At 48.8% G+C, this 144,179-nt stretch overlaps 1 long non-coding RNA gene and 1 pseudogene across 1 annotated transcript; both read right to left on the reverse strand.

Moving 5' to 3' along the window:
• Positions 1-43,525: 43,525 nt before the first annotated feature.
• Positions 43,526-109,114, reverse strand: LOC141975311 (uncharacterized; annotated as a pseudogene).
• A 14,865-nt stretch (positions 109,115-123,979) lies between these two features.
• LOC141975153 (uncharacterized) lies at positions 123,980-125,881 on the reverse strand. The gene is made up of 4 exons (XR_012635877.1): positions 125,804-125,881; positions 125,177-125,315; positions 124,894-124,989; positions 123,980-124,010 (listed from the first exon to the last, which is right to left on the reverse strand). It is a non-coding gene; the product is annotated as an uncharacterized LOC141975153 (long non-coding RNA).
• Positions 125,882-144,179: the final 18,298 nt, after the last annotated feature.

The raw sequence follows: 144,179 nt of genomic DNA on the forward strand, positions 1-144,179 counted from the left end.
GCTCATCACTAAAAGCCCTATATGTGCTTCCCCAGTTAAATAGGGTGTCAGTTGAAGGGCCCACATTGTTCTGTCCCGAGGAGGTCTCACTGATCTTCCTTGAAAGGTAACCAAAAACACATCAGGTTGTTCGCAGGTCCCATTTTACAGTCTGATCTCCTGTGCCTGGTTTCCATTTCCTGTCACGGGACTCACCAAACTTTGGAGGAGTTGTTGCCAGACCTGGGCTTGCTCCCGTATAAATTCCTGCCGACTCTTTTGCTGTTAAACCTACCGGGCAAGGAAAAGCTGTTTTTCTGCCTGCTGGGATTGTTGGAAGGTCTGTCGGGTCTTCTACACCAGTGGTCTCCAAACTAGGGTGCGCGGGATGATCCCGGGGGGTGCGTGGCAGCAGTAGCGCCGCCGGACTGCACTCCGCCATTTTTTTCCTTCGGCAGCAGCTCTGCACGTCCACGGCTGGTGCTCCCCTCTGGCGGCCCGCCTGCGGCAGGTCTTCCATCGGTGGCGCGTCTGTGGCAGGTCACCCTGGGGGTGCGTGAGCCAAAACGTTTGGAGACCACTGTTCTACACCAGCAGTTCTCAACCGGGCCGGTTTTAGGGGGTCTGCCAAGCAGGGTTGGCTTTAGACTAGCTGGGGCTCAGGGCAGAAAGCTGAAGCCTTGAGCCCAGCACCTGCACTAAAGCCCCAAGTCCCTGCACCCTGTGGGGTTAAAATCTGGAGCCAGGAGCCCCAAACTCTGATGCCTGGCAGGGCAGAGGCCTGGAACTGGGCCATGGAGTATTTCTAGCATGTTGAGGGTGGGGGGAGGCTCAGAAACGGAAAGGTTGAGAACCCCTGTTCTACACTTCTCTTTGCTGCTTCATCACCCATTTCAGTGTTCCCTCCATCACCTGGACTGCCAAACCTCTACACCGGCTTCTCCAACAGGCTCTCCATTTGCATAGATTACAGGGAAATCCCTGATGATCCCCCAGCTGTGACAGAGAGGGGTGTTGCACCCCCACATCTTCCACAAACACAGATTGTGTTGAGACTTTTTTGCTTGTAAACACTAACGTATAGTCTATTTAATCCCCCTACCAATACATAGCACCTTTATATTGTATCTCAACTTTCTAAACTCTTCTCCAAAAGTCAGGTGGGGGGTAAGGTGTTTCCACTCAGAGACCTCACTTTGTCAGGCTCTCCTAGCTTTTTGTCTTTCTGTTTCTCTTAGGGTGACCAGACAGCAAGTGTGAAAAATCAGGACGGGGGTGGGGCGGCGGGGGGGGGGAGGGAATAGGCACCTGTATAAGATAAAGCCCCAAATATCGGGACATCTGGTCACCCAAGTTTCTTTCTCTGTCTGTTCCCTATACTAGCTACACAACCACAGGTGCTGGCTGAGAGAGATACGGACAGAGTTTGGATGAGTGGACCTCTTCTGCCAAGTCCTAGTGCTGATCCTAACCAACAGCTCCTGATTTTGGTTTAGCTCAGCACATCTTCTGAATGAACCGAGCGTCCTAATACTACCAACCAAGCAACCTACAACTACATTAATGTCTATCTTAGGTTCTCATTACTCTAGTATCTGAGGACCTCCAAACTCTTTAATGTCTGTATCCCCACCACACTCCTGTGAGGTAGGGAAGCACTATGTTTCCTATTTTACAGGCAGGGAACTGATGCACAGAAGGGCTAAGTGACTTGCCCAAGGTCACACAGGAAGTCTTTGAGGGAGCAGGAAATGGAACCTGGGTCTCCTAAGTCCTAGGCTAGTGTGGGGATACCTGCTGGAGCATCCTCCCTTTCCACAGTCTTCCTCCAACATCTGCATCATATTTCCCACTTATGCTAAGCAACTATCTTCGGGGCTTATCTGCTTCTAAGAAAAGCAACCTCTCTGTGCCTGTGATGGGCTGTACCTGGGCTTTAAGGCTCCTTACAAGAGGCCCCGTGGTCCTACTACACCCTGCCCCAGGAAAAGAGCCCCCAATCTGGGTCTGTCTAGAGAGGCCTCATGAAAGCAGCCAATCCGAGCCCATCAGGCTCGGCTAAAAGGAGCTGAAGGGCTTTAGCAGGTCAGTTCCTGGCAGGAACTGGAGGGGCAAGAAAGGGTGCTGCTCTCTGGCCACAGAAATTCAGGGGACAGCCAGAGTTTGATTCTGGCAGCCATTACTTAAGCTGGGTTTTCAGGAAGAGAGTCCCGAAGAACTTTAACCCTGAGGTGAGGGTGAAGCTAAAAGTGGCCGGTAGGAAGAAGCGACAATGAACTGAAATCAAGCAGTGCCTAGCTCCTGTTTATAGGATCCATGGTTTGGAACCCAGAGTTAGGGGCAGGCCCAGGTTCCCCTACCACCAACAGTGACATAAGCACCATGGAGGGGACAATGCTAATGGAGAGCTTGAACAAAGGGCAGAATGTAAAGGACCCAGAGTTGGGGCTGGAGACCCTAGTGAGGGCAATGGGACTGTTCTGGACTACCCCAGAAGGGGTTCATTTGGACTTTGGGACTCAGCCAGAGGCCTGAGCCACAGAAGACTCACTGAGGACGGCTGGCAGGGTGCACGAGGGGTGAGAAAAGAACTGTGATACCATACCCAGCCACTAAGAGGCTCTCAAGAGGTGAGTGGATCCCTATTTTAGTGCCCAAAAGGAAAGCTCCATGTTTTGTAGACCTTTCTCATTTGTGTGGAATACTAAAGTGACAGTGTATTATGTGCCAAGTATCAGAGGGGTAGCCATATTTGTCTGTATCCTCAAGACTGGGGCTGTAGGAGGACTCCTTGTTGTTTTTAGTGTATGACATGTCGGCTCAAATTCTATTCCCAATCTTAACGATCATATTGGGGCTAATGGACAGGTTGATTTTCTTTCAGCTAATGAGTGATCCCATGCTCAGGGAGAAGAAGTTCCTTAAGCCAGTCTTACACATCTTGGAAGAAAAGTCCCATGATAGGAACAGCATTGTCCGGCAGATGGCTGTAAGAGGCCTGGGAAATTTAGTCTATGGGGCGCCTGAGAAGGTAAGAGAGAATACTGACTAGAATGCAGCATAACTAGAGAAACCAAGGGAAATAGTTGTTCGGAGTTTACAGAGGCTGCACACAATGCACGAGGCCAAATTCTGCTCTCTCACATACCTCGGGTATGTGAGAGAGCAGAATTTGGCCTCGTGCATTGTGTGCAGCCTCTGTAAACTCCGAACAACTATTTCCCTTTGCATTTCCCTTTGCAACTATTTCCCTTTGCAACTATTAACCTCTTTGCAGTCAATACAGAGCAAGCTAGATCCTTTGCTAAGCTGGGCATAAGCAAACAATCTGTGCACTTTTATATGACCATGTGTAAATGTCTCCATCTAGGAACAAAAAATGCAGGCCATACTTACAGGATGAGAGACTCTATCCCAAGAAGCAATGATGCTGAAAACCACTTGAGTCATGGCAGAGAATCAGTTGAACATAAGGTGTCCCAATGCGAAGTTGTGGCCAAAAGGGCTGAAATGATCCTTAGAGGCATAAAGAGAGGAATCTTGACTAAGAGTAAAGAAGTTCTTTTCCCTCTGAATATGACACTCATGTGAGCACTGCTGGAATGCTGTGTCCAGATCAGGTGTCCACAATTCAAGAAGGATGCTGATAAATTAGAGAGGATTCAGAGAAGAGTCCCAAGAATTCTCAAAGGATTGGAAAAGATACCTCTAGTGATAGACTCAGGGAGCTCAATCTATTTAGCTTTACAAAGAGAAGGTTAAGGAGTGACTTGAGGACAGTCTAGAACTACTCACATGGGGAGCACATTTTGAGAATGGGTTCTTCCCATTAGCAAACAAAGGGATAAGAAGATTCAATGGGGGAAAATGAAGCTAGACTAATTCAGACTGGTAATAAGGCATTGATTTTTAATGGTAATTTTAATTAACCATTGGAACAATTTACCAAGGGTTGTAGTGGATTCTCTGTCACTAGCAATTTTAAAATCAAGATTGAACGTTTTTCTAAAAGATACATTCTAGTTCCAACAGAGACTATTTCGGGGAAGTTCAATGTTATGCAGGAGGTCAGACCGGATAATCACAAGGGTTCCTTTTGGCCTTGGAATCTAAGTAACTAGGAATCTAATAATAGGATGACACAGGTGTATTATGGCCCCGAGTTTGGCTCATTGTAGCTGGAACCTGGTCTGAAATATAGCTATAGGTCTCCGGGGGGGTGGGAGGGGGAGATGAAATTCCCACAGCTTCATAACTGCTAAAGAAAACGTATTAGAAGTGTGATCAGTGATAAGTGTTCTTTAATGTCGTATGTTTGTCCAGGTGAAAAAGCACAAGAAGTTTCTTATGGTCATACTGATCAGGGCCTTAAGTGACCCTTTCAGTTCTGAAGTCATTGGCGAGAGCATGAAAGCAGTGGCCAAAGTCCTGAAGGAGCTGAAAGAGAAGGACATAGGTTCTTCCTTCAGAGACCTCACCCAACAGATCCGGACCTACTTTGACAACGTATGTGACCAGAACTCTCCAGCCCCAGTTCAACCGATCTTGATTAGACTCCATTTACTCCCTGGGCATTGCTCATGTCAGAGTGAAGAGATGTTTCGGCCCCAGGGAAGACAGGTGTTTTACGGAGGAGGAGAACATTAGGAGGATGGGGATGACACCCCTGCTCCCACAGTCTCCCCCTTTTGTTCTTCTTTCTTGCCACTGAGAACCTCAAAGAAAGTCTGAATACTAGATTAGGTAGCTAGATAACCATGAAAAGGGGGTTCCAAGGTACAATAGAGAGTGTTGGGCCTGCTCTATACCATTTTTACGTGAGAGGGTTGGAATGATTCCGTTTTGCAGAGAATTTTGAGATTTCAAATTTTGATTTTGTTCCTATTTGTGGGAATCCCTCTCCCCAAACTTCAAAACTCTTTGTGAAACAGAATGACTATTCTCAGCCGAGCTCTATTGAAAGCCTTGGGTCCGGGCAGTCTGCTCTCAGACTATCCCGGTGCTGGGAACCCAGGAAACTGTGGGAGCTAGAAGTGCCAGGGAGTTGCCAATTTGAGAGCCGGGGTCCCAGACGCTGGGGGTTTGGAAGCCCACGATCCCAGTCAGCCTGCTAGATGGGCTTCCAAGGAGCTGAATGGGTGCACTGGCTAGACAGCAGGCAGGTTTCGAAGGACCCCTGCCTGGCTTCTGGAGGAATTTCATCCAAATGGAACTGTCGCTAAAATAGTTTGATGAATCAGGAAATTCGAATCAAAAATTAGTTCATGAAAGTGTTTCCGACTAGCTGTAGTTGGAATCCCTCGACTTTAGCATAGAAGAGATGGCTGTGCGAAGTACGTGATGTGATTGTCCCTTAGTTACTAACTTGTGGGGCTTTCTTGGCTGTAGGAGGACGATGCTCTTCGTTTATTGGCCTTTGTCCTGTTTGGCATCCTGGCCCGCCTGACCAAAAGAAAATGGAAGGGCTATTTCGCCGAGCAGGTTAGACAGAGCTGGGTCACACTTCTGCTGCACCTGCAAGACCCGAACCCCAGGGTTTCAGTGGTAAGACCGAGAGTGACTTATTTACTAAGCCAAAGGAATCTTCCTCCCAATGCCAGGGGAGCTCTGCTATTCCTGCCTGCTGTGGAGGCCCAAATTCTCCCCTCAGTTCATTGCCCTCCTGCTGAGTCAGTTCCCACCAGGTTGCTCCATGGCTGCCTCACCAGAATCCAGGATAGGTCATGGGTTTGAGCCCGACAGCTCTCTATTCCTGTCTGTCTCTGCACCCCAGGCCCCTGCTTCTCCAGAACAGAAGAGAGACCTGGTGAAGCAGCTTTCATAGGTAGATCTGTTCCAAAAAGACATTGATGCTACCTCCAGGTTGCAGTGGAAGCTCTCCCCTCTATTAGTCATTCCTGCATGTTTTCTGCCAATTACATCCAGATGAATCCCTTTTTATCCTGGAATAAATGAGCAGTCAAGCAGATGAGTTCCCTTTGAATGACCAAAGCACTCAGTAGGGAACAATTAAATGGTGTGACACGCTTTCTTTTTTTCAGGAATGCAGAGCTACGTTTCACCTCTGTGTCCCGTTTTTGGGACTGAAGAGGTTCCAAACTGCCGTGAATCAATACCTTGATGGCACAGCCAAGCTGAAGCCTGAAGAGCTCCAGATGGACATTTGCAGACACCTTGTGAGTGAGCTGTTGAAGTGTCTGAGATTCTTGACTGGAGTGGCTTGTGGTGGTGTAGAGGTGTGGGGGGGATGTGTGATGGGTAATGGAAATAACGGTCAGAGTGGGATATATGACTGAGGGTGACGGGAAATGTAAATCTGCCACAGATCCCCATTTTTCCCACGTCCACCCAGTCACCTGTTCTTTCTCTGATTTACCTGTGGCTCGTAAAAGCATGTGCTGGCAGTCAAAGGGCACTTCTAGCCAGAGAGATCTCATGTGTCCCTGATTTCCTCTAGGCCAAAGAGAATGCTGAGCTGCTGGAGAACTTGTACAAAAGCACCATCACGTACTTCTTTAGCAGCTGGGAAGAGATCCGGGCAGTTGCAGCCAAGTTAGCTGGTGAGAGATGATGCCCAGTGTCCCTTTTGGTATTCCCATTGAGGGAGAGAGAAAAAAATCCCACTGTGCAGCACTGAGCTGCCATTAATCTCTCTGTGCCTCAGCTTCCCATACATAAATGGGGAGGTTAATATCCCTACCTCTCCAGTGTGGTGGTCGGAGGAAATCATGACTTGCTATAAAGTGCTTTGGGATTGTTGCAGGGAAAGCACGGTGCAGTCATTTAGTAGTAGAGGCTGGGACACTGTCTCATAGGGCATGTTTACACTTGGAGCTGGGGGTCTAATTCCCAGCTTGATGAGACATACCCGCACTAGCCCTGAGTGCTAAAAATAGAGAGTAGCTGCGATGGCAGGAGCAGCAGGAGGTTTAACCACCCCAAGTATGTCCCATCCAAACCCCAAAGTCGATTCTCAAGGTGGCTAGCTCCTCCCACTGCTCGTGCTGCTTTAGCTACATTCTAATTTTAGCATGCGAGCGCTGTGCGAGCTAGTGTGGGCCTGTCCCATTGAACTGGGAGTGATCCCCCTCGCTCAAAGTGCAGACCCACCCACAGTGTTGCTCAGTGCTCTTCACTGCTACTTCATCATTGGGAGGCATGCAGCCCACATGCCCTCAGCGCCTGCTGTTTCAGGTTCCTGGCCACACCACCTTGTCAAGGAGGCAAAAGGTTCCTCTGCTTTGGCCCTGTGCCCTCTTCTCCCAAGCATACCCAGGTGAGACAGGCAGGCATTGTGGCCTAAGTCTCACCTATCAGTCACCTTGTGGGATCCCTGCTTAGAACTCACTTATTCCTGGCCCCAGTCCTTTGCTCAGACCACTAGACCAAGACACTAGCTTAGTATGTCTCCAATAAGTGACAGCAGTGGCAAGAGGAAGCAAATGGGTTTTGTGTAAACATTCTTAAAAAAAAAAAAAAGTCTTTCTCATTCTCTTCAGTGTGGACTCTAAACTGCACTAACATCCTCTTGCCCACAGCTCACCCTTAGGCCCACAGTAGGAGAGGCCAAAGACCTGTCTAGGGCTGCTAATATCACTTTGCACTCAACAAGGGAAGGTTTTATGGTTGTTGTTTGTTTTCCATTGTGTATTTAGGCATCATCCTGGAACACACAGACAGGCAGCATATGAAATGGCTGGACCTGGAACATCTGCTGATGTGTAAGTAATAAATACAGCTGAAGTTCTGCTCATCCGTGAGTTCTAAAGGAATTTAGCTGACAAGCAAAAGTAACTGATACCACTGGTGCAAAGTGCATCAGCCACACATCAAGGGACAAATTCACTCTCGCCCAGTAGAAAGTCAGCTTTAATTTCCCCTGAAGGAGGCAGCTGCAGAGGGTGTGATATGAGTCCGTGCATCTCCTGGTTGTCTCCTGGTTGCCAAGGCCCCCTCCGCAGCCAGTGCTATCCACTCTTTGGGCTTTATTGGCTCTCTGTGGTCTCCCCAGGTGAGGAGAAATTGTAGCCACTTTCTGCTACCCCAAATTTCCCACCAGCAATTTTTCTTCCAGTAGGTGCCCTGCATCCTGCACAAACCAGCTTGGACCTGGCCTCTGTTCAATTCCAGGGTTAGAGATGGAAAATAAACTGAAAAGTGGAAGCTATTGAAAAAATGGACCTTCTTCCATTTACAGCAGAGTGGATGACCTTCTGGTCGAGTCAGGGTCTCCCTGCTTGTTGGGAGCACGGAAGGGAGCCAATGGAGGAACCTAAAGCTTTCTTTGTATTGGAGAGCTTGTGTAGCGTGGTATTCAGAGGTAGTAAGTCTCCAGCTATTTCAGGCACAGGTGACAATATGAAAAGTGAGGCATATTCATCTCTCATGTATTTTCCATCCCAATAGAAGGACTGAGCCCAGTTTCACATTTTACCATGTGATCATTCTGCTCTGGTACTTCAAGATTCTGTGATCACGCTTAGCTGTGATTTGACAGTCTGTTCACTAACATGTTGTCCTCTGTCATTTCAGCTCTCCACGTCCTCAAGAAAGACCCAAGTCCCTCTGTCCAGCTGGTGGCAACTGAGGTCCTAAATGACATCTGTCCTGGCCGAGTGCTTGGGGAATGAAGCGGGAGACAAAGAGAACAAGGCGGTCCAGTAGTATAAGGGCCCTGCCGTCAATCAAACGTTAACCCCACCCTTGGCCCTCGTAAGCCTTGCCCACCGGTCACTGGAAGTCCCAAGCCATGAGGTATTACTTCCAGGGTCAAGGCAGACAAATGACCGGAAGCAACGTGTGTCATGTGACCCCTCTAAGAACTCCTCCCATTGTCCTCTACCAATCGGGATGGGTTTTGCCCTGATAGGAACGCCCCAAGAGAAGATTTGACCAATCAGGGGGAGTTCCAGGGCAGGATGACCTGTCTGGAAGTGGTTCGTGTGACCCCTCTAAGAATACCTCCCACCACCATCTACCAATCAGTAGGGGTTTCAGCCACTGGGGACCCCACCCCGAGAGGAGGTTTGACCAATCATGGGGAGTTCCGGGGTGGGGTGATGTGTCTGGAAGTGGTTTGTGTGACCCCTCTAAGAATTCCTCCCACCACCGTCTACCAATCAGGAGGGGTTTGAGCCACTGGGGACCACCCCGAGAGGAGGTTTGACCAATCATGGGGAGTTGCGGGGTGGGGTGATGTGTCTGGAAGTGGTTTGTGTGACCCCTCTAAGAATTCCTCCCACTGCCCTCTACCAATCAGGAGGGGTTTGAGCCACTGGGGACCACCCCGAGAGGAGATTTGACCAACTGGGGGGAGGTCCGGGGTGGGGTGACCCGTCTGGAAGTGCTTCGTGTGACCCTTCTAAGAACTCCTCCCACCACCTTCTACTAATCGCGATGGGTTTCGGCTGCAGAGGACCGCCCCGAGAAGAGATTTGACCAAAATGGGGCAGGTTCTCGGATTGGGTGAACCGTCCAGAAGAGGGTCATGTGAGCCCTCTAAGAACTCCTCCCAACGCCCTCTGCCAATCAGAGTGCAGCACCATCACCCCATAAGTCCCAGCGCTGGGCAGAGGACGCCATCTCTTACCAAGAAGACATGTTTTAGAAATTGTGGAAAGGCTGAGAGGAAACATGGACTCCTTTACCACCCCCGTGAGACCTTCAGATTTTGTTTTAGCTCCGAGGACCTTTGGAGTTGTGTGGAGAAAGCTCTACGGTAGTGACAGTTCCGAGGAGGGCCCTTTGACTCAACCCTTGATGGATACGTTGGAACCCGACCCCAAAATCCAAACCTTTGTGAGGCACCCCGATGAGTGTGACAGCCTCTCATTGTCCATGCCCTAAAGTTGGAAGGCGATTGTGGCTTGGGGGAGTCACAAGGTGAACGGGAAAGACGGCGCTCAGGTAAATGAATGATTAAGAAGCGACGGTCGATCATGGGGGCGTAATGGGGTTAGGAATCGACCTGGCATTGCATAAATCTAAAAACAGGCAGTGGGGTGCTTACACTGTTTTTTTGTCTGAAAATCTCTCAACAGCTCGACGATGCCTTTCTAGAGGCCTTTGAGAAGTTACACATCGGTAGCCCTGTGGGAGTAAATCCATCGCGCATCAGCTGTTTTTGCTCCTGTCTGAGACCCAGATCTCAAGAGGAAAATCCAGAGAAGGACAAAAATGGAAGAATGAACCAGCTCAGACTCCCTCATGGTAGAGATCATGGCATCCTTTGTTTCAGGCGGCTGTAAAAGATTGTGTTAAACCAGGCGATTAATAAAACTTATTTAAATGTGTCAGAATGAACGTGTCCCCCTCCATACTTGTGTTCGTAAAAGACGGTCCCAGGAACAGTCATGTCTCCACAGACGGCTCTGTTAAAGAAAATCTGTTAAACCCCCAGGAAAGTTGGGGGCTTTGACGGGGTCAGTCTTCTTTTTCAAGTGGCCAAAAAGCATCCTAAAACTTTAAATAGAAGACAGGTAAGAGCTTGGCTTTCACACCAGGATGCTTACACTTTACACAAACCAGCTCAAATACGTTTTAAAAGAACCAGGACCGTTGTTTCAGATGTGGACGCGCAATGGCAGGCAGATTTGGTCCGTATGCACCGCTTCTCCAAACACAACAGCGGTTTTAAGTACATCTTAACAGTGATAGACATTCTATCCAAATATGCCTGGGCCTTAGGCCTAAAAGACAAGATGAGCGGTGAGGAATCCAAGGCCTTTAAAGCTATTTTTAGCCAAGGTCGCGTGCCTCAAAAATGACAAACTAATCGGTGGAAAGAATTTTGAAACAAACCTTTTAGCAGATTGTTGAAACGGCACAGCGATAACGCTTTTTGTTACTGATAATGAAGTCAAAGCAGGGGTTGTGGAGCGATTTTAACACAACTTGAAAAAGATGTGGAGGATGTGGCGATATTTTACAGCCCATAACGCCTTTCGCCACATTGACCTGTTACCTGACTTTATGAAGAGTTACAACCAGAGCTTTTACAGAACTCTACGTACCAGACCCGCTGATGTTAACCCTTCCAATTCTCTGAAGATATGGAAACCGGTCGATAGAGACGGTTTTAAAATAAAACCGGTTGTTGCCCCTTTTAGAAAAGGCGACCACGTGAGACTATCTAAAACCAAAGGAGCTTTTGAAAAAGGTTGTGAACAGACGTTTACCAATGAGATATTTATAGTGGATGAAGCCTTAACCAGGAGCCCGAGACCTGTATACCGATTAAAAGATTACGAGGGTGAGACAGTTACTGGATCTTTTTACCCTGAAGATTTACAAAAAGTAAACCCCAAACAAGACAAGATTTGCAGGATCAAAAAAGTTCTAGCGGAGAAAGGAAAAGGGAGAAAAAAGCAGCTACTGGTGAAATGGTTTGCAGGGGGGCGATAAGTTTACCAGCTGGGTGGAAGCTTCTCAATTCTGACGTTTAGACACAAACAAACAAAAAGATTCCTCCTGCAAAGACTGAGGGAGCGAAAAATGAGCGACAGCGGGTTTTACATGACTTTGCCCAGCAATGCCAGCTCTGCAGTTTTTCCTCAAAACACCAGCTCGAACTTTACAATACAGCTAATTAAGCCCTTGGATCTCCCGGGTGCCTGGGAGGTGGGGTTAGTGGAAATACAACACCCGCACAGCTGGAACGCTATCAACGAGGACACCCCTTTTGAAATCACCTTTGAAGATATGGCATAGAGTTTTATCCTACGACGAGGTTATTACTCGTCCATACCCGAATGATTGGATCATATGAACAGTACCGTGGCTCGTCATCCCCCACCGCCTGAGGTGGTCATGAACGATGACCCTGTGGGTAGAAAAGTTAGCCTTAAATCCGCTGATTTTACTTTTATGTTTTCTACCAGCAGGGAGCTAGCTAACATTCTAGGTTTGGGCCCCAAGCGCAGCGTCCAAAAATTCCCCTTCTGGGCAGACATCACAGGGGGGGTTAATTCCCTGTATCTGCACACAGATATTGTAGAACACCAGTTTGTGAGGGACTTTTCTGTTCCCCTGTTACGCTGTGTCCCTGTCTGAGGAAGGAACAATGAGTTTGTCACCATCACCTACGATAAACCTCATCACGTTCCTGTCAGAAAACACCACATCGATACCATTACCATTGAAATAAAGACAGATCAGAACAGATACGTCTCATTTGTTGAACGGAGTGGATGTGAAAATTTAAACTGACATGCAGATAAGACGCTTTCTGTTTAATGGGCAGTGCAGCCGAAGGCTTTAAATTGCACATTGTATCAGCATCCCTTTTTGTGAAGAAAGTACGGGTGGCCCTGAGTGTTCGTCTGGGGCACGCAGAGTCCCTGCTTACCACAAATGCTAAATATCCCGTGGACCGTGTGGGAATGAAAGTGTTTAGCATCCCCGTGGGCAGCAGGGTCAATAACCAGGAGAACCTGTTTTTTGGGACAGTTACCCAAAATGCTTGTCCTAGGGTTTGTCTTATGCCTTGAGTGGAAGTTACACTAAAAATCTCTTTCATTTTAAACATTATGATATTAATTTAGTGGCCTTGTATGTGGATGGTGAACAGATACCAACCAAGCCTCTGCAACCAGACTTCGAGGCAGGATGCTGCGTGAGAGAATACATGAATCTGGTACAGACGCTGGTAAACACATGACAGATCGTTCTCTGTTAATCGACCGTGAGGAGTTTCCACAGGGTTACACCTTGTTTGCCTTTGACCTGTCTCCCGACCAGGAATGCGCCGATGACTATTCCCTGATTCAAACCGGGAACCTGAGAGCAGAAATACGTTATGGGAAGGCTTTAACCATCACCATCAATCTGATCGTGCATGGGGTTTTTGACAACATCATAGAGAGAAATCAGAGGAGAGACGTTCTGCTTGACCATATGTGAACATGGACACCGTGCAGCTCTCGTGTGTCTTATCAAGGTGCCTTACACAAAAAAGAATTTCTTAGATGTGTTCCCTTGTGATTTGGCTCCCTGGCGACAAGCTGTCTCAGAGACCCCTAGGTTTGTATCGCGCATCCACACAACCAACCTGGTTAACACTGGCTTGCCTTGTGTCTGGCGGAGCATAACTGTGGAGAGTTTTTAGACTCATACGGGCACCCCCCGAAGAGCATGTTGTTTCCTAAAAGCATTCTGAAATTTTTAAACAAAAATGCCACAGGCATTGTGTTTCACAATAGACAATTACAAGACCCCCGCTCTGTCGCCTGCGGCTATCACTGAGTGTTTCTTACATCATCGGAGCAAGGGTTTATCTTGTGACCGGATTTTAAAATTGTATTCTAACGACTTAGTGCAAAACGACCGGATGGTGATGAACTTTGTAAAAAATACATTTAAATTCTTGGGCATGCCTAGCCTTGCTCAAAATGTGTTTCAACAAGCCCAGACATGTGTATCTTGCAATGCTTTTTCTAGCCATGTTATCCAATATTCTCAGGCATAACAGACAATGTTTTGTTTGGCATTATCCAACACATTTTTTACAAAGTAACTTTTCCCAGAGTTGCTAGGCCCCGCGAGAATTGCAGAAAAGGGGTGTTTCCACCTCGTATCCATTTTAAAATCCATAGGGCAGGGTTTTAAACCCTTCTCCTAGGACCCTCTTGTTGTAAATGACTTTCTGTGTTTTCTTAAGGGTTTTGGTCTCTATTTACCACTGATTTTTGTTCCTTACGATAGAGGGCTGCTGCACCTCTCTCTTTTTTGAGGTGTTTTCTCGCAGGCCCGTGCAATAGTCCAGGACTAGATCTTTCAAACTGTCAAAGTTGATCTTTTGACAGTTTGCCAAGTTCAGGGTAATACCTTTGACTTTCATACAGGCCTTTCCTCCCGACAGCTTATACCCGTACGTTTTCGGGCCTGCCGACACAAACTCGGTGATGTGTTGATCTGGCGGGATCTCGCTCGTGAGGGAATTTAGAAAGAGTTTAGCGATTTGGTGTTTAGCGGGGTTAAAAATGATCTCGTGTTGGCACAAACGCACGCCTTCTTTCTGGTAGAAATAGTTCATGTACTTATTTTGTTTTTCTTTGTCTGTGCACCAGCTGGGATACCCTGAAGCCTCTTGTTTCTGGCGGAGGTGTCATTTGATGTACTCTGAAAAGAGTTCATCAGATTTTTCATTAAAAAGCCAGATTTCATATATTTTTGCCACCGCGTACCCCTTCGCTATGGCTGCGTTCAATTCCACCGTGCACCAAGTCCCCAGGATGGCCCTCTCCTCATCAGTATGGATGCACATCTCCCGCTGCTCGGTTTCCGCACAGGTTCGGCATATCGGGAACATAAGTTTGCCACCCACTCTGACAGGTAACAATGGGAAAAAGAAGCCTTGTGTGGGGTACACTTTAACTTTTGAAATTCCGAAATAATTTGCAAGGGGTCCAAATTTGTCATAAACTCTATCGGGGTGTCCGATAGGGTATTCTTTGGTTTTCTTTACAAAAGGGTAGAAGCTGGTAAAATCATAATAGTGGATTTCTTCCCCGGAGTTAAGTTTGTAATATAGGCGGATAGCGTTTGTCCTCCCCCCAAAAAGAGCATCCCTAGGCACGAGAGGCTAGGGCAACTGGGCTCATTTTAAATACCTGCAAGCTCCCTGTCTGTTTCTGTCCTCACTTCCCACTCTTGCTCCCAAAGAGTCCTCACTACAAAACCAAGTGGTTTCAGATAGTCGGTCTTGAGCTGCGTCTTGTAATAAAGAAACCCAAAAGTTGTCCCCGTCATAGGGTTTTGTGCTTTTTCACAATGACAGGTGGCACAAGCGTGGAAAAGAACACCCGTTAAACTCCAAGGCTGTGTGTACCCTGTCAACACTGGCATAACCCTCTAAAGAGTAGGAGCCTACCTCTAGTTCCCCACCCTGTAAAGCATGCCGTATTTGTATAGTTTCTTTGTGAGAGGTATACAACAGCCACTGAACAGATGGGGTCGAATATCTTTTTCTGCCTGTGATCATTGTCTGGAGGGAGAAGAGCTACCGTGTTAGGCTCCAGAAACATAAACCTGTACACAGCCATGCAGACAGATGCCAGTGCTATGTACCAGAATGGATCTATACACAGTTTTATCTCGGTGAATTTACCAGGTTCTCTCTCTACTAGATCTCCCTTCTCCATCATTTTCATAATCTCTTTTCTGTATAGGATACAAAGCTGTCTCAAAATTTTGACATCCTGCTGACAGTAATACACAAGCTCTTTCTGCAAGTCAAATTCTCCTCCCTGTGGGCCTGCTAGCAGTCGAGAAACTCTGCTTTTTCCCTGGGCATCATGCTTTCTACACCATAGTGCTCCACACATAGGGCATAGGCCGCACGTCATTTTGATTTTCGAAAGTGTTCAAAAAATGTGGAAAATACCCTTTGCACCCTTCAAACCCCATCACCTGCGGGAGCTTTCCAAGCTTAATGGGCAAGAAGTTTAAAGAGTCTAGAAAACGAATGCCCAGGGCCTTAACTTCCACACACATTAGTTTACTACCCTGAGTGATCAGTTCTAGGCACATCTTTTCCTTCAGTAACTGTCTAATGATGAAATATGCATCGTAACCTTTGGAATTGTGCGCCTGGAACGTGTAGACCCGGAACTCTTTGCCAATAAAGGTCTGAACAAGCATAGAAAGACACTCATCACCCTTAAATTCCCAGGACTTTTCCGGCTTGAGGGACAAAGCAAAAATGTAATTGGGAGTGTGCAACCCAGTCTCCTGTGTGTATTCGGAATCATAACAAATACACTTTTCTGAGGATTCGGGCTTTCTAAGGCTGTCCATAAAACCGAGGTGACCGTCTACATCACCAGCGATCAAACCCTGACCCTGCTTACAGCGCCTCCCTTTACACCTGTGCCGCTTGTCCACGTAAGACTGACCCTTATCGCACAACGTTTTAGACAGGCATTCAACTTGTTCTGTTGATGCCCAGTCAATGTGTCTGTCTAAACGCTCTCTGGACTGACAATACAGTCTACAGCGAGGACACCTCAGCTGCACGTCCACGCTGTCTGAGCATGTTACGCTCAAGCAGAGGCAGCAGCTGGACCTGCAAGAGTGGCCGGGACTGTGCACCGTGGGGCAAAACTCACCATAATTTTTTGCTCCGAACAACTTTTTCACAACCAGAACCCCATAGTAATGCTCATCGTGCAACAGGATGAAATAAGTCTTGGGGTAAACTGCCCCCCCCATTTAAAAAAAGCCCCTTTCGCCGCATACAGCACCACCTGTATGTTGACTCCTAAATGCTGTTCAGACATTACTACGTCACTGAGCATAATCTTCTTTTGATCTGACCAGCCCAGTTTCTCATGCAACTTTCTCATCCCCCCGCTAACAATTCCGCGTCCGTAGGTTTATGGTCAGACATGACGGCCAAGAGCCCACGCGCAAAACACAGATTGGTAGCCGTGTAAGTCAGGTCTACTAAACATTGTCTCTTTTTTATGGATGATTTGACTACTGAGGATAGAATTTAAAACTCTACGAGCGGCCTCCACCCCTGTTTTTTTACAACTGTCACAACGAGGTGCAATGTCCCATTGACATGCAACTCTATTGCTCTGTGGCAGCTTTGAGGTCTGATTGACGAAATCCTCAGCAGACAGCTCATCCCTAGTTCTTCAGACCGAAAACAACGGGTTAGTTAAATTACGGCTCTCTAAATGTAACTGAACATAATCATCAGGGCCCACCCTACCATTAACGTCATGGAGAACTAACTGTATCCCCCTTTGTATGGCTTCAACAACCTGCTGAGCTGAATTTATTCGCTCAAGCTTGACAAAATGAAATTCCTCACAATACACCGACCCCCCCCCAAATCTAGGTAATTCACGTTGCCAACTTCTCACTCTCTCCATACACACCTCTGCATTTTCAGGGTTACTTGGGGGTGCCTCTACGGGACCATCTACATCAGATGCTATTTGAGAGTCAGACTCTGAGGCGCTTCCGTGAGGGTCATCGGGAGGAGATGGGGACCCATCATTCTACAGAGCCCTCTGGGGAATTTTCTAAACCAGACTGTGTGAGAGTCTGATTCCACCTCCCCATTTTCAGACATGCCAGTTTGAGAGCCTCCAGTCGAGGGCATCTCTTTTAAAATCAACTTTTAAAATCCAGTTTAAAACATATTTTGCACAGTAAAAAAACACCCTGTTAGTTTGAAACACACCATTACCATCAGTTTGCAGCCATATACTTTAAAAAAAACCACCTATTTTTTTACAGAGAGAGAGAGAGAGAGAGAGAGAGAGTTTAAAACACAGTTTGCAACAAAATACTTTTCAATAAAACCACATGCATTTAAAAGCCAATTGCAGAAAGTTACACCCCCCCCCACCCCACCCCCATGTGTGTTTGGGCCTTTGGATTAAAGAACAAGCAAAAATGTTAGTTAGTATTACCCCCAAATCCCTATCCAACCTGTGTAATACCTGAAGTTATTAAGCAAAACTCCAGTTAAAATGGTTTTTATCTTGGCCCGGTGATGAAATGCAGTTTACAGTGACTGGTTCCATGCTAAACAGATCACACTGCAAGAAACATAGGCACCATTATTTACTAAGACAGCATGGCCAACGAGTGATAGAATAGAATATATATTTTCAGAGTTAAAAACAGGGAGCATGGCTCCTTTTGCAGTCCAGCAGCCATTCAAGAGAGTTTCTGTTGAAAGAATCTCCAAAATACCTGAGGTTTTTACACCATCCTAAGCCTTTGTTTCAAACAGACTTCAAAATAGGAGCTAGCAGGTTGATTTGATCGCTACAACTCTCAAATAATAGCTACTTACGGGCGTTAGGCACCCCTCCCTAACATTCCCTTTTGTGATCTGGGGTGGGGGAATTTGTTATACCAATAAAATAAAAGCCAGCAGGATCTTATTAAAAGGGAAAAGGCAAAATGCCACATTTATTGTGAATACAGAAAGAATCATAGTAAGCAGTTAGTTATAGCTATAACATTCCATTCAATTTCATATTTATTCACACATTCATTCATACACACACACACACACACACACAAACAGAGGTTCTGCAAGGTTGTTATCAGAGTTACCAGCCTTAGAGTTGCTCATGCCAAGCCACTGGCCAGGTGGCCTGGAGACGAGGAGGGAGCAGGGCCTTGTCAGATGCACATCTGACACTCCTGGAAGTTGGTTTGCAGAATCAGACCCCAAAGCTTTCCGTTTCTAGAGTCCCTTTTTATAGGAATTTATTCCTATGCCAGTCTATGGGAATTGCTTCATCATGCTGTTGCTGAATCAATCAGCAGATGGCACATTCCTGACGGCTCCGTCTTGTTCTTCGGTTCTCCCATCCTTGAAGCTGTTGGGTGGATTCCAGTCTGCCCTCCGGGGGTCCTCTGGTTGACGCCTGCTTTGGCCGACGGACACTGGATTCTTAGGCTGGCACCTCCCTGATCATTCAGTTATTATCCACACCAAGCATCCATCCACATACATCCTCTATCTCTATTTTAAAGCACAATCATTAACAAAGCCAGATAAATACAACAAAAGGGCGGGGAGTCTCTGTGTGCTGTTTCTGTTGTTACAAAGTATTGCTTTGAGAACAGACTCCGTCTAGGATGTACTAACACAATTAGCAGCTTGCAACTTTCACACGGCGAGGGAGAGAAACAGTACCAAAACCCAAGAGACCTCTTAATTAGTAATACCCTGGAATTTAAACTATGGGGAATCAAACTCATTTGTGATTTTAATACAGAACTTCTTTAGTATGATCCAACAAATTAAGCTGTCTGCACAACCGAGCTGCTTTTGGCCACATTTTTTTCCTTTTAGTTAAAATACATTTTTCTGTAGGGCCTTCTTACAGTATTAAACAGTAAATCACCAATCCGTAATGTAACTGTACCCATTTCCAAGTGGGGACCCTTTGCAGATCTCAGTAAATGTCTTTGGGGCTTGTTTTTTAAACATGTTTCTTTCATGCTTAAAGTTTGGGGTGGGGGGTTGAAATAAAATGGTTGTATCACAACCATAATAAGCACCCACAGCTTTTAAAAATTTCTCTTTCGAGCAAATGATTGTTCTAAAGCATGGTGAAGATTTGTGAACCCTTCAAACATTTCAGTTTTGGGTTAGACCCGTGTGTGTATGTGTGTGTGTGTGTGGTGGGATTTTTTGGTTGGTTGTTTTGGGGATTTTTTTTGGTAAATATAGTATTTTAAACTTTTAATGGCTTTGAATTGCTAGAAAGAGTGACCCATAGCATTCAAACAACTCCTGGGTCATATTTAAACTGTCCAGTAGAGTTCTGCCAGTTCCTGGGTCATTTTCACTGTCCAATAGTGCTCTACCAACTCCAGGGATTATATTTAAACTGCCCAATAGCATCTGCGAATTCCTGAGGTTTTATTTCATTTCATATTAATCCGAACTCACCCACCCACCTCCCTTACTATGGGTGCACACCCATCAAATTTATCCCTATAGCAACAAGGGTTAGGAATCACAGTTACCTTCGCTATTCAGTGGGGGTGTGGTTAAAACCATTCAGTTCAACAGGATGAGTCAACTCTGTTGTACTCAAACACATGTCTGAACCATCCCTGTTTTGTTTTCCTGTTGTAAGCAGAGGCAGGATGAGCTCTACCCTGACATCAGGTGGTGAGTTGTGGAAAAGGACTTCAGAAGCTGATCTCCTTTGCACAGGACACTCACCCCACCTAGCATGAGCCCACAGGAGCCCAAATGGTCACTTTGGCTGCTGTGGGATTCCCAGTTTCTCTGTTCTTGGGGCAGGAAGAATAAAGTGTTGTTATCCTGATGATGTGAATCAAGGACAGTGGAACTGTCCTTGGCCTTTTATGACAGAGGGACTCACCATCAACTAAGTAGCACTCGCTAGGCAAGGGACAAGGATTCCAAAAGCCAGTGAATTGAGAGAGTTTGAAGGTTTGTGCTTAGTGGTGTGAGCTCCCTTCTGAGGGCCCCAAAGACCAATTGCACTTTCTCTCCATTGTGTAATGTCAGAGGTAATTTTGATTCTATTAGGAGTTTGGTTACAAACTGCAGAGCTGAATTCACTTTGGGTTCATGGTGCCCCAGCTGTGAGGCCCCCCTACTGTTTAACACAGTATTCAGTGATTTCAACTTGTTGTAGGGGAGCTTCAGTGCCCCACTGGTGGGGGCTTGACCCGGTTTTGCATCGTGTTACTGGAATGGAACTCCTAGATACTGAACCCAGCCCCTGTTGTGGCCGACTCTGATGGGCAGAAGGGTTACACTGTAAACACATTTTTAGGATTTGTTCCCCTCCCACTTCACAGCTTTTTGCTGTAAATGGGTCTCTTTTACAAAAAGACACAAGACCTAGGTTCTCACAAACCATTTTTTTAAATTTAAAAATCATACAGCTTCTTGAAAACAAACCCAGATGCTCCATTAAAACTTTTAGCTCACTTAAGGGCCAGAGACCTTCTAACAGAAACACAGATAATCAAAAAGCCCTTTTCATTCGATTTTTTAAAATGTACAGCGACCAAGTTTTATATTGCATGTTTGTCCCCTCATCATTCTCTCAATTAATCCTTTTAGATTTCTTACAAATTATCTTTTTCTTAAGCAGGGTTCTGTCCCTTTTTGTGTGGACCAGGCGGTCAATGTAACGCTGGAAGCAGGCATCTTCCGGTTTGGACATTTTCTTTAAAACACGGTCAGGGTCTCCACTGAATTGCACAGCATTTCTCAAGGTCACCCCTTGCGCTAAATGTTCTTGGGTTAGGCACAGACGTTGCATAACATAACCTATGGCAATAATAGTGTTCAATAAGCTTTCCAAACACAGCTCAGCACACAGGCCCCAGAACTTGCAGTTTCTAGCCATTGAAGTCCAAGTCACAGTCATGGTGCCATTGGGCTGGGGCATCTATGACACAGCCCTCACAATTTTCAAAAAGCTTTTCCCTAAGACAGTGATGAAGAACAGCATAAACAGCAATGCGTACAATAGTCCGCATAACATTTTTACGCTCGTGACGTGGCACTGTCTCAGCGAGTTCCATGCCAGGCCTCCTCCTAAACTCCTCCTAGCCGTCCTCCTCGGAGTCATCTTCAACAATTTCTAGCGGTGTTGAGCAAAAAGAAGACGGGCCTGGTTCACCTTCGCTGCTTGATGCAACGCCGTCCAGGGCCTCCGGGTCCTCTAGAAAGGCATCGTCAAACTGTCGAGAGATTTTCAGACAAGAAACAAGCGTAAGTTCCCACTGCTTGTTTTTAGATTTACACAACCCCTGGTTCCTAACCCCATTACACCCAATCATCGACCGTCGCTTCTTAATCATTCATTTACCTGAGCTACGTCTTTTCCATTTACCTTGTCTGCCAGTGCCTCCCCCAAGCCATGATCGCCTTCCTCTTCCAGGGTGGCGGATGACGAGAGGCCACCATGCTCATCGGGGTGTCTCATGAGCGGTTGGGCTTCAGGGTCGGATTCTGGCATATCCATCAATGGCTGGGCCAGAGGAATCCCCTTGGCTTCTCTCTCATCCTCTTCAGAACTGTCGCTGCTGTAGCGCTTTCTCCACACAACTCCAAAGGTCCTCGGGGCTAAAACAAAGTCTGAAGTTCTCACAGGGGTGGTAAAGGAGTCCACGTTTCCTCTCAGCCTTTCCACAATTTCTAAACCACGTCTTCTTGGTAAGAGATGGCCTCCTCTTCCCAGCGCTGGGACTTATGAGGTGATGGTGCTGCACTCTGATTGGCAGAGGGTGTTGGAAGGAGTCCTTAGAGGGGTCACACGACCCTCTTCTGGGCGGTTGACCCCGTCCCAGAACCCACCCTATTTTGGTTGAATCTCCTTTTGGGGCTGTCCAATGTGGCCAAAACCCATCGCGATTGGTAGAGGGTGGTGGGAGGAGTTCTTAGAGGGGTCACACGAGCCACTTCCTGATGGGTCACCCCGCCCCAGAATTCCCCCCAATTGGACAAATCTCCTCTCGGGGTGGTCCCCAGCAGCTGAAAACCCTCCTGATTGGTAGAGGGCAGTGGGAGGAGTTCTTAGAGGGGTCACACAAACCCCGGAACTCCCCCTGATTGGTCAAATCTTCTCTCGAGGCGTTCCTGATCAGCAGAGGACAGTGGGAGGAGTTCTTACAGGGGTCACATGACACACCTTGCTTCCGGACATGTGTCCGTCTTGACCCTGGAAGTAATACTCCCATGAGGTGGGACTTCCAGTGACCCGTGTGCAGGGCTTACGGGGCCAAGGGGTGGGGTTAACGTTCAATTGATGGTAGGGCCCTTATACTACTCGCTCCCGCTACCCAAAATTGGAACAAGAGAGACTATAATACTGGAGAGAAAGAAAGGAATGTTTTAAATGTTTTAAATTCTTGTACTGTGCTGTAAATTCTTTTCCCTAAATTAATTCAAAACATTAATTTGTATTTTCTATTTTTCTATTTTTTTGTTGTTGTTTTATAACACAATACAGCAACTAGAATACTGGCCAGTATTATACTTTTATAAATAGAATACAACAACCATAACACTGGCCCGTATTAGCCATTCTCCTACTGCTCAGATGCTGTAAGGGAGAGAAGGATCAGGCCCTGTAAAGTAGGCTGGGTTGATTTTTTATGACTCCAAGTGTTTTTATTACACATCAGGACATCTAGTCATTCTGATGGACGTGCAGCCTCTGGACACGCTCAGTGATAAGCATGTACATTACACTGCTTGCTCAGGGGTCATTACTATAGAAACAGCCAAGTACTGGCCCAGATCCTCAAATACACCTGAGCTTTTGACTCTGGGTTGTTCTAAATTATGCTGTCTTGTAACAGCCATTACTGTACGGGATATTGCTGTAGCACCGGGGTCGGCAACGTTTGGCATGCAGCCCCCCAGAGTAAGCCCCGTGGCGGGCCGGGCCAGTTTTTTTACCTGCCGCGTCCGCAGGTTTGGCCGATCGCGGATCCCACTGGCCGCGGTTCCCCACTGCAGGCCAACGGGGGCTGCAGGAAGCCGTGGCCAGCACATCCCTCGCCCCGCGCTGCTTCCCGCAGTAAAACAGAAGGTTTATTAGACGACAGGAACATGGTCTAATACAGAGCTTGTAGGTGCAGAGAACCGGACCCTTCAGCTGCGGGGGGTCCATTTTGGGGGGCAGTGAGCCAGACAACCACGTCTGCCCTTCACTCCATGTCCCAGCCAGCCCCAAACTGAAACTCCCTCCAGCCCCTCCTCCTCTGGGCTTTGTCCCTTTCCCCGGCCAGGAGGGCACCTGATTCCTTTGTTCTCCAACCCTTTAGCTCTCACCTTGCAGGGGGGAAGGGCCCAGGCCATCAGTTGCCAGGAAACAGGGGGTCGGTCATTCTCTGTGTCCAGACTCCTGCACACACCTGCCCTCTAGGGATCTGCAATGATCATACACCCTTACCCCACCACCTAGATCCTTAAGAACTGCCTAGGGGAAACCGAGGCACCCCCACACTATTCAGAGGAAACATTAAAAACAGTCCCACTTTGTCACACTGGGTATGAGATTTTGCTGTTTGTGCAGGGAGCTGGGAGCCCCAGGGTGCCCTGTTTAACCCTGGGACTTGGTGCCTCGCCAAGAGGCCCTGCAATGAGTGTTGGGCTGAAACCCAGCCAGCTTGGTTTACATCCGGCCCACAACAGCGTCAGATGGAGCGAACGGGCCAAAGTGAAAGCAGAGCCACTCCCCAAGCCTCTGGGAAAGACTGACCTGCCTTGCGGGGCGGGTGTGCAATTCCTAGCTTCTCCCTCCCTCCCGCCTGCTGTTAACGGGAGGCAAACAGAGACTGCAATAAACCCCTCTGGTAGGAACGAGCCACTGGGGAACGGAGCCACCCGGAGCGGATTAAACGACCTAGTCCCAGAGCCAGGGCAAGCGCTCTCTTCTGGACAGCGGTTGGGGACGTCATACAGGGAGGCTTTAGGGCCCAGGGTTCTCATCCTGGCGCTTCAGCTGCTAGTGACCTAGGGCCTCCTGTTCTGCAGCGCTGAGTCCCACAGCTGCACTGAAGTCACTGGGGCAGATCCACTGCTCGTGTCAGTGACCACGGCTCCAGGAATGGGGCTGGAGAATGTGCTGTGCCCCTGAACAGGGCTGGGACAAACTGCCCCAGCCGAGGTCTGCCCCGATGGGAGCTGTGGGGAGCCCAGTGTACTGGAAGCTGCTGCTGCCCCGGGGTTTGTGATGGAGAATGTGGGGTGACGGGGGGGGAGCAATTCAGCACAAACAGCTCCTTTCGATTTCCTCCCAGCCACCCCAGCATGCCTGGGGACTCCCCTCCCCAATCAATCAAAGCCCAAGACGGGGATCTGAAGCTCGATATGAAGTTACTCCTCCGCCAGCTGATGTAACCCACGCGCCTTCTGGGTGTGGTGTTGTGTCCCATCCAGTGGCACCAAGACCATTCGAGAGAGAGAGAAGATGAGTCTGCTCTGCAGCCGTCGCTACCAGCCAGGGGGCTTTTAGCTCATGCAATGGAGGCTCATTAAGTTCCAGAGGCCCCAGGTTGGATCCCCACCCGCCGACGACCAGGGTCTGTGGGTGTGACGCTGGCGTGGCTGGCAAGGGGCAGCAGGAAGGGTTTCCACTGAGCGTTAAGGGAAAGGAACTTGCTGGCTGTGGCACGGTGCAGCCGTCTGGTTGGCACACCGGGAAAGGAACATGGAGAAGAGCTCCAGCCCTGGCTGAGTCCCCAGCTCTTGTCTTGGCCTTGTAAAAGGCTAACAGATATAGTGCGAGGTTTGAAAGCGAACACACCGTGTTCTGGGCCTGGAGCAGCGGCTGGGAAGCGTTCCCAATCAACAACCGCCCCGGGATCCCTGTAATCCACACCAGAGTGCAGAGGGAGGGGAGGGAGCTGGAGGGCCTTTGAAAACACAGACAGCTTGATGCCAGCCTTCCCTGGCTGCATGGATCTATCCTCCAGAACCATGCCACCAAGGGCCCAGTACTGCAGCGGGACAGCCGGAGGGTTGGTGTCGCTATCCTCCCGTTCTACAGAGGGGGAAACTGAGGCACAGAGCTGGGCCACGTCAGGGCACAGCTGGGGATGGAGCCCATCAGATCCTCACGAGATACTGTGCGTCGCTAACGCTTGTGTCTGCACCAGGTATAGACACAGGCACCCTTGTGCAGGCCCAGCCGTCCGTCCCCTGGCGGGCAGCAGTGCCCATGCGGGAGCACCCACGCAGCCCCCCACCGCCCTCGGCTGCAAAGGAGCCCCAGCCCCACGGCAGGGTTACGTTCTCCTCCCCTGCCCTGTGTTCTGGCTCCTCCAGGACCCTTCACGAGGCTGGCAGGGGAGCGCTGAGCTTGGAGCCTGGCCAGGCTGGAGCTGGCCCAAAGGAAACACCTCCACGGTCTTTCCAGGTGCCACCCAGTCCCCCGGCGCCTGCAGGAAGGTTTGGGGTAATCACACACACGCTGGGTCTCCCAGTCACCAACGCTTTGCCCGGAGCTTGGCTCGGAGGGAAGCGCAGACCCAGTCCAGCCAGCCTTGACGTCCCTCTCCGCGGAGCTGGGAGCGCGCCTGGAGCTGCCAGCCCAGTCCCGTCTACTCAGCGAACGGCTTGCTGCTGCTCTTTCCCGGGTCTCCTCCTCCCTCCCCAGCCCTGGAGCCAGACGAACACCCACACACAGGCCTACTGTGCCCATGGCTGTACAGCGGCTGCAGGGCTGCAGCCATTGCGTCCTGGACATATTCAAGGGGAGCCCGATGGGATTGGCCAGGCAAGGAGGGCATGAGCCCTGCCCAGCTAGGATGGGGCACCGTCCCCAGGCTGCTGCATCAAAGCCAGCCCTGGTGTCATAAAAATAAAGGGAAGGGTAAACCCCTTTGAAATCCCTCCTGGCCAGGGGAAAGCTCCTCTCACCTGTAAAGGGTTAAGAAGCTACAGGTAACCTCGCTGGCACCTGACCAAAATGACCAATGAGGAGACAAGATACTTTCAAAAGCTGGGAGGAGGGAGAGAAACAAAGGGTCTGTGTGTCTGTCTATATTCTGTCTTTGCCGGGGATAGACCAGGAATGGAGTCTTGGAACTTTTAGAAAGTACGTGTTAGATTATGATTTCTTTAAATGGCTGAGAAAAGAATTGTGCTGAATAAAATAACTATTTCTGTCTGTGTATCTTTTTTGTAACTTAAGGTTTTGCCTAGAGGGGTTCTCTATGTTTTGAATCTAATTACCCTGTAAGGTATCTACCATTCTGATTTTACAGGGGGGATTTCTTATTTCTAATTACTTCTATTTTTATTAAAAGTCTTCTTGTAAGAAAACTGAATGCTTTTTCATTGTTCTCAGATCCAAGGGTTTGGGTCTTTGGTCACCTATGCAAATTGGTGAGGCTTTTTATCCAACATTTCCCAGGAAAGGGGGGGTGCAAGTGTTGGGAGGATTGTTCATTGTTCTTAGGATCCAAGGGTCTGGGTCTGTAGTCACCTAGGCAAATTGGTGAGGCTTTTTACCAAACCTTGTCCAGAAAGTGGGGTGCAAGGTTTTGGGAAGTATTTTGGGGGGAAAGACGTGTCCAAACAGCTCTTCCCCAGTAACCAGTATTTCTTTGGTGGTGGTAGCGGCCAATCCAAGGACTAAGGGTGGAATATTTTGTACCTTGGGGAAGTTTTGACCGAAGCTGGTAAAGCTGCTGCATCAAAGCCAGCCCTGGCTAGGAGTGATCAGCGACACTGCACTGGCTGATAGGTGCCATGAGCTGGGTGGGTCTCATCATCCTTCTTCGGGTGCCGCTGCAGAGGCGAGCTCCTAGACCAAGGGGGAGGGAAACAGGCACAGGGAAGGGGAGTGACCGCACCCCCTCCTTCCGCACCCCACCCCCTGCCCCATCCCTGAGCCCAGTCCAGCACTTCAAACGCTTTGGCCCCAGCCCATAGCCCCTGCCTGCACCACAAACCCCTCATCCCCAGCCCCACCCCATAGCCCACACCCCCGCCACAGCCGGAGCCCTCACCCCCTTCCCCAGCCTGGAGACCCCTCCCACACTACAAACCCCTCGGCTCTCTCCCCCAGCAGCAGGTCAGAGCCAGGCATAGAACCCAGGTCTCCTGACTCCCAGGCTTCTGCCCGCTAGGCCGATGTAGCTGGGCCACCCAGATGATGTTTAGCACATGGCTCCCCCATGTGATGGGTGTCATCACCCCCGTTTCACAGAGGGGGAAACTGAGGCACAGAGCAGGTGAGGGGCTGGCCCAGTGGGTGCCTGAGCCAGTGTTCGGTGCTCCTGGCTCCCAGACCTGTGCTGAGACAAACATCCACCCCCTTGGCACTCGCTGGGTGGGCTGGCAAAGGGGATGCAGCAGGACAGCTGCAGCCCCTAGTTTGAACAGGCTGCAACCCCAGCACCTTTCACCAGCCTCAACCCCCAAAACAAAGGCCCCTCCTAGCACCAGCAGCTCCCTCCTGAAGTGTCCAGCCTGGAGCGCCCCCCAGAAGGTCCTGGGAACAGCTCAGTAAAGAGTCCCCTGTTTGCCTTCTCTGTCTGCCCCCTGCATCAGCCCCCTACCCCAGGCCTGTCCCCCCAGCTCCAGGGAGTCACACCCGTCAGCGACCTCCCTTTTTCCACCATGTGCTTTTCATTTTAACCTGACTTGAGAAACTGGAAGAAGTGGGGGGGGGGGCAGGGTGAGGCAGTGCGATGGGGGCAGGGGGTAAGGAGGTTGGGTGGGGGAAATGAGGGGTGAGGAGGGGGTGGAACTGCGGTTGTGGGTGGGGGGCATGAAGAGTAAGGGGGGAGTGGGGCTGTGGTTGGGGCAAGGAGGCGTGTGGGTCAGTAGGGTGGGGCAGGGAGGAGGAGGTGCGTTGGTCAGTGGGATGGGCGCAGGGAGGAAGCATGTGGGTCAAGGAGGAAGAAGCGTGTGGGTCAGTGCAGTGGATCAGTGGGGTGGGTGCAGGGAGGAGGCGTGTGGGTCAGTTGTTCCATGTCAGTCAGTGAATCATTCCCCCCCGCCCCTGTGTACTGCATCCCTATCGAGGACCCCCCACCCGCCAGGTGACCAGGCCATTGAACAAGCTGCAAGAGGAGCCAGTGAGTGCCCCAGCTGGCGCAGGGGTGCCAGGTGCCAGGGCGAGGGAGAAGCTCGGAGCTGTGCTCTGGCTGCATTTCTGTGCCCTCTGGCTCTGCTGGAGGTGGGGGATGTCTGCGCTGTCAGCCCTGTGCTGCGGGGAACTGGGCTGAGACCAGCTCACCTCTGTGTCTTCTGAGCCACACCTCAGAGGCCCTTGCCCCCCGGAAGCTGAGTGAGTCAGCTGGGGGACGGCAGAGCTGGTGAGAGAACCCAGGAGTCCTGATGCCCAGCCCCCGTGCTGTAACCCCCAGACCCTGCTCCCCTCCCAGAGCCGGGACAGAACTAGGGTTGCCAGGTGTCCGGTTTGCAACCTGAACTCCCGGTCGAAAAGGGACCCTGGCGGCACCGGTCAGCACTGCTGACTGGGCCACTAAAAGTCCGGTCAGCAGCACAGCAGGGCTAAGGCAGGCTCCCTACCTGCCCTGGCTCCGCGTGGATCCTGGGAAGCGGCCGGCATGTCCAGCTCCTAGGCACAGGGGCAGCCAAGGGGTCTCTGTGCACTGCCCCCACCCTGAGCATCAGCTCCATAGCTCCCATTGGCCGGGAACGGTGGCCAATGGGAGCGGTGGGGGCAGATCCTGCAGCTGGGGACAGTCTGTAGAGCTGCCTGGCCACACTTCCATCTAGGAGCCGCAGGAACATGCCGGCCACTTCCAGGAGCTGCCTGAGGTAAGCACTGCCCGCGCACACACACCCCGCACCCCAACCCCCTGCCCTAGCTCTGAGCCCCGTCCCGTCCTCCGAACCCCTTGGCCCCAGCCCAGAGCCCCTGAACCCCTCATCCCCAGTCCCACCCCAAAGGCCGCACCCCCAACCGCAGCCCTAACCCCCGCCCCCCAACCCTCTGCCCCAGCCTGGTGAAAGTGAGTAAGAGTGGGGGAGAGCGAGTGATGGTGTCAATCAATTAAGGTGCTGGGGTATGACTGGTTAAAGAATTGTTGTGCTATGTGCTAGGATTAGTTAGAAAATTGTTTTGTAATATTTTAGTAAAATGATGGTTAAGGTCGAGCTAAGCAAGACTCAAGTTTCACTACGTAAAGGTGGGTTCAAAAGGAAGTTCTTTGGAACCAACTCCAGGACACAGCCCCAAGGTCAGAGCTGCCAGACCTCAACACCTGCCAATCATACCGTGCGGAAGCTGGAGTCCCCCAGATGACCTGACCCTGGCTGGCAATCAAGAAAAGGTCAGCTGCCTTATTGGGAGTGGTGAGTGGTGAGCATTGTATGCGGAGCGGGTGCATTCTGTTTTGGTGACTGTCAATAAATAGAGGTTAAGGGTATTCCTGTGTAAGGCTCTTTCACTGGTAAAAGACCCCACAAACCTGCAGAGTGTGAGGTTACGCCCTGAGCCCACGGAAGAGTAATGGTGGATGCCCTAGAGCCTGAGGTTACGCCTGAGCCTTAGGAACTGGGTACGGGTTGGTGCCCCTAGAGTGTGTGAGTAACGAAGTATTGTGTGCGTAACAGTCCTTCTCACACAGGACTGGAGTCAGGATTGTCACCCCCATTTAACAACAGGGGAAACTGAGGCACGGGCTAGTGAACGCGCTTAGAGCCAGCCCAAGCGGCTGAATGGCACCAGGCCTGAGCTCTGGCCCTCCACAGGGTTAGCTCGGGTCTCAGGCCAAAGAGCGCCATGCCCCTGCACCCTGCCTGTCGGGGCTGGCTGGGGCTGGGGGGGACAGAACTGGTGGGGCGGGTTGACCCCTTGGCACCAGCATGGGCAGCATGGCCATGGGGCATGTGGCAGCCTGGACGTGGGGCACGTGGCCTGGGGGAGTGGGGAGCTGATGGGCCGGAAGCTGGAGGCCGCTGTTCTGTTTCCTCAGAGTCACTTCCACTGGCTGCAGGCTCAGGGCGTGATTCACCCTGTGACAGCCGTCAGGAGCTGGCCGGGATGGGAGCAGCAGGCACCGTGCTGGGGCCCTGAGAGGCAGCTGCTAGAGATCACTGATGCTGTGTCACCCTCCAGGAGAGATCAGCCCCTCTGCACCAGCCAGCCCCATCTGCAGGGGGGGTCACAGGGTACAGCTATGGCAGGGCTCGGTTTAGCCTGGGGAACCCTCAAGTTCATCTCCTTACTGAGGCATTGTCTGGGCCAAACATGGCTCCAGAGCCCCCCCCCTTCCCCCGGATTACCCCCCCTCCATGAGCTGCCCCTCCGCCCCCAGGGGTGCAGAATTCCCCCTGCCCAGGCCGCTGGCTGCTCTGGCTGGCTGCAGAGGGGATTGTTCCCCCGTGCAGCGCACAGGCCCTGCCCACAGAGCCACGTGCAGCCCTCGGGTGCTGCACTGCCTCCTGCTGGCTGCACAGGGGTCCTGCCCGATCAGGGAGCCATGGGGCTCACCTGGCCAGTGCAGATACAAGAGCCTGCCCCAAAGCTTTGCTGGTGAGTCCACGGGGCAGGGAGAAACTTGTCCCTGCTGAGCTCTGTGCAGGCCCTGGGGAGCCGTGCCCTGGCACTGCCCTTCAGGCCAGGCTTCCACAGGTATGTAGGTGCCTAACTGCTGGGGTTCAGTGGGACTTTGGTGCCTAAATCCAGCCCTTAGTTTCCCGTGCCCCAGTTTCCCTCACATGATGAGGGTAGTGGCCCTGCAGTTGGGGGAGGGTTGTGAGGATAAAGGCACTGAAGCCCCTGAGGGGCCCAGGCACTGGAGGTATGGGGGCCACCTTACCCAGAGCTGGCAGGATGGGAGTGGTGCTGGGTTTGGGTGCGCCCTACAGCAGGGCTCAAAGAGCCACCTCTGCCTTCCTCCCCAGAGCCCACAAGCTGACTGTTGTCGCTGTGGGTTTTATCCAGTTCAACGCACCGCCCTGGCATCACCGTGCAGGAAAACAACCCGCCCACTCCCTGGTGCACAGCTGAGCTAGCTGTGCCGCGGGGACCTGCCCTTTGCAGCCGGCGGGGCGTGGCCCAGTGCCAGCTGCAACTTGGGGCAGCTCTGCCTGTCTGTGCTGGGGCACCAGCGCCACTGGGCTCTGGGCTACTGAGGCCTGAAACTGCCAGCGCAGAAAGGCCTGTGTGCCCCTTTCCTACGACAGACACCCCAGGACCCTGCGTTAGCAGGGAGCCCCGGGGTCACGGCGAGAAGGGCAGAGCCACAGCCATGGGGAGAAGGAGCCGTGGCCTGTGGCCATGACAGCAGATTGTGGGGAACGGGGTCACTCTCCACTGGGGCAGGGTCGCCCCTCTGCCCTTCCCCCTGGGAAGCTGTTTGGGTCAGGGGAGGCACAATCTTAATCTGGGCCTGGCACTTTGCTCAGCTTTGAGTGACACCTCGGCCCCAGGGGTACTGGGCTGGGGGGGGCAGCCCCTGGGGGGATCAGCGCCTGTGCCAGTGGGGAGGCACCTCTCTGCTCTCAAGCCACCTCCTGCATTCAGATGCCCTGTGAGTGGGGCTTGTAGGCAGGCTGTGGAGGGGTCAGCTTGGGAGGGATGCTGCGGGGTCAGCCTGGGCTGGGCTGGGAGGATGCTGGGGGGTGACAGAGGGTCTGGCTGGGCTGAGCTGGGAGGGATGGTGCGGGGGGGCGACAGAGGGTAGGCTGGGAGGGATGGTGGGGGGGCGACGGAAGGTTGGGCTGGGCTGAGCTGGGAGGATGCTGGGAGGGTGATGGAGGGTCGGGCTGGGCTGAGCTGGGAGGATGCTGGGAGGGTGATGGAGGGTCGGGCTGGGCTGAGCTGGGAGGATGCTGGGAGGGTGATGGAGGGTCGGGCTGGGCTGAGCTGGGAGGGATGGTTGGGGGGTGTTGGAGGGTCGGGCTGGGCTGAGCTGGGAGGATGCTGGGAGGGTGATGGAGGGTCGGGCTGGGCTGAGCTGGGAGGATGCTGGGAGGGTGATGGAGGGTCGGGCTGGGCTGAGCTGGGAGGATGCTGGGAGGGTGATGGAGGGTCGGGCTGGGCTGAGCTGGGAGGATGCTGGGAGGGTGATGGAGGGTCGGGCTGGGCTGAGCTGGGAGGATGCTGGGAGGGTGATGGAGGGTCGGGCTGGGCTGAGCTGGGAGGATGCTGGGAGGGTGATGGAGGGTCGGGCTGGGCTGAGCTGGGAGGGATGGTTGGGGGGTGTTGGAGGGTCGGGCTGGGCTGAGCTGGGAGGATGCTGGGAGGGTGATGGAGGGTCGGGCTGGGCTGAGCTGGGAGGATGCTGGGAGGGTGATGGAGGGTTGGGCTGGGCTGAGCTGGGAGGATGCTGGGAGGGTGATGGAGGGTCGGGCTGGGCTGAGCTGGGAGGATGCTGGGAGGGTGATGGAGGGTCGGGCTGGGCTGAGCTGGGAGGATGCTGGGAGGGTGATGGAGGGTCGGGCTGCGAGGGATGGTGGGGGGCAACAGAGGGTTGGGCTGGGCTGAGCTGGGAGGGATGCTCGGCTGTAGTGGAGCTACAAAGCTGGGGGTTGTAGTCGAGGAGAGAGGTTGTCTTCACGGTGTTGCTCAAGGATTGTCTTGTAGGCAGTTGGTGCTGTGGGCTTGTGTGGAAGAATGAGGTGGGCAGTAGAGGTGACTGGGTTGGCAGTACCAAGCTACCTGCCTCCATGGTGCTGCAACCAGCTTGGCTGGGGAAGCACAGGGCTGAACTTACAGCTGATGTCCCCAGTCCAGGCCAGATAGGTGCATGGTGCAGTGGAACCCAATGGGTGGGAGGAGACTACCTCTCCCCCCATGGCGCCCTCACAGACAGCCAGTGGGCAAGGGGCAGCTGTCTATGCCCGGGGGTCTTAGTGTTTGCAGTGTAGCTGTAGCCAAGTGGGGCCCAGCATACAGAGGGGGGGCAGGGGGGATCTCTTTCATTGGACCAACTTCTGCTGGAGAGAGAAGCTTCAGAGCCACACCAAGCCCTTCTTCGGGTGTGAAGTTCTCCCAGCTCACAGCAAGGGGCAAGTGCACAGATTGCTCAGCGTAAGGAGTCAGCACATGTTGTAAGTGACCATGTGAGGTGTGGTGGTGTGTTAACACCACTGCAGGGGCAGGAGAACAAGGGGGCTGGTGGGTTACAGGTGGTTGTAATAAGTCGGAGAGCCAGTGTCTGTTCAGCCCATGATTTTCAGTGTCTAGCCGTTAGGAATTGAGCCTTAACCACTAGCCCCCCTTTTTGTCCTATGTTAACAGGCCACTCTACCGCACCTGGCCCCTTCCACCATTTGCTAACTGTGACGGTGCACTCATATGATGTTATGAAAATATGCGAATGAGCGTGAATATGATGTAACTGGAATATGCTTCATGCAAAAGGTCTCTTGTAAGGTATCATTACAAAGCTTATAATCTACCGTGTGTGTTCATCCAATGTGTATAAATGTATCATTCTTGTATCTGAAACTAGAAATATGAAATATAACTCTGAGGTCCTATTTGTAATTACGCAAAGTGTGGGCCATTAATGGTGGCTTGGAATCTTGATGGCTCCCATTAACCAGGACAATTGGTTGTAAATGGCTCTGTTTACTTGTAAGTCTTCCTGTATACGTGTGCTAGCAAGTGGGTAATGAAGTCTTACAGTGACATGTGATCATGTCACCTGAACTGGAATCCATCTTTAACCTGGTGCTTTTCCATTTAGGAACCCAGAAAGGGACAGAGGATTCCTGCCTTGTGCCAAAGATGTATAAGGGGGTGGAACAGAACAAAGGGGGCTGCAGTCATGAGAAATCCCCTAGCTACCACCTGAGCTGGAACAAGGGCTGTACCAGGGGAAAGGATTGTGCCCAGACTAGGAAGGCGTGCAGTCTGTGAAAGAAGCTTATTGAAACATCTCTGAGGGTGAGATTTTATCTATATTCAGTTTTCTACTGTATTAGGCTTAGACTTGCGTGTTTCCTTTTTATTTTGCTTGGGAATTTACTTTGTTCTGCCTGTTATTACTTGGAACCACTTAAATCCTACTTTTTTTATTTAATGGAATCACTTTTTACTTATTAACCCAGAGTAAGTATTCATACCTGGGGGGCAAAGAGCTGTGCGTATCTCTCTATCAGTGTTATAGAGGGCGAACAATTTATGAGTTTACCCTGTATAAGCTTTATATAGGGTAAAACAGATTTATTTGGGGTTTGGACCCCATTGGGAGCTGGGTATCTGAGTGCTGGAGACAGGAGCACTTCTTAAGCGGTTTTTAGTTAAGTCTGCAGCTTGTGGGGGATGGGCTCCCACCTCATCTCTAGGGGATCAGTAATAGCTGTAGTGACTAGCAGCTCCAGGGCACTGGGGCAGGGACAGCCCCTTCCCACTCCCCCCAGGAGATAGCAGCCTCCAAGCATCCCCTGGGGCAGGTGTTTATGTGACTGCTCTGCCCCAGAGAAAGCCCCCAGCCCTGCCCTCCCAAATGCTTCACCAAAGCCCAGCCACTGGGAGCGGGTCCCCTGGGCTGCCTGCCTCACAATGGCCCAGACCTGCAGGGCTGGGAGAGACCCTGAGCGATGCCAAGGGAACCCCCCTCTCCCTCTCCAGCAGGATGCCCAGCCCCATGGCCTGCAGCCTGGAGAGAACTCCTTAGAGCCACCCCCATCGGGAGCCAGCCCAGGACGTGGGCTGGTCCCGGAGTCACTGCTGCACTGCAGCCCCTCCTCGCTGCTACTGCTACCCCCAACCCACTGCTGCCCCCTTGCACTGCCAGCCCCATTCCCTGTGCTGCCCTGCCAAAGCAGTATGGCGGTGGGGGCAGAACAAGGTAGGGGCTGGGTCAGTGCAGGTCCCATTTCATCCATCTCCTCTCTGAGTCGGCCAGTTTTTCCAGCCTCTCCCAGCTGGCCTGGGTGCCATCACTTGCTGGCAGTTTCCGAGGCTCCTGGCCCAGGGAGAGTTAGGTTTCCAGGCATGCCTGGCACCTGGAAATGCAGGTTCTGGTGGTGGGGGGGCACTGGGGAATGGAGCCCCCCTGAGCCTGGCAGACAATCCCTCGGGCACCCATCCCAGCGTGGTGCTGGTGGTGGGGTGCTCAGTGCACTCTGTAGAGCCATGTTGTTATTGATGTGGGAAGCCGTGTTCACCTCCCCAGGCAACAGAGCCAGGAAATAGAACCCAGGAGTCCTGGCTCTCAGCCCCTCCCCCTTCCTGCTGTAATCACTAGACCCCACTTCCACCCCAGAGTTGGGAACACAGTCCTGGAGACCTGATTCACTGTCCCTTTGCTCTAACCACTTGACCACCTGCCCTCCCACCCATGAAGAAGGCAAGGGAGACTTGACAAAGGGATTCCCTATACCAGCTCTCCAGCGCCATCTGCTGCCCCAGGAGCCCGGTTTGTTTTACAGAGGCCCTGGCTTAAGCATTTATTTTCAAGATGAAAATTTTTTGATGAAACACAAGAACAAAATCAAAACAAGTGTTTATATTAAAACAGAGTGATTCTGCAAAACAAATGGCATTATAACTTATTGTAGCCTTTTTTGGAGGCAAAATGTTTGAGTCTCTTTTCTTTCTCAAGGCAGAACTAAGTATTATCTAGACCATCCCTGACAGGGGTTTGTCCAACCTGCTCTTAAAAATCCCCAGTGATGGAGATTCCACCACCTCCCTAGGCAATTTATTCCAGTGCTTCACCACCCTGACAGGTAGGAAGTTTTTCCTAACGTCCAACCTACACCTCCCTTGCTGCAATTTAAGCCCATGGCTTCTTGTCCCATCCTCAGAGGTTAAGATGAACTACGCCACCATCCTCCTGGTTTCCAGAAAGGCTCAGCCGGCGCGGGGCCCTGCTGCTCGGCAGAAGAGGGTGAGGGCTGGTCTACACGGGCACTTTACAGCGCGGCAACTTGCTCACTCAGGGGTGTGAAAAAACACCCCCCTGAGCACAGCAAGTTTCAGCGCTGCAAAGTGCCCGTGTAGACAAACCCCAGGCTGGGAGCTATTCCCCTCGTGGAGGTGGGTTTTTTAGAGCGCTGGGAGCCCCAGCGCTGTGCCGTGACCACACAAGCCACGTAAAAGCGCTGCCACAGCAGTGCCAGTGTAGACTAGCCGTGAGACTGGGAGGGGGGAGGAAGAGCAGGGGGCTCTTCCTCTTCTCCCCTCCCCCCTCTCCTGGCCATGCCAGACTGTGCTGTCCTTGGGGCAAGGACCATGGCCAATAGCCAGGGCTGGGGTGGGACAGGCTGCACAGTGCCTGAGGCTGAGGAGCCAGGCCATTTCGTCAGGAGCCAGGGGTGCTTTGCCCTGAGGGAGGCTGCTGCGCAGGGGCACGCAGATCCCAGCTCCCCCTCACGCCCACAGGGTGGGCTGCACTCTGCCGTGGCTGGGGAGGGGTTGCTGGTGTAAGGGGCGGACTCAAACCCTCCCTCCAGAGGTCACTCCTGTCCTGTCTCCCACAATGCCACAGGGCCATGCCTACCAGGACAGCATCTTGAGGGGCAATTGCCACCTCGCCACCCTCCCAAGCCAAAGCGAATGGGGAGTCCCCCAGGGACCCAGAAACAAACCAGGCACTCTAAAACTCATCCTGCCATCCCCAAACCTAGTGACTCCAGCCAGCCACCCCGCCTTGGAATCCGACCTTGGCTCAGCTCACTGGGCAACATCCACCCCAGAGCTTAATCTGTTCCCCCCCGGCTCGTCGTATCCGCAGTAACAGGATAAGGCCTCTAGCTTGCCCTTCCCCCATCAGCTGCAGCTTACCTCAGGAACAGGCCTGCCCCAGCGCTCGCTGGTTACAGATAAAATGCCAAATTAACAGTTGGGTCGATGCTTTATTTTTGCAATTAAGAAGTATACCTGCCACCCTCCCCGCACCTGCAGCCTGCAGGGCTTCGTGGGGATTATTCACTCCACAGTGGAGTGGGTTGTGGCTAAATGCTTTTATCCTCTCAGGCTGAAACACAAACATGAGGCTGAGAAAAGCAGGTCTGCAAAGAACCCGACTTAAACAAGTCTGGAAGCAAAGCCCAGAAGGAGATTGCACAGGCAAAGCCTCAATTGCAGCCTTCCAGCCACACAGCGCCTCGGAAAGCGTGGAAAGAAAGAAAAGCAACTCTCGGCCCCGTGGGGTGCCCGCCGCATGTGAGAGGAGTGAATGCAAGGGCTGCAAGGGCTGCCTGCCCTTCAAAAGTCCCAGCATTGACATTCTGAAATAAGGTTTCCATTAGGCAGTCTGTATTTCACAGACAACATGAAATAGACAATTCGCTGAAGCTATTGACAGAAATATGCTGCTTCTTAAGGTGCCATAAAGGGGTCAACAGTGTTTGAGATGCTTGTCCAGCCTGGTGGGATGGATGCTCAGCTTCCAGGCTGCTCTAAATGCTCCGCACATAAATAAAGGGGATTTCAAACTCCTGTCTGACAAGCACAGCTGCAGGCCTTGGAGCCGTTTGTGCTTGAAAAAATGTAGTCACAGGCAGCAAAGATAAACAAGGAGTCACGCGCGTTATGAGAACCCCAGCTCTGCAGGGACCTGGGAGGGGTTATTTAAAAGTTTATTCCCCCACCTCCCCAAATCAGACATTTTTACCTGGATTAATTCTGGCAGGTGCTTGAAGTGTTTGTTTCCTTTTGCAGTACCCAAAACACAATTTTGAGACTATTTTAAACTGATAGCTAAAAAATGTGATCAAAGCAAAGGTAGCAGAGCTGATGCACCGCAGCACCAGGGAACTTAACACTTTCTTAAAGAACCTTCCCAAAGCGGAATTGTCCTAGGGACTATTCAAACGGTGAGCTCTCGCTTCAGCTCAAGTTCTAAGGGCACAGCACCAAACAGCAACAGAACAAACCTATCCCAACGTAAAAGTTCTCTGCTTCTGAAAGCCAAACTCGTGTGACATGCATGGCTGACTTGTAAGCCTGGGTCCTGCAAACATGTATTTAATGTATTCAATGGGACCACAGGTGACTACAGAGAAGCACATTTAGATAAGCCTTTATACAACCAGGTTTAAGTCACCTTCTTTGTTAGCTCTGGGCCACAGCTGGCTGCTGGCATAGATTGCCATCGCTCCAATGTAGAGTTCTGACAGTTTCCCCTAGCTGATGATGTCCTTCTGTTTTAAATTGTGTGTCACAGGCTTCAAAACTATGGGGATTTTTTCTTTCATTCATGAAAGATTTTAGAAATAGCTTCCAAAAGAAAAGTGTGAAGAATTACAGACAAGTGTTCAAGGAACAATCTCTGTTTACACTAAACTGGTAACAGGTTCATATTTTCAATAACTGACTTAGGATGGTGAACTCCTTTGATTTTCAATGAGCTTAGACTCAAGTTTCTCATTCACTTTTGAAAATGGGATTTAGGTCTTGGCTATCAAGGGAATCCCATGAAACTGACTGATATGTTTTGCAGACTGCCAAGGCTGAAGATTAGGTTAGTCATTGTGATTGGTATTTTGTTGACATGTAAGGTCAGTGTCTATGTTATTACTTTACCACAAGTTATACAAACTGAGGAAGATACTGACAGATGCAGTAGCTAGTGCACTTCAGACTCAACATTACGTTCATTAGAATTGGTAATTTGGTTCAAGCTAAGGCTGGGGGGGTGGGGTTGGTTTTGTGACAGAATAAATTAGGAGTCTTGCTGTTTTACGAGACAATGGAATTTATGTTGAAATCTTAATTTTGTATTTCCTAATATTGTTTGCATTGGAAACTGAGAAATGAGTGATGGGCATGACTGGAACTCAGGTCAATGCAGCTGTTTGGAAATAGTGATGCCAGTGGTGTAACCCGCCTGCAGGGGCACTCTTATTCCAGTAGAAGAGTGGGTTACTGGGGGTGGTTTAGCTTAAACCCCTTCCTCAATTGATATAAACCAAACCAAGGCCCTTTGGATACTGAACTCAGTGTCCACGAGCATCAGACCCATGCAGCTAGAAAGTCTGAATTTTAACCATTCACTTAAACCAAAAAATATTTTCCCACACCAACAAGGCCAAAGGCTCTTAAGTAATTGAAGCACTGGAAATGTTACCTACAGCCTAAACTCTATTTGTGCTGTTCTAGGTTGCCACTAGTGGGGGCTCATTTTCCTCTTGCTAGACTGGATCAATTGCCTCCTTAAAATCAGATTTATTCTTCAATGCACCACCTTGTTAAAGGCATACACAGCTCATTCACACCAATCTCACTACAATCTAGAATTCACCGGTCGGTGCTGGAGGTAATGTAATCTACCATTCTGAGACGATGGAATTCTTGAGAGCAGATAGGGCTGCTTATAGGATTAGAGAGATGCTATAAACAGGCTATTTTTCTCTTCATTTTTGTCAGAAGACAAAGGAAAAGGAAATAAAATGGCCTGCTAAAGTGGTGTAAGATGACAAGGCAGTGTGAGCAATCCAAAAAGCAGGTTTTATTGAAATACAAACAAAATTACAGCCATGGACAGCTTTTAGGAACAGCATTTCCAAAACATGGGGAACAAAACAAAAGCTCAAACTCAGGTTATTTTCACCCCTGAGAAATGAACTAAACTCTTAACAGTGTCTCTTTTCTCTACATGGCTCATTGTTTTAGCTTTATGCAGTGTAACATTACGGCGCTGTGCAACGCGCAAACAAACGCACAGTGATGTCCCCAAAAGCACTTAAGTGCAGCCAAAGCAGCTCCCTCCACAATGCTGATTTGAGCACGTTTGGCCAGGTTTCCCGGTAGCCTCCATTCTTCTTCAGGGGCGCTCCTGGGTAATCTTGAAAATCTGCTACCAAGTTGTGGGACCCCATTTTCACAAGTGCATCTAACCAGCGCAGGAATGGTGGCCCAGCGGCTATTAGCTAGTACCACTGTTGCTAATGGCCCTATGTACCCATAATCAGACTAGCAAGTTGTAGGTTTTCAGCCCATCCTGAACACTTCCACAAATAAAACTTTAGCTCAACGCACCTGTTTTTTTTTTTTTTCCAATAAAGGAAACCAGAGAGTAACTTTTGCCAACGGGCTTCTCAAACTTCCCCTTGTTTCTAACCCTGGAGGAGCATCAAGTTGCTGGGTGGTCAGGTGAAGCTTTTTTGTAAGGAAGACCACCACTGATTTATCCTGCATACAGACATTCTGCCCCAGCTCACTGCTGTCCTGTGCCTTGAGACAGTCACTCCCACCACCGCAAAGCTGCTGCGACATGCTACCACAAGTGCAAGGGCACCAAGGAACTGGGCCCCGTCTCTCTCTGCAGGAGGCACTCTCCAAACACCAGATCTGGCTCCGATTTTGGAAAAGGGCTATATTTCTACACAAGGCAGATGGTGCTGGGCAGTCTCTGACAGCATAGCCCTGGTTTCCAGCTCAGGTACAAGTGCCTTTGGTGGGTCCTAACTAATCCTAACTAACCCAGGATAACTAACATGGAGAGAGGGTTGAAAAGAATCAATAGGATTGATTCCTCACAATCCAAACCCACAAATGAAAAATGTGCGGGTGTTAGAGCAGCAGAGAGCTTGTAACCTCAAGAGACAAGAGCAGCTGAGTGCAGAGTTCAGGAGCGCTTTGCCTAACTCTGCCAGAGCAGAGGGGACATCAGAGTAGGTTTCCTTTTCTCTAAGATGTCCCCTTGCAGTTGCAGTACCTTATCTGCAATCTACTAGATAAAAGGTTATAAACAGCTTGCTTCTATTGCAGTTAGGCTCCCCCAAACTGCCAGACCCCTTTTGGGTATGCTTTGAAAGGGGGAGGGGTGTGTGTGTGTATGTTGGTTATTTATTGCATGGATCTTTTAGATCAAAACTCAACCCAGCTTCTGATAACAAGTTAGCTGTAAGGTCACATGTACATTATGTTAACGCCCTACTAAGGTGGGGCAGGCAGGGTAAGGTCAGAGCTTGTCAGTATGAGTGCTGCAGGTGACAGGCTGGGACAAGACACAGCATTGACTGACAACAGGGGATTATTTCCATGATCACACAGTGGGGGAAGGGGTACTCTGCCCTAAACCCAGCTGAGAATTTTCTTGCCCTTTAATCCTGGAGAGTGGGAGTTTGAGAAACATGCAGCTTTGGCCTAACTGCTCCACTGAAGCCAGCGCCTTCCACTAGCGTCACCAGGAGCAGTCAGGGTCTCTACACACGGAAGTCTCCCAGAATAGCGACATCTGTCTCAGGCCCCGTGCAGACATACTGTTCTAGAATACGAGTGCCTTTTTCTCATTTAGCTTAATCCACTTTGGAGGTGGATTAAGTTTTAAACTAAATTAGAAAACGATACTCTTATTCAGCAGTAAATGTCCACACAGGGAGTTAATCCAGAACAGCTATTTCAATAACTTTCCCACTGTAGACAAGCTTGAAGGCCAACACCAAGCCCTTTGGGAAATCCCAGAGGTAGCTCCACGCAACGCTGTTTCAGTTCCTGCCCTGGTGCTGATGGGCACGCTCAGTGTCTGAGGTCTGTGCACCTTCCTGCCTCCACAAATCTTTGAGGCAATGAATCAGAATAGCTAGCCTAAAAAGTCCCATGACATCTGTCCTCTGGAGGTGAACATGCTGACCTAACAGGACACGCAGAATGTATTCTATGGAGGCGCTACAGACTGCGCCAATCTGGAGTGCGGAGGTTAGTGACATGCTGCCACTATGTACAATTGTTAGGGAGAGTTATTCTGCATACACTGGGATCTCCACAGACTAGTTTTAATGGCCAAACTAAAGATGTATAGTTTGCTTTGCTGCTAAGAAGTTGACTACTTAACTCTGCCCTCAAGAGAAATATGTTCAAGTTGCAAAGACTTAAAAAAAACTACGCAACAAGTTTTATCACAGAGCTGCTGCTAATGGAGGGGAAGGTGCTACTTACCCGTTATCACAACTTTTTAGACATTGCTCTCATCAGGTTTGCAAGTGGGACCTACTAAACCACAATGCCAGGAGTGGAACACTGAAATCCCTCCCAAGAGAGTATCTCGTGGATGCAACAATGGGTGTATGAAGAGCTCACTAACCAGAGCACATATTTATTTCTTGTCAGAATGGCAGGGTGGCAAAAGCGGATTTTGCTACACTTGCCTTCTGACCAAACACACTTCACTCCCTCAAAGGGCCAGCCCTATAGTTGTTTCCACGGTGACAAGCGGATGTCAGGCGCAGGATTATTCTTCCTGTACAGGATCAAGCAGTGATGCTCGGCTAAGAGCAAGGAGGGGCCTTTGCTCTTTACTCAGAATATCAAATCTTCTCTTTTGTGCGGTGGAGGGGAACAGGACAAGACAGGTTTGACGAGAATGTGATGGCCAGATCCTATGTCTGGCTGACATGCAGATGCTGGAGCCAGCTGGGGATAGAAATATCTTCTAGTGTAATTAATGCCGGCTAAGGACTACTTGAAATTATGCTGACTACCACAGTTCTCCCGAGACTGCTCTTTGGGCCAAGAATGGCTGGAGCGTATGTTGCTTTAGGGAGGCCCACTCCAGCACTTCTCTGCCCCAGGAGAAGGGAGCAGGTAGCATGAAACTCGTTATGATGTCAGGGAAATTCCTGGCTGCCCTCTGTTCCCTTTGCTCTGCTGGACAGACACAGATGGGACAGAGCTACAGACCAGGATCTGGCTGGATATTCTCACGCTTTAATGTTGTCCAGATCACGTGACACCAGGTGTTAGACTGGGTGGATGTTCCAGGATGCGTAATGTTCCTGCCACCCCAGCCCTGTTCTTACAACAATTAACATTCCCTCACCTTCTCCATGAAGCACAAGGACACCCACACATGCCCCTGCTCAGAACTAAATGGCGCTCCCTGTGACGGAGTACAAAAATCATTTGCAAGTCCCCACAGCCCAAGAGAGTCTGAGCGAGACTAGAGAGGGGCACCAGGCCAGAGGTGCTCAAGCAGCGGCATGCACTGGGCATCACATATGTGAAGTGTGGTGTTAGGGCTGCCACGGTGGGAGGGCACAGTGCAACTGTTTTATTGATAAGGCAGCCACTTTTCAGCAGAATCCCCCATCCCAGCTCTCTTACAGATGAACTTTTAGGCCTAATCTAAACAGCAATGAGAATATTTTGTTTTAAGACTTTTTGCTTTGACTCCCCCATACACCATCTACAGTCTGAATGGCAGCTCCTTTTTCACATCTAGGTGGGTGCGCATAACAGGCAGGCCTTAGAGCTACAGCTGATCTGATCCTGGGACACACAAACACATTCAAGGTCTCTGGAGGGAAACAGAGGGAACCAAACATTCAGGTGCCTAACTCCCCACCGGGGAGAGATGTACCCCCGAGAGCTTACCCCCAGTGTGGGCTCACATGGACCAATGGTCTGACCTGGCACAGCAATCCCTATGAGAGGGATGTACCATCAGCACCATGCAGTGGTAAACAGCTGCAACGCATTTAAATCCAAAGACATGCAGGGCTTGAGCAATGATTTACACAAACACCCTACAGGAGGTAACTTGTAGAGCATGCTGATCCAGACAGTTTGAACTCTGCTAGCTCCTTGGCATCAGCGTGTGTGGAGTTAGTTTTTGAGGGTTTGATCTCTGATATCAAGGGTTAACAGCATTCTGTCTAATTACCTTGGTCGGGATAATTTCGGGACAGCAGCCGATATGTGAAGGACAGTTCTGCAGGAAGGTTAGGGCTGCGAGTGCTTAGCCAACACAGAAGGAATTTATAAGTCTGAGTCTCCTAACCAGCACCTCACATTTCTAAAGGAAACAGATGATGAGCACTCAATAGCAGCCTCTTCTCTGATCTTCAGTTACCGGCTCCTGCAATTAGATTAAAAAGCAAGACATTTTAGATAGTCAACAATAGCAGCTCTAACATCATCCCCCAGTTGTAAGCAACAGACAAGCTGCTTTGGACTCAGTCTAGGTCCACAAGCTACCCCCTCACCAAAGTCAATCACTGTGTTGAAACTCAGACACTTGGACTGTTCTTGCACACTCGTGCTCACAGCCAGGCAGTTTGTGGTCTCCCCAAAGCAGCGACGCAGCACTCCTCATGCTACCACCACCAGAGCACAAGCAACTCCTGTACTAGCACAGGGAGCTAGCGTTTTGCTCCTTGGTCAGCACACCAGGGAGTAGGGGAATGGGACTGGAGGCCTGGATAAGGGCTTAGGGGCCCTTTCATATACACAGAGAAGGGGGGAGTTTATTAGACAAACTGTTCTCTGTTTACAAGCAACATGCAGGAAAAGCTCCTTAACTGGGAGAAGCAGATGTCTGACTGCTCTATATAGAGTCCCAGTGTATGGTGACGATGCTCTTATTCCTGCCCCTTTGGCTGTGCTCATGCAAGATCAGGACTAGTGCCCAACCTGAGCCCAGAGCTCAGCATTAGTTCCTTCCCAAAAATAGACCCAGCCTGTCTGGCTGGAGCTCCAACACCTTCAGTGGAATGAAAACCAAGCAACCGTCCTTACTGCTGTGTCTTTGGGAGCCGACCCAGCAGAACAAGGCTGATGCCATGCATCAGCCCATAGTGCAATGATTCATTAAGAAAGATCAAATATGAAGCACAGGTACGTTCTGTAGGTCTCCAGGAAGCCCTGCTAGACTGGATCCTCACCACACCTTGGCTAGAAAGCTGACTAAAGCTTTATATGACCAGCTGCTCTATTTGGGCACGTTAAGGGTCGTTACCACAGACTTGGAGTAAGTCCTTCTGCTTTAGCTCACTCTCAACCAATCCAAATGTACACAGACACATCTGAACTCATCTCCAGTGTGTGTTTATCAATGCTGTGACCTTCAGGCACTGAGCTAAGCCATTCCCCCTTTCACCCAAGTATCCTCCTTAGAAAACCTCATCTCGCAAGATTAATATACTAGAAAATCTAATCAGATACAGGTGCACACAATCCCAAGGTGGCCTGCCCATACAGCGACAAGACTGATTGCAGGTTTTGTCTGTGAAATGTTCCAGTACCTGTCCAATGATACCTGTGGACTCTCCACCTGAAATCAGGACACCTACTGTCCAGCATCTGGAAATGGTCGACTATTCCATACCACAGCCAGCCAGCCCATAGTGATGACCGTAGCAAAAGCTGATGAGCAGTCATTTTTCAAGTACCAATTTCCCATCCATGCACCTCAGCATAAAAAAAAAAGCAGAGGGCTGCCAACAATGCACCCTGTACTCCCTAGACACATGCACCCAGCAGATTTTATTGTGAAATTGGTACAATATCCTGGGCTGCCTGGCTTTTTAATCATGGGAGGTGATTAAGCATCTGGTTGTACCTAATCGGTCTGCTTAAAAAGGAGTCCAAAAGAGGTGTTTTCAAGGCAAAATGCAAGCTTCACTGCTGCTCTAAGTACTGGAACATTTTTAAAGTTTAGTTCTGGCTTGAAAAGCGAGGATATTAGACAGTTCCCTTTACTCTGACCTGCCACTTATGTGCATTTGTTTGTTATCTTTCTGCTTACTTTACTGACCAAACTACTTCTGCTAGCACTGCAAAGCCGGCAAAGCTGAGAGGGAGAGCTGGCTTGCGTATAGCCAGATTAGTCAAACTGAGTTCCAGCTGCAGAATCTCTAATTCTTGGCAATGCACAAGCCAGCGTGACTTTCAGATTCTTACTTGGATTCTAAGCTCTTTGGGGAAGGGACTGTCTTTTTGTTCTCTGTTTGTACAGCCCTTAGCACTATGAGATCCTGGTTGTAACAACGATATAAATAATATCATCATGAATTTTCTGGCCTAACACCTGAGGAAAACTTGGGAATTAATCATCTCTCTTGTTGCCCCGCCCATGTGTTTTATGTAAGGCTGCTTTTGACAGGACAACTGCACTTAAAGGGTAAAAAAAAAATACCCTGCTTGGTGCAAAGAAGGAGTCGATTAGCATAATGTATTACAATTTTCAGATTTTTCTTAAATCAGATTGCAACCAGACTATTAGACGTTATGCTTTTGAAACGTATTCATCGCTCAGCACCTCAGAGTTACAGTTACATGAATCCTGACCTACTAGCTCAAAATACAGTGATAAAAATAAACTACGGAAATAAGCTTCACACCAAGCCCCCATTTATGTGGAGTGTGTTTTGCACTGCAAATAACTGTGTCCACGATGCTGCATTCTCAGTTCATTCACGCTTTTGCCTGGCAATTTACAGCAGGCGTCAAGTAACGTGTGTATTTCAATGGGGATCTCCTGCAAAAGTGGAGGCCTTTTTTTTTAAACTGGCAAATTCCTACCCAAAGTGTAAATCGCAAAAATGCTATTTTGTGCTTCTCCATCACCTTTCATCTGAGGATGCGTTATAAGTTGCATGTTTATCTTCTCAGCTAACTAGTAATACTTAACTTGCAGGGTAAGTATTACCATCCCTCCATTCTGTAGATGGGGAAACTGAGGCACGGGGAGCTTAAGTAACTTGCCCAAGATCAAGGAGACAGTCTCTGTAGCAAGTGGGGCTCACACTGGGAACAGATGCTCAGATCACAGAAACTCTGTCATATACTCAGAAGTAAAAGACCATAATCCTCCCTAATGTTTAAACTAATGGCTACTTCAAAGGAATTCTCTTGCAAAATCTTGCTTTCTTTCAAGCCACAGGCATCCCCGGAACAGGACAGCTTTATGGCCAGTCCGTCAAGGCTACAGTTTGACAAGGGGACCAAGAAAAACGCTCAATGGATCACACCTCCTTCCAGTTAATGCTTGTTGCTGTTTAAGGGGTAAAAGATTTTCAATTAAGTATAGCGTAAGTACATGAAACTCCCTCCCTAAGATCCAAATGGCATGGAATACCACCAGGCTGTTTAATAATAGTTACCCTGAACTCAATGCTTTGGGAATCGGGCTCTTGGGACACTGGGCAACTGAATCAGTTTTTAAAGAACAAAACCTTGTGAAGAGTCATATGTGGCAAGAGCTCATAAGAGCTGCAATACTGGGTCAGATCATATTCCATCTTGCTCAGTATCCTGTCTCCAACAGTGGCCCCTACCAGAGCTTCAAGGGGAGTAAACACAACAGAGCAATTATGGAGTGATCCACCCCTCTCTTCCACTCCCAGCTTCTAGCAGTTACAGATTTAGAGTCACCTAAAGCTTGGGGTAACATCCCTTATCATCTTGGCTAATAGCTATTGATGGAGCTATCCTCCATGAACTTATCCAATTCTTGCTTAAGCCCAGTTACACTTTTGGTCACCACAACATCCCATGTCAATGAGTTCCACAGGTTAGTTGTGCACGGTGTGAAAAAGTACTTCCTTTTGTTTGTATTAAACCTACTGCCTATTCATTTGATCAGGTGACCCCTGGTTTTTGTATTGTGTGAAATGGTAAATAATGCTTCTCTATTCACTTTTTCTACAACAATCATGATTTTATAGGCCTCTATCACATCCCGCTTAGTCATCTTTTTAGTCTCTCCTTGTATGGAAGCCATTCCAGACCCGGGGTAATTTTTGCTTCTCTTTTCTGAGCCGTTTCCAGTCCCCACAGCCTGACATCTGCGGATCGGAGATCCACGTCCCCTCCACTAGCAGGACATGTGGTGAACAGGAAAGCACGGCAGCCATGCAGCAAAGGGCTGAGACAGGGCATTCAGAGTAAGGCATGGAGCTGAAGCTCAGGATCTGACTTTGGGAGGGATAACAGCCATTTCAGCTCATCAGGGATGGACTCAGATGACTCAGAAAAATGCCAAGTCTTGAGCCCACACTCCCCAACAACTACAATAGACTCATCCATAGACACCATTGGGAACAGACCCAGGCTTGTATATAGGGGAAATTACCAACATTTACTCCAGGGGGAATTTTGTGCCACAACACAGTGCAGAATTTGCACATAATTTCATTTCCCCCTCTCCCCCGAGAGCAGAATTAGTGCTGCAAAGCTGCTGGCTGTCAGTAGCAGATGCGGGACCCAGCAGAGCCTGGCTCTCCAGCTTGCAAATACATGACACTGCCAGGGGGAGGGGGAGCTGGACTTTTCCATGCAGGTGCAGTTCCCAGCATGTCCTGAAGGAAGAAACTGGCATGCAGGAAACTCTGTACAAGCCTGGGACCCAGCATCAGGCTGTTTCTCCCTCTGGATCCCTGGGTTCTGGGTGGTAGGGGGTGCAGGTGTCTGGGGCACCCCCTTAGTCCCCCAGAGCTGGACTCTGGGAGGGTAGGGGGTGTGGATGCCTAAGACTGGAGGGACAGAGATTTCTCCCAAGATGGGCCCAGCTGATGTGTGTGACACACTCAGACAGGTGCCCAACAAAAGCATAACAGAGAAACAGGAACTGGGTTGCTGTAGGAGTTTCTTTGACTCTCTACTCCTGGGGGAATCTTTTTTGCTGTCTGTATTGTTACAGACATAGTGGCTGACAGGTATTTTGAAATAAGATACCAAAATAATTGAAACTGGTGTGATTATATTATTATTTTGACAAATAAAATATACAGAATTTTAAAAGATTGTGTGCAGAATGTTTAATTTTTTAATGCAGAATTCCCTCAGGAATACACATTACTACACCACTATGTGGGTGACTTCCTACGTGAACACTTATTCCAAACAATGGCCTTTTTCGTTTAGATTACATCCCCTTGGAAGTAACACTGGTAGGTTTTCCTGGATAGACACACCCTAGCTCTGAGATTTCAATCAAGTTTTGCAAAACCAACCAAATGCTACAGCTGCTGCACACGTGTACAGCGTCCACTGACTTCAGTAGCAGCTGAACCCGAAGAGCTACAACTGTGCTGAGCTCCACTGTGCCAAACTCAGCCCTGTTTGTAAGCCTCGACTTTTGTTCAACCAAGAGCGGTGAACAATTTAAATGTCAGATGCTACAGTAATGGGGGCAATACATGGAGCCTGACAACCTTTGACACAATGCCACCTACAGCAAAATAAAACCTGGATACAGAAGACACTCCATCCACTACAGAAATGCAGCTGCTTCTAGGGAGGACTGTGTTACAGAGCTCTCCATCTCCACTTGCTGATGGTGGTAATAAAAGCATTTCAGTTTATGTAGGGGAATGCTGACACACGGAATAAAAATACAGAGAAAAGTTATCCCGTTCCACTTTGAGCTAACATGTAGGTCCCAGCTTACAGCATGAGGAGACCACCAGCCGTTGTACTTACTGCTTTTCCAGGGTAGGCTATATGGTAAGGACTTAGGTGCTCTCATTCCTAACATTAGGTTACTCTTCTGTTCCATTACTACGCTGGACCCAGGGCTGAAAGAGATCAAATACAAATTATCCTACACATGTGTACTTCTTTTAGCCAAGTACGTTTTACTATAAATATTCAAGTATTTTTCTAAAACTGAAGACAACAGAGTATGTTAATTTAAACAAACCTTCATGCAATCAGAACAGTTACTTCTCCTCGCAAAGGCTAGAGAAAAGTGTGCAACATGTTGATGCCATCTACTTTGACTAAAATCCCCAGAATCAGTCATCCAGACAAGAAAGAAATAAGCCAAAGACAGCAAGAAAAACCAGAGTTAAAGCTTGATTATCAGTATTGCACTGCCCTCAACTGTAAATGGCATCTCAGCACACATGCCCTAGTCATCTCTATACATGCAGACTTCATGCAGACGTCTAACAGTGAATGCCAGTGAAAATGAGATAGGATCAGAGGCTAAAATAGGGAAAGAACAAGTTAAAAATTACTTAGACAAGTTAGATGTCTTCAAGTCAGCAGGGCCTGATGAAATACATCCTAAAATATTCAAGGTGCTGTCTGAGGAGATATCTGAGCCATTCGAAGCAATTATCTTTGAAAAGTCATGGAAGACAGGAGATTCCAGAGGATTGGAAAAGGGGCAAATATAGCGCCAAATCTATAAAAAGGGGAATAAGGACAACTTGGGGAATTACAGACCAGTCAGCTTAACATCAGTACCCAAGAAGATAATGGAGCAAATAATTAAGCAATCAAATTGCCGAATCCTAGAAAATAATAAGGCGATAAGGAACAGTCAGCATGGATTTGCCAAGAACAAATCGTGGCAAAACCAACCTAATAGCTTTCTTTGACAGTGTAACAAGCCTTGTGGATGGGGGAGGGTAATGGTAGATGTGGTGTATCTTAAGTTTAATAAGTCTTTTGATATGGTCTCGCATGACCTCCTCATAAACAAACTAGGGAAATACAACCTAGATGGAGCTCCTACAAGGTGGGTGAATAACTGGTTGGAAAATCGTTCCCAGAGAGTAGGTGGCTCACAGTCAAGCTGGAAGGGCATATTGAGTGGGGTCCCACAGGGATCAGTTCTGGGTCCGCTTCTGTTCAGTATCTTCATCAGCAATTTAGATAATGGCATAGAGAGCACATTTATAAAGTTTGCAGACAATACCAAGCTGCAAGGGGTTACAAGTACTTTGGGGGATAGGATTAAAATTCAAAATGATCTGGACAAACTGGAGAAATGGTCTGAAGTAAATAGGATGTGCAACGCTCCATATTCATCATAGTGTTATTATTAGGATCATTGATTATGGCATAATTATGATGTTTTGTACAAGATCGGTCATGTAAGGTGTCATTGGAAAAATTATGATTTGCTGAATATGATTATCCTATTTGTATGCATGTATCATTTTTGTATTTGAAGTTATGAATATTGACTAGGTATCTGTATTTCAAAGGGGCTTACTCTGGAAAACACCCACAGCCAGCCTTTCAGGTACAACAGTGAAGAAGCCAAACAGTGCTAATGGCTCATCAACAAAGACAATGGACTGTGGAATAGCTTAGCCTTCCTGTGGAAGGCCACTCTGTAAGTTATGGCTGCTATGACTCTGCAAGGGCACGTGACCAGACCATGCTTCTGGACTCCATTTGGGGTACCTGAATTTTTCCACAAACTGGTCTGGGAACCAAGTTTGAAACAGAGCTCCTGCCATATGAAAAAGCTATATAAGGCAAGGAGTGACATCGTTGGTTGTTCTTCACTTCCCCACAACTCCACAGAGAGAAGCTCTAAAAGAAAAAGTCTTGGAACAGGGTAGGAGATCCCAAGCTGCAAAACAAATGCAGCTTGTCCCTTAAGAATCTGCAAGCCTGACTATCATCAGCCAGGGTGAGAATTTGTTAATTCATATCCAATCTTTCTAGTATTTTCGGCTTATAGTTTGCAGTTCTGTTTATTTACGAGGTAATCTGCTTTGGTCTGTTTTCTATCATTTATAATCTCTCTTTTGTAGTTAAACTTTTTTGCTTTATCTAAACTGGTATGCCTGTGACCAAAGCGTCTGGGGAAAAATCTCAGCCTGGTTAACACAAGTATGCATTGTCCTCTCCACATTGAAGGAATGGCGAACTGGGTAATAAATTCATACTGATTGGGGTTTTGATCAGGGCGGGATGGTACAGCTCTGGGGTCCCAGACTGGGGGTTATTTTGGCTGTAGCCTCTCTATTGCTGGATCATGCAGTGGCTGTCCAAAGCCTGCATGAAACTGCAGCTGGGTGTGTCCCTGCCTGTGTGAATGCTGCTGGGAGTGTAGGTCCAGGAGCAGTCTATAGCCTGTCACAGCAGCACAGTGCTGAGAGGGAGCCCAGGCTGGTGAGTCAGTGGGCTCAGTGGAACCCCAGTCCCAGGTGGCACCCCTGGGGGAACCCGTCACAGGATGAAATTCAATAAGAACAAATTCAGAGTACTCCACTATCAGTTGCACACATACAAAATGGGAAATGACTGCCTAGGATGGAGTACTGAAGAAAAGGATCTGAGGGTCATACTGGATCACAAGCTAAATAGGAGTCAACATCATTCTGAGATGCATTAGCAGGAGTGTTGTAAGCAAGACGCGAGAAGTAATTCTTCTGCTCTACTCCATGCTGATTAAATGTCATCTGGAGTATTGTGTCCAATGATTGGTGCCACATTTCAGGAAAGATGTGGGCAAATTGAAGGAAGTTCAGAGAAGAGCAACAAAACTGATTAAAGGTCTAGAAAACACGACCTATGGGGGAAGATTGAAAAAAATTGGGTTTGTTTAGCCTGGAGAAGAGAAGACTGAGGAGGGACATAACGGTTTTCAAGTAGATAAAAGGTTGCTACAAGGAAAAGGGAGAAAAACTGTTCTCTTTAACCACTGAGAATAGGACAAGAAACAATGGGCTTAAATTTCAGCAAGGGCGGTTTAGGTTTGACAGGAAGTTTTTCCTTTTGTCCAAGTGGTTGAGCACTGGAATAAATTGCTTAGGGAGGTTGCAGAATCTCCATCACTGGAGATTTTTAAGAGCAAGTTAGACAGACAGCTGTGAGGGATGGTCTAGATCAGTGGTTTTCAAACTTTTTTTCTGGTGACGCAGTTGAAAAAAAATTGTTGATGCCCGCGATCCAAAGGAGCTGGGGATGAGGAGTCTGGGGTGTGGGCTGCGGCCAGGAATGAGGGGCTCAGAGTGTGGGAGGGGGTCAGGGCTCTGGGCTGGGGCTGCAGGAGGGGGCTCTGGGTTTGGGGGGTTCAGAGCTGGGGCAGGGGTGTGGTGTTATCTCGGGAGGCTCCTGGTCAGCGGTGCAGCTGGGGTGCAGAGGCAGGCTTCCTGCCTTTCCTGGCACCGCGGACAACACTGCACCCCGGAAGCAGCCAGCAGCATGTCTGGCTCCTAGGCGCAGGGGTGCAAGTAGCTCTGCATGGCTCTCGCCCACAGGCACTGCCCCACCCAGCTCCCACTGGCCGGGAACTGGCCAATGGGAGTGCAGAGCCGGTGGTCGGGGCGGGGGCAGCGCATGGAGCCCTGGGGCTCACCCCCCACCTAAGAGCTGGACCTGCTGCTGGCCGCTTCCAGGGCGCAGTGCAGTGTCAGAACAGCTAGGGACTAGCCTGCCTTAGCTGGGCAGCACCACCGACGGGACTTTTAACAGTCAGCAGTGCTGACGAGAGCCGCCGCGACCCAGTGCCCTTCATTCCGCAACCCAGTTCTGGGTCACGACCCGCAGTTTGAAAACCACTGGTCTAGATAATACTTAGTCCTGCCATGAGTGCATGGGACTGGACGAGAGAACCTCAAGGTCCCTTCAGCCCTACAATTCTATGTCACTGTTACAGGCTGTAGAAGTTCATATGTTGATGACCTCTGATTAGACAGGTAAGGCGCAGTACAATGATTTGGGTGTTCAGGGGTGAGACAGAGATAATGACCAGACACATTATGCTTCATTTTCCAATCCCGCATTGTGATTACACAAACAACAAAATGATTATTTCTGACTCAGGCCATGAGAGATTAGATTAGCTGTCAGAAGTTTAAGCCTAAATTGCTTAACAGCTGACATCAGTCTGCATTTCTATCAAGCCCAGCGTAACAGTTTAGTGTTTAATAACCCCCCCCCCACAAATACAGAACCAGTGGGGATTGAACCCAGGACCATCAGCACTAAGAGTACTACAGTAGAACTAGAGGAGTAACCATTATCTGGTAGCAACAGTATGTTCGTATACTCTCATATGGATCTGCCACTAAAAGGAGACAGGAAACATTGACCCAGGGGCACAGGACTGTTGAGTCATGCCAGTGGGAACGCCCCCACCATCACCCCAAAAATAGGATTCATAAAGTAAATTGCATCTTCCCAACAACACAGCAGCAAGAGTTCAAAGTAGTCTGAAAGCACATCATTTATGGAAAGCACTGTCACAAGAAATACACCTTTTGCTACCTGTTGTTTACGCCACTACTGAACGTGCCCCAAACGAAAGTAGAATTTGATTGCTCCTGTAGATCTGCCAAAAGGAAACAGACATCACTGTGGCTCAGTACCGAGTAACTTCTGCAAGCGTCATAGCAACATCAAATAAGAAATATGGCAGAGACGCTGCTAGGTTTACAAAACGGAATGAGAATTTTCTAAGGCTTGGCATAAGTGACAGCAGAGCAGACATTTAACTGAGAAATATAAAGTGTAAAGGTTATCATCAATTTCCATTTTCATCAAAGCACAGATGGTGCAACAGACTATATGGAAAACAACAGAAGTTCTGTAAAGAATAGAAGGCATCTGGAAGAGCCTGTGAAGCAGGGGAACTTAATTTGTTCATGGACAGTATAATTGGGTGTCCCAACACATGATCTGTGCAGAAGGATCTATGGGACCTCTCTCTCCTAGTCCATGTGACTTCTTTGGGGACAAGAAGAAGGGAATAGCAGGCGCTGACAGCCCGTGTCCTCAACCTACTTCCTTACCTCTATCCCAATCTTCGTCACATGGGGGCGGCTGCCACATGCTGACAATGTTCATCTTCTCTCCCTGGCAGTTATTTGAGTGACTCACTTAAAGCAAAGAAGAGTCTTAGTGAGAAAATCTTTTTGGATAAAATAAAATCCTATTTTAGGTACATTAATCATTTTTTGACCTAGCTGTAGAATAGCTCTAGGCCTTGGAGAGGAGCAGCATACACTGGAAGCTGATCAGGTACTCCCCTAGTCTTAGGAGCAAAACTCTTGAGGCCAGGGATGGGCATCTTGAAGGTAGCAAAGGGATACAAAATCCATGAGAACCCTTTGGTGGGCCATACCTTAAGAGGCTATATATTGTCTAACTCAGAAAGGTTTGCTACAACACCGAATGTTTGGCAAGCCAAATCAAATGATCTGGCAGGGTGGATGTGGCCCCCATTTGCCAATGCCTGTTTTAGGCCTTTTCTAAAGCTAAACAATTCTGCACACATCTTTCAGCAATGGTGCAGCTGCTCCAACATACGAATTGGGAGAGGGTTCAGGTGTGTTTCTACTGTCATGTCACAAAAATCTTCTCAGGGTTTTTTCACTACTGTCATGCTCTAAGCCCTGTCTACATTAACATGCACATCATTGCTATCTTCAGTACAACTCTACATTTGCCAGAGAATAGGTACGTTTTCCAGTGTAGTGATAGCCATATAGATATCAGTGGGGGGAAGAACTGGAACACGACCCACATAACCAAGTGATTTAGGTGCTGGGCTGACAGACCTGGATAGTGAACTCCTCATCACAGAGCAGACAGCATGGGCAGTGGTAGGGAAGCTTCTCCATAGTCCCCTCCCCAACTTGCCCCACTCTGAACTGGAGGAACCTAACTCCTGTTGGGAAAGTTATTCAGCCTCCCTGGCTCAGTCATGGCTTTTCTGCTAAGATAGTCAAGTAGGATGTAACAGAAGGGAGGATTGTTATGATCTAGACACTTGTCCATTAAGAACTGGACTGAGACCAATTTATTTCACATATGCCACTAGACAGGCTATAAAGATTTTTGGTCACTATCAGGTCAGATCTGCACTGGAGACCCACCTCTCTCATGGCCACTATCTTTCCTCTCTAAGCCATCCAGATTCCCAACTAGATCTCATTCAACACACACAGTTTATGGCATAATGCACAGTTCCCATTTAATGCTAAAATCTCTGGCAGATAACACATGTAATGCAAGCCAGTTGCCTCTCAGATGCTTAGGAGAATTTGCATGGACACAGAATGAATGAAACTCAAGCCTTCAAGGACTCCTGCTGCTTCAGGATCATGAAGCACTACAGGTAAAGGGTTGCTTATGGAATAATAGAGCATTAAAACAATCTAACATTAACAGCAAAAGTTACGTTAGAACTCCGTTAGCCCAAGAGTTCCCAAAGTGAGTTTACAGAGCCAAAGGAGTCTACTATTTTCTCACCAATGTCTTCCTCAATGCAGCTTTTGTCATCACAGCTTGATATATGATGGCTGATCTCAGCTCGGGGAACCTGATGGCGGGCATTAAAGGGGCATGTGGCTAGCTGCTTTGCAATTTCAGGGTGGTTCTAGAGAAACAGAAAAAGCATGTGCTATCTCACTGAATTCACCCAAACCCTTGTGTTTTCTAATCACTAGTGAAGGGTTTGTGCAATCTGCATCCTGAAATAGGTTGAAAAAATTAAAACAAGGAAAGTCAAACTTAGTTCAGGACCTGAGCACAAAAGCAGTGGAAAAACAGCAAAGCATACGCATCCTTTATGCTACAGCCTATGTTTGTTTATTTTTACATTTAAACTACGCCCTGAATTTATCTGACTGAAGATCAGCCCCAGAACAAGCACAGTGAAACTGTTGCAGTGTCAGCACTGGCATGGTTCAATGCACAGATGAAATTGCCCTAAGAAGCCGACCTGGGGAGTAAGTGCTTTGAAACCCTAAATAATTCAGCCACTTTATTTTTAAATTAAGTAAGCGACAAACTAGAGAACAAGAAGAAAGTCAAGGAAAGTGTGAATGATGGAGGCAACCTAGTGACAGAGGATGTGGAAAAAGCTAATGTACTTTTTTTGCCTCTGTCTTCACGAACAAGGTCAGCTCCCAGACTACTGCACTGGGCAGCACAGCATGCGGAGGAGGTGACCAGCCCTCTGTGGAGAAAGAAGTGGTTCGGGACTATTTAGAAAAGCTGGACGAGCACAAGTCCATGGGGCTGGATGTGCTGCATCCGAGAGTCCTAAAGGAGTTGGCGGATACGACTGCAGAGCCACTGGCCATTCTCTTTGAAAACTCATGGTGATCGGGGGAGGTCCCGGATGACTGGAAAAAGGCTAATGTAGTGCCCATCTTTAAAAAAGGAAAGAAGGAGGATCCAGGGAACTACAGGCCAGTCAGCCTCACCTCAGTCCCTGGAAAAATCGTGGAGCAGGTCCTCAAGGAATCAATTCCGAAGCACTTAGAGGAGAGGAAAGTGATCAGGAACAGTCAGCATGGAGTCACCCAGGGCAAGTCATGCCTGACTAATCTAATTGCCTTCTATGACGAGAAAACTGGTTCTGTGGATGAAAGGAAAGCAGTGGACATGTTATTCCTTGACTTTAGCAAAGCTTTTGACATGGTCTCCCACAGTATTCTTGCCAGCAAGTTAAAGAAGTATGGACTGGATGAATGAACTATAAGGTGGATAGAAAGCTGGTTAGATTGTCGGGCTCAACGGGTAGCGATCAATGGCTCCATGTCTAGCTGGCAGCCGGTATCAAGTGGAGTGCCCCAAGGGTCGGTCCTGGGGCCGGTTTTGTTCAATGTCTTCATAAATAATCTGGAGGATGGCGTGGATTGCACCCTCAGCAAGTTTGCAGATGACACTAAACTGGGAGGAGAGGTAGATACACTGGAGGGTAGGGATAGAATACAGAGGGACCTAGACAAGTTGCAGGATTGTGCCAAAAGAAATCTGATGAGGTTCAACAGGGACAAGTGCAGAGTCCTGCACTTCGGAGCGAAGAATCCCATGCACCGCTACAGACTAGGGACCGAATGGCTCGGCAACAGTTCTGTAGAAAAGGACCTAGGGGTGACAGTGGACGAGAAGCTGGATATGAGTCAACAGTGTGCCCTTGTTGCCAAGAAGGCCAATGGCATTTTGGGATGTATAAGTAGGGGCATTGCCAGCAGAGCTAGGGACGTGATCGTTGCCCTCTACTCGACATTGGCGATGCCTCATCTGGAGTACTGTGTCCAGTTTTGGGCCCCACTCTACAAGAAGGATGTGAAAAAATTGGAAAACGTCCAGCGGAGGGCAACAAGAATGATTAGGGGACTGGAACACATGACTTATGAGGAGAAACTGAGGGAACAGGGATCGTTTAGTCTGCAGAAGAGAAGAAGGAGGGGGGGATTTGATAGCTGCTTTCCAATACCTGAAAGGGGGTTCCAAAGAGGATGGATATAGACTGTTCTCAGTGGTACCAGATGACCGAACGAGGAGTAATGGTCTCAAGTCGCAGTGGGGGAGGTTTAGGTTGGATATTAGGAAAAACTTTTTCACTAGGAAGGTGGTGAAGCACTGGAATGGGTTACCTAGGGAGGTGGTGGAATCTCCTTCCTGAGAAGTTTTTAAGATCAGGCTTGACAAAGCCCTGGCTGGGATGATTTAGTTGGGGATTGGTCCTGCTTTGAGCAGGGGGTTGGTCTAAATGACCTCCTGAGGTCCCTTCCAACCCCGATATTCTATGATAAGTCTCTGCCTGCGCTAGAGCTGAAGTCTTTGCAGTTAATTTAACCCTCCTGAAACAGGAGGGAAGTTACTCAATGTTCCAGCTGAGGCCACATCTATATTGGGAGCATTTTGCCAGTATAGGTAAACTAGTGTGGACATAAAAGAGCACTACTGGCCCCCACTGAATGAAGAGCCTTTACCCTTAGAAAAGAGCAAGAATACAAAGAGGAAGAACCCACTGCTCAGGCTTGCTCTGCATGGCTTTTATATTACTAGAGCTATGTTGGCTAGGGGCGTGATTCCTAACCAATACAATCAGACCAGGACATCATCTTTACACGTGGATGCAGTTATACCGGTATAAGTGCGCTTATACCAGTACAACTGATATACACTAGCACTGGAGAGCTTAAAATAAGATACTAGACTGAGAGGACAAAAGAAAGGAGCAGATTCTCCTCTTAAATATACAGCATTCTCGCCCAGGATAGAAGACTGCGAAGAGGGACTTGCAGACAGATGTACACTGAATAGAGTTATTAACAATATAAAAAAAAAAAAAGACAGCTTAGCAGCTCTCCTGCTCTGATTGCAGACTAAAAGAATTAACTGCAACATCAGATCACTTCTGCTTTGGCCAGCCAGAAGGCATCCATATAACACTGGCTGCATTTGCTCCATGGCCTGAGTGGGAAGTAAATAGCCTGGTCCCATGAGTGAACTGTTGGAAGAGAATAGGATCCCATCACTGAGCTAGGTATTCTGAAGAACCTGTTTCGCCTTTCTTCAGGGTAAATGCACTGATCCGAAGGGCATTACTAAATATGAACTGGATGCTTTTACGAAGTGGTAAATGGATGAGCGATATAAATATGAAATAAAGACGGCTTCTTCCAGCCTAATAGCAAGTGAATGCATCCTTCTAGCAAAAGGCAGCACAGCATACTGAGCTCACCATGCATTAGCATTTGCAAAAATATGATTTCCCAAGTGCATTAGAGACCTTAACATCCCATCCTACCTTCCTGCACTTTATAAGATGATAGGGAAACCGACAGGCCCTGATTTGATGATCATTATCGTAGGGACATTGTATTAACCTCTCTGGATCCAAAGCATCAACTGGAAGAGAAGGAATAAAAAGACAAAAGAAAAAACATTCTGTAAAACAAGATTTAAGTTCATCATCAACACAATTAACAAGAGTGGAAGCATACTAGGTACTGGAGCTGCCCTCTAACGGGGTTAAGCCATCAATTTTTAATAGCCGAGACAAAAATGCTAAACTGCTAAGTTGGCACTCGCTGTGTGTACCCAACCAAATTCACTTCGGATTTTGGGTGAGTGGAATATTCAATTAAAAATGAGGAAAGCGCAATCAGTAGTGCAGAGTGGCCAGTACATATTAATGACTATACTTATGCAGAACAGTGAGCTGGAAATAAACATTACTATAAAAACCCTTGAAGCTACCAAATTAGCTAGTTGTACAGTAGTGACATGCTAAGGATTGGCAGAAGCACGGCACTCTGAAGTAAATCCTTTTGCATTTACCTTCAGACTCCAAGGCCATCTCTGCTGGATTAAGAAAAAAATCAAACTGAAACAAACATGTCTGGAGTAAAGGATGCAATTTGCACTACAGTGCACTTGGCCCTGTAAAGTGCAGAGGTTGGCAGGTGCTTAAGAGCCCAACACTCACTGAACATAGTGAGGGCCTAAGTCACAGGCACTTTTTGAAAATGTTCCCTCCTAGTCCATACTATGACCCAGAGACAGGCATGAATCACCTTAATCACTTAACAGTTACACAGAAGGGACAAGGTAGGGGAGGACCAACTTCTGATAGTGAGACACACAAGCTTTCAAGCATACATAGACCTCTTCTTCAGGATTCAGTTTGTGTCCATGCAGCAGCTTTCTTGCCATCACAAATGTGTCTCCCCTCACACCTTCCATGCTATTTATCCACGTTTGTATCAGAGTACAGAGGGCATGCACAGAAAGGAACATGGGCCAATGGACTGTGGGAGGTTTTCTAGATAGCTGGAAGTAAGGGGGACGGGGCAGACTGATTACAAAGATCAGTGTTTTTCAACCTTTTTGATACCAGGGACCAGCTTAGAATCATAGAATATCAGGGTTGGAAGGGACCTCAGGAGGTCATCTAGTCCAACCCCCTGCTCAAAGCAAGACCAACACCAACTAAATCATCCAAGCCAAGGCTTTCTCAAGCTGGGCCTTGAAAACCTCTAAGGATGGAGTTTCCACCATCTCCCTAGGTAACCCATTCCAGTGCTTCACCACCCTCCTAGTGAAATAGTGTTTCCTAATATCCAACCTAGACCTCCCTCACTGCAACTTGAGACCATTGTTTCTTGTTCTGTCATCTGCCACCACTGAAAACAGCTTTGCTCTATCCTCTTTGGAACCCCCCTTCAGGTAGTTAAAGACTGCTATCAAATTCCCCCTCACTCTTCACTTCTGCAGACTAAATAACCCCAGTTCCCTCAGCCTCTCCTTGTAAGTCATGTGCCCCAGCTCCTTAATAATTTTTGTTGCCCTCCGCTGGACTCCCTCCAATTTGTCCACATCCCTTCTGTAGTGGGGGGACCAAAACTGGACGCAACGCTCCAGGTGTGGCCTCACTAGTGCCAAATGGAGGGGAATAACCACTTCCCTCGATCTGCTGGCAATGCTCCTACTAATACAGCCCAATATACCATTGGCCTTCTTGACAACAAGGGCACACTGCTGACTCATATCCAGCTTCTCATCCACTCTAATCCTCAGGTCCTTTTCTACACTGTAGCAGTGCATGGGATTTCCTTCCTTCCTTCCCAAGTGCAGAGTTCTGCACTTGTCCTTGTTGAACCTTATCAGGTTTCTCTTGGCCCAATCCTCCAATTTGTCTAGGTCACTCTGGACCCTTCCCTACCTTCCAGCGTATCTACTTCTCCTCCCAGTTTAGTGTCATCTGCAAACTTGCTGAGGATGCAATTAATCCCATCATCCAGATCATTAATAAAGATGTTGAACAAAACCAGCCCCAGGACTGATCCCTGGGGCACTCCGAATGATACCAACTGCCAACTAGACATGGAGCCATTGATCACTACCCGTTGAGCCCGACAATCTAGCCAGCTTTCTATCCACCTTATAGTCCATTCATCCAATCCACGCTACTTTAACTTGCTGGCAACAATATTGTGGGAGACCGTATCAAAAGTTTTGCTAAAGTCAAGATATATCACATGCACTGCTTTCCCCATATCCACAGAGCCAGTTATCTCATCACGGAAGGCAATCAGGTTGGTCAGGCATCACTTGCCCTTGGTGAATCCAAAGCTTGCAGCCTTTCTAAACAGTGTCAGGGAGATCTGAGGGACAGGCCATTGAGAAAGACTGACACAGGTACTTCGTCACAAGTAGCCATTTGTCCTAAGTGGAAAGTGTCCTAGTGTTTGTATGAATACTGTGCGCGCCTCAGTTTTCCCTATGCGTTGCACAAGTATCTAGGTGGGGGGAGAAGGGTGTGGGACCTTTGCAGATACCCCGAGAGGGAAGGTGCAAGTGCCGTCTAGCTCCCTGGGCCCAGACAATAGTTGTATCCTGGCAACTGATTGCTGGGCCCCATCCTCTGCAGGAGCCAGTTGGAGGAATTGGAGAACAAAGGGAGGTGGAGGCCAGGTGACCGGTTTGCCTGGGGAACAGCATACAAGATGGAGGAGGGGCAACTGGGTGTGACTGTAGGTGGGCTGCTGGAGGCTGGTCAGACTCCTGGTTTGGGACTCAGGAGGAGAGACCCATGGCTCTGGGGCTCCTCAAGTTGAACTTTGCTGTAACTTCCTGCTTTCTGTGCTAAATAGATTCTGCTCTATGCTGTGTTCCAGACGACTAATAAACCCTTCTGTTTTACACCGCTGGCTGAGAGTCACTCCTGACTGCTGAAGTCGGGGGTGCATGGCCCCTTTGGAGGGCGTGTAAGGTTTCCCCAGGTGTCCTATTCAGGTGGCTCACTGCAGGGAGCTTATGGTGTGCGACAGGGATGCTGAATGCTCCGAGGTCAGACCAAGGAGGAGCTGAAGCCCAGGAGGCTTGTCCTAGTGAGAGTGTGCCCCAAGGGGCAGTCACACTGCAAGAGGGTCCTGGTCTGGGGGCTAGTCTTCACCAGACTCACTGCAGCTGCGCTAATGTAGGGCAGTAGTGTAAACGCACTGTGAAGACCAGCGAGCGCTTTCCTGTCAGCATAATTACTCCACCTCAGTGAAAGGTGGAAGCTATGACAGAATGAGAGTGTGTCCCACTGACTTAGTGCCGGTGCGGACAGCTCAGGGGGGTGGCTTTTTCATATCCGTGACTGACACAAGTTACATCAACTTAAGCGGAAGCGTAGACAAGCCCTGAACTTCATTCAATGGTTCCAGAGCACCAAGCCCGTGCATCCATGAACTACTACTATGGGGGGAAAAAAGTCCCCAATGCCTCAAACCAACACCATATACCTGGCTAGGCCTCTGGAGAGGGCAGCACCCTTACCTGACCATGGTACTAATTAGGTCTGTCGATTAATCACAGTTAACTCACGCGATTAACTCAAAAAAAAATTTTTAAAAAAAATGAATCGCACAGTTACATTTCAATTGGTATTCTATTGTGTGTGTGTATTAAACATTTTCGGGTGTATTCCACATTTTCAAATATATTGATTTCAATTACAACACAGAATACAAAATGTACAGTGCTCACTCTATTCTATTTATTACAAATATTTGCACTGTAAAAATGATAAACAAAAGAAATCTCATTTTTCAATTCACCTCATACAAGTACTGACGTGCAATCTCTTTATTGTGAAAGTGCAACTTACAAATATAGATTTTTCTGTTACATAACTGCACCCAAAAACAAACCCAATGTAAAACTTTAGACCTTACAAGTCTCCTCACTCCTACCTCTTGTTCAGTCAGTCACTGAGAGAAACAAGTCTGTTGACATTTATGGGAGATATGCTGCCCACTTCTTATTCACAATGTCACCTGAAAGTGAGAACAGGCGTTTGTATGGCACTTTTGTAGCCGGCATTGCAAGGTGTTTACATGCCAGAGGTGCTGAACATTCGTATGCCCCTTCATGCCTCGGCCACTGTTCCAGAGGACATGCTTCCATGAGGATGACACTTGTTAAAAAAATAATGGGTTAAATAACATGTGACTGAATTCCTTGGGGGAGAGCGGTGCGCCCCCTGCACTGTTTCACCCGCATGCTGCCACAGATTTTCTGTTATAGCAGTCGCAGATGAATACCCAGCAAATGATGTTCATTTTAAGAACACTTTCACTGCAGATATGACCAAACACAAAGAAGGTACCAATCTGAGATTTCTAAAGATAGCTACAATACTCGACCCAAGGTTTAAGAATCTGAAGTGCCTTCCAAAATCTGAGAGGGACGAGGTGTGGAGCATGCTTTCAGAAGTCTTAAAAGAGCAATACTCCAATGTGGAAACTACAGATCTAAACCACCAAAAGAGAAAAATCAGCCTTCTGCTGGTGGCATCTAACTCAGATGATGAAAGTGAACATGTGTGGGCCACACTGCTTTGGATCGTTATTGAGCAGAACTCATCAGCGTGGACACATTTTCTCCTGCAAATGTAAACAAACTTGTTTGTCTTAGCAATTGGCTGAACAAGAAGCAAGACTGAGTGTACTTGTAGGCTCTAAAGTTTTACATTGCATTCTCAAACAAAACAATTTTTTTTGTACATAATTCTACATTTGCGAGTTCAACTTTCATGATAAAGAGATTGCACTATATTACTTGTATTAGGTCAAGTGAAAAACACTATTTCTTTTGTTTTTTTGTACAGTATAAATATTTGTAATGAAAAATAAATATAAGTGAGCACTGTACACTCTGTATTCTGTGTTGTAATTGAAATAAATATATTTGAAAATGTCGAAAACATCCACAAATGTTTAAATGGTATTCTATTATTTTTAAGTGCGCGATTACATTTTTCAATTGCTTGACAGCCCTAGTACTAACAGGATATTAACCATGTTGCGTCTGTAGCAAAACGCATTTTGGAGCCAGCCACTGGGAATAAAGTCTATTATGAATTATGGCAAGGACAGGGCCTTAATAAGAACCGTCACTTCACTGGGATGATCCCCAGGAAATTGATTTAGGCCCTGGCTGCACAAGACATGACTGTAGCTTTATAACCAGTTTGTACCCCACACAGCAAATTTGATCTGCTAGTTGGATCATCCATTTCTCCAGACCACAGACATGCTGCAGCTGGGGGACATAGTCCACTAGGTCAGTGTGGGAACTCACAAACCATGATGCACACTGTGGAGGACTGCAAAACGGCAACTTCCTGGAGCTCTTCATGCCTTGAACATCACTGATAAGAACGCTGTGGCTTGGCCGGATTGCATACACTAAATTAATAAAACGAACCACACACAGCTGAGTTACGCCCCCACTCCAGCCTTCCTGGCTCACAAAGGTTGGGGCATGATGTAGAGTATCTGCACCCAATACACTGCCTAGAAGCATTTGTCTCAGAACATCCAGGCCCCGACCCAACAACTACATATTACCCAGCCGGTCTCACACCCACCTTGAAAAACCTAGGTATTGTTTCTTGCTGTGATATTGACCCACATCATCCTTTATTGCCTCTAAAGTTTGTGTGGTTTTGAATTGCAAGACCACCACTGCACCTCGTTTTGGGTCCCAGAATGAAAGAAGTTGTGAACTGCTGCTCTAATACACAGAAGCATATATTCACCAAACTTAATGCCTATAGCGGAAAGTTACTCCACTCCCTCCTTTAACCAAGTTTAAGATACTTTCAAAGATCGAAGCGATCTCTCACTGTATCTTTGCAGAAACCATGAATAGAAACAGAGAATTGCAGGACTGGAAGGGACCTCGAGAGGTCATCTAGTCCAGTTCCCTGCATGAATATTAGAAGCCAGCAAAGAAACACTTACCATAGTTGCCTTCTAAATCCATTTGACTGATGCTGAAAGAACTGAAGCTTTGTTGGAGGACGCTTTGAGCCAGTCTCTGAGTGTCACTCTCCTCCTAAAAATATCAACCCTACAGATGAAAAATGAGGAGATTCACAGATTTCTAAGGCCAGAAGAGAATTATGATAATCTAGGAGTGGTTTTTAACCTGCCACTGGCAGACCCCTGGGGGTTCACAGATTATGTCTAGGATTTCCAAAGGTGTCCTGCTCCTCCATTCAAAATTTTTTAGGAGTCCTCAAATGAAAAAAAGTTGAAAACTACTGATCTAGGCTGACCTTCTGTAGAACACAAGGCATAGGACTGCCAGGAATTAATTCCCATTTGACCTAGAGCAGATCTTTTTGAAATCAAAATTGGATGTCTTTCGAAAATTTGATGGAGAATCTACAACAGTTGGTAATTTTTCCAATGGTTAATTATCCTCACTGTTAAAAATAAACCTTATTTCCATTCTGCATTTTTCTAGCTTCAACTTCCAGGCACTGGAAATAACTTTAAAGTCATTTCAATTTATCCATCACAGCTATTAAGTGTCAAAGATCAACTGCACTACAGCAAGTGGTAGACTTTACAGCTACGCTGTGCAGGCATAGGATACAAGCTTATTCTTGGGGGCCCACGTATAATGTAGGGTACCGGGAACCATGTATTCTTGTGCTCCACAGAGAAAAGGTTTCCTTCAAGATGCTAAAAACCACAGATCTTTGTCTGAAACATCCTCTTTACCCAATACATTTAAGAGGATTCAAAGAACCAGTTCCCAAGAAAAATTAAGCCATGTATTTGGGGAGCTCAGTTATCTTTTTTCATACAAACAAAGTAAAACACACTTGAGCCCCTCCACCTGCCTGAGATGTCAACACTTTTACACCTACCTTGTGGCTCATGATCTGTATGAAGAACTTGGTTCCTGATGTTTTAGTTAAAACAAACAAACAGACAACACAAAGAGTTAGATTCTCTCCTGTCTTCACTGCAATTCACACAATTTGAATGCATCGGTCCTCTAAAAAAAAAAAATCCTTCCCCCCAAGATTATAAGTCTAAATAAGACAGAATTTAAAGGACTGCACAGTCTAGAGACAACCTGAATCTCAGATTTGGTTGCCCATCAGAAAATATGTTTGCTACCCCGCCGGGGAAAGGGAAAGGGGAAGGGGGAGGGAGGGGGAAGGGCTACCCGGCTGGGGGGAGGGGGAAGGGCTACCCAGCCGGGGGGAGGGAAGAGGGAATAGGTTACCGGCCCGGGGGAGGGGAGGGGAACCCGGCAGGAGGCGTTACCCAGCAGACTTTGCGCCGAACCGGAGGCGCGTGGTCTCAGTGCGAAGGCGGCTCCTGGAGCTCCGGAGCAGGCACGGCGAAGCTCCCTCGTCCTGCACTGTGAGACCACAGCGAGGTGCTCACCCCCCTCCCCTCCCCTCGGGCACCCCAGCGAGGCTCCAACCCCCCCCACCCGCCCCCCTTCAGGCACCCCAGCGAGGCTGCTCAAGTCAGCCCGCCCGCGGAAGGGGCGGGGAGGGAGGGGCCTGGGCACTCGGCGCAGGGGTTAGCTGGCGCCCCCCAGGGTCGGGCTTGGATTGGAGCAGGCCGTGTTGGGAGGGCGGGGCGAACGGGGGAGTGTGGCTAAGGGGCCATGGTGCAGGCTGGGACAGCAGTGGTGGCAGGGGATGGAGCACAGCCTGGATGGTAGAGCAGTGCATGCTGGGAACGTGGGTCAGAGGTGGAGCGGTGCAGGCTGGGACAGCAGGTGAGGGGCAGGAGCAGTGCAACCTGGGAATGTGGGTCAGAGGTGGAGCGGTGCAGGCTGGGGCAGGAGCAGTGCGTGCTGGGAACGTGGGTCCGAGGTGGAGCGGTGCAGGCTGGGGCAGCAGAGGAGGGGCAGGAGCAGTGCATGCTGGGAATGTGGGTCAGGGGTGGAGCAGTGTATGCTGGGACATCAGCTGAGAGGGGAGCAGTGCACTCTGGGAGTGCAGCTTGAGGGTCTGGGAGCTGTTTATGCTTAGGGTTACCAACTTTCTAATTGCACAAAACCAAACACCCTGCCCCTGCGCCTGCCCCTGCCCCCCTCTCGCTACATTCCCCCTCCCTCGGTGGCTCGCTCTCCCCTGCCCTCAATCACTTTCGCTGGGCTGGGGCAGGGGATTGGAGTATGGGAGGGGTGAGGGCTCTAACTGGGGGTGCAGACTCTGGGGTGGGGCCAGAAATGAGGGGTTCAGGCAGGAGGGAGCTCTGGGCTGGGGCAGGGAGCTGGAGTGCGGGAGGAGGTGAGGGTTCCAGCTGGAGTGCGGGCTCTGGGGTGGGGCTAGGGATGAGGGGTTTGGGCTGTAGGAGGGGGCTCCGGGCTGGGGGGTGAGGCCGAGGGATTCAGAGTGTGGGAGGAGGCTGTGGGTTCAGGCAAGGGGTTGGGGTGTGGGAGAGAGTGAGGGCTGGGGCTGAAGTCTCTGGCCGGGGATGAGGGGTTTGTGGTGCAGGAGGGGCTCCAGGCTGGGGCTGAGGAATTCAGAGTACGGGAGGGGGCTGTGGGATGAGGCAGGGGGTTGGGGTGCAGGATTGGGTATGGACTCCAGCTGGCGGTGCAGGCTCTGGGGTGGGGCTGGGGGTGCAGGACGGAGCTCTGGGTTTGGGGGAGTGGCTCAGGGCTGGAGCAGGGGGTTGGGGCACATGCTTACCTCAGTCAGCGGGGCTAAGGCAGGCTCCCTGCCTGTCCTGGCTCTGCGCTTGACTTGGAAGTGGCCAGCAGCAGGTCCAGCTCCTAGGCTGGGGGCCAGGAGGCTCGGTGCGCTGCTCTCACCCACAAGCACTGACACCCCCCCCCGCCGCCCGCTCCCATTGGCTGCAGTTCCCAACCAATGGGAGTGTGGAGCTGGTGCTCAGGGTGGGGGCAGCACACAGAGCCCCATGGCTCCCGCGCCTAGGAGCTGGACCTGCTGGCCGCTTCTGGGGCGCAACGCAGTGCCAGGACAGGTTGGGACCAGCCTGCCTTAGCCCTGCAGCACCGCCGACTGGACTTTTAACGGGACCCTTTTCAGGGTCCCTTTCCAACTGGGCGTTCCAGTCAAAAACCAGACACCTGGCAACCCTATGTATGCTGGGAGTGTGGGCAAGTAGGGAGGGGTGTCTGCTTATGAGTATGGGCTGCCCTGCTTAGACTAAGCTGCCCGGCCCATGCTGGGGCCTCTGGAAGTTGTCACTTCAGTACCATGATGTGCTTTTGCTCTGAAACGTGACTGGCTAAAAATGGCATCTCCTTAGCTGGCGTGTGTGTGTGTGTGTGTGTGTGTGTGTGTGTGTGTGTGTGTGTGTGTGTGTGTGTGTGTGTGTGTGTGTGTGGTGTGAATCAGAGCTGTGATGGTAGTGACAAAAATGAGAAGGGGGAGGATTTGTTGCATTTTGCTCGTTTTAACTCAGCAGAGCCAGCCCAGCTACAGGAGGGAGAGCTCAGGTCTATTCTGCATCATCATTGTTATTATTTATTTGTATTAGCATAGTGCCCAGGAGCCCTAGTCATGGACAAAGATCTGTTGTGCTAGGCACTGTATAGTGATTAAACAAATGCAACATTAACAGAATTAATATCATATTGCCGCTATATAAATCCACACTACATCCATATCTTGAATACTGTGTGCAGATGTGGTGGCCCCATCTCAAAAACATATATTGAAAATGGAAAAGATACAGAAAGGGGCAACAAAAATGATTAGGGGTATGGAACAGCTTCCTTATAAGGAGAGAGAAGACTAGGACTTTTCAGCATGGAAAAGAAACGACTAAGGGGGGGATATGATTGAGGTCTATAAAATCATGACTGGTGTGGAGAAACTAAATAAGGCAGTGCTATTTCTGCTTCTCATAACACAAGAACCAGAGATCACCAAATGAAATTTAAGCCTGTTGCCTATTAAACTAACAAAAGGAAGTATTTCTTCACACAATGCACAGTCAACCTGTGGAACTCCTTGCCAGAGGAAGTTGTGAAGGCCAAGACTATAACAGGGTTTAAAAAAGAACTAGATTAATTCATGAATTAGTCAGGATGAGCAGGGATGCAAACCCAAGCTCTGAAGTGTACCTAGCCTCTGTTTGCCAGAAGCTGGGAATGGGCCAACAATAGGTAAGGAGGAATTCTAGGCTACCCTTAGCTGTATGGTTATGACACTGTCTGACCCCCCTACTGGGTCCCAAGGCCATAGAGCCATTCAGCCAAATGGATGGTATTGAGATGGGGGACTATGACCTGTTCAAAGAGGCTTTGCTGCTGAAGTATGAACTGACCCCCAAGGCGTACAGGAAACGATTCCGGGGTGTACGCAAGACCCCAGGTGTCACTTACAAGGAGGTCGCCAATCTGCTGGGGGAATATCCCTGTAGGTGTGGGAAGGGCACAGGGGCCACTACCACAGAGGAGGGGTGTAACCTGGTGGGGTTGGGGCAGCTGTATGACATCTGCCCTCCAGACCTTAGGATGTGGTTAGTGGACTGGAAGCCTAAAGATCTGGGCAGTGCAGGGGCACTATTGGATGAGTTTGTGAACAGCAGATAGGGGGCAGGAGGGAGTTCCACATCAGGAATTATGATGTGATTGGAATAACAGAGACTTGGTGGGATAACTAACATGACTGGAGTACTGTCATGGATGGATATAAACTGTTCAGGAAGGACAGGCAGGGCAGAAAAGGTGGGAGAGTTGCACTGTATGTAAGGGAGCAGTATGACTGCTCAGAGCTCAAGATTGAAACTGCAGAAAAACCTGAGTGTTTCTGGATTAAGTTTAGAAGCGTGAGCAACAAGGGTGATGTCGTGGTGGGAGTCTGCTATAGACCACCGGACCAGGGGGATGAGGTGGACGAGGCTTTTTTCCAGCAACTCACAGAAGTTACTAGATCGCAGGCCCTGGTTCTCATCAGGGTGACTGAAGTCTCCCATATCTGCTGGGAGAGCAATACAGCGGTGCACAGACAATCCAGGAAGTTTTTGGAAAGTGTAGGGGACAATTTCCTGGTGCAAGTGCTGGAGGAACCAACTAAGGGCAGAGCTCTTTTTGACCTGCTGCTCACAAACCGGGAAGAATTAGTAGGGGAAGGTAAAATGGATGGGAACCTGGGAGGCAGTGATCATGAGATGCTCGAGTTCAGGATCCTGACACAGGGAAGAAAGGAGAGCAGCATAATACGGACCCTGGACTTCAGAAAAGCAGACTTTGACTCCCTCAGGGAACTGATGGGCAGGATCCCCTGGGAGAATAACATGAGGGGGAAAGGAGTCCAGGAGAGCTGGCTGTATTTTAAAGAATCCTTATTGAGGTTACAGGGACAAACCATCCCGATGTGTAGAAAGAATAGTAAATATGGCAGGCGACCAGCTTGGCTTAACAGTGAAATCCTTGCTGATCTTAAAACACAAAAAAGAAGAAGCTTACAAGAAGTGGAAGAGTGGACAAATGACCAGGGAAGAGTATAAAAATATTGCTCGGGCATGCAGGAGTGAAATCAGGAAGGCCAAACCACACCTGGAGTTGCAGCTAGCAAGAGATGTTAAGAGTAACAAGAAGGGTTTCTTCAGGTATGTTAGCAACAAGAAGAAAGTAAAGGAAAGTGTGGGCCCCTTACTGAATGAGGGAGGCAACCTACTGGCAGAGGATGTGGAAAAAGCGAATGTACTCAATGCTTTTTTTGCCTCTGTCTTCACCAACAAGGTCAGCTCCCAGACTACGGCACTGGGCAGCACAGCATGGGGAGGAGGTGACCAGCCCTCTGTGGAGAAAGAAGTGGTTCGGGACTATTTAGAAAAGCTGGGCGAGCACAAGTCCATGGGGCCGGATGCGCTGCATCCGAGAGTGCTAAAGGAGTTGGCGGATGTGATTGCAGAGCCATTGGCCATTCTCTTTGAAAACTCATGGCGATCGGGGGAAGTCCCGGACGACTGGAAAAGGGCACTACATTAGCCTATCTTTAAAAAAGGGAAGAAGGAGGATCCTGGGAACTACAGGCCAGTCAGCCTCACCTCAGTCCCTGGAAAAATCATGGAGCAGGTCCTCAAGGAATCAATTCTGATGCACTTAGAGGAGAGGAAAGTGATCAGGAACAGTCAGCATGGATTCACCAAGGGCAAGTCATGCCTGACTAATCTAATTGCCTTCTATGACGAGATAACTGGCTCTGTGGATGAGGGGAAAGCGGTGGACGTGTTGTTCCTTGACTTTAGCAAAGCTTCTGACACAGTCTCCCACAGTGTTCTTGCCAGCAAGTTAAAGAAGTATGGGCTGGATGAATGGACTATAAGGTGGATAGAAAACTGGCTAGATTGTCGGGCTCAACGGGTAGTGATCAATGGCTCCATGTCTAGGTGGCAGCCGGTATCAAGTGGAGTGTCCCAAGGGTCGGTCCTGGGGCCGGTTTTGTTCAGTGTCTTCATAAATAATCTGGAGGATGGTGTGGATTGCACCCTCAGCAAGTTTGCAGATGACACTAATCTGGGAGGAGAGGTAGATACGCTGGAGGGTAGGGATAGGATACAGAGGGACCTAGACAAGTTGGAGGATTGTGCCAAAAGAAATCTGATGAGGTTCAACAAGGACAAGTGCAGAGTCCTGCACTTCGGAGGGAATAATCCCATGCACCGCTACAGACTAGGGACCGAATGGCTCGGCAACAGTTCTGCAGAAAAGGACCTATGGGTGACAGTGGACGGGAAGCTGGATTTGAGTCAACAGTGTGCCCTTGTTGCCAAGAAGGCCAATGGCATTTTGGGATGTATAAGTAGGGGCATTGCCAGCAGATCGAGGGATGTGGTTGTTCCCCTCTACTCGACATTGGTGAGACCTCATCTGGAGTACTGTGTCCAGTTTTGGGCCCCACACTACAAGAAGGATGTGAAAAAATTGGAAAACGTCCAGCGGAGGGCAACAAGAATGATTAGGGGACTGGAACACGTGACCTATGAGGAGAGGCTGAGGAAACTGGGATTGTTTAGTCTGCGGAAGAGAAGGAGAGGGGGATTTGATAGCTGCTTTCAACGACCTGAAAGGGGGTTCCAAAGAGGATGGATCTAGACTGTTCTCAGTGGTGGTAGATGACAGAACGAGGAGTAATGGTCTCAAGATGCAGTGGGGGAGGTTTAGGTTGGATATTAGGAAAAACTTTTTCACTAGGAGGGTGGTGAAGCACTGGAATGCGTTACCTAGGGAGGTGGTGGACTCTCCTTCCTTAGATATTTTTAAGGTCAGGCTTGACAAAGCCCTGGCTGGGATGATTTAGTTGGGGATTGGTCCTGCTTTGAGCAGGGGGTTGGACTAGATGACCTCCTGAGGTCCCTTCCAACCCTGATATTCTATGATTCTATGACTCAGAAGGGGAGTCACACAGAGACCTCTCCAAGGTGGGACTCCAGGAAGCCCAACTCACAGGTGCCCCTGAAGGTCGGGGTGGGCCAATCCCCCGTGGGACTTGAGGGACCTGAAATGTAATTACTGTGGCCAAAAAGGACACAAGGTGGCTCAATGCCTGAAGATGGAGGAAATGGCAGCTGAGCAGAACCCGGCGGGGGGGTGTCAACCGAAGCCCACCAAGAGGGGGCACCTCAGGTCCAGGGGGCCGCAGTCGATAGGGCTATGCTGGGGGTGGGTGGGGGGGAGATACCGAAGCACCGAGAGTAGGGCTTGACAGTGCTGGGCCAGAGCCTCTGTCCCAAGGTGGGGAAACTGAGGCACTGCGAACCAGGGCTGTACCCTCAAACCCAGCAGCCGAATTCCAGATGGAGCTGCAGGAGGATCCCTCCTTAGAGAAGCTGAGGGCCCTTGCTGGCCACAGTGGTGCAGGATCCCAGGGGGAGGACTGCCGGGAGAGATTTCTGTGGGAGAAAGGATTCCTGTACCGGGAATGGGCTGTGTCAAGGTTCCTTCCCCACTCTGAACTCTAGGGTACAGATGTGGGGACCTGCATGAAAACCTCATAAGCTTACTTTTACCAGCTTAGGTTAAAACTTCCCCAAGGTACAAAATTATTTTACTCTTGGATTTCTACTGCCACCACCAAACTTTAACTGGGTTTACTGGGAAAATGTAGTTTGGACACGTCTTTCCCCCCAAAATCCTCCCAACCCTTGCACCCCACTTCCTGGGGAAGGTTTGGTAAAAATCCTCACCAATTTGCATAGGTGACCACAGACCCAAACCCTTGGATCTTAGAACAATGAAAAAGCATTCAATTTTCTTACAAGAAGACTTTTAATAGAAGTAAAGGAATCACCTCTGTAAAATCAGGATGGTAGATACCTTATAGGGTAATTAGATTCAAAACAAAGAGAATCCCTCTAGGCAAAACCTTAAGTTACAAAAAAGACACACAGACAGGAATAGTCATTCTATTCAGCACAACTCTTCTCAGCCATTTAAAGAAATCATAATCTAACACATACCTAGCTAGATTACTTACTAAAAGTTCTAAGACTCCATTCCTGTTCTATCCCCGGCAAAAGCAGCATACAGACAGACACAGACCCTTTGTTTCTCTCCCTCCTCCCAGCTTTTGAAAGGATCTTGTCTCCTCATTGGTCATTTTGGTCAGGTGCCAGCGAGGTTACCTTTAGCTTCTTAACCCTTTACGGGTGAGAGGATTTTTCCTCTGGCCAGGAGGGATTTTAAAGGGGTTTACCCTTCCCTTTATATTTATGACAGGCTGGTTCAGGGCCAACTGAACCTTGGAAAGCCAGGAGGCAATTGGTGGTCCTCCCCCAGAGGGACCACCACAGACTGTTGTATTTGGCCCACAATATTCCCCTTTCAGGGCATCTGGCGCACCAGGCAGAGGCTGCTGCAGCACTTTTAGTGGCCCGGGGCCTTTGATGCCGTCCAACAGTATTGAGGGCCTGGGACTCCTGCCAGAGTGGGGGGGGAAGGCCCAGGATAAGTGTAAAGCAGCTCTGAGACCTCTGCCCATCATAGAGGAGCCTTTCCAGAGGGTGGCCATGGACATAGTGGGGCCCCTCAGCAGGGCAACCCAGTCGGGGAAGAAATACATTCTGGTGGTGGTAGATTTCGCTATGCGCTACCCCGATGCAGTGGCCATGTCCTCTATGGAGGCAGACACCGTGGCAGACGCGCTGCTCACCATTTTTAGCAGAGTGGGTTCCCCAAGGAGGTCCTTACAGACCAGACGTCCAACTTCATGTCAGCCCTGCTCCAGTGCTTGTGGGAGAAGTGTGGGGTCTGACACACCTGGGCCTCGGCGTGTCACCCTCAGTCCAACAGGCTGGGGGAGAGGTTCAATGGGACCCTAAAGATGATGCTGAAAACCTTTCTGGACCAGCACCCACAGGAGTGGGAGAAGTATTTACCCCACCTGCTGTTCCCATACAGGGAAGTGCCCCAGGAATCCACAGGGTTTTCCCCTTTCAGAAATAGGAGGAGGGTGAGGGGACCCCTCAACTTGATGAGGGACGAGTGCGGGGGGAAGGCCTCCCCCGATGGAGTATGTTCTGACCTTTCTGGAAAAGCTCGTGGAGCTCATGGGCTTGGCCAGGGGAAACCTAGCCAGGGCACAGAGGAAGCAGAAGGTCTGGTACGACCGCTCAGCACGTGCCTGCTTCTAGGCTACCAGGGACCAGGGGATGCTTCTCATCCCCATGAGGAAGCACAAGCTGCAAGCTGCCTGGGACGGCCCCTTCAAGGTCATCAGACAGGTAAATGAAGTGAAATATGTCGTGGAACTATCCATCTGGGCACACCACCACCGGGTGCACCATGTCAACATGATGAAGCCATACTGGGACAGGGAGAAGTTGGGGCTGGCTGGGTGTGGGCAGTGGGAGGAGAAGGGAGAGGATCCCCTGGTGGGACTCCTCCCTGAGGTGGGGGCTGACCCCTCGCTGGAATCAATTCTCCTCTCAGACCAGCTAACCCCTGCCCAGCAGGCAGAGATCAGAGAGGTGCTGCCTTCACACCGGCAGCTGTTCTCCAGCCGGCCTGGGCTCACTAACCTGGCTGTTCACCGGGTGGAAACAGGAGCCAATCTTCCCATCAGGTGTTCCCCATCCAGGGTCACTAGAAAAACAGCCCAGGACCTGGAGAGAGAGGTTGGAGACATGCTGGCTTTAGGGGTGATCCAGCCGTCCTCCAGCCCCTGGGCCTCTCCCATGGTGCTGGTCCCCAAGAAGGATGGGTCAATCCAGTTCTGTGTGGATATCGGAAGTTCAGTGCCATCACCGTGTCCGATGCCTACCACTGATAAAATCCTAGACAAGTTGGGGGGGTGCTGATGTGACGAAGTGGGACTGTTCTTAATGTTTCCTCTGAATAGTGTGGGGGTGCCTCAGTTTCCCCTATGCAGTTCTTAAGTATCTAGGTGGTGGGATAAGGGTGTATGATCACTGCAGAGCCCTAGAGGGCAGGTGTGTGCAGGAGTCTGGACACAGAGAATGGCCGACACCCTGTTTCCTGGCCACTGATGGCCTGGGCCCTTCCCCCTGCAAGGTGAGAGCTAAAGGGTTGGAGAACAAGGGAATCAGGTGACCTCCTGGCCCGGGAAAGAAACAAAGCCCAGAGGAGGAGGGGCTGGAGGGAGTTTCAGTTTGGGATGGCTGGGACATGGAGTGAAGGGCAGACGTGGTTGTCTGGCTCACTGACCCTCAAAATGGACCCAGCTGAGGGGTCCTGTTCTCTGCACCTACAAGCTCTGTTTTAGACCATGTTCCTGTCGTTTAATAAACCTCTGTTTTACTGGCTGGCTGAGAGTCACATCGGACTGTGAAGTTGGGGTGCAGGACCCTCTGGCTTCCCCAGGAGCCCTGCCTGAGCGGACTCGCTGTGGGAAGCGCACGGAGGGGCAGAGGATGCTGAATGCTCCGAGGTCAGACCCAGGAAGCTGTGTGAGCCGTGTGTCCTGCAGACAGTCTGCTCACAGACAGGAGACTTCCCCAGAGTCCTGACTGGCTTCATGGGGAGCAGTTCCAGAGCATCGCCCAGGGACTCCATGACAGCTATCAAATCCCCCCTCACTCTTCTCTTCTGCAGACAAAATAACCACAGTTCCCTCAGCCTCTCCCCATAAGTCACGTGCCCCAGCTCCCTATTCATTTTCATCGCCCTCTGCTGGACTCTCTCCAATTTGTCTGCATCCTTTCTGTAGTGGGGGCCCAAAACTGGACGCAATACTCCAGATGAGGCCCTCACCAGTGCTGAATAGAGGGGAATAATCACTTCCCTCGATCTGTGGGCAATGCTCTTACTAATGCAGCGCAATATGCTGTTAGCCTTTTTGGCAACACGGGCACCCTGCTGACTTATCTCCAGCTTCTCATCTGCTGTAACCCCAGGTCCTTTTCTGCAGGTCCTTTTCACCAGTTCCTTATCCACCTTTCAATTCTCATATTAAACCCCATCTTCTCCAATTGAACTAATAATTTCCCAATTGTATCAAATGCCTCACTGACATCCAGGTGGATTAGATCATTGGTTCTCAAACTGGGGGTCACAACCCGGTTAAGTGGGGGGATCACGAGCCCCAACCCCAGCGCGCGGCTGTAAGTTGCGAGCCCCCACCCTTACGCCAGGCTGTCAGCCCCGACCCCTGTGTGGAGCTGTGGGGCTACGAGCCCCAACCCGGGCACACGTCTGTGGGTCCCGACCCCTGTGCTAGGCTGTGAGCCCTGACCCCGGTGTGCGGCTGTGAGTCCCGACCCCGACCCCTGCGCCGGGCTGTGAGCCACGACCCCGGTGTGCAGCTGTGAGTCCTGACCCCAACCCCTGGGCCGGGCTGTGAGCCCTGACCCCGGTGTGCAGCTGTGAGTCCTGACCCCAACCCCTGGGCCGGGCTGTGAGCCCCGACCCCGACAGGGAATCGTGGTTGCGAGCCCCGACTCCAACCCCCACACAGGGCTGCAAGCCCAGACCCCAACCCTGGCCAGGAGCGGGGCTGTGATCCCTGAGTCCGACTGCCACATGGGGTTGCAAGTCCTGACCCCAACCAGGAGTGGGGCTGTGAGCCCTGAGCTGGGGCCTCCAGGACGCTGGGAGCCCCGACCCCTGTAATGGGGTTTCAGGCGGAGCCCGGCCATGCTGAGGGTTATCAGCCGGGAGCACGCACAGGGTTGTCAGCCCCGAGCCCCGCCACCCGCTGTGTTTTAGTCTTAATTTAAAAGCAGTGAGTAAAGGTCAATTCATTTTAAGCAATAGGGTTTAAATTTAGTATTTAACATGGTGTTAAATATCAAAAATGTGGTTTTAATTTTTAAGGGGGGGTCGCACTCAGAGGCTGGGTGTTCGAAAGGGGTCACCAATACAAAACGTTTGAGAACCACTGGATTAGATCTACTGCGTTTCCTTTGTCTGAAACCTCAGTTATCTTCGCAGAGACACCGCTCAGGTTGGCCTGGCAGGACCTACCGATTGTAAAACCAGGGTGTATTTTATCCCAGTTACCGTTCACCCCTTTGTCCTTCGTTACTTTCTCTCTCAGAATTTGTCCCAAGACCTGGCAGAGAGCTGAGGTCAAATTAAAAGGCCTGTAGATACCTGGACCACGTTTTTTTCCATTTCTTAAAAATAGGAACTATATTAGCAATTCTCCACTCCCCCGCCCCGAGTTTACAGAGTCATCAGAAATCCTTGCTATTGGGCTTGCAATTCCATGTGCCAGTCCCCTTACTATGCATGGATGGAGCTTATGGGGTGCTAGGGGCTGCAGTGAGTGGGGTGGGAGGACCCAGTAGGGGGCACTCGCCCCTTCTAGTCTGTGCCGGCCCCAGCATAGTGCTCAATTTGTGCTATTTTGGGGGTTGTAAATCTAAGCTCCTGAGCGCTTGTCACTAAGGAGCCCATGTGCAGGGCAGCCTGGTCATAGAATCATAGACTATCAGGGTTGGAAGGGACCTCAGGAGGTCATCGAGTCCAACCCCCTGCTCAAAGCAAGGCCAATCCCCAATTTTTCCCCAGATCCCTAAATGGCCCCCTCCAGGATTGAACTCACAACCCTGGGTTTAGCAGGCCAATGCTCAAACCACTGAGCTGTCCCTCCCCCCCGGCTCCCTGGCCCAGCTCCCCACGCTCTGTGCAGCGCAGTGCAACTAGATGTGGGATTCTTCACTTGTCCTAATCTACTGTGCTGTGTGGCTGTTAAACAGCTGCTCCGTCCCACCCCAGAGGTGGCTGCATCTCAGTGCTGGGCAAAGGATCCCTGTGTAAATAGCCCCTGCACCCCACCCCAGAGGTGGCTACTTCTCAACCCCAGGGATGAACTGAGTGACTGGAATACAAGTGACTCTAGTCCTGGGAGTCACCAGGGCTGCTGGGCCTCTTGCCAGGGAGGTGGGCAAGGCCTCAGCAGAGATTGGGGCCCTGGGGTGGTGCAAGGCTGGGGCCGAGATTCTTCTGGCCGTGGGAGCCCAGTGACTCAGTCAGTGCCCCGCTCCCAGCCAGCCCTCCTCATTCACCGAGCCCTTCGTGCCAGCCATGTCGCTCTGAGTCGCACTAGGTGCCACTCGATAGGTCACCTACAATCACACGGTTTCTTTTCGGTGCCTCGACTGGGCAGCGGGTAATGAGAGGTGGATAACGGATTCTCCAGGCCAGGACTACAGACCTGCTCCCCCGCTGTGCCAGCGATGCCCCGCTGGTCCCATCTCTGCCCCAAGAGCCTCCCCCCACAGTCCCTGGCAGGGAAGGGATTGCCCCACTGCCAGCGCACAGCAGGCCTATGTGTGACATGAGTTTGGGGGTCTCAACCCCGTCCCTAGGGGGATGGGTCCATGCTCTGACGGGCATTAGCTGACAGCCAAGGACTGGCCAAGAGTGCCCTCCCCGCCTTCTTGGGCAGGGCAAGGGGTGGAGTACAGAGTGATCTGCTGTGGGGCCCAGGCCCTCAGTCTCTGGGGCTGGCAGCATTGCCCCAGCGGTGAACCTCCCCCAGGGGCAGGGAGCAGCTGCCGGGTCCAAAGCATCCCAGAAAACACTGGCCATTCGGCACCAGCCAGGGGAAGGTCTCGCACCCAGGCCATTCTGGATCAGAAGCGTGTGTGGGGAGATGGGAGCTGAACACGTTCCCCTCTCCAAACTCCCAGCAGCCCCCAGGGCCTCGTCCCTGCGATCCCTCTAACGCCATGGGCACAGGGACCCTCAGCCAGCACCCCCATAGGGCCCAACAGTGGGGAACCCAGCCCCTTACCTGGCTGCTACCTCCCATGGCCTTAACGCTGGCCCCAGTTCAGCCCAGTTCCCCCACTCTGCAGGGCACTGGAGAAGCCTCCACTGGCAGCTTTGCCGCTGGCTCTCTGTGGCAGCTCCTGCCGAGGCCCCAGGGCCCACGCAGGGCAGCGCTGCCCTCCCAGGGGGCTCGTTAGCCAGGGCCATGCAGAAGCCTGGGGCCCAAAAGCCAACCATGGCTCCCCACCGGGGAGCAGGTTTCCTTGACACCTGGGTACCCCAGGGGGCCAGATCCTACAGAGCAGGAGGGGAAGATGCAGAAAGAGGAGAGCTGTTCACGGGGCCATGGAGCGGGGGAAGGGACAGAGAGACGTTTAAATCAGAGGGACGGAGGGCGCGCCCCATCTTCCTCAGAGCCCTGGGCTGGCCTGTGCCCCCTGGCACCAGGGGTGGAGGCTGGAAAGTGACTTGCCTTGCCCCAGAGTGCCAAGGCCACTGGCTGTACCGGAGAGGCAGTGCGGCTGCAGGAAACGCTCCCCCATCCCCTCGAGCCGGGCTCCGTGGGGCCAGGATTCAGGCCTGGGGAGCTTTGGGCCTTGTGGAGGGGAGTCCAGCACTGGGGAAAGGGCCAGCTCGACTGCCCCAGAGCCCACGGCTTGCGTCACACCCCCATCCCCCACGCCAACGGCCCTGCCCTGAAGGGACCCATCTAGGGGCAGAGCGGCGCTCAAGCTCTGTAGCCCCAGCGTGCCAGTCCCACAGCCGGCAGGCAACGCGGGTGCTGTCCCAACAGGAACTGGACTGAGCCCCTCTCCACAGCCACCACCCACTGTCAGACACTGCTTCCCTGGGACAGATTCGAACCCATGTCCCAGAGAGGAGAGACGCCCCCTACCCCCGCCAGCCCAGAATATTATTATTCATCTTACATAGCACTGTCCAGCAAAACACTTCCCAAAGGAGGTCAGTGTCATCATCCCCACTGTACACATGGGGAAACTGAGGCAGAGGGCAGGGTAGGGATTTGCTCAAGGTCACCCAGTGGCAGAGCCAGCCATAGACCTCCAGTCTGCTGCATCCCAGTTCAGTGCTTTACCCACTAGGCCACACTGCCTCTCTTGACTCTGTGGCCATAGCTCGGGAGCGGCTTTCCCTCCATGCACTGCCAGGGGGAGCCATGAGATGTTTAGTATTGTCTGTCCCAAGTGTGGGGAGGCACGAGCTACCCCGGGTCCCACACAGGTGCCTCTGTCCACATGGCACAAAGGTCGAGCGGGCCCATCAGCTTTGGTGCCCCTCTTGCGTCCCAACATTCAGAAGTCACTAGTCAGGCCTCAAAATCATGAGATTTGCTTAAAAAATCACAAGATTTTAATATTTGTTTGCATTCTGGCATGGCTGTGTTTGGGAGGTGCGAGGTCTTGGGCTTCTCCTCCACGCCGAGGGTGGGCACTTTATCTAACGAAAGCGAAGATTCTTCGTGACTGATCCCATTCCAACTCACCCACCCACCCACTGCTGGGCTCACCATGCAATGATGGGCGTTGCCGACGCTGGCCATTTAAGGGTTAAAGTGTGACAGGGTGTTGGTCTACCCTGGCACTAGAAGGGCAGCAGGAAGAGCAGCAGCCCCACAATTGAGCTGCCTTGGAAATTTGGGGGGGTGTGTGGAACCCTTATGTTTTCACCCCTTGCAAAAAATTTTCAAAAGCCAAAAATGTACATGTGTGTGTGTGTGTGTGTGTGTGTGTGGTTTTTTTCATCCCCTCCCATCCACTTTCCAGTGGCAAATGAGAAAGGGACAAAGGGCAGAGAAATGGGGGAGGGAGGGGTAATTTTTCGAAGGCTGTTTTTAAATTGCTCATCAAAAACCTGAAATGTTTAGAAAGAACCAAATTTTTTCTACAACACTGTCAAGAAAAAGGCCAATTTACCAACAAAAAAGCTCAGGCTTTAGTTAAAAGAGGAGCGAAAGAAGCAGGGTTGAAAGAGGTACAGAATATAATGAAAGGAGGGGGGTGCTCCTATTTGCCCCCCCCTTCACCTTCCCCAGTGTTGCAAGAGCAATGGGACGCTCTGTGAAAGCAAATGTCAAGGGAAGTTACATAATTAGCCAGGGGAACTCACTGCCACTAGATGTCACTGACAGTGCGAGCCAGGCAGGATTCAGACAAGGATGGCGGGGGGTGGGGAAGCAAGGGTGTCAGGACAGAATTTAGAAAAGAGGGCACAAAGCCACTGCTGACTGATGTGGATAAATTGGAGAGAGTCCAGCGAAGGGCAACAAAAATGATTAGGGGTCTGGAACACATGACTTATGAGGAGAGGCTGAGGGAGCTGGGATTGTTTAGTCTGCAGAAGAGAAGAATGAGGGGGGATTTGATAGCTGCTTTCAACTACCTGAAAGGGTGTTCCAAAGAGGATGGATCTAGACTGTTCTCAGTGGTGGTAGATGACAGAACGAGGAGTAATGGTCTCAAGATGCAGTGGGGGAGGTTTAGGTTGGATATAAGGAAAAACTTTTTCACTAGGAGGGTGGTGAAACACTGGAATGCGTTACCTAGGGAGGTGGTAGAATCTCCTTCCTTAGAAGTTTTTAAGGTCAGGCTTGACAAAGCCCTGGCTGGGATGATTTAATTGGGGATTGGTCCTGCTTTGAGCAGGGGGTTGGACTAGATGACCTCCTGAGGTCCCTTCCAACCCTGATATTCTATGATATTCTATGATTCTATGACTGTCAGGATGAGGGGGATATGCCCCCCTTCCCCCCCTCCCCTGACTGGTTATGTCATCATTAGCCACTAGGAGGGGGTTCTTGCACCTTCCTCTGAACTAGCTGGTGCTAGGGTGGCTGGCCCCATTGATCTGATTTGGGAAAGGAGGCAGCAGGGAGAGGGCAGGGTACTGGGCTAGATGGGTCCTGTGACGCTAGCAGACCAGGTGCCAGCTCATGCCCAGGCCCTTAGGCATCACTGAACACTGACAAATGCAGAGCTTGACCCAGCCTGTGTGTTAGCCGTGTGAAAACAGCTGCTGATCAGAGTGTGTGGAGTGTTTCGACTTGTGGAATTGCTTGCAGGATTGATCTCTCCCATAACCTCTGTAGCCCGTGGTATAAAGTTAGAATGAATGTTTGCATCGTAAACCTCTGTAACTGCTCTACACCACTGAGTTTGCAAGGCAGCTTACGTCCACCTAACACTGCGTCTACGCTAAAATTTGGCTCCCGCTGATGTAACTCACCTGCTTTGCCGATTTAATCATGCCACTTCCCCCAGTCAGCGTAGTTAGGTCAATGCAGTGTCAGTGTACATACTGCATTGCTTACATCGACTGTCCCGCAATGCCCCACACTGACAGTACAATCGATACCACACACCACAGACACAAGGAGCCAGGTGTACGCACACACAAGCGCTGTAACTACTGTGGCGGCTGCACGCAGGGTGATTTGATTTTGTAGTGTAGCCATGGCCTGTGTAACTCCCCCAACAGGAGAGAAGCATGAATTAGTGTAAAGTGCTGGGCCTGCCCATTGAAACCAAACGAGCCATTGCGAAACATCCTTACTGATTGCCTCTGTTGTTAGATATTTCACTGCGTGTGTGTGTTCTCCCTGTGTGCTGCCCCAGCTCTGCGCAGACAGCCAGCACAGCAGACCTTGAGTGAACCACCCAATGACCACAAGATCCGTTAAGGGACGAAGGCACCCGGCCAGGTTTATTGTTGACAAGGCATGGTAATAGTACCTGGCAGACTCTATGAGGATACTAAGACATGTATGCCTGTGACAATGGACGCAGCTCAGTGAATGGCAGGACTTTCCATTTCCCCTTTGGCTGGACCAACACATTCTCTCAGTGATACCCTGATACAAACAAGCTGCCCCTCTGACTTAGATACTGCCCTCTGACCTGGCTAGTTATTGTCCACTTTTTTGTACATGTTGGTTTGATTAAAACATTTGTATTTATTACGTTGCTATTTGACCTTATCTTTTAGGAGGGCTCAGTGTGTTCCTGTTATCCTTGGAGAATGTTTTTGTGCCATTCTTGATATTGTGGTTTTTTTGTACCACGCTTCTGGAATGTGTTTGTGTGAGTCCTTTGTGCCGAGCACTGTCCACGACTGCGCGTTTCTGCACGATCAGCGCTGGGCTGGCCAGATTCTGGGAACGTGCAAGTGGGCAGGGCCTGACGTTTGCTCACAGCAGGGAGAGGGGATATTGGGCTGGATGGGCCCTGTAGGAACCAGCCAGGCTGAGTTTCCTGCAGGGCAGAGGGAGGTGAGTGGGCCTCGTTAGATGCAGCCTGGGGGGCTGGCTGTGGTGATGGGGTCTCGGGCTTTGGGGGGGTTCTCTCCAACAGGCTGTCTCTGTGACTGATGCTGATCCCACTACGCTGCCCCCTTCTTAAAGCCCAGCCCAGCCCAGCCCAGCCCAGCAGCTGGAGCCCACCTAGTAATTAGGAAATGAGATTTAATTTCAGGCAACGAAATGCCACGAAAGAGGCGGGTGAGCCGGCTTTGGGCTGTGAGGTAAGATGATAAGCAGCATCACACGGGCTGGTTGCATAATTGTGAACTTGGCTCAGGCCGGTCGCCTTCCCCACCCCCCACCCAGCCCTGGAGGTTGGGGGCCGACTCTGGGGAGGGCTGGGGGATGAGATGCTGGGTCCCTGCCCGGGAGAAGGGGTGTGCGCTGGGCATCATTCTGGGATCGCTCAGCCCCCAGCATGGCCAGGCCCAGGGCAGGGGGCACCGGGCTGCAGTCCATACCCACAAGGGATGGGCAGGTTGGGGACAGGGCTAGCTCAGCCTGGGTTTGGTGAACTCCGGTCTTTAGACAATATTTCCTCTAGGGCCATTGGATGCACCCATGCTGCCTACAGGGGGCACTGCCGCTGCATGGGGGTATCACCCACATGCACCTCCTGCCTCCCACTTCCCCACCCCAAATCACCCCCTGGCCCCTCAACCCATGCACTGTATACAGCTTGCAGTTACTGTAAACCTCTCCCCTTCCCTGCTACCCCCATTGCCTCCCCCCAGCCCTGCTGTAAGCCCCCCAAGTCACCCCGCTCTGCCCCAAACAATCTCCCTCCAGCAGGGTCTGCATGCAGGTCTCTGAAGGATGAGCTCTTCTGCAAGCCTGGTGCAGCTTCACCTGTCCCTGGGTCCCAGCTCCGCCCTAGTCATGATCCCCCCAATCCAGGCGCAAAGGTCTTGGGGGCCCTGGCACAGCTGACACTGGGAGCTTATGCTCAAATAAATTGGTTAGTCTCTAAGGTGCCACAAGTACTTCTTTTCTTTTTCCTAACCCAAATGTATCCCATTGGCTACAGGGAGTTCCAAGCTGGGACAAGTTCACCTTCATGTCTTTCTCCAGCAGGCGGATGGTTGCAGAATCTCTCCTGGGTTGCAGAATCGCTCCTAGCCAGGGCTGGCTTTGATGCAGCAGCCTGGGGACGGTGCCCCATCCTAGCTGGGCAGGGCTCATGCCCTCCTTGCCTGGCCAATCCCATCGGGCTCCCCTTGAATATGTCCAGGACGCGATGGCTGCAGCCCTGCAGCCGCTGTACAGCCATGGGCACAGTAGGCCTGTGTGTGGGTGTTCGTCTGGCTCCAGGGCTGGGGAGGGAGGAGGAGACCCGGGAAAGAGCAGCAGCAAGCCGTTCGCTGACTAGACGGGACTGGGCTGGCAGGTCCAGGCGCGTTCCCAGCTCCGCGGAGAGGGACGTCAAGGCTGGCTGGACTGGGTCTGCGCTTCCCTCCGAGCCAGGCTCCTGGCAAAGCGTTGGTGACTGGGAGACCCAGCGTGTGTGTGATTACCCCAAACCTTCCTGCAGGCGCCAGGGGACTGGGTGGCACCTGGAAAGACCGTGGAGGTGTTTCCTTTGGGCGAGCTCCAGCCTGGCCAGGCTCCAAGCTCAGCGCTTCCCTGCCAGCCTCGTGAAGGGTCCTGGAGGAGCCAGAACACAGGGTAGGGGAGGAGAACGTAACCCTGCCGTGGGGCTGGGGCTGCTTTGCAGCCGAGGGCGGTGGGGGGCTGCGTGGGTGCTCCTGCATGGGCACTGCTGCCCGCCAGGGGACGGACGGCTGGGCCTGCACAAGGGGGCCTGTGTTTATAGCTGGTGCAGACACAAGCGCTAGCGCCACACAGCATCTCGTGAGGATCTGACGGGCTCCATCCCCAGCCGCGCCCTGACGTGGCCCAGCTCTGTGCCTCAGTTTCCCCCTCTGTAGAACGGGAGGATAGCGACACCAACCCTCCGGCTGTCCCGCTGCAGGACTGGGCCCTTGGTGGCATGGTTCTGGAGGATAGATCCATGCAGCCAGGGAAGGCTGGCATCAAGCTGTCTGTGTTTTCAAAGGCCCTCCAGCTCCCTCCCCTCCCCCTGCACTCTGGTGTGGATTACAGGGATCCCGGGGCGGTTTTTTATTGGGAACGCTTCCCAGCCGCTGCTCCAGGCCCAGAACACGGTGTGTTCGCTTTCAAACCTCGCACTACTGTTAGCGTTAGCCTTTTACAAGGCCAAGACAAGAGCTGGGGACGCAGCCAGGGCTGGAGCTCTTCTCCATGTTCCTTTCCCGGTGTGCCAACCAGCCGGCTGCACCGTGCCACAGCCAGCAAGTTCCTTTCCCTTAACGCTCAGTGGAAACCCTTCCTGCTGCCTCTTGCCAGCCACGCCAGCGTCACACCCACAGACCCTGGTCGTCAGCGGGTGGGGATCAAACCTGGGGCCTCTGGAGCTTAGTGCATGAGCCTCTATTGCATGAGCTAAAAGCCCCCTGGCTGGTAGCGACGGCTGCAGAGCAGACTCATCTCTCTCTCTCGAATGGTCTTGGTGCCACTCGATGGGACACAACACCACACCCAGAAGGCGCGTGGGTTACATCAGCTGGCAGAGGATTAACTTCATATCGAGCTTCAGATCCCCGTCTTGGGCTTTGATTGATTGGGGAGGGGAGTCCCCAGGCATGCTGGGGTGGCTGAGAGGAAATCGAAAGGAGATGTTTGTGCTGAATTGCTCCCCCCCCCATCACCCCACATTCTCCATCACAAACCCCGGGGCAGCAGCAGCTTCCAGTACACTGGGCTCCCCACAGCTCCCATTGGGGCAGACCTCGGCTGGGGCAGTTTGTCCCAGCCCTGTCCAGGGGCACAGAACATTCTCCAGCCCCGTTCCTGGAGCCGTGGTCACTGACACGAGCAGTGGATCTGCCCCAGTGACTTCAGTGCAGCTGTGGGACTCAGCGCTGCAGAACAGGAGGCTCTAGGTCATTAGCAGCTGAAGCGCCAGGATGAGAACCCTGGGCCCGAAAGCCTCCCTGTATGACGTCCCCATCTGCTGTCCAGAGGAGAGCGCTTGCCCTGGCTCTGGGACTAGGGCTTTTAATCCGCTCTGGGTGGCTCCGTTCCCCAGTGGCGCAGGCTTGTTCCTACCAGAGGGGTTTATTGCAGTCTCTGTTTGCCTCCCGTTAACAGCAGGCGGGAGGGAGGGAGAAGCTAGGAATTGCACACCCGCCCCGCAAGGCAGGTCAGTCTTTCCCAGAGGCTTGGGGAGTGGCTCTGCTTTCACTTTGGCCTGTTCACTCCACCTGACACTGTTGTGGGCCGGATGTAAACCAAGCTGGCTGGGTTTCAGCCCAACACTCATTGCAGGGCCTCTTGGCGAGGCACCAAGTCCCAGGGTTAAACAGGGCGCCCTGGGGCTCCCAGCTCCCTGCACAAACAGCAAAATCTCATACCCAGTGTGACGAAGTGGGACTGTTCTTAATGTTTCCTCTGAATAGTGTGGGGGTGCCTCGGTTTCCCCTAGGCAGTTCTTAAGGATCTAGGTGGTGGGGTAAGGGTGTATGATCATTGCAGATCCCTAGAGGGCAGGTGTGTGCAGGGGTCTGGACACAGAGAATGGCCGACACCCTGTTTCCTGGCAACTGATGGCCTGGGCCCTTCCCCCCTGCAAGGTGAGAGCTAAAGGGTTGGAGAACAAAGGAATCAGGTGCCCTCCTGGCCGGGGAAAGGGACAAAGCCCAGAGGAGGAGGGGCTGGAGGGAGTTTCAGTTTGGGGCTGGCTGGGACATGGAGTGAAGGGCAGACGTGGTTGTCTGGCTCACTGCCCCCCAAAATGGACCCCCCGCAGCTGAATTGTCCGGTTCTCTGCACCTACAAGCTCTGTATTAGACCATGTTCCTGTCGTCTAATAAACCTTCTGTTTTACTGCGGGAAGCAGCGCAGGGCGAGGGATGTGCTGGCCACGGCTTCCTGCAGCCCCCGTTGGCCTGCAGTGGGGAACCGCGGCCAGTGGGATCCGCGATCGGCCAAACCTGCGGATGCGGCAGGTAAAAAAACTGGCCCGGCCCGCCAGGGGGCTAACCCTGGGGGGCTGCGTGCCAAACGTTGCCGACCCCTGTGCTACAGCAATCTCCCGTACAGCAATGGCTGTTACAAGACAGAGTAATTTAGAACAACCCAGAGTCTAAAGCTCAGGTGTATTTGAGGATCTGGGCCAGTACTTGGCTGTTTTTATAGTAATGACCCCTGAGGAAGCAGTGTAATGTACATGCTTATCACTGAGCGTGTCCAGAGGCTGCACGTCCATCAGAATGACTAGATGTCCTGATGTGTAATAAAAACACTTCGAGTCATAAAAAATCAACCCAGCCTACTTTACAGGGCCTGATCCTTCTCTCCCTTACAGCATCTGAGCAGTAGGAGAATGGCTAATACGGGCCAGCGTTATGGTTGTTGTATTCTATTTATAAAAGTATAATACTGGCCAGTATTCTAGTTGCTGTATTGTGTTATAAAACAACAACAAAAAAATAGAAAAATAAAAAATACAAATTAATGTTTTGAATTAATTTAGGGAAAAGAATTTACAGCACAGTACAAGAATTTAAAACATTTAAAACATTCCTTTCTTTCTCTCCAGTATTATAGTCTCTCTTGTTCCAATTTTGGGTAGCGGGAGCGAGTAGTATAAGGGCCCTACCATCAATCAAACGTTAACCCCACCCCTTGGCCCCGTAAGCCCTGCACACGGGTCACTGGAAGTCCCACCTCATGGGAGTATTACTTCCAGGGTCAAGGCGGACACATGTCCGGAAGCAAGGTGTGTCATGTGACCCCTGTAAGAACTCCTCCCACTGTCCTCTGCTGATCAGGAACGCCTCGAGAGAAGATTTGACCAATCAGGGGGAGTTCCGGGGTTTGTGTGACCCCTCTAAGAACTCCTCCCACTGCCCTCTACCAATCAGGAGGGTTTTCAGCCACTGGGAACCACCCCGAGAGGAGATTTGTCCAACTGGGGGGAATTCTGGGGCGGGGTGACCCATCAGGAAGTGGCTCGTGTGACCCCTCTAAGAACTCTTCCCACCACCCTCTACCAATCGCGATGGGTTTTGGCCACAGAGGACAGCCCCAAAAGGAGATTCAACCAAAATAGGGTGGGTTCTGGGACGGGGTCAACCGCCCAGAAGAGGGTCGTGTGACCCCTCTAAGGACTCCTTCCAACACCCTCTGCCAATCAGAGTGCAGCACCATCACCTCATAAGTCCCAGCGCTGGGAAGAGGAGGCCATCTCTTACCAAGAAGACATATTTTAGAAATTGTGGAAAGGCTGAGAGGAAACGTGGACTCCTTTACCACCCCTGTGAGAACTTCAGACTTTGTTTTAGCCCCGAGGACCTTTGGAGTTGTGTGGAGAAAGCGCTACAGCAGCGACAGTTCTGAAGAGGATGAGAGAGAAGCCAAGGGGATTCATTTGGCCCAGCCATTGATGGATATGCCAGAATCCGACCCTGAAGCCCAACCGCTCATGAGACACCCCGATGAGCATGGTGGCCTCTCATCATCCGCCACCCTGGAGGAGGAAGGCGATCATGGCTTGGGGGAGGCACTGGCAGACAAGGTGAATGGAAAAGACGTAGCTCAGGTAAATGAATGATTAAGAAGCGACGGTCGATGATTGGGTGTAATGGGGTTAGGAACCAGGGGTTGTGTAAATCTAAAAACAAGCAGTGGGAACTTACGCTTGTTTCTTGTCTGAAAATCTCTCGACAGCTTGACGATGCCTTTCTAGAGGACCAGGAGGCCCTGGACGGCGTTGCATCAAGCAGCGAAGGTGAACCAGGCCCGTCTTGTTTTTGCTCAACGCCGCTAGAAATTGTTGAAGATGACTCCGAGGAGGACGGCTAGGAGGAGTTTAGGAGGAGGCCTGGCATGGAACTCGCTGAGCCAGTGCCACGTCACGAGCGTAAAAATGTTATGCGGACTATTGTACGCGTTGCTGTTTATGCTGTTCTTCATCACTGTCTTAGGGAAAAGCTTTTTGAAAATTGTGAGGGCTGTGTCATAGATGCCCCAGCCCAATGGCACCATGACTGTGACTTGGACTTCAATGGCTAGAAACTGCAAGTTCTGGGGCCTGTGTGCTGAGCTGTGTTTGGAAAGCTTATTGAACACTATTATTGCCATAGGTTATGTTATGCAACGTCTGTGCCTAACCCAAGAACATTTAGCGCAAGGGGTGACCTTGAGAAATGCTGTGAAATTCAGTGGAGACCCTGACCGTGTTTTAAAGAAAATGTCCAAACCGGAAGATGCCTGCTTACAGCGTTACATTGACCGCCTGGTCCACACAAAAAGGGACAGAACCCTGCTTAAGAAAAAGACTATTTGTAAGAAATCTAAAAGGATTAATTGAGAGAATGATGAGGGGACAAACATGCAATATAAAACTTGGTCGCTGTACATTTAAAAAAATCGAATGAAAAGGGCTTTGTGATTATCTGTGTTTCTGTTAGAAGGTCTCTGGCCCTTAAGTGAGCTAAAAGTTTTAATGGAGCATCTGGGTTTGTTTTCAAGAAGCTGTATGATTTTTAAATTTAAAAAAATGGTTTGTGAGAACCTAGGTCTTGTGTCTTTGTGTAAAAGAGACCCATTTACAGCAAAAAGCTGTGAAGTGGGAGGGGAACAAATCCTAAAAATGTGTTTACAGTGTAACCCTTCTGCCCATCAGAGTTGGCCACAACAGGGGCTGGGTTCAGTATCTAGGAGTTCCATTCCAGTAACACGATGCAAAACCGGGTCAAGCCCCCACCAGTGGGGCACTGAAGCTCCCCTACAACAAGTTGAAATCACTGAATACTGTGTTAAACAGTAGGGGGGCCTCACAGCTGGGGCACCATGAACCCAAAGTGAATTCAGCTCTGCAGTTTGTAACCAAACTCCTAATAGAATCAAAATTATCTCTGACATTACACAATGGAGAGAAAGTGCAATTGGTGTTTGGGGCCCTCAGAAGGGAGCTCACACCACTAGGCACAAACCTTCAAACTCTCTCAATTCACTGGCTTTTGGAATCCTTGTCCCTTGCCTAGTGAGTGCTACTTAGTTGATGGTGAGTCCCTCTGTCATAAAAGGCCAAGGACAGTTCCACTGTCCTTGATTCACATCATCAGGATAACAACACTTTATTCTTCCTGCCCCAAGAACAGAGAAACTGGGAATCCCACAGCAGCCAAAGTGACCATTTGGGCTCCTGTGGGCTCATGCTAGGTGGGGTGAGTGTCCTGTGCAAAGGAGATCAGCTCTTGAAGTCCTTTTCCACAACTCACCACCTGATGTCAGGGTAGAGCTCATCCTGCCTCTGCTTACAACAGGAAAACAAAACAGGGATGGTTCAGACATGTGTTTGAGTACAACAGAGTTGACTCATCCTGTTGAACTGAATGGTTTTAACCACACCCCCACTGAAGAGCGAAGGTAACTGTGATTCCTTACCCTTGTTGCTATAGGGATAAATTTGATGGGTGTGCACCCATAGTAAGGGAGGTGGGTGGGTGAGTTCGGATTAATATGAAATGAAATAAAACCTCAGGAATTCGCAGATGCTATTGGGCAGTTTAAATATAATCCCTGGAGTTGGTAGAGCACTATTGGACAGTGAAAATGACCCAGGAACTGGCAGAACTCTACTGGACAGTTTAAATATGACCCAGGAGTTGTTTGAATGCTATGGGTCACTCTTTCTAGCAATTCAAAGCCATTAAAAGTTTAAAATACTATATTTACCAAAAAAAAACCCAAAACAACCAACCAAAAAATCCCACCACACACACACACACATACACACACGGGTCTAACCCAAAACTGAAATGTTTGAATGGTTCACAAATCTTCACCATGCTTTAGAACAATCATTTGCTCGAAAGAGAAAATTTTAAAAGCTGTGGGTGCTTATTATGGTTGTGATACAACCATTTTATTTCAACCCCCCACCCCAAACTTTAAGCATGAAAGAAACATGTTTAAAAAACAAGCCCCAAAGACATTTACTGAGATCTGCAAAGGGTCCCCACTTGGAAATGGGTACAGTTACATTACGGATTGGTGATTTACTCTTTAATACTGTAAGAAGGCCCTACAGAAAAATGTATTTTAACTAAAAGGAAAAAAATGTGGCCAAAAGCAGCTCGGTTGTGCAGACAGCTTAATTTGTTGGATCATACTAAAGAAGTTCTGTATTAAAATCACAAATGAGTTTGATTCCCCATAGTTTAAATTCCAGGGTATTACTAATTAAGAGGTCTCTTGGGTTTTGGTACTGTTTCTCTCCCTCGCCGTGTGAAAGTTGCAAGCTGCTAATTGTGTTAGTACATCCTAGACGGAGTCTGTTCTCAAAGCAATACTTTGTAACAACAGAAACAGCACACAGAGACTCCCCGCCCTTTTGTTGTATTTATCTGGCTTTGTTAACGATTGTGCTTTAAAATAGAGATAGAGGATGTATGTGGATGGATGCTTGGTGTGGATAATAACTGAATGATCAGGGAGGTGCCAGCCTAAGAATCCAGTGTCCGTCGGCCAAAGCAGGCGTCAACCAGAGGACCCCCGGAGGGCAGACTGGAATCCACCCAACAGCTTCAAGGATGGGAGAACCGAAGAACAAGACGGAGCCGTCAGGAAGTGCCATCTGCTGATTGATTCAGCAACAGCATGATGAAGCAATTCCCACAGACTGGCATAGGAATAAATTCCTATAAAAATGGACTCTAGAAACGGAAAGCTTTGGGGTCTGATTCTGCAAACCAACTTCCAGGAGTGTCAGATGTGCATCTGACAAGGCCCTGCTCCCTCCTCGTCTCCAGGCCACCTGGCCAGTGGCTTGGCATGAGCAACTCTATGGCTGGTAACTATGATAACAACCTTGCAGAACCTCTGTTTGTGTGTGTGTGTGTGTGTGTGTGTATGAATGAATGTGTGAATAAATATGAAATTGAATGGAATGTTATAGCTATAACTAACTGCTTCCTATGATTCTTTCTGTATTCACAATAAATGTGGCATTTTGCCTTTTCCCTTTTAATAAGATCCTGCTGGCTTTTATTTTATTGGTATAACAAATTCCCCCACCCCAGATCACAAAAGGGAATGTTAGGGAGGGGTGCCTAACGCCCGTAAGTAGCTATTATTTGAGAGTTGTAGCGATCAAATCAACCTGCTAGCTCCTATTTTGAAGTCTGTTTGAAACAAAGGCTTAGGATGGTGTAAAAACCTCAGGTATTTTGGAGACTCTTTCAACAGAAACTCTCTTGAATGGCTGCTGGACTGCAAAAGGAGCCATGCTCCCTGTTTTTAACTGCATTTCATCACCGGGCCAAGATAAAAACCATTTTAACTGGAGTTTTGCTTAATAACTTCAGGTATTACACAGGTTGGATAGGGATTTGGGGGTAATACTAACTAACATTTTTGCTTGTTCTTTAATCCAAAGGACCAAACACACATGGGGGTGGGGTGGGGGGGGTGTAACTTTCTGCAATTGGCTTTTAAATGCATGTGGTTTTATTGAAAAGTATTTTGTTGCAAACTGTGTTTTAAACTCTCTCTCTCTCTCTCTCTCTCTCTCTCTGTAAAAAAATAGGTGGTTTTTTTTAAAGTATATGGCTGCAAACTGATGGTAATGGTGTGTTTCAAACTAACAGGGTGTTTTTTTACTGTGCAAAATATGTTTTAAACTGGATTTTAAAAGTTGATTTTAAAAGAGATGCCCTCGACTGGAGGCTCTCAAACTGGCATGTCTGAAAATGGGGAGGTGGAATCAGACTCTCACACAGTCTGGTTTAGAAAATTCCCCAGAGGGCTCTGTAGAATGATGGGTCCCCATCTCCTCCCGATGACCCTCACGGAAGCGCCTCAGAGTCTGACTCTCAAATAGCATCTGATGTAGATGGTCCCGTAGAGGAACCCCCAAGTAACCCTGAAAATGCAGAGGTGTGTATGGAGAGAGTGAGAAGTTGGCAACGTGAATTACCTAGATTTGGGGGGGTCGGTGTATTGTGAGGAATTTCATTTTGTCAAGCTTGAGCGAATAAATTCAGCTCAGCAGGTTGTTGAAGCCATACACAGGGGGATACAGTTAGTTCTCCATGACGTTAATGGTAGGGTGGGCCCTGATGATTATGTTCAGTTACATTTAGAGAGCCGTAATTTAACTAACCCGTTGTTTTCGGTCTGAAGAACTAGGGATGAGCTGTCTGCTGAGGATTTCGTCAATCAGACCTCAAAGCTCCCACAGAGCAATAGAGTTGCATGTCAATGGGACATTGCACCTCGTTGTGACAGTTGTAAAAAAACAGGGGTGGAGGCCGCTCGTAGAGTTTTAAATTCTATCCTCAGTAGTCAAATCATCCATAAAAAAGAGACAATGTTTAGTAGACCTGACTTACACGGCTACCAATCTGTGTTTTGCGCGTGGGCTCTTGGCCGTCATGTCTGACCGTAAACCTACGGACGCGGAATCGTTAGCGGGGGGATGAGAAAGTTGCATGGGAAACTGGGCTGGTCAGATCAAAAGAAGATTATGCTCAGTGACGTAGTAATGTCTGAACAGCATTTAGGAGTCAACATACAGGTGGTGCTGTATGCGGCGAAAGGGGCTTTTTTTAAACGGGGGGGGGCAGTTTACCCCAAGACTTATTTCATCCTGTTGCACGATGAGCATTACTATGGGGTTCTGGTTGTGAAAAAGTTGTTCGGAGCAAAAAATTATGGTGAGTTTTGCCCCACGGTGCACAGTCACGGCCACTCTTGCAGGTCCAGCTGCTGCCTCTGCTTGAGCGTAACATGCTCAGACAGCGTGGACGTGCAGCTGAGGTGTCCTCGCTGTAGACTGTATTGTCAGTCCAGAGAGCGTTTAGACAGACACATGGACTGGGCATCAACAGAACAAGTTGAATGCCTGTCTAAAACGTTGTGCGATAAGGGTCAGTCTTACGTGGACAAGCGGCACAGGTGTAAAGGGAGGCGCTGTAAGCAGGGTCAGGGTTTGATCGCTGGTGATGTAGACGGTCACCTCGGTTTTATGGACAGCCTTAGAAAGCCCGAATCCTCAGAAAAGTGTATTTGTTATGATTCCGAATACACACAGGAGACTGGGTTGCACACTCCCAATTACATTTTTGCTTTGTCCCTCAAGCCGGAAAAGTCCTGGGAATTTAAGGGTGATGAGTGTCTTTCTATGTTTGTTCAGACCTTTATTGGCAAAGAGTTCCAGGTCTACACGTTCCAGGCGCACAATTCCAAAGGTTACGATGCATACTTCATCATTAGACAGTTACTGAAGGAAAAGATGTGCCTAGAACTGATCACTCAGGGCAGTAAACTAATGTGTGTGGAAGTTAAGGCCCTGGGCATTCGTTTTCTAGACTCTTTAAACTTCTTGCCCATGAAGCTTGGTAAGCTCCCGCAGGTGATGGGGTTTGAAGGGTGCAAAGGGTATTTTCCACATTTTTTGAACACTTTCGAAAATCAAAATGACGTGCGGCCTATGCCCTATGTGTGGAGCACTATGGTGTAGAAAGCATGATGCCCAGGGAAAAAGCAGAGTTTCTCGACTGGTAGCAGGCCCACAGGGAGGAGACGTTTGACTTGCAGAAAGAGCTTGTGTATTACTGTCAGCAGGATGTCAAAATTTTGAGACAGCTTTGTATCCTATACAGAAAAGAGATTATGAAAATGATGGAGAAGGGAGATCTAGTAGAGAGAGAACCTGGTAAATTCACTGAGATAAAACTGTGTATAGATCCATTCTGGTACATAGCACTGGCATCTGTCTGCATGGCTGTGGACAGGTTTATGTTTCTGGAGCCTAACACGGTAGCTCTTCTCCCTCCAGACAATGATCACAGGCAGAAAAAGATATTCGACCCCATCTGTTCAGTGGCTGTTGTATACCTCTCACAAAGAAACTATACAAATATGGCATGCTTTACAGGGTGGGGAACTAGAGGTAGGCTCCTACTCTTTAGAGGGTTATGCCAGTGTTGACAGGGTACACACAGCCTTAGAGTTTAACGGGTGTTCTTTTCCACGCTTGTGCCACCTGTCATTGTGAAAAAGCACAAAACCCTATGACGGGGACAACTTTTGGGTTTCTTTATTACAAGACGCAGCTCAAGACCGACTATCTGAAACCACTTGGTTTTGTAGTGAGGACTCTTTGGGAGCAAGAGTGGGAAGTGAGGAAAGAAACAGACAGGGAGCTTGCAGGTATTTAAAATGAGCCCAGTTGCCCTAGCCTCTCGTACCTAGGGATGCTCTTTTTGGGGGGAGGACAAACGCTATCCGCCTATATTACAAACTTAACTCCGGGGAAGAAATCCACTATTATGATTTTACCAGCTTCTACCCTTTTGTAAAGAAAACCAAAGAATACCCTATCGGACACCCCGATAGAGTTTATGACAAATTTGGACCCCTTGCAAATTATTTCGGAATTTCAAAAGTTAAAGTGTACCCCACACAAGGCTTCTTTTTCCCATTGTTACCTGTCAGAGTGGGTGGCAAACTTATGTTCCCGATATGCCGAACCTGTGCGGAAACCGAGCAGCGGGAGATGTGCATCCATACTGATGAGGAGAGGGCCATCCTGGGGACTTGGTGCACGGTGGAATTGAACGCGGCCATAGCGAAGGGGTACGCGGTGGCAAAAATATATGAAATCTGGCTTTTTAATGAAAAATCTGATGAACTCTTTTCAGAGTACATCAAATGACACCTCCGCCAGAAACAAGAGGCTTCAGGGTATCCCAGCTGGTGCACAGACAAAGAAAAACAAAATAAGTACATGAACTATTTCTACCAGAAAGAAGGTGTGCGTTTGTGCCAACACGAGATCAGGTTTAACCCCGCTAAACGCCAAATCGCTAAACTCTTTCTAAATTCCCTCACGAGCGAGATCCCGCCAGATCAACACATCACCGAGTTTGTGTCGGCAGGCCCGAAAACGTACGGGTATAAGCTGTCGGGAGGAAAGGCCTGTATGAAAGTCAAAGGTATTACCCTGAACTTGGCAAACTGTCAAAAGATCAACTTTGACAGTTTGAAAGATCTAGTCCTGGACTATTGCACGGGCCTGCGAGAAAACACCTCAAAAAAGAGAGAGGTGCAGCAGCCCTCTATCGTAAGGAACAAAAATCAGTGGTAAATAGAGACCAAAACCCTTAAGAAAACACAGAAAGTCATTTACAACAAGAGGGTCCTAGGAGAAGCGTTTAAAACCCTGCCCTATGGATTTTAAAATGGATACGAGGTGGAAACACCCCTTTTCTGCAATTCTCGCGGGGCCTAGCAACTGTGGGAAAAGTTACTTTATAAAAAATGTGTTGGATAATGCCAAACAAAACATTGTCTGTTATGCCTGAGAATATTGGATAACATGGCTAGAAAAAGCATTGCAAGATACACATGTCTGGGCTTGTTGAAACACATTTTGAGCAAGGCTAGGCATGCCCAAGAATTTAAATGTATTTTTTACAAAGTTCATCACCATCCGGTCGTTTTGCACTAAGTCGTTAGAATACAATTTTAAAATCCGGTCACAAGATAAACCCTTGCTCCGATGATGTAAGAAACACTCAGTGATAGCCGCAGGCGACAGAGCGGGGGTCTTGTAATTGTCTATTGTGAAACACAATGCCTGTGGCATTTTTGTTTAAAAATTTCAGAATGCTTTTAGGAAACAACATGCTCTTCGGGGGGTGCCCGTATGAGTCTAAAAACTCTCCACGGTTACGCTCCACCAGACACAAGGCAAGCCAGTGTTCACCAGGTTGGTTGTGTGGATGCGCGATACAAACCTAGGGGTCTCTGAGACAGCTTGTCGCCAGGGAGCCAAATCACAAGGGAACACATCTAAGAAATTCTTTTTTGTGTAAGGCACCTTGATAAGACACACGAGAGCTGCACGGTGTCCATGTTCACATATGGTCAAGCAGAACGTCTCTCCTCTGATTTCTCTCTATGATGTTGTCAAAAACCCCATGCACGATCAGATTGATGGTGATGGTTAAAGCCTTCCCAAAACGTATTTCTGCTCTCAGGTTCCCGGTTTGAATCAGGGAATAGTCATCGGCGCATTCCTGGTCGGGAGACAGGTCAAAGGCAAACAAGGTGTAACCCTGTGGAAACTCCTCACGGTCGATTAACAGAGAACGATCTGTCATGTGTTTACCAGCGTCTGTACCAGATTCATGTATTCTCTCACGCAGCATCCTGCCTCGAAGTCTGGTTGCAGAGGCTTGGTTGGTATCTGTTCACCATCCACATACAAGGCCACTAAATTAATATCATAATGTTTAAAATGAAAGAGATTTTTAGTGTAACTTCCACTCAAGGCATAAGACAAACCCTAGGACAAGCATTTTGGGTAACTGTCCCAAAAAACAGGTTCTCCTGGTTATTGACCCTGCTGCCCACGGGGATGCTAAACACTTTCATTCCCACACGGTCCACGGGATATTTAGCATTTGTGGTAAGCAGGGACTCTGCGTGCCCCAGACGAACACTCAGGGCCACCCGTACTTTCTTCACAAAAAGGGATGCTGATACAATGCGCAATTTAAAGCCTTCGGCTGCACTGCCCATTAAACAGAAAGCGTCTTATCTGCGCGTCAGTTTAAATTTTCACATCCACTCCGTTCAACAAATGAGACGTATCTGTTCTGATCTGTCTTTATTTCAATGGTAATGGTATCGATGTGGTGTTTTCTGACAGGAACGTGATGAGGTTTATCGTAGGTGATGGTGACAAACTCATTGTTCCTTCCTCAGACAGGGACACAGCGTAACAGGGGAACAGAAAAGTCCCTCACAAACTGGTGTTCTACAATATCTGTGTGCAGATACAGGGAATTAACCCCCCCTGTGATGTCTGCCCAGAAGGGGAATTTTTGGACGCTGCGCTTGGGGCCCAAACCTAGAATTTTAGCTAGCTCCCTGCTGGTAGAAAACATAAAAGTAAAATCAGCGGATTTAAGGCTAACTTTTCTACCCACAGGGTCATCGTTCATGACCACCTCAGGTGGTGGGGGATGACGAGCCACGGTACTGTTCATATGATCCAATCATTCGGGTATGGACGAGTAATAACCTCGTTATAGGATAAAACTCTATGCCATATCTTCAAAGGTGATTTCAAAAGGGGTGTCCTCGTTGATAGCGTTCCAGCTGTGCGGGTGTTGTATTTCCACTAACCCCACCTCCCAGGCACCCGGGAGATCCAAGGGCTTAATTAGCTGTATTGTAAAGTTCGAGCTGGTGTTTTGAGGAAAAACTGCAGAGCTGGCATTGCTGGGCAAAGTCATGTAAAACCCGCTGTCGCTCATTTTTCACTCCCTCAGTCTTTGCAGGAGGAATCTTCTTGTTTGTTTGTGTCTAAACGTCAGAATTTAGAAGCTTCCACCCAGCTGGTAAACTTATCGCCCCCCCGCAAACCATTTCACCAGTAGCTGCTTTTTTCTCCCTTTTCCTTTCTCCGCTAGAACTTTTTTGATCCTGCAAATCTTGTCTTGTTTGGGGTTTACTTTTTGTAAATCTTCAGGGTAAAAAGATCCAGTAACTGTCTCACCCTCGTAATCTTTTAATCGGTATACAGGTCTCGGGCTCCTGGTTAAGGCTTCATCCACTATAAATATCTCATTGGTAAACGTCTGTTCACAACCTTTTTCAAAAGCTCCTTTGGTTTTAGATAGTCTCACGTGGTCGCCTTTTCTAAAAGGGGCAACAACCGGTTTTATTTTAAAACCGTCTCTATAGACCGGTTTCCATATCTTCAGAGAATTGGAAGGGTTAACATCAGCGGGTCTGGTACGTAGAGTTCTGTAAAAGCTCTGGTTGTAACTCTTCATAAAGTCAGGTAACAGGTCAATGTGGCGAAAGGCGTTATGGGCTGTAAAATATCGCCACATCCTCCACATCTTTTTCAAGTTCTGTTAAAATCGCTCCACAACCCCTGCTTTGACTTCATTATCAGTAACAAAAAGCGTTATCGCTGTGCCATTTCAAAAATCTGCTAAAAGGTTTGTTTCAAAATTCTTTCCACCGATTAGTTTGTCATTTTTGAGGCACGCGACCTTGGCTAAAAATAGCTTTAAAGGCCTTGGATTCCTCACCGCTCATCTTGTCTTTTAGGCCTAAGGCCCAGGCATATTTGGATAGAATGTCTATCACTGTTAAGATGTACTTAAAACCGCTGTTGTGTTTGGAGAAGGGGTGCATACGGACCAAATCTGCCTGCCATTGCGCGTCCACATCTGAAACAACGGTCCTGGTTCTTTTAAAACGTATTTGAGCTGATTTGTGTAAAGTGTAAGCATCCTGGTGTGAAAGCCAAGCTCTTACCTGTCTTCTATTTAAAGTTTTATGATGCTTTTTGGCCACTTGAAAAAGAAGACTGACCCCGTCAAAGCCCCCAACTTTCCTGGGGGTTTAACAGATTTTCTTTAACAGAGCCGTCTGTGGAGACATGACTGTTCCTGGGACCGTCTTTTACGAACACAAGTATGGAGGGGGACACGTTCATTCTGACACATTTAAATAAGTTTTATTAATCGCCTGGTTTAACACAATCTTTTACAGCCGCCTGAAACAAAGGACGCCATGATCTCTACCATGAGGGAGTCTGAGCTGGTTCATTCTTCCATTTTTGTCCTTCTCTGGATTTTCCTCTTGAGATCTGGGTCTCAGACAGGAGCAAAAACAGCTGATGCGCAATGGATTTACTCCCACAGGGCTACCGATGTGTAACTTCTCAAAGGCCTCTAGAAAGGCATCGTCGAGCTGTTGAGAGATTTTCAGACAAAAAGACAGTGTAAGCACCCCACTGCCTGTTTTTAGATTTATGCAATGCCAGGTCGATTCCTAACCCCATTACACCCCCATGATCGACCGTCGCTTCTTAATCATTCATTTACCTGAGCGCCGTCTTTCCCGTTCACCTTGTGACTCCCCCAAGCCACAATCGCCTTCCAACTTTAGGGCATGGACAATGAGAGGCTGTCACACTCATCGGGGTGCCTCACAAAGGTTTGGATTTTGGGGTCGGGTTCCGACGTATCCATCAAGGGTTGAGTCAAAGGGCCCTCCTCGGAACTGTCACTGCCGTAGAGCTTTCTCCACACAACTCCAAAGGTCCTCGGAGCTAAAACAAAATCTGAAGGTCTCACGGGGGTGGTAAAGGAGTCCATGTTTCCTCTCAGCCTTTCCACAATTTCTAAAACATGTCTTCTTGGTAAGAGATGGCGTCCTCTGCCCAGCGCTGGGACTTATGGGGTGATGGTGCTGCACTCTGATTGGCAGAGGGTATTGGGAGGAGTTCTTAGAGGGCTCACATGACCCTCTTCTGGACGGTTCACCCAATCCGAGAACCTGCCCCATTTTGGCCAAATCTCTTCTCGGGACGGTCCTCTGCAGCCGAAACCCATCGCGATTGGTAGAAGGTGGTGGGAGGAGTTCTTAGAAGGGTCACACGAAGCACTTCCAGACGGGTCACCCCACCCCGGAACTCCCCCCAGTTGGTCAAATCTCCTCTCGGGGTGGTCCCCAGTGGCTCAAACCCCTCCTGATTGGTAGAGGGCAGTGGGAGGAATTCTTAGAGGGGTCACACAAACCACTTCCAGACACATCACCCCACCCCGCAACTCCCCATGATTGGTCAAACCTCCTCTCGGGGTGGTCCCCAGTGGCTCAAACCCCTACTGATTGGTAGACGGTGGTGGGAGGAATTCTTAGAGGGGTCACACAAACCACTTCCAGACACATCACCCCACCCCGCAACTCCCCATGGTTGGTCAAACCTCCTCTCGGGGTGGTCCCCAGTGGCTCAAACCCCTACTGATTGGTAGACGGTGGTGGGAGGTATTCTTAGAGGGGTCACACGAACCACTTCCAGACAGGTCATCCTGCCCCGGAACTCCCCCTGATTGGTCAAATCTTCTCTTGGGGCGTTCCTATCAGGGCAAACCCCATCCCGATTGGTAGAGGACAATGGGAGGAGTTCTTAGAGGGGTCACATGACACACGTTGCTTCCGGTCATTTGTCTGCCTTGACCCTGGAAGTAATACCTCATGGCTTGGGACTTCCAGTGACCGGTGGGCAAGGCTTACGAGGGCCAAGGGTGGGGTTAACGTTTGATTGACGGTAGGGCCTTATACTACTGGAGCGCCTTGTTCTCTTTGTCTCCCGCTTCATTCCCCAAGCACTCGGCCAGGACAGATGTCATTTAGGACCTCAGTTGCCACCAGCTGGACAGAGGGACTTGGGTCTTTCTTGAGGACCTGGAGAGCTGAAATGACAGAGGACAACATGTTAGTGTACAGACTGTCAAATCACAGCTAAGCGTGATCACAGAATCTTGAAGTACCAGAGCAGAATGATCACATGGTAAAATGTGAAACTGGGCTCAGTCCTTCTATTGGGATGGAAAATACATGAGAGATGAATATGCCTCACTTTTCATATTGTCACCTGTGCCTGAAATAGCTGGAGACTTACTACCTCTGAATACCATGCTACAGAAGCTCTCCAATACAAAGAAAGCTTTAGGTTCCTCCATTGGCTCCCTTCCGTGCTCCCAACAAGTGGGGAGACCCTGACTCGACCAGAAGGTCATCCACTCTGCTGTAAATGGAAGAAGGTCCATTGTTTCAATAGCTTCCACTTTTCAGTTTATTTTCCATCTCTAACCCTGGAATTGAACAGAGGCCAGGTCCCAGCTGGTTTGTGCAGGATGCAGGGCACCTACTGGAAGAAAAATTGCTGGTGGGAAATTTGGGGTAGCAGAAAGTGGCTACAATTTCTCCTCACCTGGGGAGACCACAGAGAGCCAATAAAGCCCAAAGAGTGGATAGCACTGGCTGCAGAGGGGGCCTTGGCAACCAGGAGACAACCAGGAGATGCACGGACTCATATCACACCCTCTGCAGCTGCCTCCTTCAGGGGAAATTAAAGCTGACTTTCTACTGGGCGAGAGTGAATTTGTCCCTTGATGTGTGGCTGATGCACTTTGCACCAGTGGTATCAGTTACTGCTGCTTGTCAGCTAAATTCCTTTAGAACTCACGGATGAGCAGAACTTCAGCTGTATTTATTACTTACACATCAGCAGATGTTCCAGGTCCAGCCATTTCATACGCTGCCTGTCTGTGTGTTCCAGGATGATGCCTAAATACACAATGGAAAACAAACAACAACCATAAAACCTTCCCTTGTTGAGTGCAAAGTGATATTAGCAGCCCTAGACAGGTCTTTGGCCTCTCCTACTGTGGGCCTAAGGGTGAGCTGTGGGCAAGAGGATGTTAGTGCAGTTTAGAGTCCACACTGAAGAGAATGAGAAAGACTTTTTTTTTTTAAGAATGTTTACACAAAACCCATTTGCTTTAAAGAGTCTGTGTTCCTCTTGCCACTGCTGTCACTTATTGGAGACATACTAAGCTAGTGTCTTGGTCTAGTGGTCTGAGCAAAGGACTGGGGCCAGGAATAAGTGAGTTCTAAGCAGGGATCCCACAAGGTGACTGATAGGTGAGACTTAGGCCACAATGCCTGCCTGTCTCACCTGGGTATGCTTGGGAGAAGAGGGCACAGGGCCAAAGCGGAGGAACCTTTTGCCTCCTTGACAAGGTGGTGTGGCCAGGAACCTGAAACAGCAGGCGCTGAGGGCATGTGGGCTGCATGCCTCCCAATGATGAAGTAGTAGTGAAGAGCACTGAGCAACACTGTGGGTGGGTCTGCACTTTGAGCGAGGGGGATCACTCCCAGTTCAATGGGACAGGCCCACACTAGCTCGCACAGCGCTCGCATGCTAAAATTAGAGTGTAGCTAAAGCAGCACGAGCAGTGGGAGGAGCTAGCCACCTTGAGAATCGACTTTGGGGTTTGGATGGGATCATACTTGGGGTGGTTAAACCTCCTGCTGCTCCTGCCATCGCAGCTACTCTCTATTTTTAGCACTCAGGGCTAGTGCGGGTATGTCTCATCAAGCTGGGAATTAGACCCCCAGCTCCAAGTGTAAACATGCCCTATGAGACAGTGTCCCAGCCTCTACTTCTAAATGACTGCACCGTGCTTTCCCTGCAACAATCCCAAAGCACTTTATAGCAAGTCATGATTTCCTCCGACCACCACACTGGAGAGGTAGGGATATTAACCTCCCCATTTATGTATGGGAAGCTGAGGCACAGAAAGATTAATGGCAGCTCAGTGCTGCACAGTGGGATTTTTTTTTCTCTCTCCCTCAATGGGAATACCAAAAGGGACACTGGGCATCATCTCTCACCAGCTAACTTGGCTGCAACTGCCCGGATTTCTTCCCAGCTGCTAAAGAAGTACGTGATGGTGCTTTTGTACAAGTTCTCCAGCAGCTCGGCATTCTCTTTGGCCTAGAGGAAATCAGGGACACATGAGCTCTCTCTGGCTAGAAGTGCCCTTTGACTGCCAGCACATGCTTTTACGAGCCACAGGTAAATCAGAGAAAGAACAGGTGACTGGGTGGACGTGGGAAAAATGGGGATCTGTGGCAGATTTACATTTCCCGTCACCCTCAGTCATATATCCCACTCTGACCGTTATTTCCATTACCCATCACACATCCCCCCCACACCTCTACACCACCTCACGCCACTCCAGTCAAGAATCTCAGACACTTCAACAGCTCACTCACAAGGTGTCTGCAAATGTCCATCTGGAGCTCTTCAGGCTTCAGCTCGGCTGTGCCATCAAGGTATTGATTCATGGCAGTTTGGAACCTCTTCAGTCCCAAAAACGGGACACAGAGGTGAAATGTAGCTCTGCATTCCTGAAAAAAAGAAAGCGTGTCACACCATTTAATTGTTCCCTACTGAGTGCTTTGGTCATTCAAAGGGAACTCATCTGCTTGACTGCTCATTTATTCCAGGATAAAAAGGGATTCATCTGGATGTAATTGGCAGAAAACATGCAGGAATGACTAATAGAGGGGAGAGCTTCCACTGCAACCTGGAGGTAGCATCAATGTCTTTTTGGAACAGATCTACCTATGAAAGCTGCTTCACCAGGTCTCTCTTCTGTTCTGGGGAAGCAGGGGCCTGGGGTGCAGAGACAGACAGGAATAGAGAGCTGTCGGGCTCAGACCCATGACCTATCCTGGATTCTGGTGAGGCAGCCATGGAGCAACCTGGCGGGAACTGACTCAGCAGGAGGGCAATGAACTGAGGGGAGAATTTGGGCCTCCACAGCAGGCAGGAATAGCAGAGCTCCCCTGGCATTGGGAGGAAGATTCCTTTGGCTTAGTAAATAAGTCACTCTCGGTCTTACCACTGAAACCCTGGGGTTCGGGTCTTGCAGGTGCAGCAGAAGTGTGACCCAGCTCTGTCTAACCTGCTCGGCGAAATAGCCCTTCCATTTTCTTTTGGTCAGGCGGGCCAGGATGCCAAACAGGACAAAGGACAATAAACGAAGAGCATCGTCCTCCTACAGCCAAGAAAGCCCCACAAGTTAGTAACTAAGGGACAATCACATCACGTACTTCGCACAGCCATCTCTTCTACGCTAAAGTCGAGGGATTCCAACTACAGCTAGTCGGAAACACTTTCATGAACTAATTTTTGATTCGAATTTGCTGATTCATCAAACTATTTTAGCGACAGTTCCATTTGGATGAAATTCCTCCAGAAGCCAGGCAGGGGTCCTTAGAAACCTGCCTGCTGTCTAGCCAGTGCACCCATTCAGCTCCTTGGAAGCCCATCTAGCAGGCTGACTGGGATCGTGGGCTTCCAAACCCCCAGCGTCTGGGACCCCGGCTCTCAAATTGGCAACTCCCTGGCACTTCTAGCTCCCACAGTTTCCTGGGTTCCCAGCACCGGGATAGTCTGAGAGCAGACTGCCCGGACCCAAGGCTTTCAATAGAGCTCGGCTGAGAATAGTCATTCTGTTTCACAAAGAGTTTTGAAGTTTGGGGAGAGGGATTCCCACAAATAGGAACAAAACCAAAATTTGAAATCTCAAAATTCTCTGCAAAACGGAATCATTCCAACCCTCTCACGTAAAAATGGTATAGAGCAGGCCCAACACTCTCTATTGTACCTTGGAACCCCCTTTTCATGGTTATCTAGCTACCTAATCTAGTATTCAGACTTTCTTTGAGGTTCTCAGTGGCAAGAAAGAAGAACAGAAGGGGGAGACTGTGGGAGCAGGGGTGTCATCCCCATCCTTCTAATGTTCTCCTCCTCCGTAAAACACCTCTCTTCCCTGGGGCCGAAACATCTCTTCACTCTGACATGAGCAATGCCCAGGGAGTAAATGGAGTCTAATCAAGATCGGTTGAACTGGGGCTGGAGAGTTCTGGTCACATACGTTGTCAAAGTAGGTCCGGATCTGTTGGGTGAGGTCTCTGAAGGAAGAACCTATGTCCTTCTCTTTCAGCTCCTTCAGGACTTTGGCCACTGCTTTCATGCTCTCGCCAATGACTTCAGAACTGAAAGGGTCACTTAAGGCCCTGATCAGTATGACCATAAGAAACTTCTTGTGCTTTTTCACCTGGACAAACATACGACATTAAAGAACACTTCTCACTGATCACACTTCTAATATGTTTTCTTTAGCAGTTATGAAGCTGTGGGAATTTCATCTCCCCCTCCCACCCCCCCGGAGACCTATAGCTATATTTCAGACCAGGTTCCAGCTACAATGAGCCAAACTCGGGGCCATAATACACCCGTGTCATCCTATTATTAGATTCCTAGTTACTTAGATTCCAAGGCCAAAAGGAACCCTTGTGATTATCCGGTCTGACCTCCTGCATAACATTGAACTTCCCCGAAATAGTCTCTGTTGGAACTAGAGTGTATCTTTTAGAAAAACGTTCAATCTTGATTTTAAAATTGCTAGTGACAGAGAATCCACTACAACCCTTGGTAAATTGTTCCAATGGTTAATTAAAATTACCATTAAAAATCAATGCCTTATTACCAGTCTGAATTAGTCTAGCTTCATTTTCCCCCATTGAATCTTCTTATCCCTTTGTTTGCTAATGGGAAGAACCCATTCTCAAAATGTGCTCCCCATGTGAGTAGTTCTAGACTGTCCTCAAGTCACTCCTTAACCTTCTCTTTGTAAAGCTAAATAGATTGAGCTCCCTGAGTCTATCACTAGAGGTATCTTTTCCAATCCTTTGAGAATTCTTGGGACTCTTCTCTGAATCCTCTCTAATTTATCAGCATCCTTCTTGAATTGTGGACACCTGATCTGGACACAGCATTCCAGCAGTGCTCACATGAGTGTCATATTCAGAGGGAAAAGAACTTCTTTACTCTTAGTCAAGATTCCTCTCTTTATGCCTCTAAGGATCATTTCAGCCCTTTTGGCCACAACTTCGCATTGGGACACCTTATGTTCAACTGATTCTCTGCCATGACTCAAGTGGTTTTCAGCATCATTGCTTCTTCGGATAGAGTCTCTCATCCTGTTAGTATGGACTGCATTTTTTGTTCCTAGATGGAGACATTTACACATGGTCATATAAAAGTGCACAGATTGTTTGCTTATGCCCAGCTTAGCAAAGGATCTAGCTTGCTCTGTATTGACTGCAAAGAGGTTAATAGTTGCAAAGGGAAATAGTTGCAAAGGGAAATGCAAAGGGAAATAGTTGTTCGGAGTTGACAGAGGCTGCACACAATGCACTAGGCCAAATTCTGCTCTCTCACATACCCGAGGTATGTGAGAGAGCAGAATTTGGCCTCGTGCATTGTGTGCAGCCTCTGTCAACTCCGAACAACTATTTCCCTTGGTTTCTCTAGTTATGCTGCATTCTAGTCAGTATTCTCTCTTACCTTCTCAGGCGCCCCATAGACTAAATTTCCCAGGCCTCTTACAGCCATCTGCCGGACAATGCTGTTCCTATCATGGGACTTTTCTTCCAAGATGTGTAAGACTGGCTTAAGGAACTTCTTCTCCCTGAGCATGGGATCACTCATTAGCTGAAAGAAAATCAACCTGTCCATTAGCCCCAATAGGATCGTTAAGATTGGGAATAGAATTTGAGCCGACATGTCATACACTAAAAACAACAAGGAGTCCTCCTACAGCCCCAGTCTTGAGGATACAGACAAATATGGCTACCCCTCTGATACTTGGCACATAATACACTGTCACTTTAGTATTCCACACAAATGAGAAAGGTCTACAAAACATGGAGCTTTCCTTTTGGGCACTAAAATAGGGATCCATTCACCTCTTGAGAGCCTCTTAGTGGCTAGGTATGGTATTACAGTCCTTTTCTCACCCCTCGTGCACCCTGCCAGCTGTCCTCAGTGAGTCTTCTGTGGCTCAGGCCTCTGGCTGAGTCCCAAAGTCCAAATGAACCCCTTCTGGGGTAGTCCAGAACAGTCCAATTGCCCTCACTAGGGTCTCCAGCCCCAACTCTGGGTCCTTTACATTCTGCCCTTTGTTCAAGCTCTCCATTAGCATTGTCCCCTCCATGGGGCTTATGCCACTGTCGGTGGTAGGGGAACCTGGGCCTGCCCCTAACTCTGGGTTCCAAACCATGGATCCTGTAAACAGGAGCTAGGCACTGCTTGATTTCAGTTCATTGTCACTTCTTCCTACCGGCCACTTTTAGCTTCACCCTCACCTCAGGGTTAAAGTTCTTCGGGACTCTCTTCCTGAAAACCCAGCTTAAGTAAAGGCTGCCAGAATCAAACTCTGGCTGTCCCCTGAATTTCTGTGGCCAGAGAGCAGCACCCTTTCTTGCCCCTCCAGTTCCTGCCAGGAACTGACCTGCTAAAGCCCTTCAGCTCCTTTTAGCCGAGCCTGATGGGCTCGGATTGGCTGCTTTCATGAGGCCTCTCTAGACAGACCCAGATTGGGGGCTCTTTTCCTGGGGCAGGGTGTAGTAGGACCACGGGGCCTCTTGTAAGGAGCCTTAAAGCCCAGGTACAGCCCATCACAGGCACAGAGAGGTTGTTTTTCTTAGAACCAGATAAGCCCCGAAGATAGTTGCTTAGCATAAGTGGGAAATGTGATGCAGATGTTGGAGGAAGACTGTGGAAAGGGAGGATGCTCCAGCAGGTATCCCCACACTAGCCTAGGACTTAGGAGACCCAGGTTCCATTTCCTGCTCCCTCAAAGACTTCCTGTGTGACCTTGGGCAAGTCACTTAGCCCTTCTGTGCATCAGTTCCCTGCCTGTAAAATAGGAAACATAGTGCTTCCCTACCTCGCAGGAGTGTGGTGGGGATACAGACATTAAAGAGTTTGGAGGTCCTCAGATACTAGAGTAATGAGAACCTAAGATAGACATTAATGTAGTTGTAGGTTGCTTGGTTGGTAGTATTAGGACGCTCGGTTCATTCAGAAGATGTGCTGAGCTAAACCAAAATCAGGAGCTGTTGGTTAGGATCAGCACTAGGACTTGGCAGAAGAGGTCCACTCATCCAAACTCTGTCCGTATCTCTCTCAGCCAGCACCTGTGGTTGTGTAGCTAGTATAGGCAATGACGGCAATAAAAACCACAGAGAGAGAAGGACTCAGAAAGGTATCGTGAAGTTCCTGGTGAGGTTTCCATATAAAGGAGGAGCTATTCTACTGTCTAAAATGACAATTACTCCTATGAACTGAACTGTACAACTCCCGAAAGAAAGGCAGACAAGAGTCTAATGGTGAAACTGCTCTTCAGAGCCCTGTGTCTTACCTGGGCAAGGAAAGCTGTGCTGGTGACTCGGTGGTTTTCTGAGGGGGAATTCACCCAGGGGAGGAGGCTCTGTATGATCTCAGGTGTTATGAGTCCAGATCTTAGCAGAAGACTGGAAGACAAAAGAAACCGCTCATGGGCTAGATTGCACACTTCAAAAACTCAGCTGCTCTGAGCATACAGCTCTGATAGCTAGGAGTGGGAGCTGTGTGTTTCCACCCAGGACACCCCCGCACCCCCCGCCCACAAAGCTATAAACGGGAGGTTCCCTCTCAGCCACTCTAGTGGCTACTCATTCCCAAGGATAAAATGATGCCTCCTAGATCTCTTACCTCACCAGCAGACACACTCCCTCATGGTGAGTCTTGGGGTTTTCCACAAGAGTCCAAGTCCTCTGCTTCCTGAGCGCTCTCACCAGTCTCTCATTGCCACCCTTGAAAAGCACAGATTCTAATGCTTTGATAGAAAGCCTGGGGAAAGAGAGGCACAGAACTGCAGCAATCAGGAGGAAGGTGCAGCTTGAACAGAGAGTCAGGAAGCTCCAGTTACTTCTCAGGTCTGCTGTTCAATCGGCAGTTCATCCATTGGCAACGTCCTGGACACCAGTGTCCCTGGAAGGACTTGATGCTGGGAGGTAAGTTTCAGTCTCATACATCTCATAGGACTAGTTTTGCTAGGGACAAAATTTTGCAGTCCTTTTTCTCTTTCTGCAAGGAGTATGGGCACTAGCAGAGTACAGTGATATGGAAAAGATACATGATCAGGACCCAGAAACAGGGGGCATAGAGTGTGGTGATCACTAATGGACATTTTGGGGTCATATCTCCAGATATGAGGTGACAGAGTGCTGAGGGTTTGCACTTGAGTCAGCACTCTGGTCACTATTCGTACTAATTCGGTTCCTCACAGAAGGCCTAATTGGATAGAGGTGTACCTGATTACGAGGTCAGATTGGGGCTAGTGAGTCAAGGAACCAATCATTCCATTAACAGGGAAACTGTATAAAAGGACATCGGCAGGAGCCCTTTGAGGGGAACAGACAGAGAAAGAAACTTGGGTGACCAGATGGAGCGATATTTGGGGCTTTATCTTATACACGTGCCTATTCCCTCCCCCCCCCGCCCCCACCCCCGTCCTGATTTTTCACACTTGCTGTCTGGTCACCCTAAGAGAAACAGAAAGACAAAAAGCTAGGAGAGCCTGACAAAGTGAGGTCTCTGAGTGGAAACACCTTACCCCCCACCTGACTTTTGGAGAAGAGTTTAGAAAATTGAGATACAATATAAAGGTGTTATGTATTGGTAGGGGGATTAAATAGACTATACGTTGGTGTTTACAAGCAAAAAAGTCTCAACGCAGTCTGTGTTTGTGGAAGATGTGGGGGTGCAACACCCCTCTCTGTCACAGCTGGGGGCTCATCAGGGATTTCCCTGTTATCTATGCAAATGGAGAGCCTGTTGGAGAAGCCGGTGTAGAGGTTTGGCAGTCCAGGTGATGGAGGGAACACTGAAATGGGTGATGAAGCAGCAAAGAGAAGTGTAGAACAGGGGTTCTCAACCTTTCCGTTTCTGAGCCTCCCCCCACCCTCAACATGCTAGAAATATTCCATGGCCCAGTTCCAGGCCTCTGCCCCACCAGGCATCAGAGTTTGGGGCTCCTGGCTCCAGATTTTAACCCCACAGGGTGCAGGGACTTGGGGCTTTAGTGCAGGTGCTGGGCTCAAGGCTTCAGCTTTCTGCCCTGAGCCCCAGCTAGTCTAAAGCCAACCCTGCTTGGCAGACCCCCTAAAACCGGCCCGGTTGAGAACTGCTGGTGTAGAACAGTGGTCTCCAAACGTTTTGGCTCACGCACCCCCAGGGTGACCTGCCACAGACGCGCCACCGATGGAAGACCTGCCGCAGGCGGGCCGCCAGAGGGGAGCACCAGCCGTGGACGTGCAGAGCTGCTGCCGAAGGAAAAAAATGGCGGAGTGCAGTCCGGCGGCGCTACTGCTGCCACGCACCCCCCGGGATCATCCCGCGCACCCTAGTTTGGAGACCACTGGTGTAGAAGACCCGACAGACCTTCCAACAATCCCAGCAGACAGAAAAACAGCCTTTCCTTGCCCGGTAGGTTTAACAGCAAAAGAGTCGGCAGGAATTTATACGGGAGCAAGCCCAGGTCTGGCAACAACTCCTCCAAAGTTTGGTGAGTCCCGTGACAGGAAATGGAAACCAGGCACAGGAGATCAGACTGTAAAATGGGACCTGCGAACAACCCCGATGTGTTTTTGGTTACACTTCAAGGAGGAGCAGTGAGACCTCCTAGGGACAGAACAATGTGGGCCCTTCAACTGACACCCTATTTAACCGGGGAAGCACATATAGGGCTTTTAGTGATGAGCAGGCAAGAGATTATGACATGATTAAGGCAGCCATGCTGGACGAGGTGGGGCCTGTCCACGGAAAAGTACTGCCAGAAATGTAGAGTTGAAAGATGGATTGAGGGATTATGCCTCTGTGCATTTGGACAGAAATTAAAAGATTGGGCCACTCATTGGTAAGGCCAGATACTCAGACTGTGGGGGAGATCATGGACTGCATGGTTCTGGAAGTTTCTTCAGAGTCTCCCTGAGCATACCCGAGTATGGATTCGGTGGCGCCAGCCAGTTCATCTGGACCCCACAGTTCAAGTGAGAGGAATTTGCAGAGGCGGACATTCCCAGAGTGAGTCAGTGGTTTAAGGGACTAGATTTGAGAAGGACCAGAGTGCCTACAGCTGGGAAGGGCAGCAAGAAGAAGAGGGAGGAGCCTCAAGGAACTGTAGTGGGAGCTTGGCCTACGGCGTGCTTCCGACATGGACCTGAAGGACATCTAAAAAGAGACTGTCCGAAAATGGACTGTGGGTTTGCCCAGTTTTGTGGTTGGGACAAGACTCCCAGGCAGGGAAGAAAAAAGAAAGTACCTACCGTATCGGTCTGGGTAGGGAGGAGCCACCAAAGGGACTAATGGACACAGCTTCATCCTGTTTGCTAATCAGGCAGGAGTTAGTGAAACCCCACTGGATACTTCCCAGAGGTAGGATCAAAACTGAATACCAGGTCCATGGGGACAATAAATTCTGCCCAATGGCAGAGGTGACTCTGAAAATTAAGGGGAAGTTTAGGCAGAAACATGTAGGGGTAGTGGATGGATTGCCCCACTGCCTTCTACTGGGCATGGACTGGAATCCCTTTCTAACAGGGACACCAAGGCAGGTATGGAGGCCCAGGAGGGCGGAAATAAAACCTGAAGGGCCAGGTAAAGAGGAAATATATGTAAAGGGGCTGGAGGAACCTAGACACGAAAGTATAGACAAGAGGGAGGAGAAAGAAAACAAAGGTCAAGCATAAAGGTGACTTAAGATCATCCATTGGGGTCAAACAGTCATCAGAGCCCTTACCACCAGGATCTCAGGAGCAGGCATCCCTAGAACACTTTGGAGGGACTCAGAGCAGTCTGTGTTCATGGAAGAGGCCGGGGCACAGCCTACCACCCCGTCACATATAGGTACCTAAAATGGGCCTGCACATGGGCCAACAGCATGAGCAGAATATATACTCGTGTCTGCAGCGCCAGCAATCACATAGCTAGGTACCCATCCATCTGAACAAATTCAAGTTTTGTGGACAAAACTGAGGCACCCATCTTGAAAACCTGACCCACTGTGGCCACTACATAAGATCAGCCTTACTGGGTCAGTCCAATGGTCCATCTAGTCCAGTACATTGTCTTCCAACAGTGGTCTATGCCAGCTTCTTCAGCAGGAATGAACAGAACAGGGCAATCATGAAATGATCCAATCCCTGTTCTCCAGTCTCAGTTTCTGGCGGTCAGAGGCCTAGGGACACCCAGAGCTTGGGGTTGCATCCCTGACCATCTTGCCTAATAGCCATTGATGGACCTGTTCTCCATGAACTTATCTCATTCTTTTTTTTTTTAAACCCAGTTATACTTTTGGCCTTCACAACACCCCTTGGCAATGAGTTCCACAGGTTGACCGTGTGTTGTGTGAAGTAGTACTTCCTTATGTTTATTTGATACCTGCTGCCCATCCGTGAACAGAGCTGAGATCCTGGTTTCCTAGGAAAATTCAGAGACATTATAAAACCATGAAGTCTGTAATTTGAGCACCTTGTTGGCAGTGAATAAAGAAACACAACAAGAAGAGAAACTAATAATGTTGTGAGATTGGTGGGAAATGTACATGAATGTGCTACCAGAGCTGAAGTCAACTGAGGACTCAGGAATCTTAGTGTTAACTGGCGAGGGGCACAGAGTGGGTGCCGAGGGGCCTGGTACGTACATTCTAGCTCACTAAAAGATTGCCCCATGAGTCTCAAATAAAAGCCCAGGTCACCAATATCATTGTACAATATCTGTACAATATCATGTACAGATGCTGTGTCAAGAGTCATGGATATGCGTTGAAAATTACATTCTTAGCATCTGTGTCTCGGGACTAGTCACCAGGAAAGGTGACAAAATGGTTTTCTTTCAGGCAAGAAATGTTTATCCATCTCTTTGTTTACATGTACATTAAGCATGTAGGGTTCACATTCAGTTGAGAAGGCCTGTGAGAACTTCAAAGAAAGAAAAGTAGCAGGAAGTAGACAGGGGGTGGGGACCCAATTTTGGGGTATACATCAAAGGTTTGCTCTAGTCTATTTGGGGGACATCTTTCACTTAGGAAGTAGATGGACCGCGAGTTTGCTTCATGAAAGAGGGGTCGCGATCAGGCTTGGTTGAGAACTTTGGGTGAGAAACATCTTTAGACAGGAGGTTAACCTGTTGGTTAAGTTTAGTTTCTAGGAGCAGGATATGATTTCATTTGAAATGTAACCATTTTTGGCTTGCATTCTTACTCACGGTCACTGGAATCTCTGTTCTTTGAGAATCTCGGTTCTTGTTTTCACTAGAAATATATCTAGGTGCTGTGAGTTTTGCAGTACAGAGTATAAGTATCTAGTGTAGAGTCTAAAGTAGAAGTAATAAACTGGTGTGTCCTGTTCCATTGGGAACAGCAGGCCTGATCATTCTGTGGGAGTTCAGTGGATAAAGGTCTGGACACTCTACGGAATGGTCAGAAGACTCGGGGGTTGGTGTGTGCCTGTCATTAACCTGTACAAAGAGACTGAGGTCTGAGGAGGCCTGGGTGGCAGCGTTTCTTTTGCCAGAGCCTGGTAGTTTCAGGGAACTGACCCACAGCAGGCACAGACAAGACTTCCTCACTCGAAGGGCATGTGATGGTAAGGTGCCTCGTAACCCTGGGAACTCTTGGGGAGCGTCACACAACTCTACTGGAATTCTCTTTGTTTCTCTCCCTTCCTTCTAATTACCGGCAAGGGTCGCCCTCAGTAAGTTGTAGCCCTCTTCGCAGTTGGCTCGGGCTGCTTCTCGTTGGCAAAGGCAGCTTTTGTCCGAGGGTATGGCTGACCTGCTGCAGGAGAACAGGAAACAACTCTGGGAGCAGTTCCTGCACAGCTTTGCTCGACTGCAGGGCTGACACCACCTCAAAGATGGCACATGTTGCCTGAAAGGAGAGCATGGTAAAAAAGGAGATCTCTTCCCAACGCCATCACACCCTGTCTCCCCTTCTGATGTCTGCTGTACTAAATTCTCCCTTCTGCCAGTAACTTGAATGACAGCGAGCAACTTGCTTAACTCGTGGCTCACTTTCCCAAATCTGTACAAATGTGTAATGATCTCCCAAGGCATGCTGTGAGTCCAAAGGAAGATTTGCAAAGAATCCTGCTCCAAAGACTTTCTAATGGCCAGATAGTATTAAGTAAATCAGTAACGTATCTAAAACTGCTGTATTTGTTCCACAGACAGCAGAGCCGGACTCAGGGAAACAGTCCATCAGAGGAGAAGTGCCCACACACCAATATTATACCACACTTCCCGCTTTCCATCAGCAGGATTGTCACAGGGCACAGGAAAGCCTGAAAGACGTGTCTGTCATCTAACTTACTGAGAGAGGTTCAGCAGCTGCCAAATGCCTGTCAATTTCTGTCTCTGAGGTGATGCTGCCTTCTGTTCTTGTTGGAGTCTTTATCTTCTCTATTAGGGCTCGTAGGACTTGAGTGGCAAGCAAGGGGTCTCCCCCCAGAGATCTCCACAGCTCAGCGGTGTCACTGCAGTTTAACAGAAGTTACAGGTGAGCCCTGGACACTTTTGTGGCTCACACTGAATGCGTCATATTTTAGTAAAGACCAAATGTTCTCCTTGCCTATGATGAGAGAGTTAGGAGTCCTGTCCTCCTTTAACGTTCCTCGTGTTTAAATATTGCGTTTCCAGTTACAGAACTAAGTTAAGTGACCTAGTCTTCCTGCAGCCTAACCATTAATACTAGACTTCAGAAGGACAGGACACAGAGCACCAACCTCACTTCCTGTTTGCTCCACTTCCCAGTCAATATGGAATCATGAGCATGTGGCTCCCAAAGAGCTAGGGTTTGGAAGGCAAGTGGATGAAAGAAAAGCCAGATTCCTACTCGATGGACATACAACTATGAGAACATGGCCATCCTAGGTCCCCTTCACAAATGGTGTCCCTACCCTCTGTTTGCCAGAAGCTGGGACTGGGCAACAGGGGATGGATCACTTGACAATGACCTGTTGTGTTCATTTCCTCTGGGGCATGTGGCACTGGTCACGGTCGCAAGACAGACTACTGGGCTAGATGGCCTTTTGGTCTGACCCAGTATGGCCGTTCTTATGATCTTAGATTCCAGCACTGATCACTGATAACTCAGTTAGGGATCTTTAAATGAAATGATGGATCTGCTTCCAGTCCACTTTTAAGTACCAAGGGCGGCAATTCTGCTCTGGCGGCCACACCCTCACTGATGCCAAGCAGAGGTCTGATGATAATATTGGCCCTAGTCTTTGCAATCAGCCAGGGATTTGCACCTGAAGCTGTCATGCTACCAGGAAACCAACAGCCACTGCTCATTTCCAGAGTGAGCTCAATTCAGGTGTCTAGAGAGGTAGATGTTTCCAACAACACACTCCAGTTATACCAGTAAAAATAGGTCTTTAGGATGTCAAAGCAGCTATTAATGAATGGAAACAGGATGACACTTAATTTCTCTCCGCACCCCACCTTAACATGTTCTTGGACCTTCCTGCAGAAAGAGCCAGGCTATTAACCCTTAGGAATGATCCCAAACTGTCTGCTGCTTAAATGAAGCCCTACATCTCCTAGTAAAGCTGTGGGATCCATGTTTTACCAAGATGAATGCAATAGGTAGCGGTATATACCTGTCCATCGGCAGACCTTTGCTGAGGAGGCTGGAGATCACTGCCTCTTGGTGATGGTGAGCTAAAATGGACACTGCCTCCACCAGGAACTGCCTCAAGCTGCCCTCCTGGATAGTAGGCATGTGGCGATATAGTATAGCCAGGATATCGGGCACCTGGAAGGAACAAAACCAGAAAGAAATGTCCCTTTTTCTTTCTCTCCATTCAGTCTACAGAATCAAAACCTTTCTTTAGCCATTTGCTGCTTTTTTAAAAATGCCTCACTTCAAGAAGCAAATGTTCAAATACGTCTGCGTAACTTGAACCCACACAAATTGCCCACACACGGCTGTAAAAATTAACACTGACACACACATAGACATACCAGGTAATTGAATGTGGTGGTGCCCAGCTATGCATTACATAAACCAGTTCACATGCACAAAAGGCGGCTTTGCTTGCCCAGATTTTGCAGGTGTGATTTAAGCAGCCAAATCTGACCATTTGCCTCGAAGAATGCAGAGCTCATCAACAACCACAAGCACAAAATATGCAAGTGCTTTAAAGACAGTGTGTCAATGCCTGGGACTGTGAACAGGGGACTACCTCTCATATTCATTCCTAGCCCTTCACATCTTCAAAACACTGTGCAAACATGGCAGTTCTGCTGCGAGGGTTCCCTGTCCTGAGGCCTTGTTAGAAGATTTGTGGAGAGCTCCTTTCATCTAGCCCTAATGCACTGGGCTCCAGAATAAGGCATATAAATAGTGGATCCCAAAGACACTAGAGTTTTCTCCCTCCCTCCTTCTCTTCTTAAAGGGAGGGTAGGTCTACACAGCAAAAAAATCCCGCAGCACTGAGTTTCAGAGCTCAGGTCAACCTGGGCCTGTGGGGCTTGCACGATGGGGCTAAAAGTGGAGCTGTTCCTGCTCGGGCTGGAGCCCAGGCTCAGAAACCTGGCAAGAGGGTGGCAATAGCCCAGTGCTCTTTTTAATCCATGTAGCCCTTAGCCATAGGCCTCCTAATACCTGGAGGCCTCCAAGTGCCAGTCATTCTGTCTTCTTGTATTTTCCCCAGAGTCTGTTTTCTCAAGCCTTTCTTGGCTGAATACTGTGGCAACAAGCTAGACCAATAAATAACCAACCATCTTCCTTTTCCCTTGGATTATCTCGGTCTACTGCTGTTGATTCGGACATTGCCTATCTTAGGGTAGGAACAGAGATGGAATCGACTCTATGTCCGAGGGGGAGAAACAGCAAGATTTTTCTTCCTTACACATGAGGGCAAAGATCAAAAAGCCTAGAGTTTAGGCAGAAAAGCTCTCCAGTTCCCAGTTTTACCTTGTCCAGCATGGCATCTCCACACTCCTTCAGGATGATCTTCATCCACAGTCCAGCTGCCGTGGCACAGGTGGGGCTAGCAGACAGCAGACCACCCAATGTGGCCTCAGTAAAGTCTGTGGCCTGTTCGGAGGGAAAGTACTCACTAACAACCTGGGAACAAATCAAAAACAGGAGAGACCGCAATGATGTTTGGCTCCAGCACTTTTAAAAATGGAAAAATATATATACCTGCATCAGCAAATGGCGAATTAGCCTCCTGTCTAGCTCGCCATTTGGGATTACAATTCTCTCTCTAGTCTATAGACTACATTTTTGTCTTCTACACTAATGATATCAGGTTAGAGGCAAAGACTCTGTTGCACAGTCAGCACAACATTGTACTGGATATGCAGGAGGTAAGTTTCCCCTTTGTAGTCTCTTACATACACTGCATCTTTTTACAGCACATAGAAGTCAGTCAAGAGAGGCGTGCACACAAATATCGGCGAAGGCAAACCCACAAGGTGACAGAATGAATCCTGGGTGGTTTCTCAGCTTGATGTTCCACTAACACAGTTTTTCTCCTGGATGGCTGGATGGCAGGGCCGGCTCCAGGCACCCGCCGAGGAAGCTCGTGCTTGGGGCGGCAGATTGCAAGGGGCGGTGTTCCGGACAATCTTAGGGTGGCATGGGGGCTCTTTTATTTCATTATTTTTTTGTGCTTCACCGCTCTGGATCAGTGAAAAAGCAAGAGCTGGCCCTGCTGGATAGGTACATGTGTGTGCATCCGCGTGCACATTTTCATGGGTGTGCAACGTTCTGTGGAATCTGGTTTTTACGTGGCATTCAGAACACACATCTGTGAAAAGCATCTTGCTGGTTACTAGCAACCAACGCCCCGCTCCCACAGCTCTCTCCGAGTACGGAAAGGCATCATGAAAGAGCAAATGTCAAATGAACGGTGCCCAGTCACTCGCACATCCGCACAAGCTTTTTGAGTCAGTTACCGTGGCCGTTTTGGAAGATGCCTGAAACAGAGCCTCGGGGTCTGGAGCTGTTACTGCTTCACGGAGACATCTCAGCTCCTCGTCTGCTGAGCCCAGGTTTATGGACTGGCCTGGAGTGGAGAAAGGGAGAAAAAGTACTGTAACGATTAAGGAAACTGAACCCCTACTGCATGGTTCTTCATACGGGAGGATCCATGTGCTATGTTGTCATCAGCATAGTGTAAAATCTTGGCCCCACTGAAGTAAATGGCAAAACTCCTGGTGACTGGAATGGAGTCGGGCTTACACCCTGAAATGTCTGAACGTTACCAGTCGTGGTATGTTATTGTGAATGATCCAGGATTGAACAAGCTCTGTGTTCAGCTTGGAGCAGCTTATGTGGGTGTCTGGTTTCAGTAGTCTCTCTGCTCTCACTATTTACATCTCAGCTCCTATTCAAGTGCAACTCATGCAGGTAGATCAGAGGTTCCAGTTCAGAGGTGAATCCCTCCCCCAAACTCTCCTTGTAAAAGAGACGGGGATAGACAAAAAACTTCGGCAAGAAACCCAGGCTCATCAGTCACTTCTAAACAATGCTGGGATTACTATGTCGTACATTTAAAGGTTGGAGTCCTTTATTCTGTTTCTGAATCACCAACACTGTTTTTAGGACTGATTAAGAATAATTGGAAATAGGATGACCAGGGGTCCTGATTTTATAGGGACAGTCCCCATTTTGGGGTCTTTTTCTTATATAGACTCCTCTTACCCCCCACCCCCTGTCCCGAGGTTTCACATTTGCTGTCTGGTCACCCTCATTGGAAATGGCCTTAAACGATAACCAAGCTCTATCCCTTAACATCTAACCATTAGGTGAAAAGAATATCCTACTCTTTCACAAAGGGGAAAAATGGCCTCTACTTACTCCAATAGCTCTGAATGCTCATGACAGAGGGCTGCTGGAAGAACTTTTTGTTTACAGAATTATTCCAGGAAACCCCTCCAATCCAGCCAGTGGCAGGGGAAAGAGAATGAAAATGTTTAGTACCAAGGGCTTGTCTCCATGGAGATATTCAAGAAAGCTAATCCACATTCATTTTCAAAATGCATTAGTTAAACTTCATTCAGCACCTATGGGGACACACTTATTTAGAATTAAAGTGGCCTTCATTCAGGTTAGTTTCATTCATGGAATTCACTACAATTAATAAGGCCCATTTTAATTCAGAATCCGAGCATCCACACATGTGTTTAATGCCATTTACCTCATGCACTTTAAATGGACACCTTTAGTTCATTTGGATTAACTTTCCTTAGTGTCCCTGTGTAGACAAGCCCGAAGGAATTTAGCGCTTATCTACCTGTATGCAGACCATTGATTAGTTGTACAGTTCCCAAACGTGTGCTAGGCTCTTTACACATCAGAATCTTCTCTTCTAATGAGGTATTTAAAAGATGCCCACCATTCTGTTATCTAAGCGACAACAGACAGGACAGAAAGAACTAGATAGGCAGACAAATGGACATTACAACGGTGAAAGAAGGTGAAGAATTCCTTATACCTGCTAATGGTCTCCTCACCTTGTATACAGAGAAGGCAGCTGATACAGTCAACCACCCACTGACGGGACGTGGCCAGCGAATCACAGCTGTATGGTGCTATTAGTCCAATCAGAGATCCAAACCGATCAAAAGTTCCCTGAGTCTAATGAAAAAAGAACAAAGAATGAATGGTCTCCAGTTGGACTAGACTTCACTTGCCATCCTTATTGTTCAGACCAGTCAGCACTGTGTTTTTGGGGAACCAGGGCGCAGTATCTAGCCTGTCTGACTCATGAAAGACACCCCCCGCCCCCACCAGTCTCTGTTGGAACCAAAACCCACCAGGGAAAAGGCTTGCAGAGAACAATGAAGGGTGTTGGGAGACACACCTAGACCCCTCCTGAGAAGGGTGACAAGATAAAGACATCTCCATTTGCTTACAGAATGAAGACCAAAGACAACTCCCCTAGCCTCATCTGCATGAAAGATGGGATAGGAATTAGCATGAAGAATGAGGGACAGAGAACCGCACTGAACTCTGGGACCAGAAAAGCAGGGACGCACTGCATCATGGGAATCCCTGCTCCAGATGCTAATGAACCTACGCCTGCACACACCTAGCTCAGCAATTATCAGACCAGTTCTAGTAATAAGTCTTTATTATCCTAAAATACTGAAGCAGCCTAGTTGCCTTGTGAGCTCCCTGGAAAAAACCACCACCCATAGCCAAGAGTGATCAGCTCCTATTGTCTAGCCTAAAGAAAACCCTTGAAAACCCATCAGTTTACCCATAAACAAATCTAGTGTTCTCCCTTGAACCATTGTATTTTCTCTACAAACCCCCCTACCTATGCCCAAGTAAGGGTTCTGATATACAGACCCAAACTCTGCATCAGTTCCACTGGGATTCCATCTCCTGACTGATCGTGCTGGGGGCTCTGCCTGTCTCCAGCACTCAGGACCCTGAGCTACCACCACCACCTGGGAACCCCGCCCAGTTCAAGCCTCATGGAGTGGGTGAGATCCCCCCCCCCCGTCCCTCCATTTTCTTTTCTTCCTCAGGTATTAACCTTTCAAATGTAACCATTATGTTTGTTTAGCCCTCCTTGTGTAGTTATCACTATTATTCAATAAATAACTTTTATGGTTCAGCTGGTTGCTTCTCTCTCTCTCTCTCTCCAAATTTTACTCTGTATTTTCCGCTTCCCCCATTTACTCTGCAGCAACCCTTCTTTTACCTAAGCTAAAGATCCTGGTAGTGCCCAAAAATACCGTGGGGTTTGCTCATGAAGTGGGTTACTACCAGTACAATTGTAACGTGAAAGTGGGATAGGGATGTGTTAAACTTGGGGCACATAAGAGGGGAGCAGCTGAAAGTGCTGCGTAACCCAGCCCAGTGAGTACAGGGACACACGAGAGGATCAGCTGGAGAGGGCTGATGGACCTGGTCCGCTCAGACTTGCTCTGCTAGTGTGTGCGTGCGTGCGTGTGTGTTCATCTAGTTCTAGGGCTGGAGGGACCCAGCCCTGGGGAACCGAGGTCCTGCAGGGTAGCTCCATTGGGAGGGCACTTGCAGAAGGAAGGAGTAGAGCTCCATAGGAACGCACAAGTGACATAAGCAGCACAGTAATAGAATTACAGACCCCCCCCCAAGAAGAGTAACCCTAATCAATGAGCCTACCCCAAAGTAACAGGCACATCTGGTAACATTGTGCCCCTGATTCCTGTACTGTACTGGGTAATGCACTTTGGAAAACATAATCCCAATTGTACATAGAAATGGATGGGGTCTAAATGAGCTGTTATCACTCAAGAAAGAGACCTCAGAGTCATTGTGTACAGTTCTCTGAAAGCATCCGCTCAACATGCAGTCAAAAAAGTTAACAACATGTTAGGAACCCTTAGGATTATGCCACGATATGAATCTACAGGACCCCCACACCTTGAATACTGCGTGCAGTTTTGGTCATCTCATCTCAGAAAAAGATGTGTCAGAATGGGAAGAAATACGGAGAAGAGCAACAAAAATTAGGCCTATGGGATAACTTCTCACCCAAGGGAGATTAAAAAAAGAGCGACATTTCAGCTTGGAAAAGAGATGACTAAGAGGGAATATGCTAGAGGTCTATAAAATCATGACTGGTGTAGAGAAAGTCAATAAGGAAGTGTTATTTAGCCCTTCACCTAACACAAGACCAAGGGGTCCCCCAATGAAATTAATAGGCAGCAGGTTTAAAACAAACCAAAGGAAGCATTTCTTCACACAATGCAGTCAGAAGACAGGATACTGGGCCAGATGAACCATTCTTTTGCGGGAGGCAGGTTAGCCATTCTTATGTTTTATGTTCTTAGCTGGTTAAATAGAAATTTTCCTTTACCACCCTGGGAGCATAAGAACCAAGAATGCATTTGTGACACTGGCAGACCAGGCAACCTGTGTATGACCCATAATAACTTAACAAGAGGCACTTCCACTGTATCAAGACAGTTCACTTCCATGTGAATTTCAAAGAGATGGATTAGACTAGCAATCATCAACTCATTCAAAAATGAACAATAGATGCTAAGTGTCTTTGTCTGTGTTGATCTATATGCAGTTAGAAGTTTCACAAATTAACCAAATTAGCTTGTAGAAGCTCATTCCCTTTCAGGTCTTCATTATGTATGCAAGGTGTTCAGTTAACCTTAAAATCAAAGATGTAAGATACTGCAGGAAACTAATAATTTCTACTTGGTCTTCAGCTTAACTCTCTGTGTTATAATGGAAGAACGGCTAATCACCTTATGCGAATGAGTAACTAGTTTACTGTGTATGCACAGGAAACAGAAGATTAGCTTCAAAGCAAAGTACAGGAGGCGATCTGCATTGCCTACTCTTTCTCGGGGGAAGGTCCTGCTGTAACCATTTTTGTGAGGTAGGCTTGTCAGCCTGCTAGAATAGCTAGAAAAGAGAAGGCTCGGGCCTCATCCTGTCATCTCTAGTCTGCTGAAACTTTGAACAGGGAAAGTGTAAGCCATAGGACAGAGAGCTTCCAAATCATCATTTGAAAGAACCTGGAAAATGCATGGAAAAACTAACAGACTTTACATCTAAGCTGCCTTTGGATTCTGATCTGTTGGGATGATTCCAGAGAGACTTGTACAAGCCAGCAGTTTATTCCATCACTGTTGTGATCCTGAACTATGAACACTGACAGTCACTTATATGGATATTGATCTTTTAACCATTTGTAACTCTCTTCTTTCTTTTAAGAAGAAATCTTCAATTTCGTTATTAAGGATTGGCTGACAGCATGCTATTTGGGAAAGACCTGAGATTCACATTGACCTGGGGATAAGCATCTGGTCCTTGATGATGGGTGAACCTCACATATGGTGAATCAGGTTTTCAGTAACCCCTCACTATATTAGACTGGCTGTTTAGATGGGAGCCTAGGTCTGGAATGCCAAAAGGGGACCGTGTTTGGCATTTTGTTAACTAGGGTGGAAGGTCTTTTGCTGTTGACTTGGTGAATGTAATTCTAGAATAAGCCATCCGTTTGGGGGATTGTCTGCCCTCTACTTCTTGCAATCTGCCCGGAGTGTGGTCACAGCATTGTTGTGTAAACCTCTCTCTTATGGAAGCAGAGGGATCTTAGTCACTTTGAGATCCTAGCTGCTGCCCTGGAAGCGTTTTTCATGCATTTGCGTTGAGTGTCAGATCGGATATAAGCAGGGAAGTCAGCTCAAGGAAGAGGAAGGCTATACTCACTGTGCTATGAACTGTCTCTTGATAGGCAGTCAGCAGCTGGATGGTGGCCTGCAAGGCCCTTTCTCTCTCCCACTCCTTCTCTGAACTGAGCCATGTCTCTAGTAGCTGATGGTAGAGCAGGGGAATGGACAGAGTTAGTACCAGAAAATCCCTCCCAAAAGTTCCTCTTAAACAGGTTTAATTGTCACTAAAATCCCTCTCCAAAGCATCCAACCTCCATGGAGCAAAGGAATTACATGTCTAATGGAAGTCCCAGGGACCAGATTCACCTCTGAGTGATTGAAGCCAAAGGAGTTACATGAGAGATGAATCTGGGCCCCTGTATGTGAGGTCTCCTGTAGACTGTCTGATGGGAGCTGTCTACCACATTGCATGCTGTTTGATGTCTGCTGCTGTGTTCTGTTTCCTGGGCAACTTCTCCCACGTGGAGTGGCCAAATGACAGAGAGGAGCATTTCTTTTTATTAATTTGAAGAAGAGCAGAGAAGTCCCCCCCTGCCCAGCTCCTTTTAGAACTTCATTTTTATACTGAAGGTGCATCAAACTCCCCACCCCTCAGCTCTTCAGGATATTCTGTTCATGTCTGAGGAACAGGAAGTCTCCTCTGGATGAGTTTCCATACACAGGGCTTAACTCAATATGAATGAATTCCTCTTTGAAGAAGTGATCAGTTTCAACTGGTTCTCTTGGATTTGGCTACTGCAGTGGTGATTTTCTTGCCGGTCCAAGTAGTGTCAACTACATTGTAAGAAGTTGGTCCCAATCCAGCCCTGGCATAAAATGGCATAGCTTCTGTGGATTTCAGCGGGGCACATGCCTGCTTATCCCAGGAAGAATTTGGTGCTTTTTCCCCCGACCATTCACTCCATTGTGGAAAATTCCTCCACAACTGAAGCTTGACCCCCTAAATCCCTGACTCTTCCCTGCAGTAAAACAAGAAACAAACAAACAAACAAAAAATCTCCACCATGGTTCAATGGTGTACTCACTTGAAACATTTCCTGGAACCAGTGTGCGGTTGGTTCTTCCTCCAGCAAAGTCTTCATTAGCTTGCCAAGGGCTTCCAAGGACTCTACGTACAGTGACTGAAACCAGAAGAGAAGGAGTGAGGCTCAGCACAGATAATTTGTGTGTGTGTGTGTGGGGGGGGACTGGGGGCTGGGGAAAGCTAACCATAACCTTGCCAGGGAGGCCATGTGTGACTGCCATCACCCAGTGCCTGCTGGGCAGAAATACAGTGGATGGTGCCTGAGGAGAATTGTTGTCACGTACCTGTACAGGCAAAGCATCCTTTGCTGTCTCACCTTCCTCTTTCATCATCTTCTCCAAGGGAGGGAGGGAAAACAAACTTTTGAAACACTGATGAAGGAGCTCACGGTTTTCCTTCAAGGTCAAAGACGGTTTGAGTTTGCTGGCAGAAGAAAGAGAGAGAGAGAAAAGTCATGCATTAGACTCAGTACCACCTCCAAGTAAAAGAAATGGGTCCAATGACTGGAGATTGTCCCAATCTAAAACCCCAAATGCAAACAACCCTTCACTTTGCAGCTGAGCACCTCTTTGCACCTCTATTAAGTATTGGCTCATCGAGAAGTAAAGCTAAAGCTTCAAGTCCCCTTTTTAGAGAAACCCACAAACTTCCTTCCCCCTGCCAGCTAGCCAGACACCTCCCTCCCCATCTGAACTCTCCTGCATTGTACTGCATGCCCCACAACCTCCAAGTTTGTGTCTTTCAAGCACAAACCTCCAAATGGACACATTCAAACCCTCAAGAACTAAAGTTCTGCTGGTGAGCAGCATGTGAGCCAAACCCGGCAGGCATCAAACTGCTCCCAACCTGGCACTCATGAACTAACAAAGACGACGTCACAGTGCCAGGAAATATGGCAGAAAATAGCCTACCTCAGATGTCTAATGGCAAGAATTGCCTTGTAGCGAACTGGAGATGCCAGGGAATCCAGTGGTTCCTTTTTAATGAAGTCCTGAAATGCATGAATAGGGACATAAAAATGGGAAATGGATTTGAAAGGCAGAGAGGCTTTCCTCTCACACCCTGAAACAGGGCCATATGCCAGACCTGTAATAAACAGACACCGTGCTCGGCAGGCTCTCTGCCTCAGAAATGGACCGTAGGGCCATCTGCAGGCTATATAGAGGACAGAAAGATAACTCGCCAGACACAAGCCATTCCTGCCACTAACAGCCCACAATAGGTCGGCATCCCTGCCAAGCTCAGAGTGGACCCAGCAGCATTCTGGGGGCCGTGCAGGTAGCTCATGAGACTGCAGTGGTACAGTCACAGCCAATGGATAAAACACCATCTACCTGGAAAACCAGTCTTATGACATTACAACAAACTCCTTTGTACTTCAGTCCTCAAAGCTCCTAATCACTCACCAGCATGTAGCCAAGGAGCTCCAGTTTGTAAGAGAAGTTGAACTCCTGGGAGTCTCTGGTCTCCAAAATGGCACAGCTAATCTCCGTGACATTCTGGATGAGGGTTAATTTTAGGTGCATGTCCTACATAATCCAGAAGGAGAAACAAGAGGATGTGGATGAGAAACGGAGAGAAGAACCAGAGTCCAGAAGATAAAGATCAGGAATTAAATCTAGCCTCAGGAGAGGAGAGAGGTGTCCACAGACTCCAGAAGGCAGAGGACCCTGGCTCTGCACCCACCCCAGAAGAAGAGAAAACCCAGGTTCATGAAAGAAATCCAGGGCCACTTACACCAGAGCAGCCAGGACTCCTGCTTGATGTAGCAAGGAAATCAAGCTCTGTGCAATTTAAACAAGCAACTTGTGGATAGAAAAGGCAAGAGCTGAGGGCAGATTATTTAGAATTTACCTTGTTTGTAAGAGCGATGCCCAGCACCTGAAAAACGAAATGCAAAACAGCTATTAGCAATGTCTATAGTCCCACATAACACACATCCTCAAAATGGCCTGGCTGGTGAATATGGAGCAGAGAGAAATCATGATTGTTAAATCTTCCAAAAGGCAGGAAATGTATCCAGAGGGGGTGTTTTGCAGAGGTCAAGATCAGGGGCCATCCTACGGAATATTTGCATTTGTGAACTTCTGGAAGATATCCGTTTGGTTCAACTGTGATCAACTTTTTTGACAAAGGCTAAATGAGAGTCTCAGTTAGACAGGGCAGAATTGAATGGCAAAGTGACGTGGCGAGGTTGCACTGAGAGGAGAGTCAATACCAGCAGTCAGACACCTAGGGAACAGAAATAACGAGCACACAGACAAACAAGGCGACAGAGAAGAGGTGAGGGAAGTAGTGAGTCCAAGAAACAGAGTGACAGCAAAGAAACTAAATACAAGTTAGCCCCATTCTCTCTTGGCTAGCAAAAGATAGAGCTAGATACACATACATATTAGGGGAGTTAGAGTGTTATTCTGAATAGCCTGAGTGTGACTGCGTCTGAATTACTGTGTAGCTGTGCTCGACAGAATTTCAGAAGAATATAGAAAAACTAGAGAAAACACAAAGAAGAGCAACAAAAGTGACACAACATGTGACAGCTCACGCTCCATCCATTACAGTTTTAAATTTGAATTACATGACAAATTATTGCTCAAAGGAGAGTTTTAGAAAATACAAGCCCTCTCTCTATAAACTCAGAGGCAATGCTATAACTTCAGGGTAATGCCCCTCACAGTTGTCACGCAAAAGCTCTTACCTGACAACTGGTTCTGTAATGGTGAATGACGTTCCTTGTGATGTCTGCCTCTACTCGGGAGAGAAGCTGCTCTTTTGGAGCATGGACAGCCAAGTTGCTGTATGTCAGCATCAGGGTGCGGCGAGTCTTGCCTCTTGTCCCATGGTGGTAGTCCTAGACAATAGGAAACGTCACTAGAGACAAGTTCTTCTGATTCATTTGGCCTTGGAATGAATCAAACATTGGTGGAGCCGGGCCCCCGACCCTTGAATACTGCTGGAGCCCGGGCACCATGAGCTCATAGAACTTGCCACCCTGTCGCCATCATTCCCACTGGGTAACTCTGACCCAGAGAGCCGAAAAGGCTGAACCGACAGCAGTGGAGTACATGGGAGCTTAGTCATTGACACTGGTGGGTACAAGATCAGGCGCGAAATGTCTTGCCTAAGGCTGCACAGTGAGTAAATGGCCGAGCCAGCAATGGGAGCCCAGAGGCCTAGTCTCCTGCTCTATCCTCTAGATCAGTGGTGTTCAACCAGGGGGACTTCTGTACCCCTGAGGGTCTGCAGGGGTCTTCCAGGGGGTATATCAACTCATCTAGATATTTGCCTAGTTTTACAGCAGACGACAAAGAAAGCACTTGCAAAGTTACTAACTCAAATTTCATACAATGGCTTCTTTAGACTACTCTATATACTGCCCACTGAAATGCAGGTACAATATTTAGATTCCAGTTGATTTATTTTCTAATTCTAGGGCAAAAATGGGAAAATAAGCAGTCTTTTTTCAGGAATAATGTGCTAGGACACTTTTATAATTTTATGCCTGATGTAGTTCCCACACATTGTGCATGGGAGGGGCGCTCAAGCCATGAGACATCAGACCATAAAAATCATTTGAGAGAACCCCAGCTCCACATTGTGCTCCTCTCTGCTTAACGGCAGGCATCACGTAGAACGCATACATTGGGGGACAATGCTAGCTGACCGGAGCAGACACTACCATGGGGCTGCTGCCCCTGCTTTAGAGGGAGAGAAAGTTTGAGAGAACCCCCTGGCTCCTTTACCTTCAGGCAGCTGACGAACCCAGAAATCTTAACCTGGCTCATTGCAGCCCCAAACTCTTGAAGTGCCTTCAAGGTGAGGTCCAAGTGGCTCGCAGCACAGACTGCGAGGATGGAAACGACTCCCTGTCACCCAAGAGAAATACAGGTTAGGATCGAACCAGGTGTCTGATAGAGCCCACAAGTCCATTCCTTTCACCCAAAGTGGTGTAAAGTGCCAATCAGGCCTGAGACACATGGGGAGCGGGCGCTGAGTGAAATAGCAATCAAGAGGATAGGAAGCAAAATGGCATCTGTCCCAGGCCAACTCAGAGCTGAGCCCCACAGGGAGCATTCAGGGATTACTTGATAAAATGGGGAGAGGGACAGAGGCCTCACCTGTCTCTCAGGGGCTTCCATATAATCTGCTGTCATCAGAAGTGTATGAATCTGTGATTTAACATGGACCAGGTCCTGACAAGCTGCTAAGGACGTTCCTAGCGCCTTATACAGGAAACTCTGAAAGAAAGAGACCAGCCCTGGGATATCAGGAACACAACGTGCCTGTCAGTACAGACCCAGCTCAGCAACACTCAGGAAGGAACAAGACAGCCAAGTCCAAGCACCCATGCTGCAGAAACATCCCATCGTCTAGCCCAGCCAGAGAACCAACAATGCAGTACAGAGAAGCAGCCTGTCCAAGCAAATATTGGAAGGGCAGGGGGGCAAGAGAGCAGGGAAGAAGTACAAACACATTTTATACGCAGAATAAAATATCAAATAATGAAACCTTGAGAGAAGCCTTATGCAGCCCTCCAATCAGAATTTCAGGGGAAAGTAACTAGAAACTAAACCTTAACAGAGAACAAACCTTCTCTTTGGAGGGGCTGGCATAGCCACCCATCTGCCAGCTCAACTCAAGGGATATCTGGCTGCTCCAGGCACTGTCGTCTATCATCTCCAGAGATGTTCTTAGGAACTGAGTGTAAAACCAGAGTTAAAGCAGATGGTTAATTGCAAGAATGTGGGGGTTGTTTTGGGGTTTTGTTTGGTTGGTTGGTTTTTGCTTCCTTGTTCTGTTGTAAACTTTCCAATATTCAGGTGTCATGGGAAGATTATTTCCCTATGAGAACTATAAACATTGACAACCCAGACTTCCTCTGCCTCTTGTTCTTGAACCTTTGCCTGAGGATTCCTCTCAGTCCCCAAACCCAGATGGACAGTGAATTGGAGAATGAGATGGAGCCAAGACATCTGACCATGGAGGAGTGATTTTCGAGTGGATGGACGATGGGTCTAGTCAACTTGAACAAAGGGCCCTGGACTACGAAGGACCAGGCACCTTCTCTGAAGTGCTATGGACCCTTTAGGACACCTCCCGAGGGTACCCAGGGTTGTGAGGGACCTCACTACCACCTGCCCTTAGCATGAGGAAGCCTTCTCTGTACCTGCCAAGTGTCAGCTCCTGACTCTGCCAGTCACAGGAAACACAAGCACACCCTTCTCACCCCATCCAGGCTCCACTCTCCTTCTACAGATAAGCAATCGGTACACTCCACCCGCCCAGCCCTCTGGGCATCCCCAGAATGTCCAGTCCCTGTTCCACTGGACACTCACAGAATTCAGAGGTTTGCTACACACCACCTTACCCGTTTCACCTCAGCATCACCGCTCCATTTCACACACTTCGATACATTGACAGTGAAAACAAGTAGAGTTTAATTCACCAAGATCAGAGATTTGAGAAGCAGCAAGAAAAATTAATGGAAACAAATGGTTACATAAAAATAAAATCCTAACACACTTCTAGAGCTTCAACTTAAAGAACCAAACAGTCCCCTGTCTCACAAGGGATAGCTCCCCCAAATCTCTCTCCCAGCAGGAAACACCCAGACCAAATGTGATCCTCCATTCATAAGACAAGCCACTTGGCAATTTGTCCAATAGGTGAAGGATACCTGGTGCAGGATACCTCTGGACCTCCAGATATAGTTCCAAGCATCCATTGTCCGCTTGTAAACAGGGTACCCCCTATTGTTTGTTTGTTTTTCTTGTCTCGAATCTCCTCTGGAGACTTTGCAATCACTTGATTAGAATTTTGCTCTATTGATTAGCATCCACTGGGAATAATTACTCAGTCTACATACAGCCATTCAAGCAGGTAAGCATCTTCTGCCTGAAAGAAACTTCTTTATCGCCTTCTGGTGACCAGCCCCAACGCACAGACCTTCAAAGCATCAATTTCAGTAGACAACCAGAACGCCTTAGATATTATCCATCCAGTCACTGTGCAATGATTATGAGGATTATGCCGTGTGGCACAGGCATCCAGGAAAGGCTTTACATGACACCCTTTGATGATATAGAGATCAGATCCAGGGAATCCTGGGAACCCTATGCACTCCTGTGGCCTCTGCCAGTGGGTACCCAAAGGACCCGGGGTCACACCCTCAACTCCCATTGAAGTCAGCCAGAGGTTAGTAACTCTCAGCACTTTGCTGTTTCAGGCCCGACTTTTGAACAGCAGCCAGGAAATATCAGAAACCTCACAAGAGAACCTAATCTTAGTTGATTTTTGAGCCCAAAGAATTTCAAATGAGGCTGGATCTGGAATGGGAAATTCTAGAGTGTAATCCAACCCCAAATGGAACTCCAAACCTTCTGGGGCTTCTTTGTCACTAGGTCCTTTCCTTTCATTTTCAGCCCTCGCCATAAAGATCTTCCTTGTCTGGATTTACATGAGGCTGTAAAGAGCTCTTTCTGATCACAAAGGCTTCTCCATGAGATACAGACACCAAACCTTGTCTTGTCTCTTTTCCTTTTTGGGTTTCTCAGAGCAAGTTTTCTTTTGAGTGGCAAATAGAAAAAAAAATCCTTTAAACGTCCCCTAGTGATGCATTAGCACCATTAGCATGCTGGGTTTCTGGTTAAGTTTTGTGTTGTTCCCAGGGGTAATACAGAGGGATTTATAACTAGAGCTGGTTGAACAATAGTAAGTCCATTTCACAAAACAAGTGGGATTTTTTTGTTTTCTTGATTTTTCAACATACAAATGAAAAGTGAAAACACAAAAATATTTTGTTTTTCAAAATCAAAAATGACCATTATTCAATTCTTTGTTTTCCCCATTTCCTTCCCTTTATCCCTCGTCCCTGTGCTTTTTTCCCCCTCTTCCACTTGTGATTGAAAAGGTCGGGGGGGGGGGAAGGGGGAAGGAGACAAACAGCAAAGCAACTGGGAAAAAAAATCAGCTTCAGTTTCAAAAAACTAAACATTTTCTATTTGGGTTGGGCTTATTTTGTTTTGGTTTTTTTGTGTGTGTGTTTAAAAAAAAAAAAAGAACCCTGAAAAATTTGAAAATGTCCCATGAAAATAAAAAGGCCATTTTTAATTGAACAAAAGTTGCAAATGAAATGGTTTGACCAGCTCTGCTTATAATGAATAATTTATCATTATTTTTTTCCCCAGCTGATACATTTGGAGGGGGAAGGGAGGACTGTGACAATACATCTGAAAGCCATCCTCTACCTGAAGCAGCATGTGCTCCCACCGTGCATGGTCCAGGGAATTCTCTGTGTTTCCTATAAAGCAGGAGGCAAAACAATAATGTCACCTAGATTAGCAAGAAGAGTCATCCCAGGTATCTCCTTTGCAATGAGTCCTTCTAAAACTCCTGGTCTGCCAAGCTGTAACATACCTGGGCTTTCAAGGCGAAATGGGACTGTACCTATTGGGTTCTGGGAGAGTCACCCCGCTCCTGTCCTGAGGGGTTAAAACAGCCCTGGGCGAGGGCTGTAGGAGGGAAAGAGGTGAGAGGTTTTTCGCAGGAGCGGGTGGGTGAGATTCTGTGGCCTGCGTTGTGCAGGAGGTCGGACTAGATGATCATAATGGTCCCTTCTGACCTTGCTATCTATGAATCTAGGAAAGGGATTAACAACAGCTGGGCTGACAGGGAAAGCAGCCACAGCCGTAGCCAGGGTAATCAGGGCCGTGGGCCAGTAGGATAAGGTCTTTCTCTCTAGTTTTGAAGGGAGCAGGGCCTGCCTGCAGAAAGGGTACTGGGAATGAGGGCGAGCTGGGGAAAGGCCAGAGGAGCAGGGAAGCTCTAGGCTGGCAACTCCCCAGGTTATCGGGCCTGGTCCAAGGCCCATAGGGGTACTGGGTTGCAGGGAAAGGCAGCAGACCCAAACCCCCTTGCCTGTGGTGACTGGCTCTTACACTGCAATCTGCCCCAAGGTGCAGGGGCTTGATAGTGATGATGATGATGGGCAGTAGCCCAGACTGAGGCAAGGTGGGGATTAGAGGGTTGGGCGTTCCCCAGAGAAGGGAGACCCATAGAGACTGAGGGGGTACTGCCAGGGGGCAGCACCCTGGGTAAAAAGGGCACCGGGGTCTGAGAGGGACACGGGCCTGCAGAGGGTGCTCTGTGCTGGAAAGAGCTAATTCCCAGATGGCCAGCAGGAGGCGCTGCAGGGGTGAGTCGTTGCGCCGTCACAGGGACCTGCGCCAACGTTCTTTGTTGGACCAACAGAAAATGTCCTGTTTCAGAGTAGCAGCCGTGTCAGCCTGTATCCGCAAAAAGAAACGGAGGACTTGTGGCACCTTAGAGACTAAGAAATTTATTTGAGCGTAAGCTTTCGTGAGCTACAGCTCACTTCGTCAGATGTTACGTACCCTGCTGGCATTTTTATTCAGGGTCCGTCAACCCACCAGGAGTGAGATGCTGAGCACTCCCAATTCCTCTTGACTTGAATGGGAGCTGAGGGTGCTGAGCACCTCACAAAACTGTTCAGCACATCAGAAGCCTGGGTTTAATAGGAATACAAACTTTTCCTGCAGAATCAGAGATTCTGGACTTGATCCGAACTGGATGTAAATTGGTGTAGCTTCACTGAAGTCAATGGAATTATACTGATTTACATCAGCTGAGAATCTGGCCCTGTTTCTGAGTGTCCAGCTCTAACCTAGCCTTCTTTAATGTCGGCACAATGTAGTGCTGGGGACTCTGTACAGCCACAGCAAGGAGGGAAGATACAGCTCATTTTTTTAAATCTTTTTCGGAATATCAAACCCACTTGTCCATTGTGGGGTTCGAAGTTCATGAGAAACATATCGGGCTTGTGCTGCACTTAGGGTCTGTCCTGCTCCACAGAGACTAGACAGCCACAGCTAGTGTCACTGGAGCTCTGCTGGCATAACGCCACCGTGTAGACGCAGCCTACTCTGACTGACGGGTTTTTTCCATGGATGTCAATAGATTCATACCGCTGTAAAATTGGTGAAAGACATTATTAGGCCCACAATACCTAGATTCTCCCTAGGGCACCCACTTGGCCAGCCTAGCTTTTATGGCTCAGGTTTCCTTACAGAAAGACAAACTCTGGGTTTTTTAATTGAATCCCCCCTGAAAGTAAACATGGGGTTTAATTTTCAGAAAAAGTCCGTTTGCAAAATCAGACTCTATATGTAACCCCAAAATCTTCCACTAACCTCCAGCTTCATGCATATTGACCTTCCCAAAAAATAACCTAGCAAAGGTGTGGGGGAAACTGCTGTGAAATTTCCATTCAGCTGAAACCTTCCTGGCCTGATTCTGCCCTGTTTGAATTGGCCCCAGTGGTTCACAGATATCCAGATGAAGGAAAAGTGTGGGCCTAGAAGCCCCATTTCAATTCCCCACTGTTCCCACGTACTGCAACAGGAATGGCACAACACACATCAATACGAAGCTGCATTTTCTGCCTTCCCTTCTATTCTCCATGGACCACACTCCTCCTAACTAGCACTTTACCTTCAATGTACTGCAGCAGAGATGGGATCTTTACTCCCCACATCTCACCCACTGCTGCATGGATAGTTTGGTGCAGGGCCTTTAGTAACTGCAAGGCAGCACATCCGTGTCCTTCTCTTTCATAAGGGGATGAGGCTACTACCTGTCAATGAAAGAGAAAAAACAGGCTAAGTTTTGTCGGCACAATACCCGTTTGTTCCGGAGGGAGGGAATAGTTCAGAGACTCTCATTGTGGAGACCATCCAATAGAGTTGTTGCTTCTACTGCAGTGCCTTCCTGAAGAAGAAAGCATTCTAGCTAGTAGGAGGATGCAGAACAGTGTGTCTCAGGAGAGGCCGGAGAGAGAGAGAGCCAATCATACACATTCCTCAGCCTAAGTCAAGCATCTAGCTACAAAACCAATTTGTATAGTTAACTGTCCCATTCCACAGAAAACCTGTTCTCATGGTCTATTCACCAGGAGTCGCGCCAGCAGCCCCTGGGGTGTAGGGATTTGCACTAGGGAAAGAAACAGAATAGCGTTAATTATGCCAGGCTTTGCAGAGAGTCCTGCTGATGTTCTTCACCTATCCATTTCCAACATGCCCACCAATGTTGAATACAGCTGATAATAATTTGCATTTCCATAGTGCTTTCAGTCTGAGCATCTCAAAATGCTCTACAAACATGTATGAATTTCACCTCACAGCACCTCTGTGAGCTTGGCATGAATTACTCCTTCATTTCACAAGTGGGGAAGCTGAGAGAGAAAGATCAAGTGATTTCCCCAAGGTCACATCAGAATTTTGGTGGCGAGCTGGGAACAGAACCCACATTTCCTAGCTCCCTCCCATGGCCGTGTTGTAATCACAAGACCATCCCTCATTTATCTGAGCCTCCTGATCGCAGATGAGAGAACTGGAGCAGACTGAACCTGTTCATTTCATAGTGCCTGGAGAGAAGAAATGAAAGAGTTTCTGTTATAAACCTCGTCCACTGTAGTCGAGGCAAGCAGCTGCTTCTCCTTCCTGCTGCTTTTTCTCAGCCAGTTCCCTCAGGCATCCGCAGAGAGGCTTCAAAGTACCCATGTACTGAGCTGGCACCACATACTCCAGCAGCCTTGGCCATAACACCTGCAGAGAAGAGCAAGACTGTTCAGTACGGAGCTATTTCCGTTCCCCGACCTCCAGTATCCTGCTGTCTGAATCCCTCCCTGTCATGTAGCTTCTCCTTTGATTCATCAAGGACCCTTCCTTAACCTATCACCTCATCTCTCTCTCCCCATTAGCTCACTCTACCTGTCCGCTGCCCCCTCACTCTGTCTTTTAAAGACACTATCTTGTTTGGTGAGCAATTGGGCTCTCACCCAGAGATGAATCCTCTTTCCCAGCATTAGAGCATTATGGAGATTTTTAGATAATACCATAAGCTTACCCAGAACTTGACAGACTTATATAAGGCACAGTCCCAGCCCCAATATCTCTTCAAATCCAGGATCACCAACTCTACATTTCAGAAGTATTCATGGGGGATCTAAGGGTAAGTTGCACTCAGACAGTGGAAAGAATTAAGAGACGATCTCTGCAACATGATTCCTTCCAGTTAAGCTGCTTTATAGCTTTTCTCTAATGTGAACCGCTTACTCCATGATGAAGGGGTCACATCATCCCTGGCATGAATTTGACATGCTGATCCTCCATTATGCTGACTTTCAGAAAGCTTCCTTGTGGAGGGGTACAAGGAACGTAAGGAAGAAGGTCCCTATTTCAAGAAGCAGTAGCAAGAGGTCACTTACTTGGGTCATTCCATTGACTGAGGTGTCCAGAGATTGCAGGATGTCAATGCACAGGGTTTGGATCGTGCTTTCTTCCTCAACACCCTGGGCGAGAAGTGTTGTTCCCTGCTGTGAGATAGCTACATAGAACTTATTCGCTATTAGTGAGACACTGGCAATAGAACCAGTGTCCTTCTCTTACAAAGCCATCTTGAGCATTGACCTGTGCCTGCTTTTCTACGGCACTGGAAGTGCACAAACGTCTGAAGGGAAGAGAATAATAGAAACTCCGAACTGGTGGGTCAGATCCCAGGCTTAGGAAAACCCTAAAATGAAGGGAATGATTCACTGAACACAAAAGAGTTCCCCCAACAGTGTTGTGTAGTGAGTGTGATTCTATCAGTGGGCCTAATTCTCTACTGATTTCAGTTTAAAGGTGTGTGTGTGTGTGTGTGTGTGTGTGTGTATTGCCACAAGCTCCAGCTTTGTAGAAAAGGGGCCAGGCAGAGCTAAGATCTTCAACAACTTACTGTCAAGTTGAACTCTTTATGTTCATACGTATCATGGATTCGGTCATGGAGCACAAAGTATCTGGAGCCCGGGGCTGTGTCCATGGATAGAAATACGGATTGAAGATATTTTTAAACTAGTACATGTAGAGTAGAGCATGTAGTGAGTGAAAGATGCAGCAAGCTTGTCCAGGCTCCTGAGACAGTCTGTGATGCAGCCTGCATAACTGAGTGTTTTGCTGATAGTTTAGGTCTGCTTTGACAGCCACAGAACGGGGCATCGTTCTGTTTTTTGGAGAGTCTATTTGAAACAAAAAGATGTGCTTCCTTGTACAAGAACATTGCACTGAAGAATGGTGTTTTCTGACTGTTCAATGACTCATCAGAGCTTGGAGCAGCACAGATAACTCTGTTAGATGGAAATACCCAGTGTGAGATTCTGGTCTCTGTTACACTGGTATAAATCCAGAGTAACACCACTAAAGTCAGTGGAGTTACCTTGACTTTACACCAATATCACGGATCCGATTCTGGCTCTATTCATTCAGTCCAGCTGTCCTGGAGTCAGAACTCCCACTGAAGTCAAGGGGAGCAATCAGCATGCAAGAATGGTAGGACCGAGTCCTGAGTGATAAGAACTCTCCTTACCAGTTTGCTGGTGGACACACTGAACTCGCTGAAAACATATGCTACCGGATCCCATGCTGCACAATTCTCCACACTTCCTGAACTGAGCAGCATCCTGATGAAATGAAGAGCTGCCTTCCTCACCTGCAAGGGTAGAGATTACACACAGGACTTCTTGTTAGCCCTTCTGCCTGAAATAGGAGCTAGGATATGATATGAGAGTCCTTATGCTTTTGATTTTGTCTCCTTGGATTAGAAACATGGAGACATTTAACACCGGCAGGAGAATGACATGTCTTCTCTATTCTGCAGTCTCTCATCTGGATCGGAATGAAAGCTCCACCCAGATATCCATTCATCCCATAACACTGAAAAAGTTGAAATAGTTCACTGTTCCACACACAATCGTACCGTAGCATTCTGATCACTGAGAGTGGATTTCACTGCCTTCACAATCAGAAGCTTTTTAACTCTTGTCTCAGGCACTGAAAGATAAGGAGAGGTGTACAGTACTTCTTTGTTCCACACACACTCACTTTCCACATTGGAATTAATCCTGGATTTCAAAGGGCCCTAGTTAAGAACAGTACCAAGCTTCTCTCCTCTACAGAATCAGTGGGGAAAACGTAGGACCAGATTCTGGTCTCAGTTGCACCAGTGTAAATCTAAAGTAATTCCATTTCTCTAAATAGTGCCATCCTACTACCATGATGGAAATATTATAAAGGAGTTTGATAGACTGAGGAGACTGAAGTTAATCTGTGTTTACACCGGCATAACAGGACTCAGAATCTAGTTTAGAGTGTATAATACTTAGGATTCTCGAGTCAGGAGTATTATTCTATTTTTATCTAATTATTGTTAACATGCATTAGCCCCAAGTTAACTTCTGTATTTGACGTTGAAAAAGACATTGACAAATATCTTGGGCTACATTCAGCACTTAGTTGAACCTGTTGATTTCCATATGGGGCCATATGGGGGTAACTTAGGGAAGCATTGGGTCCCTTAGTGGATCTCCAAACCACTGGTGACTGTGTGTTCTAGAGCCTCTGTGCCCCAGGTGCAGAGGTGATGAGTCTGTTGCAGCCCTGCCGTGCCTACAGAGCCTTGGTTCTTTAGCTCAATCTCTAGTAGCTCAAGCTTTTCGCTCTGGATGTCCTCAACTCAACCCTCAGCATGTCGGCCAAGAGGGCAGCTGGCACAGTTGCTCCTGTGTTACTTACAGTCAGCCCCAACAATAGCTCTCAGGAGCTCTAAAGACGCCACACGAACGGCCTCATGCTCAATCTGCAGCTGCTGGTGTAGAAATGCTAGCAGGTCATCAGGAGAAGAACGGGCTGCAAGGGAAGAAATCACATCCTCACTGTCTGCAGAACTCTTCTTCTTACCGTACCTCACAAAGGTAAGGAAGTTACAAAGAAACCACTGTGTAACTCAGAGTCTCTTCCCCTTACCTAGCAGAAGTACACAATGGAAGAGCTCTTTGTGGTTTTCTATGCTGAGCTGCTTAGCTGGAGAATAGATCTGTGGGAAGAAGGGAAATGGTCAAAGAAAAACTAATCAGAAGCAATGGAAAAGAAAAATGTTCAATTAATTTCTAAGCTTCCACTTCCTGCTGCTCCAACTAGAGGTCTGAACCCCAGGGAGATGGTCCTGCATGCACAGCAAGACTCAAAGACAATGACCAATCCATTAGATAAGAGAAGCTAAAGTGTTTTGAGCAGCAGAGCTGACCTAATCAAGACACGGCCACAGTTTTTACTTTACAACTCTGACTCCCCCTGGTAATCGGCTTATGGTGAAATTGCTTTACAAACTGAGCTGGATAGTAGCTAAGAAAATGAGAGCGCTCCCTGCTTACTCTTGAGCCTGCAGAAATCAGTAAGGCATGAGGAGGTCCCCAGACTCTGCACGATCATTCCATCGATTTTTTAGTGTTAATATGCTTCAGATCTGCTGTGCCTAAGCTCAAGGGATCCAAGCAAAACCAACCCTCACCTGGTTGTGCAGAGCACTGCAGATGGCTTGAAACTTCTCTTTAGGTAGAGGGATCTTATATTCAACAGAGACCTCCAAGAGCTGGCTCAGACTCTGCAACAGAGGGCGAAAGTCAGATGGTGGGCACACAAAGGAGCCATATGTAGTGACTGAAGCAGATTCAGGGGATTCCTAGATTCCAAAGCCGGACCGGATTCTTGCCATCATCTAGTCTGACCTCCGGTCGGTATGACACAGGCCATAGACCTTGCCCAGAATAATTCCCAGAGCAGAGCTTTTAGAAAAACATACCAATCCTGATTGAAAAATCGTCAGAATCCGCCTCGGCCCTTGATAAATGGCTCTAATGGTTAATTATCTCACCATTAAAAATGTACGCCGTATTTCCAGTCTGCAAGTGTCTAGCTTCAGTTTCTAGCCATTGGATCAAGTGACACCTTTCTCTGCTAGACGGAAGAGCCCATTAGATAATAGGAGTCCCTCATGTAAGATATTATAGACTGTAATTAAGTCACCCTGTCACAGGATAGGTCCACCCCGTCAGGGTGGTATCAGGTTGAGGAGGAATTGAAGTAGATCTGGAGCGGCCCAACTGGCCTAGTCTCCCTAGCCACCACAGCAGTCCGGGCTCCTAGGGCAGCATCGCCTAATGGTCGGGATCAGTGCAGCAGCCCTTGGGTGAGGGTCCGCGGCCCAACAGCCTGAGTCACTTGGGCTGCCCTCCTAGGGATGGCAGTGCAGCCTAGTGGCCAAAGTCAATAGACCCACCCTTGGCTGCAGGGCAATGCGGCCTAGTGGCCAGAGTCGATAGAACCACCTTTTGCGGCAGGGAAGTGTTGCCTAGTGGTGAGCCCTTCTCCACTGGGTCCTACCTATTCCACAGGGCCCCAGCCCAGGGCGCAGGGGTATCTGCCACCAACTCAGCGGGGATCCTTCCAAAGCATGCTGAGTCAAGCCTGCTACCTCAACTGGATCAATGCTTCGTCCACCTAGGCTGCTTCCCACCCGTTCTTCCGCAGCTGGGAGTCTCAGGGATTCTGGGGTCTCTCCTCCATCTCTGGCATTGGGTGGCTGGGGGTCAGCTGCAGCCACAGTCCGGCTGGCCTCTGAATCCTGGAGCACTGGCAGTCTCTCTGCAGGAGCCTGCAATGCGCCTCCGCTCCCTTCGGCAGCCATCCCAGCCTGAGCTGAGCGGCTCTCTTTTGTATCCTGGGTCCAGCTGAAGCATGCCCAGCAGAGATGAGGGGGCATGGCCTCCTCGGCCCACAAAGCATGATTAACCCCTGCTGAACTAATGCGGGGTAGGTAAACCCCATCACACACCCTTTTACTTTCTGTGTATTAAACTAAATAGATTGACTTCCTTGATTCTCCCTCTGTAAGGCATGTTTTCTAATCCTTTCGTCACTGTGGCTCTTCTGCCAATTTATCAACACCCTTTTTGAATTGTGGGCACTAGAACTGGACACAGGATTCCAACGGTCGTCAGACAAGTGCCAGATTTAGAGGTAAAATAACCACTGTGCTCCTCCTTGAGATTCCCCTTTTTATGCATCCCAGCTTTAGCTTTTCTGGCCACAGCATGAGTTCATGTTCAGCTGATTATGCCCCATGACCTCCAAAATCTTTTTCAGAGTCACTGCTTCCCAGGACAGCATCCCCCATCATGTATGTCTGGCCTAAATCCCTTGTGCCTAGACGCATACATTTACATTCAGCCGTATTTAAAGGCATATTGTTTCTTTGCGCCCTGTTTGCTAAGTGATCTAGATCACTCTGAATCCGTGAGCTGTCCTCTCCATTATTTACCACTCCCCCATTTTTATCTCATCTGCCAACTTTATCAGGGATGATTTTATGTCCTCTGCCAGGTTATTGATTAAAAAAAAGGTGAAAATCGAATTCCTTCCTGCATCTAACACACTTTTCTCCTTTGCTGCTTGACGCTTCCAGAATGTCTCGGATGCCATCTACATATTTTACTATGTTTACACAGTTGTGTAGTGCCCTGATGCTATCAAACAAGTCCATGATGCATTGGTTTCCTCCAAATCATGGGTATTTCAACCCCCAAAGTGACCACATACTCTGTACTAGAAAGCTTCAACCAACATAGACGGTGAGTAAATATCACTACCAAGAAGTTAGAGCTGTCTCATGACTTCCTTTACAACTGTGTAGCCCCACTGAAGACAGAATATGGCCCCTTACTTCTCGCTCATGTGGTACTGAGGGGGGATGAAATAGAGAGACAAGGTGAGTGAGACAATATCTTCAATTAGATTATCACACCCACCTTGTCGCTCCAATATCTTGGACCAACATGGCTACAACAGCACTGCATAGAACGATAGATGAAACAGACGGGCAATGATTTTATATCTATCGAGTTATGCAGTGCAAAGCAATGACCCTCAAGCCTCCTTATTATTAATTTTCAACCGTTGACAGTTGGCTGGGTACCGACCAGAGACAACATATGGTAGCCCCTGCTCTGAGGAGCTTATGATCTAAAAGAGAGACACAGAGTTGACAGGATGTTTTGGGAAATCACAAGGAGGGAGTATCTTGTTGTGCAGGTGTTTTGTTTTTTAGCTCCTCCTCCTCCTCCTCCTCCCCCCCCAGGAAACAGAGGATGCTTTTCATCAGAGGCAGTTACCTACAAATCTTGTTGCCTGGGTCACCATGTGTATAAACCCAGAACTTGTGTGCATATTTATTATCTAACAAGTCACTATCTAGACCAGGAAACCCCACTGGCAGCAAATTCCTCCTGCAGTTCACACATGCACACACAGAGACAGTTACCTTAATGAGTGGTACCTCACCTTGGTGATGTGCAAAACATCAATTTCCTCCTTATATTGCTCAAGGAGCCATGAGATCTCTTTAAATATCGGATTTTGCGGCTCCTTTTTGTGTAGCAGGATGCCCATCATGGGACCAAGGGCTTTGATGATGGCCTGCTTGAGCTGCATAGATGAGACACAGAATTTATGTTCCTACGAATTCATTCAATATCTTCCAATAGGCACACCTTTTCTACTTCTAATGAGTGCAGTTTCCCTTGTTCCACTGTCGGAACGGTCCTATCCCAATATATCCTGGTAAAGAACCAGGACTCATAGGGATTGGTGTCAGGATTATATTCTAATGCACCTCACAACTAGACCAGGTAAAATATTTCCCCAGATTAGTATGCATTCTAGGCCAACTCATCCCTGCTGTAACTCCACTGGGGCTGAATGGACTTAGAACAGGAATTAATTTAGCCCACTATCCCGGGTTCATCTGCACATTAGGTGCACAAAACTAGACTCCATGTACACTGGGTACAGACCGAATTTCCATGATGTGGTGACATTATAAACGTATAGGACCTACCATTAAATGCCATCATCACAAAGAGTGCCAGACACACAGAATGTAACATCACAATTTCCGCTAAAGGTTTAGAAAGCCAGCAATTCTCACCTCCAGCTCCTCACAGGTCAGCCAGTTGCTGGTCACATGACAATATAAGGGAAGAATGTCATTGCAGAATTGTGATTCACCCATTCTGGGGAATGAGCACTTTTCCCAGTTTGTAAAATATACATTCACTGCCCTTGACCATTTTTCCAGAACTGCACGGAAGGAGAGAAGACAGGCAATGTGAAAAGGACATAGTAATAATGAGGAGAAGTTGCTTTCTCAGAGAAGACACCCAGGCCTATCGCTTACTCCAATTCCATGGCAGCTACTGCTCAGTTCAGGACTAGATGCTGAAATCCCATATCAATCTGGAGCTATTTCTCTTTCCCCCATTCCATTTCTTGTTTCTTAAAAGGCTTTTTTCTTTGTACATCTCTCCATCTTTTTTCAATGACCATCATTTGAAGACTCGCGTCCTCTGCAGTTAGTGTTTATTCAACCCGAACACTGTATGATTTCATCTTGAGTTACAGTTTGTCTGAAAGATGTTCAGTGCCCCTAACTGCCACTGGCTTTCCTGGGATTTGAAGGTAGTGGGGAGCACTTTGCCCTAAAAGTAGGTGTATCTAGTGTCCTTGCTAAGATGAATTAGGGCCCAATCCTGTTCTCTATGAAGTGGATGGCAAAATTCCCATTTCCCTCAAGGGCACAGGATTAACCCCTTACTGAGCATCACCTGAAAAGCAAAGGAAGAGAGAAGTGGAGAAGACAGAGAAAGAGGGTGAAAGGAGATGATGATGATGAAGAAACTAAGGAGAGAGAATGGGTGGAGGAGTGGGAAACAGGGGATTTTTAAATGTACAGTAATGAAATCTGCTCCCTTCACCTCCTCCCCCAGGAGCCTCCTGGCAGAGGAGCAGCTTCAGCCTTTGTGTCTGTTTATTTTAAACAATATGCGTGAGTCATAAAGGGCCTGAACTTACAAATGCTCAGCACCTCCTGCAAAGTAAGGAGCACTCTCAACTTCACTGAGTGCCACGGGAGCCAAGGAACGCAGCACCTGGTGCAATCCAGGGAAGGGAGCACAATTCAGGGCCTGTTTGCAAACTTGGTCAGTCACTTAAATCTGTACCAAGACCCCCTAAATATCCATTTGGGACACCTACAGGAAGTGCTGGCACTTACCACCACAAAATGCTTGTCTCATCCTGCTGTCCTTGACTAACTCCAACATGGAGATCATGTCGTTCAGGATCACTCCCACAAAAGGGATACACTTAAGTGCTGCAGAGAAAGGCCAGAAGAGAAGGAAGACAGACAATCAGCTGCTCTCTGCCTTCTGACAACACACTTAGAAACACTGTGGGGCAGGATGCTATGGGTTCCGAGGCCATTGGCGCTGCGTAAGCAGAGCAGAATGGCTTTAAAGCAGCCATTGAAAGCCAGTGGGGGATTCACCCTGAAGAGGGGAAT

This window comes from Natator depressus, chromosome 20 (assembly GCF_965152275.1).
Source record: "Natator depressus isolate rNatDep1 chromosome 20, rNatDep2.hap1, whole genome shotgun sequence".
Taxonomy (NCBI): domain Eukaryota; kingdom Metazoa; phylum Chordata; order Testudines; family Cheloniidae; genus Natator; species Natator depressus.